This window comes from Nesoenas mayeri (genome assembly GCF_963082525.1).
Source record: "Nesoenas mayeri genome assembly, chromosome: 10".
In the NCBI taxonomy this organism is placed as follows: Eukaryota; Metazoa; Chordata; class Aves; order Columbiformes; family Columbidae; genus Nesoenas; species Nesoenas mayeri.
In genome coordinates this window covers 4,922,300-5,066,478 of record NC_137560.1, presented here as the reverse complement: position 1 = coordinate 5,066,478, position 144,179 = coordinate 4,922,300, and the positions used below count along the sequence as shown (strand labels likewise).

The 144,179-nt window shown below is 44.0% G+C and overlaps 1 protein-coding gene across 1 annotated transcript; it reads right to left on the bottom strand.

Annotated features, from left to right (window-relative positions):
- Positions 1–32,505: 32,505 nt before the first annotated feature.
- On the bottom strand, positions 32,506–136,446 carry FGD3 (FYVE, RhoGEF and PH domain containing 3; the record flags this gene model as incomplete). The annotated part of the gene is made up of 19 exons (XM_080350424.1): positions 32,506–32,935; positions 38,987–39,127; positions 41,881–42,033; positions 43,845–43,967; positions 50,279–50,341; positions 54,109–54,210; positions 54,737–54,767; positions 55,204–55,283; positions 55,726–55,818; positions 56,313–56,459; positions 58,900–58,958; positions 59,592–59,730; positions 61,581–61,737; positions 63,377–63,513; positions 64,633–64,722; positions 73,315–73,912; positions 75,020–75,188; positions 80,285–80,455; positions 136,299–136,446. The coding sequence occupies 19 exons, from the start codon at positions 136,444–136,446 to the stop codon at positions 32,711–32,713; spliced, it is 2,826 nt and encodes a 941-aa protein (XP_080206550.1). The 3' UTR covers positions 32,506–32,710.
- Between the last annotated feature and the right edge of the window lie 7,733 nt (positions 136,447–144,179).

The window sequence follows — 144,179 nt, the reverse complement described above, 5'->3', positions numbered from 1 at the left end:
CACAAACTATCTCCTCCAGCATTGCTCAGGGCTAATCAGCAGGGTTACAGTTAAGCAGATAAAGCCTTACAAAGTCATGTTTGGTCTGGGATTTGGTGCCTGTGGTAATCTGGCACATGCCACACTTTCTTCTCTAGCCTCATTTCCTAGAATTATAACGGAAAGCAAATAATGATAATTCTTTTTTTCCCATTTAAATTGTTTATGCTGATTATAGGAAAAAGGAAACAAAATAAATGGTAAAAACATGCAAATCCCTATATTACAAACATGCATGCTGCATCACACCATGGGATTTGGCAGCCTGGGGCCCTGCTACAAATGTGCGAGAGCGTGCTGCAAAGCCGCCTCGGGTCTGCCGAGCTTTCGCAATCCCCATTTAAACTCAAATACCAGCTTTTGAGATGGTAGAGATGGTTTTAAGAGGCACAGTATAGGAATTAATACACAGTAAGGATGGGGAAATAAATAATAAAGAATGATGGGAGGAGCTGGGAAAGAAGAGAGACGAAGCAAGCGACCAGTGGGTTCTGTCTGTTGGGAGCTGATGGTCCTTATCTGGGGATGGGCCAAACCGCAGAGCCCAGGGTGCAGCACCTGGAGAACAGATAGGAGCCCCCTGGAAACTGGGGCCTGGGAGACCCGGCAGAGACAACCTGAAGAAGAAAAGGGTAAATCGCAGGTTCCCTCACTCCCATCCCCTGGAAGCTGGACATTTCAAAGCAGAAAACTATTTGCTTTCCCATAGGATTTGGAACTGAGTCAAATATGCCTTAGGTGCTCTTGATATGAACACCCCAAAATACGGGACATTCACATATCGGGGTATTGTTCAGACTGAGACTTCATCTAACAAATGAGATTTTTCTTTTTTTCTTTTTTACTCTATAGTTACGTTCTGATGTGAAAACAGTTCCAAAAATCAGGAGCCACTTTCAAAGAAAAGATGCTGTGAGGCATTAAGTAGCAGGATTGTATGGCGGAATACAAATACGAGTAAGCAGGGGGATTTTCCTCTCTGCTTAAGACCTAGAGCTCTTGGAAAGCAGATCTGCTGTGAAAATCAGAGTGCTGCTGTTTTTAGACAGAAGTGGCTTTCTGCAGAACCACGTCTCCCATCATTATCAACAAGTAGCAGAATTCACCGTGTGAGGGGAAGATTCATTTCTCGGAGAGGATGCTCCCTTCCCTCCTTGTGGATCACCAAAAAGGAGGCAGAAAATAACCACAATGTCCTTGTTCTTAAGATTCAGAACTGAGCTTGGGTTTCTGCATTTCCAGTCCCCATCTGCAGGGCTGTTCTTCCACAGGGCTGCAAACCCACCTCGGGGCTGAGGCAGCAGGAGCAAACACAGACAGCTTGAGATGGACAAGTTACAGGACACAATACACAAGGCTGACAGGATATTGAGTCCGATGCCACAGACGAGGTTTATATAGGTGCATAATGTTATCAGCAGTAGTGAGATAGCCTGTTTTAAAGCCTATGAAGAGGAGAAAGCTGACAGGTTCACAAAAAACTTGAGGTTTAAGTGATAATTTTTAAATGATGCCCAGGAAGATGGACAAAGTTCATTCTGATTGCGTATTAGTGAAAATATATTGAAGCCAGCGAGAGCTTGGGTTCGGACTGCAGTTGAGTTTGAGCCTGTACATCTTACCCATGCACGGCATTTTCTGCTAAGTGGATTCTGAGCAAAAGCATGAAATGTATTTCTGAATGTACTTATTTTGCTTAAGGTGAAAATAAATGCACACTTCAGTGTCCTATTTTTATTCTTGAGAACAAAAAGTGGCCAGGAGAGACACAACGTACTCCTGAAAGTTCAAATTTATACCAGCAAGAAGCAGCACAGCAGTCATCACCTTTGCAAAGGCTCGTTAAAGGAGTTATTTCCCCCACAGGACTTGTCAATCTGATTTTGCAGTCAAGGAAAGTAATTATTAGGATATTTATGTTAATTTTATTTTCCCACCGCAAACTAACCCCTGGAGTTACAGCCATCCAAAACACATTGTGTGATCTGGCAGCCCTCCAAACCCTGCTGACTTCCCTCCCATCATTAGTACCTTTCACTCCATTGTATCCACTCAGTCTTTGTACCTTGAGTCTTCGTGAAACCCCAGGTACTTATTTTTAATGAGTACAGCAATGAAGAAAATATATTCCCAACAGGAGTTATGAAGAGAGACATCAGCAACTTCTGAAAGTGCAAGCTATACATTTGCTGGTGGCTGGAGTAAGTCGGGAGGATCGGCTTACTCTCTGTTTATTACTCTGTATAAAATATAGTTATGCTTTATGCAAGCAGCTTCGTGCAGGAAGTTTTCTGTAATAACCGTTTGTTAGAGCCCACCCCATAATTGCAGGAACAGAAGAACCATAGCTTAAATATTTGGCCTGAAGTGAAAACCTGTTCTGTTACTAATATGCATTGTTGTTAGAATTATGTGTATATTGAACTATATTACCACGGGCTATTAAATGAGACGGTCTCAGGCCCATCTGATTCATGCAAGAAATAACTTATAGCTAATAAAGAAGACAAGAAGAGCAGCAGTTTTTCTGACCCAAGTCTGCGAGTTGTGCAGTTTACAGAAGACATTTCATTCTACAAGTGATACCATGGCTTACTTGAGCTTACTGAGATGTGCTGGGCTTTAGCTATAGCCCCCACAACAGCTCCGTTCTCGAACAAGGGTGTGGAGGCACTGCCAGGAGCTCTAACCTGTTTGTCAGGGGAAAACTCAAGGTTTTCACCTGTTAGCAGCTCCAAGACCCATGTGCATGGTCAGCCCATTCCTTTTGTCCTCTGACCACAGCTGATCCCTGCTACCCTGAAAGTCAAAGGGGAACGTGCTAATACCAGAGCAATATAAAGAATGGAGCTGCAAAGTGGTATCACAGACATGAATGAAATGTTAAAAGCTGAAAAAGGCAAAAAATGTTGAAGAGAATCTGCCAAATTAATGTATACTGTGATTAAATTATAAAAGATGTACCCATCATTAACCAAACAACCAATTGACAGGGGATAAATGCTTTCTGACCACCTGCAAAACAAGTGGATATTTTTCAAGTTTTAGACCCTTCTGCATGACAAGAGGGAGACAGAAGATTAAGTGATACGTTGTTTAGAAGCAGACCGCTTAGTTTATATTTAACTAATAATAAATAGACGTATTGTAAGTAAGAAACTAAACAATTATAACTGACATCATCAATGATTTCTTAGTATAGATGTGTTGAATGCCAAAATTTTCAAAAATTGTAATGCATATGTAATAATTATGTGAATATAAGCAATGCAAGAGCATCCAGTTGTTGGAGCACTCATGGAGGATGATCCCCAGTGTTCCCCAGTGGTGATAAAATAAAGAATGCCTGTTAACGCTATAATTGACTCCGCTGTTAAGTTTATTTCTCCATTTCAAGGTCTCTGGAAGCACTTGCCCATGGCCCCCAGGGGATGGTCCTGAGTGTCGAGGAAGCAGCATGAGGAGACTCACCTTTATGCGGTGTGGTCATCTTGACTGCAGTCCCATGCCAGACACCCACAGGATCTCAGATGCTTCCAACCTAAATACTGGGAGGACAGCAGCACATGAGAGAGAAAAGAGTGACCTGAATTAGATAATACATTTAAAAGTAAGTTAAGAAAATCAAATAATAAAGTGAAAACTGAACTTACTTGCTGGACTTTATTTCCTCGCAAAAAGCAGCCAGGCCATCCTGTTAGCCAGGGGAATGACTAATTCCTGGTGGGCATCCCTCAGGGCTCTGAAGTGGTTAATAATGAGACTGGCTTTGGTAACTATTGAAATGAGGGAGAAAAAGATAAGAAAGGGAGAGAAAGGCCCATGTACAATTTGTGACCTTTAATGGAAATCACTTATGTCAATTTAAATTAATTACAAATTGCATTCACTCTGTGATATATTAAAATTACAAGAGAGCTTCCTAAGCACAGTCAGCTACCGGGTTAATAGAACACATGATTTCTTGGTCATCTCTTATGCTTCAGTATTTAGAAACTAGCATTAAGTGAAAAAGCAACGCAACTGCGTCACATCTTTGGAGACCATTCACAGATGAGCACTAAGAGAATATGTCCTAAAAATGGACACATTTCAGGCTACCCAGTCAAAATGATAAACTTTCCATTTAGAAGCCACGGACAGTTGAAGTAGCACGTTCATCTTTCTTTCATTTTGCAGACACATGAGTGACAACGCTGAATTTTATGTATTGAGATCGTGCACTCTGTAAAGGCAATGGCACAATTCCCATCGTAGCCAGAGTTTCTCATCACCGAGTACTTGTTGTCTATAGACTGAACCATTACAGTGATGCAGTTTGTGGAAACATTGTCTGTATTCATACTTGGCTACAAATTAATCATTTGGGCTCACACAAGTGAACCATAAACCATTCCTAAGTCAGGAATCTAGCAAGCAATAAGGTGGGAAAAAATGATAAATAATTGATCTCTTCAGAATTTAGAAACCTGACTCCATATTAGCAGAGAACGAGAAACCAAATCTAAAAAATACTGTCTAAAATTTCTGACTCCAAGATCACAAAATTTTGAAAATCCAAAGCCTACTTTCTTATTTCTGCATCTGTTTACTAAGTTATGTTGTACTGCTGGCTGCATTCTGCTAAAGAATTACCCCTATATGCACTGATCTGTGTAGGAGTTAGTTCACCTCGGTGTCCCATCATAACACCATCACCAGCAGCACCACAATGGACATTATGTGATCAGCGCAGCTGGAAGGAAAATTCTGTTCTGACCATAGAAAAAACCCCTGTGTATTTTTTAGCCAACAAAATACATGGTACCTAGTGCTACCATATGTTATCATCTCTCAGGTGTTGTCCAAACAGAAATTGGAAGGGAAACAACTACTGACTGGCACAGTGGCTTCATCTTGGGATGGATTATGATCGTAGGCTGAGATCACTATCTCCTAAATTAGCTTATCTTTAAAATGATTGCTTAAAAGATAATTGATTTGTTGCTGCCATTGAACTTAGAGAGTTGAAGCTGAAAACATATTTTCCTACAAATCCAGATTTCTAGACCAAATGGAATTTAATGATGTCCCATTCTTGTAAATTAGTCTTCTAATACAGGAAAAGAAAAGATGGGACTCTGCAGAGTAACAAAAGTAAAACATAACCTAAAAATAGAAAGGGTACATATGATCAAATGAAAAATTCAGGGGAGGGAACATTTCACAAAATGAAAAGGTTCACAGTGGATTCCCAGAGCATCTCTCCTCCTTGTATTGAAAAAGGGATGGAAGAAACCTTTATCTGTTTATCCCCTGGGCAAATATTTCTTTTTCGCTGCCATTGCTGTCTCTGAAAGAGCTCTCTCAGCTGTAACAGCAGTAACCTTCAGCCACCCCGGTGTGCACAGCCCTTAAGAGCTGTGGTTTGTGCAGAGCCGTCATCAACATCCTCAGCTCTCCAACGCGGAGGGGCAGGGCCGGCAGCGCCGGGGAGCACAGCGCCCGCAGACAGCCGAGAAAAGGGACCCTGACCACTGCAAATCACAAACCAGAGAGGGGTAGAAAACACAAGAATATATCCATTTTTATACTGTACAGGTGCATTTGTCACCCATGGCTGCCACACAAGGATCTTAATGTCTGAGGGGATTATATGAACTATCAGTGGATGTAAATGAACTCTGCAAATATTGACGTTTTATTGGTTGGTGAAGCATTTAGCCTTCAAGATGATATGGCTTCACCGCTGCCTGCAAACACTGGAGTACTGAGCACAAGCAGGAGATGGAGTTCACAAACATTTTGGCAAAACCAGGCTGCCTGCAGGTCTGTCTCCTTGTGCCTGACAATAATGCTGCCCCAAGGAGCTGCCGTAGTGGTTTTAACCTCCGCGTTCAATATTTGGCTTAAAATTTAGTGGTGAAAAAAAGTTCAAATTACAAAGCTTAGGCTTCTCCTTACAGACAGAAACAGAAAATCCCTGCTTGCTGTACCAGACTGTCAGCCTGACCTGGAAATCATGTTGCTTCCATAACAGCAAAATCTGAGTCCTTCTCAGCAAAGTCCCTCTAGAGCTTCCATCTATATCCCAAATGTAAGCAGATGGTTTCTTTCTGTAATATTAGCTTTTATATCAGTTTCGCTCCTATTTGCTTGAAGTACTAAAATTATAAATGGATAAGAATTAATTTTGCTGTAAAGACAGATGCACACATACGGATACAAATACATATTCCCATAGCAATCATTATATACAAATCTCACGTCTAGATTAAGTGTGTAAGTGCGATGGCAGTTCATGCTTGACGGGTTTTTAAATAGCATAAAAGCAAATTCCCTCTCACTGTGGCACGAATGTTCTGTAAGACACTGTTCTATACCTGTAAGAAACACTAAACTGGGAAGAAGCAAGAGAGTAGAACATAAAACGAGTATTTCCCCCAGAAGAGCTCCCTTGATTTTAACTACAGTAAAACAAAAGAGAAGTACATTAAAGTGAGTTCTGTGAGAGCTTTTTGTATCTGGCAGAGTTTCTCCGGAGCCCCGGGGATGGCAGGATAGCACATCTGGAAGATGCAGGAACAAAACAGGATATTTAGAATCATTTTTCTTGCTCATGGGAGGGAAGAGCACTGCAGGTGCTGTGCGCACACCAACGCAGCTCCGCAGCTCTTGTTTACTGTATTTACTTGCAAAAAAAAATTAGAAGAAAAGGGATTTAAAGGAGACTCCATACAATATTTCTTTAGGGTGTTTTTTACAGAGAATTCACCCAGGGCAATGTCCTGGAGCACCATATTGCACACAGAAATGGATTCAGTCCTGCAGGAAACATTCCCTTCCAAGTCCCAAAGTTTGGCAATTTTCCAGCAGTATTTACCTACTGTAAACATAAGTTTCTCTGTTGACTACAGACATCTCCACCTTTCACGGCCATAAAATCTCTTCTGGAACTGATATTTTAGGATCAAACTTACACATATGTAATATTAATGAGGTGTGTAGTACTGTGTGCAACAGATCTGAGCTCTAGCTACATACAGGACTTTCTGCTTTTTATTCCTGATTCAAATCAAGGGGAACTTGTTTCCTGGTAGGTTTGCTCTTTGAAGATGCCTCTTGTAAGTCTGTTCCCCTGAGTTCACAGGAAAGAGACTCTCATCCTTGGGGAAGACAGGACAGGAAAGATGAAGTCCCAAGCCATAGGTGGTTTCCGCATGTACAGGTCCTGATGCTGGCAGTGTGGCTCTGGGGGACAACCCAAACCCCCCAGCAAACGGTTGCAAGGCCAGGAGTGGGTCTTCTCTCCAAATTGCTGCAGCTTTTTTACTCCTATTTTACTTTGCCAGCTTCTTTACTCCCATTGAGAGATCCAGATAAATTCTACCAAGGCAACTCACTACGCCGGCCCTGCTCCTCCCACGGTGTGGTACCTTGACTCTGAATTTTATACATACTGTTTCATTTGTATTATTATTCTAAAAAACAAGACAACCTTGCTTGCACAGTCAGTAATGACGTTTCCATCCTGCCATTTCTGTCACCCATCAGCAAAACACAGATGATGATTCTGATGTGGGATCCTCAGCTAGGCACTCTCCCACATAAAGTTTTTAAAGCAGAGTGGCTTAAGTCCTCCTATTTTGGCAGAACATAATATTGGCATCAAAACCAGCCTATGCCAAGTAGTTCAAGCCCTAGGAAATCCAGCAAGAAGCAACATTTTTTTCTGCTTTCCCTTCTGCTCTGGGTGATGCTCAACAGAGCCAAGCTTAAATATAAACCATTGTAAAACCAGCGACTCTCGCAGCTTGCAAGGAGCCTTGAGAGACCTCCAGCCCTCCTGCACTCAGAGCAGAGTGAACGCTGATCTCAGACCATGTTCCTCAGCGCTTTACCCAGACCACAGCTGAGGATCTCCAACGTCAGTGATGTCTTTGGAGGGCTATGGGCTTCTGTTCTTGTGATTAATTATCCTCTAAATGAAAAATACGTTTCCTTATCTCTGGTCCTTTGTTTATATTTGTGTCCACTGTTTGTTACTCTCCTGCTGTGCACCTCAGTAAAGAGCCCAACTCTTCCTCATTGCTTCCAGAAAGTGGATATCAGGTCCTCTCTAAGCAAGTCCAGTTTGCTTGGCTGCCTCTTCTAATTTCCTTACCATCTTGTTTGTCCTCCAATGGACTTGCTGCGGCTCATCAGCATCTCCCTTATATTCCCTTCATCCAAACCTGGGTGAAATGCTACAAGAAAACTAAGAAAAGGACAAGAACATAGAGAAGTCAGGAGAAATGTAACCAGTTAAAACCTTAAATATCACATACTACGGCTGATAAAAACCAATATCACTTAACCAATATATCCCATGGCCAGAGCGCTCACAACTGGTGTAAACAGTCTTACTCTTTTCCTGGTCTCACACACTCATGCACCTCATCCCTGCCCTAAAGGGCAGCCTTGTTTTAATTTTGTTAATGAATCTGAAAACACACTATGGAGGTGCATATGTGCTGCAGCAGATCTCCGAGAAAACAACAGAAGCAATGACTGATGACACAGGCGGGCATTGGCTGTCTCCCTGAGACAGTAAGGTCCCCAAGAGCACCAAGATGCTCTCAGCTGCTTCCAGCTACGTGGGATGAAGACACTAATGACAAAGCTTCTTCCTAAAAATGTTATTTGCCCTTGTTAGTTGCTTAAGACTCATCTCTATTCCCCTATTACCAGAGGCAGTTATCTTGGAACCTATCTATAATTCCAGGTCAGGAATCTCAATTGGCAGTAGATTAAGTTGGAGGTGGAGAGAAGGAGTAAATGAGGCCATTTTTCTTGTATCTTACAAAATCACTACCTTTCCTTACAACTGGATATGTCATCACTCCAGCAACTGATATATTTGAATTATAGTGGATCCAATTATTTAAATTTCACACCACTTTTCTTCAGGAGCTCTGCACAGTCTGCCGGCAGATGCGGGTTTTCTTTACGCCTAGCAAAGCACTGGTTGTCCAGAATACTGGGTCACCTTATCAATAGCAATTAAAATCTGCGATTTTCACTCTATTTTACCAGTGATAGTTTTAGATATTAGCAGTCTTATCAGAAAGTAACAAAGCAGCTAAGAAAGCCTCAGTCTCCTCAACCCCCTCAGCTCAAGAGGATAAATTTTAGCTGACAGGGGGTTGATCTGGTATCATATTATAGTGCAGTAATCATTTTCCCTTTGCTCTCTATGAAGTGGGAAGTGAAGTTAACCATCATTCTCTTAACAATGTGAAAGATTAAGTAGTCCATTTCCAAATTGCTGCAATAAAGCACAATTGGCAGGCGGGGTGAAGATGAGAATAAAAAAGAGGAAAACGCTACAAGTAGCGGGCTGAAGGAGCAAATGGCACTTCTGAAGGAAGGCATGGGGCTTGGCTGTGTGCTTGCCTTGGAAGATCTGTAGGTCTTGGTCTCCTAAGGAAGTCAGGAGGGGTGGAGGTGACAAGGAACCTCTGCAGAGCCAAACCCCAGCTACAACTGCTGCGCATGGAAGGCCTGAGGAGGGGGAGTGTGATTTCACCCCCCCTTTCACACACCAAACAGCTCCTTCTCACTGCTTTGGTTAAACTATAAATACAAGTGTCCTGTCATCATCTTCTCTGATCCACCCCCTCTGTTCTCTTTAGGGATGGCTCTGGCTTTCCTGTATCCCGCATGGAGGGCCCAGGGAACCCCACGGGGACCTTCGGGTAGGAGATGTCCCTTGGGATCACCCTCCTCATGCCAGACATGATTCAAGATCCTCGTAATGGGGGCTTCAAGACTTGGAGAACAAGCCCCTGGGCCTCAGGTGGTTGGTTTTTAACAGCAGGAGTTACAAAGTCCACTCTTGCATTAATAGATTAAATATTAGAGAAGTGCCCAGGTGTGGTTTATCTTACCTTCTCTAACAGAGCACACAACGCACAGTGCTTTCAGAGATGGGTGCAGCCTGTGCCAAACACAGGTGAAAAAGCAGTACTGGAGCAAAGAGGTCATTCAGCTAAGGACCACAGAATCACAGAATGTTAGGGATTGGAAGGGACCTCAAAAGATCATTTAGTCCAATCCCCCTGCTGAAGCAGGACCAGCCTGCATACACCTCAAACAAAGCTTCATTTGAGGAGTTTGCTTTGAAAAAAAAGAAAAAAATGTTTGTTTAATTTTCTTAAAAAACAAAATCAACCAAACAAAAAAATCAGTATTTATATAGCCAGAGTGTGTATGAATGTATTGCTGTGGTTTACATTTTCACTTGCCTCACATTCCAGGTTACCCAGAATAGCAGAAAAATCTTGTTGAGCCATCTGTGACTCAGGCAGGATCGCCTGTCCAACCTGAAGAACCCTCAGAGCTGTGGGAGGCAGGATCGCTTTGTAAAGTATCAGTCAAACAGCTACAGATTCTCCAGTTGCTTCTCAGACTCCTAGTGCTTGAAAAACACGATAATGCCAGGGGAATGGCAGTGCCAATGCCTCTCTCTGTCCCCATTTGCCTTCTCTTTTGCTATCTTGTCTCTGTAGGATACAAACCCTTCCAGGCACCGGCTCTTCATTCCCACAAGGTGCATTATCCTCTGGAGCCCTTACTTGTGCCTACGGGATTTTTTCTAATCCGTGTGTATTCTCCAACATGTCATCTTGTGGGTTGTTGGCTTTTGCATTTGTGTTTTTAACACAGGAATTCAGAAAAGACCAGAACCACCTTGGAATGCATTTTAAAAACATTTTCCATATTACAAATCCCCATCCTCCTTGCACTTGGAGACCATAAGGGACTCCAGATAAGAAGCGGAACCTTTCAGGTTCCCTTCCCTCCCAACAGGCGCCGAACAATTTAACTCCCTTTTGTTTGTTTTCTGGATGGCTGCATCTGCTCAGCACAGGGTTGATTTATATTGGACATTAGAGCGCTGTGCTCAGGAGCTTGCTAATCTTTCAAAAAACGCTTCAGTGCATCAGCTCTATCTGCTGCTCTATGTGTTTGTGCGTATATATTTGATGTGTATATTATATATACGCATAATACATAGACATATATATTATATATTACATATATAATATTTATGCATAAACAAAGATACACACATCTATGTGTGTGTATATATATCATGTTTCTATATATGTCTGTGTATATATATTTTATATTTATATGTACATAAATAGATATGCACTTTTCTTCTCTTGAGGGAAGGCTTAGGTTGAAACAATTATTTCAGCTAATGTGGGCAAATGACAGGGCAGTGGACAACATCAATAACAGGAACCAAATAGTTCACTACAGCAGAGATCTTTCAGGACAATGTTTGAGATGCATCTGGTGAGTCCTACAGAAGAACCCAAGGCTTGATATATGGTCTAAATATTAAAGTTTTACATTGCACCCCAAAACTTTGATATCTGGTGAAGCGAAGAAGCTATAAATCAAAGAAGCGTGCCATGCTTTTTTCTTTTTTTTCCTATTTTCTTTCTTAGTTTTTAGTTTTAAATCTCTCATGTTATTTTTTAAGTCAGTGTGACCTGTAGTATTCTGACCCTGGGGCATCCATAGCATAGATTGAATGATCAGAATAACATCTCAGGATATAGGAACAGACAGATTTGACTTTTTATCACTCTAAAGTTTTCTTTCTCCAGTCAAGGGAGAAAACTTTGGCTTAGGTCTATGAAGGTATTTGGATGCTTTATTCCTATTTAAGAACCTAATACTTCTTACGTAGGAGCTGCATATGTAAACACCTCCACAAATCTGGGATTGGACATTTGAGCTTCACATACCTCCATCTGTGAAACAGCGGTAACTCTACTACAGGAAAGCATGGTTAATTTTTTTTTCAGGCTTAATTTTTCTGGAAAATTAGTCCTTCAGTGTTAATCCAGTGTTTCACTAGTTAAACAGAAACAAAGACAAAAGCAAACGTTTATCCAAACACCCTTCTCCTGTTCACCTTCACTCATCCCACCCAGGTTTAGCCTCTCTTAGACCCAGCCTATCACAGCCAGCCCAGAAAGAGGATACTTCACAGAGAGGAGCTGAACGCTGTAGGGATACTCAGAAAACAAAGACAAATGCATTAAAGGCATGAAGTCAGGGCGCAGAAGTCACAGCACGCTGGGCTCCCACGTGCCGCCTCTCCCAGAGCGAGCCATGCTCCTGAGTGACAACCCTGCTTTCCGAGGATTATCGGGGATTAACGGCTGGCAGACTGACAGCCTTCAAAACACAGCTGGGATCATCAGTGCCACGTCACTATTCCCAGTGCATTCCCACCACACCATTTAGTATTTTTACTATTTTTAAATCATCATGGATGGAGCTTGCTAGCGGCACAAAGATAGGAGAAAAGCGCTAACTGGCGCAGAGAAATCCGGTTAATTTGCTGACAACGTGCATTCTAAACCAGCAAAATGTGGAGTGTTTAAAAGATGCGGAGATGAGGTTCTTGGGGACATGGTTTAGTGCCGGAGTGAGGTTATGGCTGGATTTGATGATCTTGGTGGTCTCTTCAACCAAAATGATTCTATGATTTGCTGGACAGAAGAGTAAGGGATGGTTATAAGTACCTAAGGTCTGGGACAAAGCATTTATTTGGCTCATTGGTCTAAGGAAGTTCATTACTGTACAGCCCAATCTGAGCTCACATGGAGGGGTGTTCGTGTCTTCAGTCATGGGAACGATCAAGTGAGAACGTGCCAGACATGGCTATGAAGTTACACAGTCCAGGAGAATCCTTAGGCAAATGGTCACAGAGCTGTCACAGTTTTACTGCTAAAATAATCACTTCTTTCTCTTGCTCAGCCTTTTACTGGGAATATCGATCCCACCTTGTGTTAATTGGGTTGAGGTGCTCGTGGCCTGACTGAGATATTTCCAGCTGCCTGCCACTATGGTCCCGCAGTGCCATGACATATGTCACTTGTTCCTTGCTAAACCATATTATTCATTGTTTGCTTTTCTACATTCCAATTTCTGTGGGGTTTGAGTGCCACTTTAAAAGCATTAATGTCAGTTTTCACACGTTTGCTACCGAAATTGAAAACAGCTTTTTGTGTTGCCTTGAATAAGGAATGAGTACACCATGAACCCTTAACAGCGAGGTGATGATATTCTCCATAAATGCGGTTTTTGGTATTAATGCAAGCATCCTTTAAAACGATACTGTATTTCTAAAGCAAACACAGATAACCTCAAGCAACCTGTCTTCCACTGAAATTTAGTTGCAGAGTGCTTTTATAATGGTAATATATAGGAAACCTGTCATCTTGTCATGTCAAGAGCCGTGGTCCATCACTTTATAAACCATTCTGGCACTGGCTGACAAGAAATGTCAATTTTTATTTACTATTATTTTTATATTTTTAAAATAGATTTGCTCTCTGTTCTCTTGGACTAATAGACTTAAAATTTTGTATCCAGCCTGAATTTCTACAAATAATAAATTGATGGATTGTCCACAAGGAAAAACAACACCACCTAAATTTATAACAATGCCATATTGCCTCTGCATCCTGACATTCCCACTTTGCTCCCACTAAGCTCATTCTTGGACTGGATCAGTGAGAGACTCCAAGGGTCATCATACCTTGTTTGTACTTCTGGAAAAAAGCCTCAGGGCATCTTACTTTGGAAGACCCACCAGAGGCACAGTGTTTACTACTTGATTCAATGTTCCGGCTCTTGCAAGCAAAGGCTACTGGCCCTGGCACTTGCTGTTATAAGATTCTGCTTTTGTCTACCTCAGACTTGTCCAATTATAGTGTCTGGCTGAGGTTTCTCATCCAAGTGAAAACTAGTTTTAATTCTCTCAGAAATTCTTAATTCCAATGTTAAGATACAGAAAGCAGATTTCTTTACATCCTGTCTTTTATGAAAGAATAATTAATCTTTAACAAATTTTACTCTGTTTTAGGGAAGTGTTTGGGGGAGCCAAAGCAACTTCCCCAATATCAGGTAAGTCAGTCTGGTTTCAAATGAATGCCATTCACTTAGTGGAACTTGCTTTATCTCTAACTTGGTCCGTCCCGAACGGCAGCACCAGGGTAAGGTTTGTGTAATGGGGCTGGCACACACACAACTGCCAAGCCCCCGGGTCAAACCAGTCCTGGGGATTTTGATCTGCGTAACTCGGAAGAGGATTGAACCCGTGTGATACCCGCGCCTGCTTTAGAAACTTTCACGAGATGAGCACTGGATTTGCTTTATCCCTTCAAAACAGCAACAGGAAGTAATCTCTAAGAAATATCGTGAAGCATTAGTGTACTGCTCCTAAGGGATGGCTCCATTACAGACTTATAGTAAGGCATTATTATCCTAAGCCTAGTGCTTACTTTGGAAGTCAGGGAAGAAGGGCTAATATGCCACAAATTTGACATGAAACTGATCTCTCAGGCAAAGAAAAAAAAACCAGTGGCTATTACAATAATACTGTAGGGTCTGGTTGTCTCTGTGCTAATGGAAAATGGGGAAAATTCGACAAAAAGGGAGGAAATTAACTAAAGAGCTACTTGCAGGTGAAGCCAAATAGAAATCCCCTCTACCTCTAGGGACAGCAAAAGCCGGGATGCAAATCCCTGATTATGTAAGACTTGGCAAGAGGCAGAAATTATCTCATGCTTAAAGATCAAACAAAGGTATACGGTCAGATCTTCAGGTAATTTAACAAACATAGTTGAAACTAAATCCATCTATTTGTACCAGCCAAGGAGCTGCCCACCATCCATTTTTATGAATAAAGATTTGTTTTCATGGTGAATACTCAGTGTTTTTCACGGTGCTACATTTCCCCCTGTGCAGTTTTAAATGGATTATTGCAATGATTTGTTTTATCGAGCCATTTTTATTTTAACCTTTCGCCCTTTTCACTTCATGCAATGCATTTGTCACAGTCTCTAAGTGGTGTATTCAAATATAATTGCGCAGATGCTCTGCAAAATCATCAATTTGTTCATTTAGCAAAGGGCAGTGCTTGAAGGATACACAAGCACAAGTCTAGTGTCAACTTCAGGAGAGTCTGTAGCTAATATTGGTTAATATTTCTTCTCCTAGCTTGTTAAGGTGACTGAACAAAGGAAATAACGCCAACAAACAAGCCGCTGACACATCGCTATTGATTGAGACAGTCAAAATGGCACAAGACACTGAAGAGGAAAAACATTCTTTGCCCCAGACACAGGCAGTCCGGGACAGAAATGCAAACACAGCCACTGCAGCAGGCAGCTGGCAGGGAAGTATCGAAGGCTTGCGAGTGCTTTCCACACCTCACACACTGCAGAACAGCAAAAAGAGCTATTTTTTTACTCTCTTTCCTCATATCAACAGACTGTTGCACCCCTCGAGCTCTCAGCCAGCAGGCTGCTTGCAGGGTCACGGAGGTATTAACGTTCCAGCTCCATCCCCTGTCAAACATCGATGCCCGCTTTAAATGGAGTAACTGAGGTCAGGCTGGAAGTGTTAACAAATGTTGGGGAGGTTCTGCTTACAAACAGGACACAATAAATCACCTGGACAGGAGAGAACAAACCAGAAACGGGCTCTATGCCATGGTGCAAACTGGTGATGAGCCACCTGCAAAAGCATGGAGCGGCCCCAGGGCCTGGTCCTGCCCTGGTCCTGGTCCCTGCCACTGACCTTGACCATGCCCCAGCCCCTGACCTTGACCCTGCCCTTGGCCTTGACCCCTGTGCTTCCAAAAGGAGGTTTCTTGAACTGGGCAGCTTTGAAGCAAGGAAATCCAAAGAGGGGAAGCAAATATAGTCAAGCGTTCCAAGGGAGGGATGCATGAGCAGGTCAGGCTCTTCAGCCCAAAAAAGAGACACCTATGAAGATGCAAGTGATCTCTGGACAACCTGAGCGGCTTGGGGAATGTTAGGTGTGTGTTTGTGTGTGGGGAATCAGTCACTGCTGCTCCCCAAGCAAGACCTAGAAGGTGCCAGTTCAGTAGCCTCGAGAGCAAAGAAGGAACATTAGGTAGAAAGTGGACTTTAGCTATAGGATTCTTTGATATAGAATATTGTGGAGATACATATATATAAATATATATATATATATATAAACACAGTGAAAAAAATCCATCAGCTAAGTCTTCTGAGGGGCTGTTAAAAGTTGAGTTATGACCTCTAGCTTGGGATGTCTTTGAGCATCCCGTGGCTGGCTGTCACACATTGCTAGACGCTCATCGCACATCGCTAGACGCTCCTTCACATCCGCTCTTGGCCATGGCTGGAAACAGACTCCTTACCTGGCTGTGCTTTTTTCCCTGGGCTGATACTGGTGCTTGGCTCTTAAATTCATTGATGTTGTCTCCACAACATTGTCAGGGAAGGGGGACTGGCACAAACACAGCACCAATGTGATCCAGTACCATAAGCGTTTTGTTCCATCTATAAAGATGTACATAATGAACATAAAGACATGTTCCTAATTTTCACTGCTCTACATACAGGGGCTATCAGCTACATTTGTGCTCACCTCGTGGGGCTTCATGTTGCTCAGATTTGGCAGAAGGGTCTCCCAATGAAGCTCTGAAACGGTGGCACTCGTTCTCCTCAAACCTCAGATTCGTTCTTCTCTTTCTGGGAAAAAAAAAAGTCAAATGAACCTTGTGTATCCCCTAGTAGGCAACATGGAGGCTGGAGAACAAATAAACCAAACAGGTACACTGAAATCTAGACATTTTATAAAAGACTAAGGTGAATACTAAATAATCCAGCTGAACAGATAAGTCTCACTTGCCTCTATCAAAACCCAGCCCGGGTTACCCTGTGCAGATGGTCCCCAGCAGGCACGGTAGACAAGGACCATCCGCCTTAATGTTTCCCATTTCTCACCAGATTTGTGGCTGCCCAGGGCCCGCTCAACCCTGTGCACAAGGTACCATGGATGCCATCCAGTAACTCAGGGCCAGACGTATTAAAAGGTCACACAGCATTTAGCGAAAACATAACTTCCACCCGGACGTTCCTTATTCCGTCTTCATCATTTTAAGGGCTGAGAGCGATTTGGAAAAAAGAAGAAAAACCTCTTCAGTGTGAGGGTTGAGCTCCTGACATCAGGTCTTGTCCCAGGTCACAGAGCGGGTACAAAGAGCTCGGCTACCCCAGCACCAAAGGCCCCAGTGCAGGCAGAGAAGAGAGATCCAAACCGGAGCAGCTCACTCCTGGAACGCTGCGACGTTCCAAGCTGCGAGTCCATCATCACCATGCTCCTCACTGGCTCCCAAATTATACACCTGCCAAAGTCCATCCCACGTCTAGGGAAAAGATAAAGAATTGAAGGCTCGCCACGTCTGTTTGCATTGTCGCTGCCTTCGTCCTTGCACTTGGCAGCTCTCTTGTTTGTGTTTTTGCCTTTGCCAACTCTTCTTTCTGTCGGCATAACGCTACATTTTGAGTAGAGTAAGAAAATTAATAGAAAAGCACTCAGACTGAAAATTGGGCTGGAATGATATTAAGTACACCTAATTGATTTGTTAATGAATGCCTTCTGAAACAAAACTGCTTTGTTTCAACCCCTTAATCTGTGATTCTCAATTTCAATAAAAGAAAAAAAAAAATGACAGATATCAGTTTAATTAAGCGTAGAGGGGGGTGATGGGAACCTCAGCAAGACACAGCAGCTCCTGGTTAAGCAGCTAATCCAGGAGAGCCTCGGCTAACACCGCTGGGAGAAACGGAACAAGCTGTCTCAAATCCAAGAGCTTTAGCTCCCAGGAGCAGCGGTATTTGGGGATCCTGCAGTACCTGAGCTCAGAACACCACAGCTTGGTTTCATTCTGCACCGACCGCGCTCAGAAAATGTGTTTTGTCACTCTGAGGCAGGTAGGGCCCGGTGGCCTCGGTCTGTCAGCCGGTGCCACAAAGACCTGCTGTATTTTACTTCACGGTTGCAACCAGCAGAGTGGAATGGTTTGTTGGTGCAGCTTGGTGCACTGTGTACCACACGCACAGAGAAGGTTGTTGATTTTGATAAATCGACCTCTTTTCGGTGTCAATTCTGAAATGTGCTTGACGTCAGGACATCTCATGCTGCTGCCATCGTACTTTTAATCCCCACTTAATTTAACTTTGTTCCCCTGTTTGAACCTGACTGCTGATGCCACAACTGGTCTTATCACTGCCAGCATATAACATTCAGCTGCATGCAGAGAGCTAGAGCGGAACTATTAGCAGCTTAAATCTTATTTATGCACTAATATGAAGGTATAAGTAGGACTTATGTGACGCTTAATCCCTGTGCTAGCCCTCTGCACAGAAGCAAGCTGTACTCAGACAAACAGATTTTAGGACAAAGGAAAGTCTTAAGCTTTCAGCTTCTACGACAAATGCTACCAGCGACTCCCAGTTCCTCAGATTTGGAAGCTCCTGCTTCCTTCCAAATAACAGAAGATGAAAAAAGAGAATGATATGAAGGTCCTGACCCCACAGCTTTTCATCTGGGCACAATCAGGCGGTGCTGCAGGTTCCTGACCAGCCCGTGGAGAACTGGGGTGATGTTCTCGGAGGAAGGCAGCTCGGCGCCCCGGGCCCCTCGCGCGGGTTTCTCTGCTACAGGAAACTGATGCAGACAGAGATAGACTCTACCACAAAAGCATTTTGTAGCACGTGCCCTTTCTCTGGTGATGCTTTGCTACTGCATTATTGTATGGTGCTTTGTTAATGCATTCATTCTCATTACGCGTGTTTCTCTTGATTTGCTTAGAATGCACATCCTTGAAGGATTTATGTTAATGAAGTCACAGTAAATGAGATTAGAGGTCTCCTGCTGCATTTCTTGGTGCACACAGTTGCAAGAACAGCAACGCTAAGCAAGGGAACGTCATAGAGAGGAAATAGGTTTTGCCTACCAGCGAGTAACCGGAGTGGTTCATTACGAGAAGAAAAGAAAAACAAAACAAGCCATAGAAGATTTTTGTAAAGCAGGGTTTGTCATTTGGGTACTTTCAGAATGAGCTGATGTGGTCTGCAGTTTTTCAATAAGATAAGCAGACAATTCTCCTGCATGTCTGCAAACACAGAACAAAGCTCTGCTCCCACCTTTAAACAGACTGTCAGCATTCTTAGCAGGAAATTTAGTGTGTTACACATCCCCTAAATTAGTGACCTGACTCGGATTTGTGACTAGATTGGAATTTATATGCAACAGCACCAAAAGACTCCAACTAAGATCTGAGACCATTCATGCTTGGTGCTGTTGAGGCACGTATGGACAGACAACCTAGAGACGGAGTCTGCCTTCAAAAACAAAGGTCTGAAAGGAGGAACAGTAAGTAAAGAGTAGAAGAGCTGTCACAAGTCACCGAGCAGGCTGGAAACAGGTGGGGAAATGTCTCTCTCTGGCCGCTTCCTCCAACCTACTCTGCTACACCCCATCAGCTTGGGCAAGACTTACTTAGACCAGCCTTAAGCCATTGTGCTGTTGCCAGAACAATTTGTTTCCTAAGACATTGCGCAAGACAAAGTTAACTCATAATCAAGTGCTTCCCTCTCCAAAATGCTTTGAATACTTGGAATAACTGAAAAAAATTATTAAGAAAGCTTTTTCTCCTAGCTTGTAATTACAAAATGGATGGTTTCTGTATCAGCAAAGCTGCACAAATGGATGTTCCACCTTGGTCAACTCCTGCGCAAACTGGTGGAACTCATTTTCTTTCTTTGGAGCAGTTTTCTGGAAAATACAACTACACTTACCAAAAAAACCCCGACAATGTAGCAGATTGAAGAAAAGCTTAATGAAAATGGTACCGCCTGTGCTTTCTACCTTGACACATGCTGACATGACATACATTTGGTGATACGGTTCAGTTTCAATAGTGTGGCTCTGAGAAGAGATAGGAAGATGCATTATTAACAGCGGTGAAGATAATAACATAAGTGAAACCAAACCTTGTGTCGAACAGTTTGCCGCAAGGTTCTGAATATTTAGGATTTATTTTAAATATGAATGCATTGCTTCAGTTTAAATTTACCCCAAAGAAAAGAATTGCTTTAATCCTGTAATTTTAAATGCAGATGTCTATGTAGAGACAACTATAAAAATACAAATAAAAATCAGATGTAAGAGTTCTGTAGTCTAGAATTTGTGTTTATGTGAAGAAAACCTCAGCAATATTGTTCCTATCATATTTGTCCTCCTGTAATCTCTTCCCAGTCTTTCACACGTGCATGTAGTGCATGAGGCTTTGTTTCTCTATTTTTGTTTGAACTGGTGATAAATTCAGCCCCCAGGGGTGGTACAAATCTGAGGGATGTACAGCGCTCAGAGCAGGGCTCCTGCTTTAGATGTGAATCGAACGTGGAAGACAAATTGTCCAAGGAGCTCAGCTTCAACCTCAGACTGAATATCACACGTCTCACAGGTTAGTACAGAATTCACGGGATTATTTGGGTCGCTCTTACCGCAACTGTGAATTTTCCAGAATTGCAGGCAAGCAGCTGAGCACATGGCTGGCTCTGTGCCGCTCTTCAGCCTGCAAACGACTGTCCGAGGAAACAGCTACCCCATCAGAACAGAAATTTGGAAGTGAAGAAGAAGAACTATATGGAGTTTTCTGGATTTGTTGAAAACTCATTTCACCCCTCTAGCATGCTCTGACCCCCCCATGCCAATGCACCGGGCTTGCAAGGGAACGAATACGTATGAAATTCAGTCCAAAGTGGCTTGAGAGACTGTAAAGGGCAGAGAGAGGTTTGGGCCACACTTAAGTCTTGCTCATAGGCAGCGCTGGCCCTCTGCTCCACAGATACCCTGCGATGTGTGCTTAGCCCTATGAGGTTAGTAGTTCTGTTGACAGAGAACATTTATCCTTTACAGTTAAGCATTCGCTTTGCTAGGCTGGGCAAGGCAAAAGGTGCAATGAGTAATATGAAAACCAAACAAAACAAACGAAACCAACTCCATAAATCTCGGGAGAAAAGTAAACCATAGTTGACAAAGGACAATAAGGCTAAAGGGAGGTCAATGGGAATTTTACCACTGGATTTCTAAGCAGCCAGGATACGGTTTCAAACTGCGAAAACATTAGAAAGGGAAAAACTTCCACTTCCTCCTGTTTCAGAAAACAAAGCCATTATTTTAACCTGAACCGCAGGGTTCGGAACGACTGTTTCCTCTCCTGGTCTGGTCCGTTATCACTGTGAGCAGCCTGCACAACCCCCTGCGTTCTGCATTAACCAAAACCAGCATTGTGTTGACGCATTTCTTAATAACAGGCAACTAGGCCTATTAAGAATGTTATTAAACATAACGCTTGCAGCATAGTCTGGAAGGATACAGATTGTTTGTGATTAAAGCAGCCTTTATAGGTCTTATTCAAACTTCACCGTAGCTGTGAACTAATCCACCCAACCCAAAACACCCTGCAACAACCTTGACACACCAGGGGACGCCTGGACAGAGTCACCAGAGCACCGAATCCAAGGACTTACTGTGCTTTGGCACGTTCTTTGTGTAAATGCAAAACTGCTACAGAACGGTGAGGCTGAGCTACAGACTGAGGTCTAGCTCTGGTTAAGAAAAGATGATAATCATTTCTTCTAGTCCACTGAAAAGAAATTCAACCTAAATCACATTCTAAAATAGCGTTTCATTACATACGGTGTATACAGAAAACTCTGTTAGAAAGGTAACGCAAAACAAAGCTTTGCACTTTTTAATTATAGCCATTATCCTTCCACTGCCAGCTCCTTTTCTTTTTTTCCTTTGCAATTTATCTGACGCTTGTGCAAAGCTCTCTATTAAGTCTGCCATTAAAGAAAGCACTAATGGCAGTAATTAAACCTAAAGACTGTCGGCTAGAAATCACTGTTTAGATTATTGGCAATTCCTGTACTGAGATACCACTGTTAGTGAGGTCGTCAGACAGCAACATTCAAGAACATCATTTGGTGCAAAATTAAGAAAATACCAGCACCTGAAACAACTTCATGACTCTAAAATGAGTTGTAGGCTGGAAATAATATACTTTTTCATTCATTATTCGCTTTTGTGATGGTTCTCCTTCCCCTGGAGCGGGGGAGCACTAAGGCCACCCCACTGGGGTTGCTCTGTCACCCCTTCGAGCCACTGGGACAGAGCCGGTGGCCCAGTTTGGGCCAGTCTCCGCCAGCAGCGCGCTGGGAACACAGCAACGGCACAGGCTGCAGCAATGCAGGTTTAATTAGCGGAGCAAACGGGACTTCAGGACATAAGCTGAGTGGCTGTACCTGAATAATGTCACTGGTGGGGCAGGTGTGTGTGCAGGAGCCACAGGAACTGCCCCCAAAGACAGGAGATGCACACGCTCACCCCGCACGTCCCGCTGATCAAACCATCCCACGGCTTCTGTCTTCTCTTCATTCACGGTCTCTGGAGCCAGTTCCTTTCAGCTTTACAACACAGAAATGGTATGCCCATGATATATTTTTATAGAGGCTGGTGATTGAAACATAAAAATAGAAGAGATTGAGCTTAAACAGTCTGTCACAGTTTGCACGGTGGGAGGGTTGTGATTAATACCCAAACAACATGTTGTTGGTTCTCACTAGATCAAAGCAGGATAAATCCATAAATTTGAAAGAATTAATCCACTGTCAGAACACAAACTCCCAAATCTAGCAACTGCTCATTTTCAAGGATGACACTGCTGAATAATAAATGACTTTCAGGCATCCAGTGGTAATTCTTCAGAGTTATCACAGAATCACAGAATCCCAGAGTGTCAGGGGTTGGAAGGGCCCTGGAAAGCTCATCCAGTGCAATCCCCCCATGGAGCAGGAACACCCAGCTGAGGTTACACAGGAAGGTGTCCAGGCGGGTTGGAATGTCTGCACAGAAGGAGACTCCACAATCCCCTGGGCAGCCTGGGCCAGGCTCTGACACCCTCACCCCCAACAAGTTTCTTCTCAGATTTCAGTGGAACCTCCTGTGTTCCAGTTTGAACCCATTGCCCCTTGTCCTGTCACTGGTTGTCACCAGCAGAGCCTGGCTCCATCCTCCTGACACTCCCCCTTTCCATATTGATCCCCAGGAATGAGTCCCCCCTCAGTCTCCTCTTGTCCAGCTCCAGAGCCCCAGCTCCCTCAGCCTTTAGTTATTGTAATTATGGGTGTGAATATTACAGTACTGAAGTACCAGTTAGCAGGAGTTAGAAGCTGCAGTTTCAGGAGCACATGTTGCTTTTAGCGACAGGTCCCAGACTCATGGTGTTTGGAAGCTCTTCCTCAGCCAGGCACCGCGGAGCAGCTCCATTGTTCAGAGTGAGCTCATTAGCAAGCTCACATCAATTTGCAAGTGATTATGTTGTGGGTATAGCCACAAAAGATGTGGGAAGGGAACTGGTTGAATTGAAGTCTCTGGAGAGTCAGAGGTCAGGAAGGTGCTGTGGGGTCACCACCTCCACAGCCTCCTCAGGGCAAGGGGGAAAATGGTCCACGATACAAACCCAAACTGTTCTGCTCTCGTTTCAGCCAGTGCCCACAAAGTGCCGTGGCTCAGCTGGAGCAGGGGCGGGCACAGGTTTTATCTGAACGACTGGCTTTGCATCCCTGGGGCTGCAAGGTGGTTAACAGTCCGCTGTTGGGAAGTAAAACTTTGAGACATCGTGCTGTGAATCCACAAAAGCTCAGCTGACTATGGCCCATAAAATAGTAACACTCTGCAGAGCTAAGCCATACATTCCTCTTTCCTACTTAGTGTTGCTGGGAGAGTAGGGGTAAATAGAAGAATACTCGGTGGAAGCATCAGCCATAAAGCCACCCAGGTTAAAGAACAAAGTTATTTTTCAGCAGGAAGGGTTCCCGTTTCACACCACATTTAAGCACTTGTGTTGGTATGAGGCAGGACGCAGCATCAGGTGTTTGTCACCAAGATGTGGATTTGAGACCTGATTAGCAATGACAGAGCATGTTTAATGAACAGGGGCTCGTTATTGAAGACTCTAAGCCAGCACCACGTAACAATTTATCATTTGGTAAGAGTCCAGCGTAGGGCAACCAAGATGCTGAAGGGAGTGGAGCACCTCCCTTATGAGGAAAGGCTGAGGGAGCTGGGGCTCTTTAGCTTGGAGAAGAGGAGACTGAGGGGTGACCTTATTAATGTTTACAAATATACAAAGAGTGAGTGTCAGGGGGATGGAGCCAGGCTCTTCTCAGTGGCAAACAATGATGGGACAAGGGGTAATGGGTTTAAGCTGGAACATAAAAGGTTCCACTTAAACTTGAGAAGAAACTTGTTCCTGGTGAGGGTGTCAGAGCCTGGCCCAGGCTGCCCAGGGGGGTTGTGGAGTCTCCTTCTGTGCAGACATTCCAACCCGCCTGGACACCTTCCTGTGTAACCTCATCTGGGTGTTCCTGCTCCATGGGGGGATTGCACTGGATGGGCTTTCCAGGGCCCTTCAACCCCTGACATTCTGGGATTCTGTGATTCTATGATTCGAACTGGCTGCCCGCTGGGAGGGAGCTCTGGGAGGACACCCCGTGTCAGCGGGCGCAGGAGCGGCTCAAGATGGGGACAGGGCAAAGAACAAGAAAGGTTTGGGCAGTAAACTGTTTGCAGAGATGGAAACTAAGACAAAGCAGAGGGAAATTAACAGCAAAGCAAAGTGGTTGGCGCAAAGGGGATGGAAGCATTCTGCCGATTCCATGCGCTCCTGCTTATCTGAAGATGTCTATTGCATCTTCGCTGTTTTCTTGCTAGAATGCCATTTTCTTTGCAGCTTGGCAGCCCAGCAAGAATGTGGCATGTTTTAGAGACCTTTGTCTTCATCTTTGTTTCTAGATTTGTCTCATCAGCAAATTTACATTTTTTTAAAATGTATTTGGCCATATTGCTGTGACTGACTTATTTTTAAAGGAACCATTTTTCCTAGGGGAGCAACACAGTTTTATCAATCCTGCGCGGTAAGTCTCCCCATTCGCAGACAGGGCTCCAGCTCTTACCTCAGCAAGGCGCCATCTTCCTCACTTTTCTTCTTGTTATATTTAGAAAGGTTTTTAAAAGTCAGTCACGATCACCACAGGTGGCCCCTATTTGAGCAATACTAGCGAGGGACAAACAAGAAAAGGCACACGGGGAAAGGCAAAGGAGGAGTAAGAGAGTAGAGGCTGCTCTAGAGGAACCCCATGAGCACTGGTTCATCAGCACGGCCCTCAAACAGACATTTTGTCACGTTGCAATGTGACTTTGTGCACCCACCACACAACAAATGCCTGTCGTGACAGTGCTACTCTCTAAGAAAAATGAATATTTTAATGTGGTTCGCTTTTAAGACTAAAATTCAGCCATAGTTTAGAGTATGTCCTGCTCCCGCTTCCAGCTGGTATTTCTCTCTTCAACCAAAGATGCAAATCAGGCTACACAACATTCTTCCTTGAAAGTAGAGTTTCGAAGGGAGGAAAAGTGATCTACAGAGGAAAAGGGATGAGCTTGAAGAGCACAAAAGCTATCCAAAGGACAGGAAAGGAGGTGGTGGGAAAACAGAAATAAATTAGGAATTGCCACGCTCCTCTAAATGGTTTTGCATGGCTAGTGAACCTCCAACTGCATTAACTGGTGCCTATCACCTCAGCGTGCCCTATGAAAACAACCTGTAAAACACCTTCCTAGGAGATTGCGCTGGGATTTACAGCTTACCTGGGGCCACACTCACCTGCCTGCACCCAGGGCACGGTCGGGCTGAAGTGGCTCTTTGCAATGGCTGGAACAAAGGGGAAAAGCTTCATAAAAGCTTCATTGCTTTGTCACAGGGCAAATACAACTTCTCTCTTTTTTTGTTTTCAGTAAGCATCTGTTCTCAGGATATCTTTTTAAACCTTTTTTTTTTTTTTCTTTCTTCATTTAACTTAACTCAGCTCTTCCCAAGCCATTTCTTTCTGTATATTTATTGACCTTTCTTTCACATCCCCAGGGACTTGCTTCTTCAAAAGTCATGCAAGCTTCTAGTAACTGCATGTGACCACCAGACTATAGGAAACACCACAGTCACGTTGTGGTTTTCTTACCTTGCAATATATTCTCTAACGTTATGCTAAAACGTGCATCCGTGGCCTCGGGCCGTGCGCTATGAGCAGCTCCAGCCCTCTGCCTCACACAGCACTGCGAGCCCGGCGATGGACACAATGGCTCCGTGAGGGCGCTTCCCTTCGCTTCATTTATAAAGTCACCAACTACCGCAATAGCTCCAGATGCTGCGTGACGAGTGGAAGAAGGAGAGGAGGAGGACGAGGCTGCCTGTGCAGAGTCACCAAAGCCACCCTCCTCCCGCCTGTGCCCTGGGATGCAGGCAGGACTTGGGGAATTCCTCCCTTCCCGTGTGTGCCAGGGCCCGGTCACCCCTCGGTTCCAGACACGCACAGGTACACGACCATTAACTCAACAAAACCACTCGCACTACTGCCCTCTCCCAAATCCCTACCTGCAACTTGTTTGATAATGATAATGATCCTATAATGATTCCATTTACTAGCTTGCAGTAGATATTTCTGGCTGTTGCAACTCTCTGGCTAACCAAAGTGAGAGCAAACAATACCTCTTTTTTTTTTTTTTTTAAATTAAATTACCTTCTAAAGCAAAAACTATCCAGCTCCCACCCCCTCTCCCAAAGTTACTTGAAAAACATTACACTGCAAAACTAAAGACTTAGACTTGGGCCGTGTTCAGAACATCCATTGTCTGTAGACGTTTATTCTGATCTCCCTCTCTGCACGTATTGCAATACGTATTCAGTGCACAGGATGAAGCTGCTCCAGGGAGGGTTCAGACCCACATAACCGAGGAAGTTGTTCTCTACCGTCTCGTTTCGTGTGAGGGCTGTAAGGAGGTTACAGGTGTGCCCTATCTGCCTTTCGCCAGAAACATTTCCATTAACAGAGACAAGGCAGACTGATTGGTTTGGTGTAAAGGGTGCTCAGAAGTGCACCACCTCACAGGACAGGACCATCCATTTAGCTTTAAGCTTTGCTGTGATGAACAAGAGCCATATGGCACATCCCCTTCCTATGGATGTACAAAGGCACCTGTGCACACAGCGCAGTGTCACGCAGCAGTGACAAACCCGCGCAGACACGCCTGCAATGGCTGATTGAATCCATCCAGCCTTGCACCGACACTTAACACAACCTTTTGTCTCCCAGCTCCAGAATCTGATGTGTCCTGACACTGGTTAACCGAGGGATTTGAAGCTTGATAATCAAGAGTGGTTTCCTCATGTGAACTGATGAGCACGTGGTCTGTATCCTCTCTCTGGGCACTCAGGTCCTGGAAATAGATGCAATAGGTGAACTGGACACGCACAGGGCCTGTCATTATTTTGCCAGTGAGTGTCTCTGGCACAGCCTAAGGGGTAGGCTTCAGATTTTCTCTCTTCTATAATACACAATTTTGCTACCAAATCTAATTCATAATTGTTCCCTCTCCCCAGCTGTTGATACACCACCCCTGAAGCCCTACCCAGCTCTAGGAGCTGTACAACACACACCATGAGTTTACTTCCCTTTCACATTGTTTTCAGTAGAAAAGCTTTTCCTACTTTAATTCTGTGGCTGAGTTATTATTCCCTTTCTCCATGATGTGGTTTCAATAGCGTTTATTCTAAGTAAAAAAGACTTGCAAAGACCCAGTGTAAAATTGTCACCCTATGAAGAGCACGATGGCACTGGAGTTCCTGATACCTTCCTACCCAGGGCTGCCTGTGGAAACATCCCAGCCCCTCCAGATTTGCCCAAAGCACCCAGACTACTATAATTTAACACCACAGGCAACTTCAAAGTGCTGGAAGTGAATATGTCCTGAGACCCCTTTGCAGCTTCAGTATAATCTGCATCAATACTGTGCCTTTTATCAAAGCAAAAATATGCTGTCCTATGTGGAGACTGGAATTAATAATGCATGTGCAAGGCCAGTACACAGTGTTTCATTATTCTTACCCAATTCAGAAGTCAGCCGTTACCAGTTTCACACCAAACATTGCCATCTTCACCCTGGAATTTGAAAGCTGCTTCTTCAGCACTAGAAGTGGGACGTTGTATTTTCCACTTTACCCTCTTCTTGCAAGTTATAAACCTCTACGGCGCAAGACCTTATACAGCAAATGGCTAATTCTTATAACACAGTGCAAAAGGCTTGACAGATTCTTGCCCATTATGAGATAAATGACCATTTCTTTTCAGACTTAAATACACTAGCTACAGACCATATGAGATCTCTTTGATTTGATTAGGGAACTAAGAAACTCCCATGTCTGCAGAGCATCTTCCTGAAACATAGGGAAATTACTCAAGGTTTGCAAGGAAAACAGGACCACCGGACAAATTTTGGAACTTGGAGATTAGATCTTTCCAATGCACCATGTGTAGTCTAGACACGGGAACATGGGCTCTTTTCTAAATTGTTGAGATTTCCATTGGTTTCCTTATCCAGCTCAACACGACCCGTCATTGACCAGCACACGCTGCTCTGAACCCGGCTGGGGTGGGACAGCAGAGCCAGGCCAGGGGGCAAAAATACTGAGAAGAGGGTTTTTTGAAATCTCCCATCAGTCAAAACCAATCGACATTGCAGGCCAGATCCCAGGTTCATTGAATGCATTGAAGTTAATATAATTTATTCCATTGTTGGTTGAATTTTGAACCACTTTGATAAGACATGTCTACAGGAAAGTCTTTAACACTATCGATGCTAGCAGCAATTCTGAGCAAGCTAAGTTACAGCTCCCCAAAACTCTATTTCCAAGACTGCAAACAGCATTCTGCCTCTAATCTAACGTCCTGTGATCACAGATCACACCGTACCTGTGCGTACAGCCAGTAACCGCTTTCTGAAAAGCCTGTTTTACCGCGATTTCATTATCCAGCAAAACGCAATGACTGCACGGCGCCGAGCTTCCCTGGGCCTGCAGCTGCCCACCCCCGTGGAAAACCAGCGCGGAGCAGCAGCCCCGTGCCAAACCTGGCCAGGCCCCATGCAGACTGAAAAAGAGAAACGGGAGGTATGTAAAAAGGGAAGACGCTTGTTTACAGGATATGCACTCGTTTATATTTAGCAGCTAAATGTTCCGTGCTGCTGGTGAAAGACAATGAGGGAAGTAAGGCAGCTGTCAGCCAGGGCAACCACCACCTTTCATCTGCAGTTTCAGTATTGCTGGGCAGCTGTTGCTGGGAAATGATGCCAGGATGCAAGAGGTAAGAAAACCATAATCGTTTGTTACATCATCCCAAAGAACATGAAACAAGTATTCCTGCTTTTCACATGAATAAGATCTACTAAAAGGTAATATTTACCTCTTCATGTCCTGCAGCTCACTTTGTGGCTTGATGAATGCCTGTTAAACTCATGACTTGATTGTCATTCTTTGAACCAACCCAATAAATGAAGAATGATACTCTCTTAATTTCAGAGCCAAATCAAACAGAGTATAACATAGTTCGTTCAGAATAAAATAACACTTTCAGCTTCATCATTGGACCTAAGTTCTTTTTCATTAACAGCCAAAATGCTGGAAATCCAGTGCCCTGTAGAGAAGCAAGAGATCTTCTCCTCCTTTCCTAAACCACTAAGAAAAGATTGCTGACCTTTGTATCACCCTCCTCTGAGTGACTCAGTTACATCTGACTGAGCTGTGCTTGTAACTGATTTACCGAAAGGACGACCGGAGCAACCAAACTTGACACACATAGGAAACCTTTCTTTATGTGTCATATGGCGCTCGGAGACAAATACACCAGATACACCTCTGGGCTCATGAGAAATATTTCTGTATAGAAGGTTGGTCTGAACCGACATGTTATTTTCAAAACCTATGCAAATTCAACAAAAAACCCCACGCAGCGACCAGGGGAAGTGTTGGGAGGTTTCTGTACTATATCCATCTGTTCCATACACATACAACAGCTGAAACACAGTGCCAACACTGCATAGGTTTGGACTTTGCCTCGTTCTATAGACAGCAATGGGAATATTCCACTAAGGCATATGCATCCAACTCTGCAGGATCTTTTGCTTTCCAACACTAAAGACTGATTGCCATCTCACCCACCATTTAATACTAGTCTTATCAACAGAAGGCTGAGGCTGATGCCAGCTCCACACAACCAGCACCCAGCAGGCACCGCAGCCGTGTGCCCAGGGAGGGGCAGCGCACGACGCTGCTTTCATTATAAAATTAAATTATATGCTTAAAATATCAAACTAAGCAGGGAGCACACAGAGTTTGGAAGCTCAGGGAGCGGTACTTGGCTTAGCCGAAAAACTTTGGCTTGCCTGTTTGTCATCACGGGAACTACATCGCCATCATCTTAGGCCTTTTGCTTTTAAATTAAAAAGAGTAGCTTATTTTCTTGCTGCGGCACAATACGCAAATGCACTACGATCCATGTAAGTCTAAAGTGATTACTCCCTGTGTTCTTAAGGAGATGCACATTCCGGTGCTTTGAAAGATTCATCTCTCAGGATCACGCTCTCATATTCTCAACCTTCCTACCACCAAACTCATGCATGTAAACAACACGTGTCCCAAGAACAGGAAAGAATAATTCAAAGCCTGAATAACACCTCAAAAAGGATGCGAGTTGGCTCACTGCAATACAAAGCAGCTCCAAGTGTGGTCAGATTGCTCCTCCAGCTTCCCGAGGGGCTAAAAATAAGGCTTTGAGAGAAGATAATGCTGTTTATTGGGGAAATACCCCTGATCGGAGCTGGGCAACGTATTGCTGACCGTGACAGAGGGAACGAGATCCCAACCTCTGGTGTTGCTTAAAGAAGCTGAGCTGAGGAATATAAAATGATCAGATGTCTATTTTGACATAGTTGTGTTCTTTTTTTTTAAAAAGAACAAAACGGAGAAAAATTGCAAAAAACCATGTGCTGAAGTTTTTTTCTTGGTTAATAAAAGACATCTTAAGATGTATTAATTTTGTTTTGGTTCGCTATTCTCCCTTCTCATTCCTCTCTTGAAAAAAAACCAAAGCAAGTGGTGCAATAAAAGAAAAACTTTTAAATATAAAAAGAAGACACAAAAAACCCAAACCAACCCCTACCCAGAAATTTGACAAAGATGAGACCATTTTCCAGGCAAGCGTGCTATATCGTTACATTTTCAAGGAATCTTATAGGAGGAAATAACACATGCTGTAAATAACCCCTTTTCTTGTGCTATGCAATAAAAGTTACCCCGCAAGAAATGTGAACAGATCGGGGGGTGGGGTAGGGAAGATGCAGGAAAATTGCCCAGGAGCTAATTAAACACATAGGATGTATTACACCAGTTATAAAACCAAACAAAAGCCCCAACGCAAAACCCAACCAACCAAAAACCCAAACCATAAAATGAAACGAAACACCACAAAGAGCCCCCCCAAAGCCCAAAGAAGGGAAAACCAGATCCTGTTGTGTAGGGAAGAAAAGCACGCCCGGGTGCAGATCACTCAGTGTCACCATCCTGCCAAACTCGGGCTGTGCGGAGCGGCCCATTCTCTCTATCAGTATCACACAACGTAGGAGGCTGAAGAGGAAACAAAAGTTAAACCAAACCATTTAAAAATACAGTACCGTGACAGCTTTTATTTCGTTTTTATCAGTACTACATGCTTACTACCACTAGGAACACGTCTTTTTTTGTTTCTTTAAATCTATATTAAATGTTGACCTAAAGCTTGCTGTGCCTTGGCAATCTGGCTCAGGAGTTAACTGCATGGATTTTTATTTAAATAGATAAGCACTTGAGATTGAAAATAAGACAAATACAGGCGAACAGAAAAATTAAATTACAGATTCAGTTCATACAAATATCTCTTATTCTATGCACTAAATCCTGTTAATTAGTTGAGATCTTTTAAAAATTCTTAAAATACTTATGAAACATTATTTACAAATTATATAAATAAACCCTAGGTCACTTTTAAATTAACTCATACAACAAAAAAGTCACCTTTTTGTGCTGCGTGTACTAAAAATGTTCTTGTTTATTGATCACAACCCAGTTTGCAGTATAAAACATTTGTTCACTTACATCAGAATGGGATCAAATAGAAGGAAGGAAGGTATCGGCTTGGAAAGAAAACAAAACAGTATTATAAATGCTTAAAATCAATGAGGCTTCTTAATGTTCTTTTCTGCACAGTTTGCAGTCATTTGCAGAAGTCCCTTCTACAGTATTTGTCTTGGGAACAGGTCATCTCAAAATAGCAGAGACATAGTTTCAGCAAAGGGAAAATATTCAGTACATTGCTCACACATCACAAAGACCTTTTACCAGGAGGGAAAGGACAGAGAAGGGAATGTCAGTGGCCAGCACAAGCCTTTACAACATTTAACTTAAAAGGCAGCATTTATAGAACTAATCACAGACTATACACATCCTGCACTGAATAGCAATCGAAAGGACTGGAAAATATACATTTAGGAAAACAAGAGACCGATGGTTTTCCATTACCTTTGTTAAAATTAATGCTTTTCTTCTCGTCTTTTGTTTTAAAACCAGCATTGACACCACCGACAACTACAACTACCTTTTCCTTTAACATAATTATATGCCAGGTAACTACCGTACGTGAGAAATGTACAATAAAAGGAGAGAAACCACTGAATTTCCTATGCAGACACATGAAAATATAAAGCCATACAGATTCCAAAGTGCCATGAATACCGAATTCAAGTGATGGTTTACAGCATGTAGGAAAGAAACTAAGTGGAACTCGCTCTACGGGTTGCTGAGCCCTTCAGCTGTGTCTTCTGTTTCCCCTTTAGCTGCTTTGGTGAGAACTTCCATCCATTTCATCTGCAGTTCTTCATCTTCCGCACTGAAATACAGAGTTTGCTGGGACTGGCAAAGCTTAAAAACATGCTTCACTTCAAACTTCTCACCAGAACCTGGTAAACTGACTTCGTACCCAGGCAGAGGAACGGGACGTGGGCTCCGGCCATCCTAAAGAAGAAAGAACAAATGTAAAAAGCCGGCAACAAACGGGATCGGACGTGGGAGGACCGCGCGGGGAGGAAAGATTTCCTCGCAAGGGGATTGAAGAAGCGCCTGTTTCAAACGGTTTCAAAGTCATTTTGAAGAAATCAGATGTGGTTGGAGGTGCGCCACCCTGCACCTACAACACGGGCTCGGAGCAGGGAGCTGCACCCCGCTCTCCCCAGCCCCTGTGCCACCCCTCTTGTTGTCCCCCCCATGTTGTCCCCTGAGCCCACACAGCCAGCGCGGGGCCACACGTGCTGCAGCGCAGAGCACACATGCATTCGGCTTCTCCTTCAGTTCCGTGACACCGACTGCTTCACTTAAAACAATAAAAAGACAATGACTTGTTGGTGCTTTATCCTTCTTATTTAACAGATTCCCTTTCACAGTAAGAGAACGGCTCCAGCAGTGGCATGGCCGGGGATTTTCATGTCATTTCACACCACTTATGTGTGTTGTCTTTTACAAAAACCTCTTTGCAATTAAGTACAGGCAACCAGGTCCAGCTGAGAATAGTTCGGTGTAGTCCCTTTCAAACCTCGTGGGACATTTGTAAGATCGGTTTAAGGGAGGTAAATAAGCAGACCTGGACACTGAGGGACACAAAGCCAATTAGAAGGGAAGAGACTTTGAAATGAAAGAGAATTTCAGATTTTAAATCAATCAGTGAATCTTCTCAGAAGGTCTTGGGTAACTATAGTCCAAATGATGCCATTCAGAGCTGTCAAAGAAGTCAAAGCTCAGACTCTTGAGCATCCCCTAAAGGCCAGATTGATTCCCAGATGTAAGGAGCGATCCAGCTCCCCAGCAGGCACGTCTTGGCCATCAAGCAGCTCCTCTCCCGAGTGCTCAGGGACGGCACACTTTGGCAAGGCCGTGCCATGACCAAGCAACTCGTTTCAACTGATGCCAGCAAAGCATTTTCAAAAGTGGGTCCCCAAACTGAAGTCTAAACCACGCACGCATCAAGCATCTAGAAGAAGCCAGTGTCTCTTGTAGCAGCTACTTGTGTAGCAGCCCACTCAAGTTCAATGCCTCACACCAAAGTTACCAAGGCATCCCACAGAGAAGTGACAAAGTCATTCGTTTGTCACCCCATACTGAATGCAGATGACATGGTAAATCTGGAAAAAAATAAATGAAGTTTCGGAACTGCTCAAGTCAATGCAAACGCACACTTTAAATCAAGGGGCAAAAATTACACAGTCAAAAATGTGTCTACACATTTGATTATATCAACGCAAGTTTTCTGATTAATTAATCTACCACTTGTTATTGTTATGAAAAAATGCCAGAGTCCACCTGCTTGAAGACCAAGCGTCGTTCAAGGAGATTTACATCAACTTTGGGTCAAACACTGATTGTTTGAGTGCAAGTTGCGTTAAAAGCAGCGTACAACTTCTACATCCCAACACCACAACTGCATCTGCACCACAGAGAGCTCTTGCACGTGCAGAAGTTTAAACTGGCATGTACAGAGTAGCTCTAGGCCTGGATACGTGGCAATGCTAAAGCAAGCAAATATGGGACTGATGAGCACAAAACGCAAAAGAACACATGCAAGCTCAACCATGCCTGCTTTGCTGGTCTTGTTTTACAAAAATAGACACTAAGACTTGTCATATGTAAAACTGAAGGTTGCCCATGACAATGAAAAATGATTGTTTGTAGCCAAGAAGTGCAGCGTAAGAGCAAATTGATGTTTGAATTGTACCTGTTACACCTACCCACCACAAGCAGACACAGGTAAATTAGGCAGAGTGCCTTTGGTCTTGCTTCCTCCCTTCTCTTAATATGATGCCTTTGTCACTCTGTACCTGCCTGATCCAAAAGGAAGGGATTGAAATTATCTCTGAAGAGCTGCGCTGCTGACAGATACAGGTGAAGCACTCAGCCTGCACTCACACCGCATCCCAAACCAGATCTCTCTGCGGGACCCTGAGCATCTCTGGATCTGAGACATCCAGGAGCTGTTCTGAATTCGGGTCCTACACTGACCACGTAAGCAGGATTTACAGGCCTTACAGAGAGATGTCATATTCAGTTTTTCAAAGCCGACTGCATTTGGCTGGTTGATTATTTATTTTTTTTTTAATTTATTTCTGTATGCAACACACCAGGGTTTCACAATATCAGTCTTTCATCAGACCAAACTACCAAGTGCTGAGAAGAGCTTCCCTTTAGGGTTGATTTCAATCATTTCCTTGTGATAGCGAGTGATACACAAAAATCTACTGATTGCATAATACTGTTAGCAATCACAAGCATTGTGCACTCTAAGCGGCATAATACTAATGTATTATTTATCTAGGTAATTACAGCAGCATTCATTTATTGTTCTATTACAGCCATTACAACACCCAGGCTTTAAGACTTGGGAATGGAGAGCTCAGTTCCACCATACGGGCAGTTCCAGATCCCGTGCTCCTCCGCACAGACATCCCTCTCACACCGCACATCTCTGCAGCATAGAAGCTCTCTTACACAAATATACACAACAACAGCTACCCACTGATGGGCAACTATCATTTTCCCAGACTACTTTTGAGCATGCAAACAAAATCTGTGGTTTTGCACCCAAACTCCACCCTCTACCCATTTACTATCCAGTCCCAACCTTGCACAAACTGTTGGTAGACTCCTGTGACATGATGGTGTGCTGAGATGCAAAGCTCTGCAGGACCAAGCAAAAGGACAGGCAGAGTTTCACGCTGGGTCAATTAAAGCTTCACCTAAACAGGCTCAATAGACAACTGACAAAAATACTTCTCTAAAACCCAGAGCTCAACTTCAAAACTCAGCTACTCCCTTATTTTCTAGGAGTAGTAAATCACATTTACGTGACGAATAGAAGATTTTTCTTCAGAAATTGGAAAGCAAAATTTTCTCGTGGATCAAACCTGATTATTATTATGTGCACTAGCTATCATTATACTAGATGTACACTCCATATTTCTCCAAAATTCATTACTTTTCTGGTTAGCTGGGGCTCCTGAACTCTGCATTTCTCAACCACATGTAAGTCAGTGTCAGAGCTCTGGGGGTAGCTGCGTATTTTACAAGGCCAACAGGGGCAGAAGCTCCAGGAAGAGTCCTTGGAAATACAGAGAGATGTCTATAAAACTGCTGATCCTTAAGCTTGAGGTGGTCTTTGCTTGTAAGGAAGCTCTTCTAATTCCACTCAGATTAACATGACAAACAGCTGCACAAATTCTGTTTCAGTTTGAGGACAGATAAAACTGGCATGATTTCCATACCAAAATGTGCTGTGAATTTTATCCTCATGCATAAAGCCTTATGCAAGACTTAAACCGTGAACACTCAGGGGATTAATTCATTCTCATGGAACAAGGATCTGAAGCAAAAGAGCAGTTTTCTCGCTATATTAAAGGCCACAAGTCGTATTTCCATTTGCACTGGTATACCCTTCTTCCATGTGAGGGCCAGGGATGCAGAGAACAGAAGCTTCAAGGCTTTTACTGTATCAGAAGCTCCAGATTCAGTTTGGTTTACTCTGTCTTCCCAAGAGGCAACTATTCTTTCTGTTCCTTTGCAAAATAATCCCCCAAATTTCAAACTCCTACGGTCATGCTTCACTTGGTCTGTGTTTCAAGACCTTTAATACCACTGTTGGCGATATTATTCCCTAAAAGCACCTCTTTTTTTTTTTAGGCACTGAAATGCTTCTTTGCAGGCCTAAAGAGATTTGAGAGAGACATAGATGTGGTTGTACAAAACAAAACAACATCTGGGGAAATAACATCCGAGCACACGAGTAGCTTCATTCCAGACACTCGCCCAGCAGGAAAGAAGCTCTAGAAGCGATTTTTCTCAGAAGTCTTGTACACTGTGTGAACCAGGACTAACAAGAACGTTGGTTTAATATCAAGGAATGGGATTTGCTTCATAATTTTCTCCTTCAGTTGGATGCAAATTGAAGAAAGTATACATACGAGTGGGAGCAGCAGGGCCTTGAAGAAGCGACTCATTTTCGTTGTTTCAGCCTCAGCCTGCAGCTGGTTGCTCTTGATAGTAAATTCTGGCTCGGTTATTGAATGTGAGATAGATCAACCTTGCCCTGTGTGCTTTCCTGATGCTTTATTGGGAGATTTATCTCACACCTAAAATAGTGGAGGACACTAACCACTAAATTTAACTGTCATAAAATCGACAATCAGTGTCAAAGGCACCCTTTTCCCATAAAAAATAGGATCTTACTAATAATATCAACAGAGGCTCAAGATCAAATTTGGCGGGGCATGGAACAAAGTAATGTAGAATCTGAAGCACAGAAGCTCCTCCAGCTTCCAAGCCTGGCTTTGCGCAGCTCTCAGGAGGGGGCCTGAACAATCAAGCATCATTCTGCCGTGCACTAAACACAGCTGATTTATGGCCCATGGGTTATTACTTGTGCTGTCCTGAGATGACTGGTTCGGCACTAGGAGAAACTCTCTCTCTAGGTCATAAGAGGTGTTGCTTCCTCTCACCTCCTCATTCCAGTCATCTCTTAGATGTATAGATGAGGTTCTCAGGGACATGGTTTAGTGTCAAAGTTATGGTTGGACTCGATGATCTTAAGCGTCTCTTCCAACCAAAATGATTCTATGACATACGTTGCTCCTGGGTGAAGAAGGCCAAAGCATGTAGACCTCTCTCCCTCTCTTCCCACTCTCCTTCCCCAGGCTGCCCCGTGCGAGATGCTGCCTTGTTTGAACGGGATACAGAGCACGCCCTGGTCCAGGGCAACAGTTTTCCTACTAGTGAAAAAGTTTTACAGCGAATCCATCCTCCCTGCTTTGCTTTTTAAAGCTTTCTTCCTCTCCCCAGACCCTGGCTCCAGAGAGATGTAAAGATTGGGTTTGTTGCATGCATTTCAGTGCTTTGTCGGAGGCCGTTTGCTTTTCCAGCTGGTAATTTCAGTCCCGCGTCTCCTGCCGAGCCGGTTGGGAGGCCGGGGGCCTTCAAACATCACACACTTGTTCGAAACTAGAGCTGTTCTTGCTGACAAGCAGCAAAACGAACACACTTCCAAAGACGAGGCGTAGTTTTAGTCGAAGGTTTGCTACGGGGGAAGCTTGACGTTATAAGCTTTACTTTATAAAATCACGGGTAATATTGAGTTCCCAGACTGCTCCAAGCTACAGCCGTACAAACCGACGCTGGTACAAAGCAAACCCTACAATCACAGCAGGGTAATGGTGGACTGAATTCAGACCCATTTCTTCTTCCATCCCACCCAGGAGATAAAACAAAGCTGCATATAAACACATCAGATGCCAAATACAAAACTGGATAGGGGGAATCTCATTTCACGATTGTCATCCTTTATCTTCAGCACTAAGAAAGCATGACTGATATTTCTATTTCGGATGTTCTATCCTGGACATAAGTATTTCCATCACTTGGCTTTCATCACACACAACGCTAGTTAACTTCAACAGCACAATTTAAAAAATAAATGATCCTCACCACAGTAATTATTTCAAGTAAAGATAAAAATCCCATGATGCTGTGACAAGGAGCTGTACCACACACAGTCCATTTTTCATGCGGAAGAACATCCACATTTCCACAAATTCCTCGACCCTCTCAATCCAGAACTAGGTTTAAAAAAACCCGAAAAGCTTGAACCAGCAATTGCAATATTCAGACTGCTTTGCAGCCCTGGCCATTTTACAGGAAAGTGCTTTCCTTAATGACAGGGTAAGAAAACCTTGAATATACCTGTGTAAAACCTCTAAAAAAGCCAAAGCACAACCAAATGACCCCTGTTTTGTCCTTTTTCATTAAAAAACTGAAACGCTATGAGCCTAAACATTTGTTCACAGCCCTGTCAGCAGTAACTACAGATAACAAGGAAATCTGAAATCTCTGAGGTTTTGTGCTAGATTCAGAACACCAACTTCAGTTTCTGTTGTTGAAACCAAGCCAAATCCTTTGACCTATTTCTCAGCTTGATCTATTTAAACTTTTTGGTGTTTTTTTTGGTGTTAACCCTCATGAATGTCATTTTACCTGGCTGCTTCCTTGCAGATACAGAACAAGAGGTTCAGTCTTGGGGATGGTCACCCACATTTTGTACCAAGTCTTCCCCTTTTCAAGGAACTGGAGGTAGCTGCTGAAGAGGCTGTTTTCAGCTGCCAAGATGCTTTGCTTCTGCACAAAGAAGAAAAAAAGAGCCATATTCATTGACGCTTACATGGGCAAAATACTTAGAATTAAGTATAAAACATACTTAAGTTGTCCAGAGTAAAATAATACTGTACGGAAAACATTGGATAACCTGTAACTGAACAAAAGTTGAAGCATCATTATATACCCCCAAGAAATAGCACAATTCCATGTAACAGAAATGGATATTGAACCAGTGCTCCCAGTGTACATGAAGCTCAATTCCACTCCTGCCCAGTAAATTCACAATAGCAATTAAGATGATGCAGCTAGTTTCTTACTTAGCAAAATAGGCTGGAAGATGTTTTCAAATTAACGAAAAAGGTGTATTAGCAGACACTGCTGGTGCGTGGATGTGGAGACGTTAGACAAATCAGAGCACACTGGGGCAGAAAAGGGTTGAAAGAAATGTTTGTCTTTTGATAGAAAGCAAAGAAAAACAGAATCCCTGTTCAGATTAGACTTTGCACAGAAGCCTCCTGGGGATTTCTAGCAATAACATTTGTAAAGTGGGAATCTCCTCAGATGCTACTAAGCTTGTTAAGAAAGTAAATAGGAGGGAAAGAAGCAGATCAGCTCTGATCTTTCTTTTCTATATACCTTTCTTGCATTTTACCTGATCCTTTGAAGATTTGGCACAAGGCTAGAAGCCTGAAAATATGAGCGAAAAAAGACAGCTTTCTGCTCTAATTTGTTTTCTGGAGTAAGACCATAGGTCACATTTCACCGCTTTGCTCTTTGCCTTTTCAGATGAACCGAGCTCTCAGCTGCGCTGGGGTAGGTTCTCACTTCACTGGCCAACAGCTCCGCGGAAACAGCGCTAGAAAGTTTATCAGGAGATACCACAGTCTGTACTGAAACATATTACGTCCTGATCATCTGTAGGCATAGCTGTTGTGTATATCTGAAGTTCCGATGGTACCAAGCTCCTGATCCAGAATCTTCTCTGCAGACACAGCAGTTCAGGAGAGACAAAGTGCATTTGTAGCTGTGCCCCACTTTGTCTTCCTGAGATTCTGGCTGTGTCTGGGTACAAAAGTTGACAAAGCACCTGAGCAGCACTCAGCTTCACTCTGGCACACCGTGCTGGTGTGATTATACCTGTGTAGGTACATTTAGCAGGCTGGAAAGAAACCTGATGTATTGGAAAGCAGAGCAGGGTAGAGCCTAAGACTCCTTGAGGAAGCATTTATTCCAGGAGCTCCGGAGATGCGCGGGCAGGTTTATGTCTCTTGCTCAGAGTCCAGCTCTTTCCCATGTCACTTGGTTCTGAGGAGTATAACAAGGCTGGCAGCAGTCTGGTGGCTCTCAGGAGTGGCTTCCACAACAACATTTTTCAAGGTAAGGTGATTTTCAGTATAGGCTGCAACAATTCCCAGTGATGGCATAGGTCAGCACATCAGGGGAAGGATGATTTGTGATGACCTTCTCATTGTGTCAGTGGCTGTTGTGAGAATCTGATATACTCCCAGAAGATGTGCCCCTGTGAGTCCACTTTCAACGGAGATGAACGTCCTCTTTTACACCTGCAGTGATTTCTGGTTGTGTTTCACAGAATCCCAGAATGTCAGGGGTTGAAGGGCCCTGGAAAGCCCATCCAGTGCAATCCCCCCATGGAGCAGGAACACCCAGATGAGGTTACACAGGAAGGTGTCCAGGCGGGTTGGAATGTCTGCAGAGAAGGAGACTCCACAACCCCCCTGGGCAGCCTGGGCCAGGCTCTGCCACCCTCACCAGGAACAAGTTTCTTCTCATCTTTCAGTGGAACCTCTTGTGTTCCAGTTTGAACCCATTGCCCCTTGTCCTGTCACTGGTTGTCACCAGAAGAGCCTGGCTCCATCCTCCTGACACTCCCCCTTTCCATATTGATCCCCAGGAATGAGTCCCCCCTCAGTCTCCTCTTCTCCAAGCTAAAGAGACCCAGCTCCACTAAAATAAATACAAAACCTTTTCTTCAAGGTGGACTGCGAAAAGCGCAGCATGTAATGGTACTCACAGCTCTGCCCATCATCTAAAAAACCATTGGTAAGTGAAGGTTCAGTTGTTGTGGATGAGGATAAAACAAATCAGTTTGACAACATGTTCCTTGGTCTTGTTTAAAAAATAACGGTAGGTTGTGCCGTTATCCTGGTATACAGCTTGGTGACATCTGTAGCGCTTGTGAAGCGGCAGTTTGCACAGGATAATTTGCAGAAGTCAGGTCTTGGAGAAAAGAGTCTGCATTACAGCAGGTTCAAGAAAGTTTCAGTGAATCCTTACAGCCTTCCCAAAGGATGCCGTACTTTTGCATGATCAACCAAGAAAAAAACTGTTTCAATGATATTTTGCCAGGATGTGAAATAAGGAGTGCAAAAAGATCTTCTATACAAAGTTTAAAGTGAAAAAAACCAATTCTGATTTTGCCAAGCTTGGCCAATAGCTATTGTGCATAACTCAAGATTGGAAACGCACCATAATAAAAAGAAGCCAGAAGTTTGTCCTCTTTTTTTGTTACTTTGAAAGCTGAAGGTTGGCTGCAAAACCTGTGTGCTCCCCTGTATGATCAGCATCCTACAATGGACGCTCACCATTTACAAACAGCATTCAGGCTGCCATGCACATTCAAAGTGAATTACAAGCCAGAGCGTCAAATATCATGGTGAGGGCAAAAAAGATAATGAAACAATTTTATTTATTAAAAAAAAAGAAAAAAAAAGAAAAATAAAGGGACACCAAAGGTTTCTTATGAAATACCGTACCTCCGCAGCTGCTCTTCTCTTTTGTTCCCCGGCTGCTTCCACTCCAGCGCTGCACGGGCTTGCTGGTAACTGCAGAAAACACTCTTTACACACTCGATTGTGACGGCTGTTATCGGCAAGTGGTTTAAACTCGGAGCATTTTGCACAGATCACCTGTAACAGAAAGATGGTGCTTTATTAGTCATCATTAAAACATAACCCTTCTCCAAGGAAAGTGACTTGCAGAGCAGATGTTATTACAGTAAAATCCAGAAAAGTAATGTAAGTGTAAGATAGAGAGGCCGATACATTTTCTTTATTTACCTCCAATAAAAATTCACATTTTTGTGACCCCATGCTGTGCACTAAAAGAAAACATACGCCTTTTAGGAAACACTTGATGATTAACATCATGCAAGTCTGCTTCTCTTATAAGCCTTGATGAGTCCAAAAGAGTCTAGGTTGACAAAGGAAATAGGTCTATATAATGGTCTAGGAAGGACTGATTTTCAGAGTAAATGTGCCTGATGCTTCCTCATCACTTAGGCAGTTCATCCTGAAAGAACTAAGGAATCCAAAAATCACTGCCCATTTCAAGAACATAGCCCAATATATTATCCATTAAAAACTGTTTGTCTGATGTCAGATTAACAACTTTTGACTCCTTTCCTCTGTGCCACGAAACCCGTGCCTGTGAGGAGTGATGGAGCTGCAGCTCTGGGACCTGTTTGCACACTAAAAATCCAACACCCACTTGGAATTTACTGTACAACACCACACTACAAATGCCCTTCAGGTGCAAGTACATGTTGTTATATGCTTCACTGTGAGATGTTAATTACTATATGAAGGTAACTGCCTTAATTCACCAAGTGTTAAGTGAAGTTATATAAACAAAAGCAAGCTAGCATCTTTAGAAACACAATAGTCTTTCCTTGAGACGAATTAACTTCTTTGATTTGAATGTTATTGCCACATCACAAAACATCACATAACCAACAGCTGTTTAACAATAAATCATTAAGAATATAATCTTTGTTATCTCTCTGTCCATGGGAGAAAGCTTTTATTTCATTTCTTTAGTAATACTGAGCTTTGCAATGGAACATTTTAAACCTCCAGAAATCTATTTCATGATTTTAGTAATTATTAATAAAAACAAACCTGGAAGGATGAAAATCCCAAATCCAGTGCAAAAGTGTGATTTTATTTTAATTGCAGCGACTGAAGTTCCTTTAAACATCCTAAACATTTAGGCCTCTCTTCAGCTGAAAATTTATCTTCACTTCAAATGAATAATGGTATTTAAATAAGACTATTCTGTACTAGTTACATTAGGAACATAAGCCAAGGAAGGCAGGTTTCAAGTCATATTGCAGAAATCAATCTCATCTTGGCTGCGGTTGTGATTTTCAGAAAAAAACCTGAGAATTAAGCTGTTAGTAAATGGCACTGGGGAAGGGCGGCTGAGAGCCTTCAATAACCTGCCCTGAATCTCTAGGACTGGTTTCTTTTGACTTCTTAAGCAGGAGGAATCCACTTTGGCACAAGCAAGTTTTGACGACTCTACTTTAGGGAAAGAAGATCTCATCCATCTTTAATATGGTACATTCAGCTGTTTATCCTGGAATTGCTGGTGTGTGCAGTACGGCCGTCAGAAGGCCATTCTGTCTCTGCAAACAAAATAGAGCAGACAACCCTCTCCCCAGACACACGCACATCCCCAAGGAAGGCACCACTTTTCTTTTTATCCACCGAGGTGCTGTATTTGCCTTTAAAACAGCACAGACTAGGCCCATTGCACCAGAGTTTCGCCCTTTATTCCTGTGATAACTGCAGGGAATAAAGCAAGTGGAAAGATCTGCTCTGTCACTGACCTGCTGCGAAGCAGAACACCTTTCAGTTCCTGCACTGAGAAAATTAACAATTGTCTCCAACGGTCTCTGCAGAAGAAACTACAAAGCTCAGCGTGTCCTGATACTTACTGCCCCGCACTGCTTACAGTGGTGCCGCCTTTTAGTGATGGAGTTGAAGCTTTCGCTGCAGCTCTTGCAAGCCTGTTTCTCCTTGTCTCGCTTGGATTTGGAAGATTTCCTACAGGAATCACTCTGAAATGAAGAGCACAATTATGTGATTAAGAGGAAAAAAAAATATATAAAAGAGATCACCAAACAATTCATGGTGTTCTCCTACTGACAAAGATCCTCTTTGGGTTTCACACCATTTTAGAAAAGAATGCCCGTCAGCTCTGCCCACGGCCTCCGGCTGGATGGCTGTTTCTGCTGTGGCATTATGTGATCGCACATTGCTCGAGCCAGTTCTTCAAGTCCCCCCTGCCTACTTGTGCCCTGACGGTCACCGAGCGACCTCATGTCCCAGGCTGGTGAGGAGGAACCGGCAATGCGGGTTCTCAAGAACTTTCCTTCCAGCACTTGCCTTTTCCTCCCTGCTGCAACGTGACTCGGTGAAGGTAAAAGCTGTTGACTTTGTGAGTGTGTTGTAAACTCTTCTGTTTTTTTTTGAGGGTGGAGATACGAAGGTTTTGGGAAAAATGGCTGGAATGAAGATGTGAATGGTGCTGGCAGCGGATTTTTGCACCACCCCATTTCAAACGCTCAATGTAGGAGTTTCCGGAGGTTCCTTCCCAGCCCAGGAGGAAACACTGAGCCCCTTGGGAAGGCATGGACACCAACATCAAGCACCTGCTGCCAGTTGCTCTTGGCAGAAGACGCTTTCTATCAGCTGCCCAGGTAGCCAAGCAAGTTCACCCCCTTACGCTAAGCACCTAAGCTGGTGCATGAGGTCACTCAGTATAATTAAACACAGTTGTACAATTTTCTGATAGACTGAAGAGCTTTAACACAACCACGTGCGGTTCATAAACATACAGCTTCCCATGGAACTTCAAGCAGGCCCCCTGTTTTGTTTTCTCTTTGAAATACATAAAGACTGTTCCCCCTCCCCAGCCGGGACGGCTCTGTGAAGGGATCAGCAGCTTCCTGGGGGTGCGCCCAGGGCACCCCCAGCCAGGCGCCATCTGCGCGGAGGTCCCAGCCCCAAGGAGGTGGCTGTACCGTGGTCCTGTGGCACAGCTCTTGCATGACAAGAGGCTGGGTAACTCTCTTCGTTTTTGTTTGCTTGACACAATCAGTTAACAAACCAGTGGGAGAAGAAACACTTCCTCTACACTGAAAGAGCAGAAGTATCTTACATTCTGTCTGAAAGTCAACCAGGTGAAGATAGGGGTCACTGGAGGTTACACACATTCTGGACTCCTTGACACCCTCATTCCCTTTAAACCACCCACGTCACAACTTAAGTCCCCCTGAGAGAGAAGAACTGGCTCAAATTCCCCCTTCTTCAAAGCCTTTATTTAACACAAGGCTGTGGGCATATGGGGTGGGAGGCAGCAGCAATTACAGCTCCCCAGGAGCACCAGGCAGGTGGCATCAGCCCTGTGGAAATTCTGCCAATTGCCCTGCGGCCTCACCTTAGTGCCAACTAACCTGCAGAAGTCACCAGTACAGATTTTCAGGCCAATTAAAAACCAAACCAAACAACCAACAAACAACAAATCCCCACCAAATTTTCCAAGCTGACACGGCTCCCCCATCCCGCCGTCTCCACAAGTCCCTGCTGTGCAGGGAAGCACATTGTTTTCAGCAGAGCTATTGAAACCACCCGGGCTTGTCATGGCATTACACAACAAAACCACAACTAATTACTTCTAATTGGATTGGCCCTTTTCATTTTTATTATCTTTTCTATAGCTGCAATAGTAACATTTCAAACTTGTACACAAGCACAGAGGATGTTTTGCAACTCAGCTTGGTGAAGCACAGTCACACGGGTTTGTTCATGCAGGAAAATCACTGCACCATATACGTACACCCCAACTGCTCGGCTAAACAGAACGCCCGCAAACCCAGGTCCTCGCCCACACAAAAGTGGAGTGCAGGATTTCACTTTTCTTGTGAAGAACCAGATGTAACCAGTATGCCATGGAATTACACCACCCGAATGAATCGCTGGCAAAAACATCCCTTTCAGACTCTATTAGGCCCCTCCACGTAACGCACATAATTAAGGCGATTTGAAAAGCTCTTACCGAGCAATCTACAGAGTAGCTTTTTTATTTGTAACATATATATTGGCTAAAGTCAGGCGTTTCTCATTCTGATTTTGATGCTAATGCTATTTAATTTTTTAGAAGAGTAATTTTCCTTCCACTAGCTAGGGATGGGTTCCCCTGAAGTTGTTAGATCAGAGCATTTCCTCACTGGTCAAATCTTATTCTTCCTCTTCTTAGTAGTTAAAATTTGTATATAGCATAATGAGCCTTTTGATTCTTATGTTAAATACAATTTCACTAGAGCTACTGGCACTGCAAGAGCGTAAATGAAGGTGCCATTTAGCTTTGTGAACTGTGCCTGGAAGATCATCTTCACAAATGCTAAACAAAAGCAGGTTTTGGCTTTCAATTGATACCTACACGTGCCTGCACAGGAAAAATGCTGAAGTTCCTTTACCATGACTTGAATGGACTTGCTTCATGTAGAAATTGCTTAATTTGATTTGTACTTCAATAGGGATATCCATCATGACCCATGTAACACAGAGAGACTCAAGCTGGATGGATCCTCTAACGGGTCTCATATTTGACTTACTCCTCAATGTGAAACAGTTGGGACAGTGTTCACTTTCAGCAACACATGACCCATCTATTTGACAAAGGAAAAAAAGCAGAAGGGGTATTATATTGGACAAGATTTGTTATGACAGTTATGCATGAGCTTTTATTTTAGACCATTTAACTTGTGGTATAGCGTACAACAAACATTTAATACTAACTTCACTAATAAAAACAGGCCCTGTAGAAAGAGGTCTTTAAGTGTTTGATGAATACCAGCAATGTTTCATAATATTTCTCAACATTATGGGAATACGGTGAGAACACGACTATCTGAAACACTGCTATTGCAGCTGTAGAAAAGATGATAAAACTGAAAATGTATTTTCTTTATGACTTGGAAAATTTCAATGAGCAATTACAGAAGAAAGGCTTATTCAATATTATGTTATTTAACTGCTGACATTGAGAAGGAATTAAGAAGCCCTTTGCTTTCCATCCCTGTGAAAACGATGAGACCTCGCCGCGCGGGCAGCCCCCTGATCCCAGCCCAACGGCTCAGGACGGTGACCTTGCCATGTACTTTTAACTGCACGCCAGCTGAACAGAGCGGGTTTTGGAGAAAACAAGGACATGCATGATAATTCACAAACCTTGTTCATCAAAGACAAATTTAACAGTCACTTTGCAACCGTGCCCTTTATTATACAAGGAACATTATTTACTGTTGATGCATGTTAAGAGGGAAGCTAATACAGAGCTGCTCTAGCTTCAACTGGAATACCTTGATACTAATGCACTGGAATAATTGTTGTATTTCTCATCTTTCTTGGTGTGCCCAGCTCTGTTTTGAAGCCGCTGAACCTGATGGGTAGCAATTGAGCCTCAGTGCTGTACGTGCAATATATACATGGTCTGATGAGACTCTTACATGGGCAGACACACAAGCAACAAAGGGCATTCAAATAATTTTCTTCTTATTATGCTTAAGCAGCTTCATGTTTTCCATTTACAAATTACACACTTGGACATACCTGCAATGGGGAAGAACATCAGCAGGTGCTACTGGAAATGCTGATTATACGTGAGAAATTGATTTAAATTGTATAGTATATTTTGTATTTCATAATGCAGCTGAATTGTTTAGTTTGTTTCTCTATACGCCAATGTCATACATGCAAGATTACATGTAAGACAATCTTCCACTGGCTTGTATTTTCCTCGTGCATGACAATGGTTGAGCACAAACAGTGTGAGTAACGCTGTGCGGCACCCAGCAATGCAGCGCAGCACACAGTAACGCTGTGCAGCACCCAGCAATGCAGCACAGCACGCAGTGGCGCTGTGCAGCACCCAGCAATGCAGTGCAGCACCCAGCAATGCAGGGCAGCATACAGTGATGCTGTGCAGCACCCAGCAATGCAGTGCAGCACCCAGCAATGCAGCGCAGCACACAGTGATGCTGTGCAGCACCCAGCAATGCAGTGCAGCACCCAGTGATGCTGTGCAGTACCCAGCAATGCAGTGCAGCACACAGTGACGCTGTGCAGCACCCAGCGACGCAGCGCAGCACACAGCAATGTAATGCAGCGCAGCCCACAGTGATGCTGTGCAGCCCACAGTGATGCAGCGCAGCCCACAGCAATGCAGTGCAGCCCACAGTGATGCTGTGCAGCACACAGCAATGCAGCGCAGCCCACAGCAATGCAGTGCAGCCCACAGTGATGCAGCGCAGCCCACAGCGATGCAGCGCAGCCCACAGCGATGCAGCGCAGCCCACAGCGATGCTGTGCAGCACACAACAATGCAGCGCAGCCCACAGCAATGCAGTGCAGCCCATAGCGATGCAGAGCAGCCCAGTGATGCAGTGCAGCCCACAGCAATATAGCACAGCCCACAGTGATGCTGTGCAGCACACAACAATGCAGTGCAGCACACAACAATGCAGTGCAGCCCACAGCAATGCAGTGCAGCCCACAGTGACGCTGTGCAGCACACAGCAATGCAGCGCAGCCCACAGCAATGCAGCACAGCCCACAGTGATGCTATGCAGCACACAGCAATGCAGCATAGCCCACAGCAATGCAGCGCAGCACACAGTGACGCTGTGCAGCACACAGCAATGCAGCACAGCCCACAGCAATGCAGCGCAGCACACAGCAATGCAGCGCAGCACACAGTGCCGCTGTGCAGCCCACAGCAATGCAGCGCAGCCCACAGCAATGCAGCGCAGCACACAGCTCAGGCTGCCTGCGCTGGGCTGTCGCTGCCGCGTTGTGTGAATGTGCGATGCTGCAGAAAACCTGAGAGTGTCGGCAGGAGGCTCAGCAGAACCCGAGGAAGGAGTCACCAGTTTGCTGACCACCACTACCACCAAGTGGTTTGCATGAGGAAGCTGTTTTAAGCACAGAACGTCCTCTGTCGAGCACTCACTGAGATGTTTCTATAGCAAAGTCATCATTAAAAATTAATATTTTTGAAAGCTGCAACTAACATCTGAATTCTTGCTCATGCTGATGTTATCCATTTGCTACAATACAGCTAAATGAGATCCAAGAATCAATATGACAGAATTTTGGATATTTTTAGCTTTGTGTTTTTGATCAACTCAATTTTATTTCTATCTCAGAAACTGAATTTTTCTTTAAATATGCAACTTAAGGAAAATTGCTTAATGTGTCAAGATATACTATACAAATCACTAACATGACTATGTATAACCAACTATAAAGATCTAATTTTTCTTTTTTTAATTTAATTCCAACTAAAATCTGCATTTCCTAAGAAACTGAAGACCCACAGGTAGCTCACTGTATCATCTGTAACTTGAGGAACAGGGGACTAATACAGGGGACTAATCACAAAACTGACTACAAATACGTTAAAAATTGCTAAGGGAAAATATGAAATGTTAACAGACAATAAACAGCAAGGAGTATACTAATTACAAACACTTATTTTTAATGAGCTCTTGTTTGTGTAGGTCAGATTGCTGGCTTGTTTAAAAGCTTTTCATGGATACTCTGTAAACTCTACCAGTAGGTTACAAGCTTGGTCTGGAAAAGCCTGCTAAGGGGCGCCTTTGTTATTTAAAAGTTCATGCTAATATTAATATACAATATCCTATAGTATGAGAGATGAGAACACTAAAAAATAGACCTTACTAAGGACTCAAAACCTGTGGTTTGACTCAGCAGCAGTGACAAATGTTGTACAGAGCAAAATGAAAAATACCTTTAAAAGTATATTTTGCTTTCACAGCAGCCAATCACTTACAGGCCAGAGATGAATGAAAGTACTATCATCTCCTCTGTATTGGCAGAAATATGAAAGGCACACTCTGAAAGAAGCGTTAACCAAAATGTGGTTCTGGAGATGAAATCCCAAGTTACACAGTCTGACAGCATTAACCAGCCAGGTTTCCTCATCTCCGCCCTCTGCTCCCAAGCAAGCAGTGTAGCTCCCTATCAGAATTCAAAAACAAACACCAAACCCCCAATGCCACAACTGTACCCATCAACTTCCCTCCAGCCACTGTCCCCATAACCACGTTCACACACGTGTGCAGATATATCTGGAACAGAAGGATTTAAATTCCCTGGCGGTGCAAACTCCGCAAGTAGCTGTGCGTGTAACATGGCCAACAAGTTAAGGACAGGACAGCTGCAGCAACAGACGGCAGAATACAAACCGATATACCGAAATATCTGATTTTCTTTTTTCCTGCGACAAAAGAAACACAACGGCCTTCCCTTGCTCTACGGAAAGTATCAGCTTCAAGTGACCTACCCCTCCGAACGCACCGCCACCATCTGCTCCTGGCATCGACTCCACCGAGCTGGTGCTGGCTATCTGAGGGACAGAGAACGACACACAACAACTTCAACATGGACATTCTTCCTGAAATATATTCAATGTTGAGAAAGAAAACATGGCATCATTTGCTTTTAGCCCCTCAACTATTTGCTTGTGAACACACTTTAATTGCACAGGTAGTCAGCCACCCTGATGCTGGGTTGACTACAAAGAGGGTGACGTTACCGACGGCAGGGACGTACCGAGGCTGCAGTCCATGGGTTCCATTCAAATAGCACTCAGGTCAGTTTTTCTTAGTTGCAATATATCTCTCAACCTCTTAATAAATGCAAACTGGCATCTATACGTACTTAATACATATAGAGGGCAAATAACAACCTTAGGTACACCAAAATCATAGGCTACATCCTAAAAGGAAAACCATCCCATCTGCTATTAATGTACAGGGAGTTTGCAAGTTTACAGGTGGTTCTCAAAATATTGGACTCTTTATGATAAATTATCTTCCTTTGCTGATTAGACAATGTCTCGTATTTCAAGGTTACCCAAATCTCCAGTGCATTTTTGCTTCTTTCTATTCGAAAGCAAAAAGGTTTAACCTCTGTTATTGCAAAAAAGCCCAAACTGTAGCTTTGAGTAAGCAGCCAAATTGAAGAGCTATTCATTCTGATACCCAGTTGTATCTATTTATATACTAATACAATCAGTCGACTCTCGAGAACAAGCAAATGAGCAGCTGCATTCCCTGGGGCTGGGGCTGTGTCACAACTGGAACAAGTCCTCAGAAAATGCAGTTTAATGACAGGGAGGCATCACGTACAGCTCCAGCCAACTACTTCTGCCTCTGCAAAAACCCAGCAAGCTGTGGGTCTTCACAGCATCTATTCCCCAGTCCTGCAGAAAGGAATCCTCATCAACCCATGTGTTTTGATCCCTCTGTGTAGTAAAAGGACATCTGTGTGCTGTGACACGGGACTTGGGAAAGGAAATGCAAATGTGGAGAGAAAACGGGGTTTGGATGAAAGACTGAGAAAGGCACCAGCAAGTTTAGGGAAAAGAGTAAACTTCTCTAGATGCCTGTTCAGATTCCCACACACTTTTAATATTTATTTGGAATAATGTGCTAAAAATCAAATACCTTCTACTCTTAACCAGGAAGAGATTTCAAAAGGGCTTGTTCCCCTTATATTACCATTATCAATCCAAGCGAGCGAGATGCGGTGTGGATGAAGACATTTGTCAGAACTACCCCAGGGCTTGGGGGAGGAACAGAAATGGGGGCGTGAGGGGGAAATAACGATGATTTAACAGGATCTAAAACTCATGGTTTAACTACCAGAAGCAGTCCCAACTCTCAGATCTCGAGGACGCCACTTGTGCAGAGTCCTCTGCTGCACTTTTCCTTGCCAGCCTTCCAGTGAGGCACAAACAGGGTCCTTCCCATACCCCATGAGCCTCCAGCTCTTCTGAGACAAGCAGCAGTAGGAGAGATCCTCTTCCTCAGGAACAGGTTTAGATGGCTTTATAAAAACCCTTCACACAGCCTTGAAATGCTGCAGGTGAAAAGGGAAAACAGGGAGATGAGCGTCCTCCTTCTGAAGGAACTAAGCCACAAAGGGACCCTGGAGCTCTCTGAAAAGACAAAGACGCTGTGACAGTCAGAGAGCGACTGGCGCCAGCTCTGGACATTCACCTCCTGACAGCTGGGACACCACGAATTCCTGGACATTCTTCTGCAGGTGGTATCTTAAGAATCAGATTGAATGTCAGATTTCTGCACTTCCAAGAACCCGCAGGTCTGTGGGCAGGTTAGAGGTGAAGATCAAGCTCAGCGCTTGTCTGAGGCTGTGGAAGCCAGCAGGGAAAACAGCAGCACAGGAAGGATTGCGTGCAAAGGCACGGGCTGGTCTGCAACTGAAATCAATCCTAAGCACTGTAACACAGCAAACGTATGCTCAGGGATGGAGAAAAGCAATCTGGCTCTTTTTCTATGGGCTTATTAGAACCAATTTCTAGTAGCTGTTACAGATCCAGCCAGGAATCCATGAATGCATATCTGTTTCTTGACTCATGAGAGCAAAAAAGGAAGATGATTGTCATTTTTTCCTCTACAGAACACTGCCCAACGTTCCATAAAGATGATGAGATACGTATGGTGGATGCTGCCTACAGCAGCATATTGCTACTAAGAATGCTCTCAGCATTTGTCCAGTTTTCCTTACAGAATTACCTTCAGCTCTTTTTAACTGACAGCAATTTAGCTGTGACATCAGTTTTCAAAGCTGATTATCTAGATAAGATAATCTCCTAAAAATGCAGGTTAGCATTCTGGCATGAAAGAAATTAAAGTGCATACTGCATTAATATCACAGTCAGGAGATAAACCAGACTCTGCACTGCTCGACTTTTAGGAACCAGAGGAGTATAAACATGTGGCTACTCCATTAACACAATAACAAACTAAAATAGAATTTACAAAGGAAGATGATAATAATAACAATGAAGTTAAACAGACACTGTGTCTTCATTGGGTAGAAAGAAGTGTGTTTATTAGTTTGCTTATTAGCAAAAGATTTTTTGTCCATCACAGCATCCTGGTTCTGAAGACAGCCATGAGTTAACTTAAAAATATAGGTAAGAATTGACTATTTTTCCACTTTTTTTCCAAGTGTTTCTAGCTAGTGAATAGCACACAACCCGTAAGCTCTGCCATATTCTGAAAATGGCTCATTGCTGGCTGCTTTCAGCAACAGAGTCCTAGATCTGCGGAGATCTCCGCTGGCACTCTGGTTAGCGCTGGATGAAAGGAGCATCTAACAACGCCCATGAGTCCCCTGGGAAACCAGTCAGATAAACCCCAGGATTACTGAGTCACTGCATCAGGTGTGGGAAAGGCGAGGCTTCCAAACGGCTGGGTATCCAAAAAAAGATTTAAAAAAGAAAAGCTTTATGAGGGCAGGGGAAGGGGAGGATAAAAAGATCCCCAAGTTTAATCACGGCAGATGGACCTTCTCTCCCTGCGCTCCACGATCTACGATGTTTGACCACTGACATTATCGATATACAGGCAGCTCTGCACAAAATTACTAAGAATTTCCCTCTCCCAGGCCTTCTCCCCTTTAGGTTGTAGCAAATGACTGTGGTTAAGGTTATCACCATCATTTTTAAGTCGAATTAAGAGATATTGTTATCATCCTCATGTGAATACTTCCAAAACAAAATTCCTAGCAGACACAGCATAGAGCAACACATTACAGCTGTAGAGAAACACAATAAACTTTCAAGACTATTTTGCATATTTAGTTGAAGAGTATTCTTTCTGAAATCTATATATTATCTACAAGACACTATTTTAAAGATCCTTTTAAAATGCATCGATTACCTTTCAACTCTTTAGAACATTTAAAAGAATAATAAAATGAGAAAAGAGAAATAATCCCCAAAACGATCTCTGAGAAGATGGGGAAAGGTAATGAAAAAAACCTCCCAGGTACACAAACATAACTCCAGACAGCCAATCGCTCATAATGTTGAAGAATTACACCTGTTATGCTAAATGAGCCACTACTCTGGAAAAGATGATTGATAGGTCTCTTGCACTGGGTTACCCTGGGTAATTTATTCCATACCTGCATGGCTGAGTAACTGTGACTGATATGCATCTGAGAGCCAGAGAAATGGAGCTGACTGTACCATAATGTAATATAAAAATCAAGACAAAGGTTACACTACTTTAAAGTCAGCTGTGTAAGTCTAGTTTAACTGCTGGTTACAGAAAAGGAGAAATAAGCACCCATACTTACCGAGGCATCAGCAGGATGCTCCTCCTCTTGAGAAAAAGAGCTATTGAAAGCTCTAAACGTCTCACTGTTCTGTTTGTGCTTTTCAATTGTCGCTTGAATGACCTGAGACAGAAAGTCCAGCAAAGATCAGAAACGTCACAAAAGGAGCCTTGGAAAAATTCTCTTACAGGAAGACAGTTAGGATTATCATTTTAGTCAAGACCTCTTAGACTTGCATAAATGAAATGGAAACTTAAAAGCCTTAATAACTACCAAGGGTGGTGTTAACTCACTACTGTTGAGGTTAAAAACCAGGACTGTCATCAGACAGTGTCTCTACAGGTTCTCCTGCTGGCCTTGGGGGCTGCAGGACATGGGAACCCTCCAGAAGCCCCGGACGCTGCCCAGGACCCTGCGGCACCAGTGGGACCCTGGGGTGGCAGCAGAGGGACCCTGGGGTGGCAGCAGAGGGACCCTGCCTGTGGCTCCACATTCCTCCGTAAGCAGCTTCACCAGGCTGGACTACCTGATTTCTACCTGGTTTCCTAGCACAGACACATTCATCTGCAACCCCAACAAGATCATTTTGAAAACAGAAGTTCTAACTGCATGGTGCTCTCCACCCGTATCATAATGGTTTTGTATTAACCTGGATCCATTCCCTCTTCTCCTCTTCTGTCCTGTTAAAACAAAAGGAAAAATACAGAAAAAAAATCATAATTCTGCTTCAAATGTTTTCAGTAAATTCAAATTCACATCTTTGCAGTTTTATACGCATTAAGATTTCAGCTTTCCTATCCACTACTTCATAAACATTATTAATAAGTATTGACCTAAATTATTACCAAAAAAGTGCCAAAAATGTTTGAATTACTAACACAGTGCAACCTATAAGCACTACTATAAACACTGTAAGCACTCAATAAAGCAAATCAACATAGCACTTCAACACACTCTGACTTGGGAGCAACAAATTCTCTTGCATATTTAAGTCAAGTGTCTCTGATGTTCATCTCCTGGTTTAAAGCTATGTCACACTAGCACAGTCATACTCCCTACATCAGAAATTTCTACATGAATATTCGCAAACCTCAAAAGACAGAACGAGCACCATACCTGGCTTGTAGTTCCAGCGATCTCTTTTTTCCTGCTATTGAAAATGTATGAGCTACGTTTTGCTTGGCAATTTCTTGGACCTGTAAAAAGAACATGTCAGCTTCTTACTAGTCCCCACTATCTTTCAATCATTTTTAATGACTTACAAATATACACATTCTTTGAAATACTGAGCTGAAATGATTGCTCAGAATACAGTATAGAGGCAGGAAAAACAAAGGATTGTTTCTGTAATTATTCATCTTCCTACAAACCTTCTGAATCTGTATCCCAAACCAGTCTCCTAGAGCAGCAGGGGAAAAGTTGGGTGCTGGCTTTCCAGCAAAGCATGCATGGAGTCACCCATTTCTCACCCACCTTTGGATGATCACCTCATAATTAAAATTAAAAAGAGCTCCAAAGCTGGACTTTAAAATTTTATTATATTCCCACAAACATATATTGACATATTTTTAGTTTCAGAGGGATCTGACGCTATCGAGTGGGGAAGCAATAAAACAGGGGAAAAGAAGAGATGCAAACCTGCAGTCCTGCAATGTCCATCTTCTCTCGAACACTGAACTTCTGGCCTATGAGCCTCAGTTTTGGCACACAGTACAGCACCATGCTGTTAAACTGCAACAAGGGAAGATCTGCAGTTAAGGCATTACATTCTGGACAGAGCCTGCATGTTGGCAGTTTAGGAATCCGGTGCGTCTTACTCTAAGATGTAGTTCTTAGGAGGAGATTTAAGGAGTAAGTTAGGCTTGTGTGTCATCACTTGGGACAGAAACATGTCAGCCAATCGCTTCTCCCTTCTCCCCAACTCTGGTACCAATTCAAGCACGCTGAAAGCAAAGGAGAGCTGTTCTCTCCATGCAGCTGAGAATGCGGCTCCTCAGGCGCTTCACAAAAACGCAGCCACTGAGGAGGGAGGCAGGAAAGGGCCCCTTGAGGCCTGACAAGCAAAGGCACCAGCCTGGGAGAAGGAAGGAAACCCCAAGGGAAAAGACATCAAAAGAAAAGTCCTGCTGAGAGGAGTGAGCAGCTGCGCTCAGCTGGTGAATGCATTTTGTAGCTATCATTTCACAGCACAACTCTGAAAACAGGACAGCAACAGAAAAACTCACCAGGAATAAATACCTATCCTGCGCTGTGCCGTTCTTCGCTGAAAGTTTCTGAATGTGTCCTTCTTTAATGAGCTCATTGGCTGGGTTAACAATGTCCTCTTCCCCACCAAGTCGCTCATAGACTTCCAAGAGCTTGTGCATCTTTTCCTGCAAGTGAAAAACGCCCCGCAATTTAAATAAAATAAATGATTCCATTTGGCCTGTCACATTATCATTTCTGTGGTAAGTGTAAATAAGTAGGAAAGAAAAAAGACTTTCACTTCTGCTATTGCTTTGCATTTTCAAAAATTAATGAATACCTCTTCCATACTCTTCAGTCACCCCTCTATTAGTCACTCATGAGTCAGACTTGGATGTTAACATTTTGAGATCAATCTGTTTGCTATTTTTAGATGTTCCTATTCAACAATAAATACGTATCTTTGGAAGCAATGGCATCGGGTGCAGTAAAATCAATGGCCAAGTTGAAGACAAGTACATTACCAAATTGTTTCCAAGTTTGAATTGACTAACTCAGCTTCCACCCTTACATCTCAGACTACGATTTCTGTTACAGTAGGAACATATTTCAGCTTCTGAGAAGTTTCACCTCTTGTATTGTTGTCAATACAACGGCAGGTAGGTCGCCATCAGGAAGCACGGTCTTATTCTGCATTTCTAAGCTCAGTCTAAAACCTCAGCTGTATGGGGAATGCTACAGGGGCCTCCACGGCAAAAAGAACCTCTGAAATAGGCCAGGATGAAATGATTAAAATATAGTTTTATGTCATTCAGACATCCTTACATCTTGGTCAAAATTCTTTATGAAAGAATTACTTCTTCCTTTTCAGCAAAGCACTGTTTCTACTTAATATAAAGTCATTCAAATATTAAAGTACCCCTACACGGTATTCAAATGGATAAAGGTAACTAGTTCAACCACTTGCAGCTGCTATATTAAGCATAACCACAGCTTTAACAAGTCAAAATAAGAAAAGTGTGTACATCTTGCTACCGAGTTACAGCATTTGGAAAGGTTTGGCTTTCAACCACGAGCTGGACTGATGTGCTCCAAATGGCACTGTCAACAAATGGTCAGAAAATAAGCACAGAGGTCTATGCAATTACACCCAAATATGCCCAAACACATCTCTAAATCGTATCTCTACCTATCTACAGATCGAGCTGGAATTTCAGGTCTTTACACACTTTGTTTACCCCCATTTGACTTGAGAATTTTCACCACAAATACCCATCACACCAGTTCCTGTCCTAATCAATTCTTCTGACCAACGATTAAACAAATGAACAACCAAAAAACCTCACCAGAAAAACCCAACCAAAGCCAGACCATTGAAACGAATATACTGTAAATCAAAATGGCAGGTGGGGGGCTGTGGATTCAAAACAAATAAGCAAATGACCTAATGATTTTTTCCATCAAATGGGAAAATGAGCAATTTAATTTAAAAACAAACAAGAAAATAAAACCCATTTTCCTTTGAGTCTCTGCTTGGGCAAACCCTATTAATTATAGAAGAAATCAATGCCATAAGATTAGAGGGTTCAGGTTGTTAGCAGCAATGAACGGGGGTTGTAAAATTATTACAGCCGACTTTTCTAACAGGTTTTTGTGTACTAACAGAAAAAGCAGCCAACACAGAAAACAACTGGCTGTAGTTTCATATTCCTGCTGTCTGTGGAGACACTGTGCACAGTCCCCAGCAAAACAGTTGCTACTTGTGGAAGAGTTGCTCAAGGCCCCAAACCAGAAAAGCTTCCACCTAAATTTATCCTTAACAAGAGAAGACGCCAGACTCCAACAGAATTAGACGGTTTCGAAACTGGTTGTCACTGAGACATACTGAAAATACCCAGCCGTGAGCTGGTTCCTTCCCTGTGCAGCCAGAGGAAACGTGTCCCATGGTGCCTGCGTGGCCACCAGAAGGAAGCGAGGATCTGTCAGGGAAGGGGACACAGACCTGGGACCTGCTGTCGCTAAGTAGGTGCTACGCCAGATACGCAGCATTTCAGATCTATTACATATACAAGCTCCTGAGGCACTTGGGTGCACAAAGGGGATAATACCTGTAACTATAAAGTCAGTTTAGCTTAATCATAACGCACTCACTGTTCTGTATGTGCATGTGCCATCATTCAAAACCTCCACGGTCTCAGGGTGCCCAGCTTACCAAAGCGACCGACACCTGCTAAATGCACTCTCTGTGCATTTAAAATGAGCCAAAATCAAATCAAAACAACTTCCAGTCCAGTGAAGTCCTGTAGGGCTAAAAAATCAGTGTGAAAATCTGTAAGGATATCTTCTGTAGGGACCTAATGCTTTCAACTTTTTTCAATGAAAAGCAAATAATGAGTTTTATAAAGACGCCCTTTTTCGATTGGGTACCTAAGAGTACCTAAAAGTGACATTTAGGCCCAACAACCCATGGTAACTGCAAAAGGATCATTTATGATCAAGAACTCAGATACCGAGCTGATGTTTAAAGCCTGCCTCACTGTATACTGCTTAGCCTAGTGCAGTGGGGGACCATTGCTTCAACCAAGCGTTTCAGTCAGATTACAATTCCATTACGCAATTTCTACTTACCATCTTTCGGATGGCTGCATTCGAATGGTTCGCTGCTGTAGATATGAGCTCCAGTGATTCTGCAATAAAGGTAGCAGCAGTTATGCATTCTACAGATTTTATCTGTTAATTGCACCCTGGGTTTTCTTTTTCACCTCCCTCAGTGTTCCTTCCTGTAAAACTGCTGGTGCAAAAGCAAAGACTGCATTTTTTCCTTCCGAAAAGTAAAAAGAACGCTTGTAAGTGATTATATACACAATCACTTCTGCATGTTCAGCTGGTCCATGCGCATCTAAATGTTTAATCTTCCTCTCCTAAAAGTCTAGGCCAAAAAAAGTGCACACTTTCCTTGGGAAGCACATACATTTAGGACCACTCTTATTTTCTTCCTCTGGCTTTTGCAAGGCTGTCCTCCTGTATTTGTCCTTGGCCATACAATGGATTAAATAAAAATGCCAAATATTCTGCCATTACAAACCTCAGTATTTTGTCTTAAGTTATTTGTCAAAGCTCCCTTCAGTCCTTGAGCCAACATATCAACCCTTCTCTACTCTAAGAGCGTTCAAAACCCCTTTGCACTGTGTTTGGCAATAATTTGATTACTTTAAATCCCCACTTATACTATAGCCCTAGTTGAAAGTATTTGAATATGTGAAGAAAAATCTCTCCAGGATTTTATTTTACTCATTATCTAGAGAGGAGTTAACACGTACTTTCAGCATCTTTCCTGTCTGGAGACTCTTCTGGAAGCTTCTTCAAATAGTCTTTGAGGAGAAGCTCATAACGAGGAATCCTTTGCACTGGTTCAAGCATGTGATGCTGTAATGTCAGGTTTCCACACACCTCCTGTTTCTGTAATGGAGAGAAAACAACCACAGAAGGGTTTGGTTTTGTTCCTGCCTTTGGTGTTGAACAGCAATGAAAAATGACCATTCACATGAGTCAGAGGAGCGCAAAACAACTTCTCAAGCTGTCATAAAATCATTAAGGTTAGAAAACACCCTTAAGATCATTGAGTCCAACCATTAACCTGGCACTGCCAAGTCCACCACTGCCCCATGTCCCTGAGAACCTCATCTCCATGTCTGTCCAGCCCTCCAGGATGGTGACTCCAGCACTGCCCTGGGCAGCCTGTTCCAATGCCCCACAGCCCTTTGGGGAAGAAATTGTTCCCCACATCCAACCTCAACCTCCCCTGGCGCAACTTGAGGCCGTTTCCTCTGCTCCTGGCGCTTGTTCCTGGGGAGCAGAGCCCGACCCCCCTGGCTCCAAGCTCCTTTCAGGCAGTTCAGAGATCAGAAGGTCTCCCCTCAGCTCCTGTTCTCCAGCTGAACCCCCCAGGTCCCTCAGCCGCTCCATCACACTTGTGCTCCAGCCCCTCATCAGCTCCGTTCCCTTCTCTCCACTCGCTCCAGCACCTCAAGGCCTTTCTTGGTGTGAGGGGCCCAAAACTGCCCCCAGGATTTTTGCTTTTAAAAATACGATGTCACAGTGTAACAGAATACAAATATTTCTGTTTATGGGAGATTAAGTGAATTTATTATCTCTCAGACTTTTACGGCACATGTTTCCCAGAAAATACAACTGGCATGTGAAGAACCAGAGATCCCGGCAAAAATTAAAAGGCACATGGAACTGCACAACTGCCTGTTAGTGCTTGGTTTATATTCCCAAATTCACTTATTACAACCTTCTCCGTTGTCTTTTTATTCCTGCAATAGGATGAACTGTAACATCAATGGGGAAGCAGAGGAGAAGTTGCTTCAAGGCTCATCAGTTGTACTCATGTGCCAAGTTTATCGTCTCTAAAAAGTCAGCAGTGACAAAACAAACTGTTCCAAACATGAAAAGTTCAATGGTATGCAATTTTTAATACTGCAATTCAAATGGCTTTATTAGAGGAAGGATAAATGTTTATTCTGCTTAATTCATGTGAGAATCCAAATCACAGAACTATATATATATTAAAAAAGTACTTATGTGACGGCATAAGGAGAAAGCTGATAAAAGAAAAGTCCTAATAAACTCGCCAGCTATTAAGATTTGGTCCCAGTCCATGGATGTGAACCGAATAGAAAGTATGTTTTACTTACAGGTCAGCTAAAGTAAACTTGATAAGTCAGTCATTCACTTATAAGTAGCATGTTATTTTTCTGTTCTCCCTAGTTTAGCAAAATTACTAATTGTTAATGCCTTAAGCTGTGTAACTGTTCCCTTAACAGCCATAGGTGGACAGTGTGTTGCTGCAGGATCACAACAGACTTCAAGTGTTATTCTGAAAAGTAACCGTGGCTTTTGCTAGCACAGAGATAGGGCAGATGAGTGTTCTGTGTCACATCTTTGCCTCCTGCAGCTACAGTTATTGACAGAAGCAAAAGGTGCTGTGATGTTGCCGCTGAAATAACCTGCAATGAACTACTGTCACAGGTAGGCTTCAGAATTACATGTGCCATTTGCAGCGCCTGTGTCCGTGCTGCCTGTCAGTTTTGCTCGAGCAACAGCAGAAATCCTCTCGGACTCGGACAGCTGCGGACTGACAGCAAACACACATCATTGTGTGCGTAGCGTGGTGGTGGGAAGAGATAGATGAATTTTAGGGCAGGCAGATGCCTGTGCTGAATGGAAACCAGCCATCAACTGATTGACATTTCACACAAATAAATAAGGATTCCCAAGCCATACTATGCCAATTAGCAACATACCTGTATGTTCTGAACAACATCTTTGAATGGAGAGGACCTCTGCATACATGTGTTCACCATGTCCATTGCCCTGTCGAAGTTCTTTACATATTCTCCATACATCTTCAGAAAAGGCGCCAGTTTCTGGAGGATATCTCCCAGCCGTGGGTTGACATTCCTACAGGACAGAGTCAGGTAAGTACTGACACCTCTGGAAATCAATACCATCTTCAGAGAGAAAACACTAAGACTTTCACAGTTGCCTCCCACATGCACAAGCACTTACACACAAGCAATCAAGGTATTTCAGGCTAGGTTTAGTTTAAAGTGATCTATATGGTGACCCAGATGAAACTTTAGACATTAATCTAGATGGACAAAGGATATTTCTGCCCCCACTGTTACTCTCTTAAGTGAAGATCAGGTTCAAACTGACTATGTATTATTAAAGAAACATCTATATGTCTCTATTGTCCAGTGCAAAAGCTTGTGGGAAACCTATCCTTTTAAAAAATCACCTTTTCCACCAAACATCTGAGGAGGCTTTAATGCGGTGGTACCCATACGCCTCTGTCTTCTCCAAACCCATGGCCAGGCACAGCACGAGCTGTTTTCCCCCACATTTTCTCTCCCGCCGAACTTGTGACTTTGCAGTCTGACCACATGAGACCCCGTTAGCCGTTTAACAAGCTTCTGCCCTCTCCTGACTTCCAAACTCCCCCGTTTTTGCTGTAGCTGTCCCTGTAAATGCAGGTCAGGTGCAAAGGGGCTGCAGCTCATTTATTCCCTACGTGTCGATGAACTGTGTGAAGACAGGACTCAGTCAAGACTGATGTGAACTCTGGTCTTGTCTTCCCCGCTTGGGGTGCGCGGGAGGTGCGGAGTCAGCACCACGTGCCCCTTGCACCGGGGGACTGTCTCTGCGGCCAGTGTCTCATCTCAAATCACGTTGTGTGCATCTGCCTTAACAACCAGCCTGTCTACCTAGGGCTGCATTTCTGCATCCGCTACAACTCATTACAGCTGCCACATTTTAATTGGTGTTTGGCCACTATTACCCATTGGAAAAAAGCAAAAGCAAAACCAAACAACCCACATCTGTTTTCTTAAATAAAGTACATATACATCGTCATCAATAATTATTATTATCTCCTACAGAAGGCAAACGAATCCTGGGGTAAAAACTCTTGCAAAGCCGCAGTGCTCAACAACAGAAGAGGTTGCATAACAGACATAAGATAGCTTACTTTATAGCTATAAATCTGCTTATCTGTCCAGATTTTCCCTTGGTTTGCTGCTATACTACTTATTTTAACATTAAACTAAATTGTATATAACCATAACAAAATTCATTGAAGAAAACAATAAAACGGATGTTTCTCATGAAGACATGGAATAAAATGTCTAGACTGTGACATGATGCTGCATTTTCCTTCTTCGAATGGTAATTGTATTCTTTAAATATGTCACAGTGGGGCCAAAATACTTCATCTATGGGGCCAAAAGAAGCAATCTCTTTCCTTCCTAGTACTGCAATTTAACAGCACTGCAATGATAGGAGAGTGGAAATACAGTGAGGTGAACAGCTCTGGCAATACCTTGGACTGAAAATATTCTCACAATGTACTCCAGAAATTTTGAGTGCTCAGGTCCGTTTCTGTACTCAGAAATGCTTAAGAGACTCCATACTAATGTATTAAATGACAAGCAAACTAGTACGTGAAATAATTAAAAACTCTGAAATTAGACAAGCCCTTATGGTTGCTATAGTTTCACAAAAAAGTATTTTTAAAATAATTGCAATGTCAGTTACCCACCATTCTTGTGTAATTCTTGTTTTGAGCTCAGGAAGAAGAAATTGTCCATGGAAACAATAGATGGAAGAAATATTTGAAAAGATGCCCGTTATCACTTCAGATGAAATTCCCGCTTCTGACAACTTAGTGCAAAAAACCTGCATGAGACGACAAGACAGGACCACCAGAGATTTACAAAAACCAGTCCTAGACACGCTGGCTTTACATTGCACTGTGACAATGCCGACCGCCTTAGAACAGAACTACAGGTTTTGACTTTTGAGAGTCAGTTCCAGGGTTTGGAAGGTTCACAAAATGAAAGCCCACTGCCGGTTGGGGTTAGATTTACACATGTAAATTAGAAAAATCAGAGGGGTAAATTGAAAAAGATTGAAGGTACTGAGACATCTCGTATTTGGGAGTGCAAGTGGCAAAGAACAACCAGTCCCTGAAGAGCGTTCACTCCTATTAATGTGAAGCAAAATAAACCGTGTGATTGTTTTGTTTCTCTGTGGGAAAAATTACACTGTGCTGAAGAAAAGGGAAAGACACTCCCCTAGAGTTCTAAGGTCCTGAGACAGTCCCTGCTCATCCAAAGCAAACACTGGGAAGTCTTCCAGAGAGCTCCTGGAGTTGGAGCATAGAGGGGTCTGCAAGTTACAGCTTCTAACAAGATTTCTAGCAAGGTGACAATTTTCTTTTCCTTTTTTTTGATTTCTCCATTCGTTTTTCAAATGCACTTCTTCAGCAACATGACTCATCCTCATTTTTACTTCTTTCCTGCACATTCTTTTTTTTTTTCCTTTGAGATAATCAGAAAAATGCTGGGATTGTGCAGATTCACTTCAATGTTTATGTGAAGAAAGTTGAGGCTCATCACACCAGTTTACCTTTATCCCCCGTGTGTAAACATGATGGATAAAAAATTACAAAACACAGTGGGTAGAAAAAAACGAACGTGTTGTGAGCATGGGGCTGACCCAGGTGGCCCAACCTTAGTAAAACTCAAACCTCTTGCGCATTACAGCGCAATCACGGATTTCATCATTTCTCTGTCCCCTCAGAGTCCCCGTGATTTCCTCCCCATGTGGGCTCAGGGAGGAACCAAATGCTGATGGGGTTTGCATCCTGGGCTTTCCCATCCCTTTTCCGACACCCCGACCCTCGGGCTCAAGCCCAGGGAACCCGCCAGCAAACTCCGGCTCCCACCTGGGAACAGCGTCTCCACACTGTTGGGCTACAGGTGAGATAAAGCAGTTTATTCACAATTGGATTACCTGGTCCAACAGGTGGAGTCTCTTGACATACGCTTCTTCCGTATGGAGCAGTTCATTCGCGATGTTGAATAGCTTTTGGGGCTCTGTACACTGAAAAAGAAGTTACAAATAACACAGTTCATCTGCACCTACAAGCTTAAGTTTCACCAGCTGTTCTTTTTTCCTTTTTCTCAGTGGGCCAAACTCTCTGCCAGAAGAGAAGCCCGAAGTGAAGGAGGTTAACACGTTTCAGACTCTGCTCTGCATCCCTCATCAAACCATCGGTTTGTTCCAGGGACGTTTTGAAAGCTATTTGCTGAAAGAGCAATTAGTAACGCAGTCAATGGCTGCTCAGGACATCACTGTAGTTCATTACTATTTTCTATAAAAAACCCAGAAACATCCTCCAAGTCTGGAAATATGTCTCGTCTATTTGGTAACTAAGGCACTAGACTGTAAATCAACTGTTCTCCTTTTTGGATTCAAGTCCTGTGACTAAAAAGAAAACTAGAAACCAGACCTATTTGGCCACAGATTTCTCACCCTGGCCAGCGCAGCATTACTCTCTATGGCATATTTCTAAGATTTTTGTGTAGCTTTAAACATCAGCCAGTTCCCTGGAAAGAATTTTCGGCAACATAACCCACATCACTCAGCGAAGTCTTTAATTAAGCTCATTTAAAAAAATAAAACGAGAAAGAACTAATTAAAAACTGGGAAGCGGTTATGAAGCACTGACTTTATCCACAGTTTAGCCAAAAGCTACACAGACTCTCTGCTCTCTGAGCGCGTAAAAACACGTGAATTATTAGGGTACAAGCTTTAGTTTTCTGATAAACTCGTTGATACCTTTTTAAGGGCCTACACTTTGAACACCATGCTTTCCTATAACCAAACCAAAACTAGAGCCCAGAACCGAGGGCTGGCAGGTTTGTGTTCAGGAACATAAATATCCAAAATGGGCAGCAAGGATGATCAAATGCAGGGAAATTTTCCTGGGCTGGATCTGTTAAAAACACGACAACCGCTAGGAAGGAAAGAGAGATGTAGAAATGATTAAAAGGACAGAGAGCATCAACTGGGTGCAATTATTCACTATTTCTTCCATAGGAAAACTAAAGAGCGTCAAATAAAATCACCCGGGTGCTGCTTCAAGACCCAGAGCCGCTTCCCTGAGCGACGCGTCCCTGCGGACGCAAACCTTGCACAGGGTCACAAAGGGACCGGCAAACCCAGCCATCAACCGTCCAGCTGAAGCCTGTGAAACACACGGGGCCGCTTCCAGCTCAGGAATCACCTGGGCCCCTCTCCAGCAAGACCATTTTCTGTCCCAAACGTCAATCTCAAACGTCCATCGCTCGCTAGCATTTATGGCAGACACTTCAAGACATCAGATTGTTAGAAAACGCCAATTCAACGCTCTCTTCAACATCATCTTGTTTTGTTTCTAAATAAAGTCAATGAGAAAAATGTAAATAAGCCCCCAGCACACATTTAGGCAAACTGCAATACATCTGAAAGAGCTTGCAGACTTTCCAAAGCCAGCTGTGAATTCCACCACACCAGCCCCACAGGTGTCCTACACCACACGAGGTACCACGAGGTACCACGAGCACGGAGCAACCACAGTCCCGTCATCCAGCTGGTACCTGAAGGACAGGGAGCAGCTTTTTGGGATTTGAAACAGCATCAGCCTGCCTTTAAAGCAACATTTCTCTTTTCTAGGGACAATCCTGGAGGGGGAAACAATGCCATGAATAAAGCTTCAACACGTATATTAGCCTACCTGGCTATTCAAATCATTTCAAGCAGACTCAAATATTCTTTCAAGCTATTCTAACATGCCGCACAACACCTTGCTCCATTCATTTCACAGTATCACAGTATTACAGTATGTTTGGGATAGGAAGGGACCTCAAAAGATCATCTGGTCCAATCTCCCCATGGAGCAGGAACGCCCAGGTGAGGTCGCATAGGAACATGTCCAGGTGGGTCTTGAATGTCTCCAGAGAAGGAGACTCCACAACCGCCCTGGGCAGCCCGTTCCAGGCTCTGTCACCCTTACTGAGAAGAAGTTTTTTCTCAAATTTAAGTGGAACCTCTTGTGTTCCAGTTTGATCCCATTACCCCTTGTCCTATCATTGTTTGCCACCGAGAAGAGCCTGGCTCCATCCTCGTGGCACTCACCCTTTATATATTTATAAACATTAATAAGGTCACCCCTCAGTCTCCTCTTCTCCAAACTAAAGAGCCCCAGCTCCCTCAGCCTTTCTTCATAAGGGAGATGCTCCACTCCCTTAATCATCTTTGTTGCCCTACGCTGGACTCTCTCCAGCAGTTCCCTGTCCTGCTGGAACTGAGGGGCCCAGAACTGGACACAATATTCCAGATGTGGTCTCACCAGGGCAGAGTAGAGGGGCAGGAGAACCTCTCTTGATCTACTAACCACCCCCCTTCTAATACACCCCAGGATGCCATTGGCCTTCCTGGCCACAAGGGCATGATATATATTATATTTATATATACGATATATATATATTATATATATGATATATATTAATATTTAGGGGGAAGAAAGAAAATCACAGCACAACAAAGTTGTGTTACAGCTTACAATGAAATGCGCTGCTGGCTGTTCCAATTCCAATAACCACAGGGATCTCTCACTGAGAAGGAATCTCTGTGCCAGTTTTGCTGGGCGCAGAGGGCGCCTGAATGGGAGGCAGGGACACAAGAGGCTGGCACACCCGCCACCAAGAGCAGCCTTGGATTTGTTTGACTTCGGAATTTGAAAAATAATTATTCCCAACCAAATACATTTGTTCTTGGAAGTAAATCTTTACATAGCATAGGCACTTTTTAACCTCCTGACCTTCACCATCTGCCACTCAGTTTATATTTCCAAAAAGCTTGCTGACATCTGCTTAAATACCAAACAATGGCTGAACAAACTCTCAGCTTGAGCTCAGTTTTAAACAGTGACTCTATCTTCAGTTGCTGTCTCTGCTAGTGGCAGAGATAAGCACATTTTCTGGACTAATTTGCAACACATTTGCCCTTCAATGGCCATAATGTTTTAAATGAAATAGTAGATTAATTAAACTTGGGCAGTCCCATTCTTCTAACCTTATTCTGTGCCGTGGCAGGACGGCTTTGACAAAGCCTGAACCATAATTCAGTTCACTATGAATAAGATATTTCATAGTCTATGTTTCCAAAGGGAAAGTAAAATAAATTTACAAACTCAAATATGGATTACGTTCCTTGTTTAAGTCTTTAAGTCACACCAGTGAAGCACATTTAACCTTACTGATGAAGTCCTAGAAAAACAACATGACATTTACAAGGCACATAAATAACACAGAAATGTAAAGCACTTGCAGTCTTACACCCTATGTGGACTTCAGGCTGTTCAGTTCTTGTAACTACACGTCACTCCTGCTTTGCCCAAAGCCCTGGTGGCTCCCATGGCCAGGGCACCGCACGGTTGCCCTCCCAGCACCGGCACAGCACCCATCTGCTGCAGGGCTGGGTGAGAACAGCTCGGCTGGAGGAGGAGAAAGGAGAGAGGGTAAGGGAAAGGGACCTGGGGGTCCTGGGGACAGCAGGGTGATCATGAGCCAGCACTGGGCCCTTGTGGCCAGGAAGCCAATGGTACCTGGGGTGGGTTAGAAAGGGGTGGTCAGTAGGTCAGAGAGGTTCTCCTGCCCCTCTGCTCTGCCCTGGGGAGACCACACCTGGAATCTTGTGTCCAGTTGTGGCCCCTCAGTTCCAGCAGGACAGGGAACTGCTGGAGAGAGTCCAGCGCAGCCACCAAGATGCTGCAGGGAGTGGAGCATCTCCCGTGTGAGGAAAGGCTGAGGGAGCTGGGGCTATGTCTTCCTTGTATTGAGATCTCATTTTTTTTAGGGTATTAAAAAAAATATTATGAGAACATATCTCATTTTTCTTCCCCAGCATTATGACTAAAAAATTGACCTTTGCCAATTTTTTCCAGAATATACATGGAGATGATCTTACCCAAAAGGTCTGACTTGCAGGACCACAGGCCAAATTTCCCAACACAAGCTGTCCAGTGAAATCAGAAGTGAAATTCCAGCTACATACAGGCAGAATGGAAGCACGTCAGGGATTGTATGAGGCCCACATGGGACTTCATTATTAGTATTTACCCATCGGGAAGCAGGAGAGATGGAGAAAGGCATATTTTCGTGATTACTACTGAGTACATATTATTCTCAGTGCCAAAGATCTGAACAAAAAGATATGAAGAAGTGTTAAGCCACCTCAGCAGCATTGCTCTGTTGCTCCCAGGCACACGTACATGACTATAGAGCATGACAGCCCCTCAGTCTCCCTTTCGTGTAATTTCTATTTTTTGTAACCATCAAGGCTAACACGCCTCACTTCTTGGAGCTCCTGACATTATCCAAACTAATAAGCTCCCTTTGTTCATTTTCATTTCGATAAAAGATAACTGGAAATCCCCGTAAGTCATTCCTGAGACCTTGAAACATATTCCAATAATTGTGTGCTAATAGTGAGACCTGTCAGCCTGCTCTGCAGACTCCCAGGGGAAGCCACTTCACACTGCAGAGCTAAACCTAGACTAAATAAAACGAGTCATAGATTGGGCAATGTTATTTCACTAACTATGGGATGTGTGAAAGCCCCAGTGGTGGATGGGGAGACATCTGAAGTAGAAACTTAGAGAAGAAAAAAGTTAATCGGACTTTTCTTTTTCTTACTGCTGTTTATTCATGAGCTTCACTTAACTTGATACCCTAGGAGTTACTGAGCCATCACTAAATCACTCTGCAGCTGTACTTCTTACGCATCTTCCTCCAACTATAATAAAGCTTTCTGGAAACCAGCACATGTAATGAGAGTGCTGGTCACCTCCAAGCCTGGACTGGAGTGGGCAGGACAAAGCCGCTGGATTCAATGATAACAAAGCTTTCTCCACCCACTGACCCCTGCTCCTTCCAGCGGGGCAGCTACCTTGTTTTCTGGCAAACTACTAGTTTTGCCAAAGGTGATGTGAACTTGCAGCCTAAGAATAACCACCGAACAAGTCAACTTGGAATCGCGCTGGCTCTGCCACTGGCAGCCATGGCCCTTTAACCTGACTCTTAGTCCACAGAGCCCCAAATCTGCAACAGTCTCTAAGGGGAGACTGGGTGGGTGACGCTGGGCACACAACTGGGCTTCACATGCCGCATCCCCAGGAGAGGGCACAGTCCTTACACTGCAGGGATGCAGCACATCCCTGAGCCTTCCCCCTACACATGGCTGCAAAAACAAGCTAACTTAGAGTAACTTGGACAGTGTCAAAAATGCCTTTTTGAAGGTGAATTAACTCAAAATGGAAGGGAGAACCTGAATGCCATCACATAAATGCACTTTGGAAGAAGAGTAGCACAAGAAAACAAGCAAAAAAAAAATTCTTAGAGATTTCTCTCTTTATAAATTCACCAAGCATGCTACAGAGAAGTATGACCTCATAATGCTGTGATTTATCAGCATTATTTCATACTATATGGATACTTAACCTCAGGAATAAGGCTTAAAAAACAGCCATCACAACTCTGATGTCTTACAAAACATCAGCATTTGTGAGCAAAACACTTCCTAATCATATCGTAAAGTCTTCTGCTTGGCTTTGCCAGAGTTGGTTTGACACTTCATTCCCACTCCAAACAGTAAATGTAATTACCAGACTAAAGAATTTTTTTTTTAATTATTTAATGCATTATTTTCTTGCTGTCATATTTCAACTAATAAACAACCTTTTAAATAATACTTCAGTGGCACACATGCATATATGTATTATGAATATAAAATAATTACAGTATTTCGCAGTGTGTGCGTGTATGTGGAGACACACACAAGGGAAAACCAAAAGGCGAGAAGCATCGCACCACGATGGTAACGCTGCCCATCTGAGACGTGAACGAGCTTTCCCCTGCAGACTGCTGAGGACGTATCGGATGTCAGGGATGTGTTAGGTGCGGTGTTAATAAACGCCACCACTACGGTGTTTCCTGCCGACCCTTCCATTACATTCTTGCACACAAGATAGAAGCCAGAGTTCTCCTTTGGCAGGACAGACCCTGCAGTCCTGGATTCCCTGACTCGTACTGCCACAGATCCACTCCAGCCCAAGCCTAAGGCAATCTGCATCACAGCCTTCCATGGCCAGGAGTCATGTCTGATGTTGCAGGTTGTCCCTCAGGCTCACAGGGAGGTGGGACAGGCCACTAGGTTCCTCCTCCTGCCTCCACACCAGCTGCCAGGTGGGGCTGCAGGCTGGCAGAGAGGAGAATGAAATCGCAACCTGCCCATCTCCTGAGAGCAGATGGGCCTAAGCCCCTCAGCTCCAGCAGGACAGGGAACTGCTGGAGAGTCCAGCGCAGCCACCAAGATGCTGGAGGGAGTGGAGCATCTCCCGTGTGAGGAAAGGCTGAGGGAGCTGGGGCTCTGGAGCTGGACAAGAGGACACTGAGGGGGGACTCATTCCTGGGGATCAAGATGGAAAGGGGGAGTGTCAGGAGGATGGAGCCAGGCTCTTCTGGTGACAACCAGCGACAGGACAAGGGGCAATGGGTGCAAACTGGAACACAGGAGGTTCCACTTAAATTTGAGAAGAAACTTGTTCCTGGTGAGGGTGGCAGAGCCTGGCCCAGGCTGCCCAGGGAGGTTGTGGAGTCTCCTTCTGTGCAGACATTCCAACCCGCCTGGACACCTTCCTGTGTAACCTCATCTGGGTGTTCCTGCTCCATGGGGGGATTGCACTGGATCAGCTTTCCAGGGCCCTTCCGGGGATCCCTGACATTCTGGGATTCTGTGCAACAGCAGCTCACGCAGCCCTGGCCGCTCCCCAGTCTGCTGGGTTCTCTCCATTGCCCCGAGCAACCTCGCGCCAGCACCTGGCGGGTTTGACATCCACCCAACATGCAGAAGGAGCCGCAGAGCAGCCAAACACTGGAGCTTCCCAGGCTTCAAAGGCTGCATCTGAACATGAATGGAAGGCGAGTCTAGTCACACCAGGCAGAGCGCGAGATAATGCAGCAGGAAGAATGGCAAATTAAAGCAAAAGGAAGCCTGGGGCTTCTTCCTACCTCCCTATAGTTATGTTTGCCTCATCAGCTGTCTTCTGCTCTTCGAAGAAAAGGGGACACCACAAAGCATTTGTTGTACTCCGAAATGGGACATGTCAGCTCTGAGGGACAGAATATCCTACACACCACACACCTGTGTGCAGTTTTCATCACTCATCAATAGCCACTGGCCAGTTTCACCCAGAAGCTACTGAATGAGTTTTAACTACCACAGAAAGAAGATCAAGACTCCATTCTTACCAGGAGTCTCATGGAAAAGATGAGGGGCGATGGGTACAAGTTGCTCCTGGGGAGATTCCACATAGACACAAGAAGGAAATTTTTCCTGATGAGAACAACTGGCCATTGGAATAATCTCCCCAGGGAAGGGGCGGATCCCCCAACGTTGGACACGTTTAAGATTCAGCTGGACAGGAGGCCGGGCCAGCTTATCTAGACCAGGCTTTTGCCGAGAAAGCTTGGACCAGGTGGTCCTCGAGGTTGCTTCCATCTGGTATTCTGTGGCTCTATGATTTCCCAAGGGACAAGCTCTTGACATACACAAACCAGGTGGGTGGGTGACTTGGTGACTTCAACAGAATGACCTGATGTGCACAAATTGAGGTGTGAACGTTACAGTTCACTAGCTACAGCTCATTAGTTGTAGTGCTCATTATATTCTTAAAGAAAACCAAACCCCCAAATCCAGTATATTTGTTTTACTGTAAAGATGGTTGAGGGAGGAAAGAGAAAAAAGTCCAAAACACCCCCAAACACAAACAAAAACCCCACCAGACAAAAGAGTGGAATTATTTTGCAGATGCTTTTCTCAAAGCCTCTGTTTTGTTTTGCTAGAAAAATCTAACACATTCTATCATCACTAGTTCTAAAAATATCTGTCTTGATATGATAAACAGATAATCAAAGGAACCTGTCACTAATCTTACAGACCTGCAGCAAATACACAGCAGCCTGGACTACATTAGCCTGGATTCAAGGAAAATCTCTTCTAGCTACAGTTTTGTGAGGAGGAATTTGATTATATCAAATTATATCAAATTACCCTCAAAACAACTTCTTTGTACTCAAAAGCAGTCACAGCAATAGGAGCACAGCCCTTGTACAAAGTAGAAAAGCATACTGTTAGAAGGTGTTTCCATCAAGTGTGTCCTTCCAGGATGCGAGGCCCTGACCCTGCAACATGCACCATTCCATTAGCCCCCACATGTCATGGGGCCTCACTGAAGACAACGTGATCTAACAACTAAAATGTGACCTTAGACAACTCCAACAATGAAACACAAGGTGCGAGTCTTCATCTAGAAAAGCACTTAAATTTTAACAACTTTCCTCTGGCTATGATGGATTCTCTTACATGAAAACCTTTTAAATCAAGACTGGGAACCTTTCTAAAAGATACTATCTAGGTCAGGAACAAGCTATGACCTGCATCAAGCAGGAAATGACTATGACTGTCACGATCCTTTGACGTAAAGCCAACCAACCAAAGAACCCAAACAAGGTATGAAAGTGATGCAAGGGATCTCTGGTCAGTCAGGAACTGGTTTCAGAGTACGTAATAGTAACAAACAAACGACCTTACCTTGTTTACATCCAAATATTCTAGCTTTGGCACTTCTGCTGTCTCTTGCTCCTCACTGCTTCCTTCATCAATGTCACTGTCTTCGTCCTGCGTGGAGTCTCTCTTCTGCTCCGCAGAGGAAGGTTTGGTGCCCTTTTTGTCGGGTTCCATGTCCCCCGGGTTCGCAGCCACGCTGGGTTTCTTCTGCTCTGCGCTGTCTTCGCTGGGGAAAGTTTCCGCGGCCACGCTACAGGAAGGGCTGTCGATGCCACTGTCTCTGTTGGGAATTTTACCATTCCCGTTCAGTTCTGCAGTTGAGTCTTTATTGCCAAGCTCTCCAGAGGGCTCTTTGCTCACAGTCACAGCAGTACAGTCTTCATGGCTTTTGTTATCGCCTATGCTTAGCTCTTTAATTTTCATTATGTCTGTGCTAGATAGATCTGCACTGCACGGTACGTCTGGCTCATTTTCATCCGGTTCACTTTTGTCATTTGTGGAATTGCCGCTGGAAGCCACCACGTCACAGTCACATGAGCTGGGTTGTTTGGATGAGTCCAGGCCAGGTTCCATCTTAAGAGCTAAATTTAGCTGGTTTCGTTGTAGAACACGTACAGGTTGCCTGTGGGTGAGGAGAAAACACCACAGTCATTCCTGTTAACATTCAGGGGGTTCGAAAGTGCCCTAAAAGAGAGAGGGCCTGATTATAACTCGATCCAAGTTCTATTTCTTGCACTCCCCTTACAATCCTAGGAGGCAAGTGCGTGCACATTGCTGTAATAATATCCAGCCAACAATTTCAGATAAAAACACAGCACCTCTAGCTGTAGGTTTTACTGAAATGGCACCACTAGGCCTTTAATACTCCCTACGTTGCCCTGAAGAGCAGGGAGGGAGGAATCACCTTTTAAAAGAAGCATTTGGTTGCGGGTTTGTTTAAACAGGAACTCACACTCTTCAACAGAACAAAGCCTTCGGGGCAAGATCTTTTCTGCCAGAGAAAGGATGTTTTTGAAATGCTACCTTTCCTTTTTGAAAAGCACCATACTAGATTCGCCCAGGTGACAATACACTCCAAGGCACAGGATGGTGTCTCTGTCTCCATCTCCCTCTTTAAGAAAAAAATCACTTGGCTCCATCAAGCAGATTTGATCTTCAGAGAGAATTTTCATGTGTTTGTAAAACAAGACGGTTTTACAGCAAACTACTTATATTTTATCCTACTTACTTATGTCATACATAAAGTTTCAGAGGAAACACTGTTCTCCATGATGTTGTTTCACAGTACATTGAGATTTAACTCTCCCCTACCTCCAAGAAGCAAGCTACCAGTATGTCTGCTGTTTATTCAGTCTTAGACAGAAAACTCAATTATTTTACATCACAATAACCAAGTTCTTATAGTGCAAAAAACTAATCCTGATATCAAGTCAACTTACTGAAAGCAAGATGAGCTACTTGTTTCTGGTAGAACACTTACTGAATTCAGCAGGTCATAAGTTCCTTAAGAAGAATATGTTACAAACTAAAAGTTACTGAACCACATGCTAGTACAAAAAGGAAGAAAAAAAAATATCATTGTTCAGTTATTCAAGTTTTGCACTTTCAGCAGAAAACATCCTGAAAGGAGTTTCTACGTGATAATCACTATTGTTTTCTATTGTTATATTCCGAGTTAAAAAAATGTAGAAAAGGGAGATTAGAGCAGATCTCACAAAGCCATATTTACCTAATACTTTCAAATTTCTCAATGAGCGTGTTGACTCCCGCTGATATTGGTATTTCTTCCTCTCCAGGTGCTAAGCTCCTCGACGACTTGGGATCAGCTGGCAAAGGCCGAGAAGGTGCAGGAGGAATTCTTTCCTGCCCTGGTTTGAGATGGACGGGCTTAGGAGGTACTAACAAAAGAGAGAGGAAAAAACAGGAGGATATATCTCCATCTTCTTTATCCTAAACTGTGAACAAAATCCAAGTGCTCAAGGCAGAACAAGGGCTATCCATTCTTTCGCCATCCTTTTAAACCCTCATAGGTGCAGTCCCGAAGTATTTCTTACACCGAAGCAAGCTGCCGTACGCGACAGAAAAATGATGGGCCTCTATTTTGTATTTCTACAGCCGTATCCGACACGTTAACGAACAGAGTGGCTCACAGAACTTTACCGCTTCCTTGTTACCAAACAGGATGCGCAGCTCACACTTCGTTTTTGCAAATGTGCACGCCATCTCAATCACACTAACGAGTTTCCCCTCCCATGACTTTTCAAAACTTAAGCACTTTGTCGAATCTCTTATACTTTGGAAAAGAACCCAACCAACCCCAAACAAACCACCAAAAAACAATCCCACCATGGATGTCAGTGCCTTGTGTTTGCTTAGTCAAAAGCACCACAGGCAGAACATAATAGCTTTTCTTCCTCTCATTCTCCCTCCCCCATATCTTCTGTGGTGTAGTCTTCATAAATTTCCTTCCTCTTTTAGTTCTACGTTGAGTTGCGTGTGATATAAATAAAACACACGTTGTAAGAACGTATACATTCTGCTTAAGAATTCACTAGGAGGCAAAGGGACAAAGTTTAATACGGTATTTAAAAACAAAATGTAATGTAATTTAAAAGTAACGTAATTAAAACAAAAATTATTCAGATCTTACATTGATGGCAGAGTAAATGGGTTTGGAAATACGCAAGCGGTAACCCGTGGCAACAGGTTCCCGTGCTGTCACTGTCCCGTACAGTGACAGAAGCTTCACCGGGCAGAGTGACAGCACAAGGCGCAGGTTCCTCGCAGTGGCGCTGCCCCGTGTCCCCCTGGCCTGGACTATCCAGAGTTCAAATATTAAATGAGGAAACTCTGTGTTTTATTTAACAACATTTCTTTCAAGCGTTTCCAATTTTTAAATGGTTCATATGGCACATTAGCATAATATGATTAATATTGTATTGGAGCTTCAATTAGTAACTGTTCTGAATGTAACTTCGGGGTTGCTTTCTTTATGAGGCTAAAGGGAGGCATACACACCCAAAAAGGCAATTCCTGCTGTCCCTACCCTGCAGACAGGCCAGAAGCTGCTCCACATCCCCTACCAGGCCCTTTGGAGTCTCAGACCGATCCACAGCGCTCCAAAGGTCCCTGCCAAGGTGCTGACACTGAGAGCACTGGGGGTCACTGCAGCCCACGGAAACATTTCGTGTTTTCCCTGTTAGTGACCTGAGACAACACACTGTGCACTGGACAAAAAGGATGGAAGAAAACACTCTTGTTAGTTCTGGGCCTGTTGCGATAGGACAAGGGGTGATGGTTTAAACTAAAGGAGGGAGATTCAGGCTGGACATGAGGAAGGAATTGTTGGCCCTGAGGGTGGTGAGAGCCTGGTCCAGGTTGGCCAGAGAGGTGGTGGATGAACCATCCCTGGAGACATCCCAGGCCAGGCTGGACGGGGCTCTGAGCACCCTGAGCTGGTGAAGGTGTCCCTGCTCATGGCAGGGGGTCACTGGGGGAGCTGGGAAGGTCCTTTCCAACCAAACTATCCTACAACTCTAAACCTCTGGTGAGAAGAAAGCGAGCCAGCTGCATGGAATAGATATTTGTATTACGGAGCACGTTTCAGGTGGTGCCTGAAGGCTGAAGCCACACTAGAATGGGATTTCCCGAGTCCTCCTCCTCCCGAAGGTTTTGCACAGCAGCCCATGGCTATTTGGAGGAGGCAGAAACCAAGACACAACAACCTTGGTGCAAAAGGAACAAGTGAAATAACAAGAAGCAGTGAGGCAGAATTAGAAAAGAGAAAGGTGAGGTTAAAGGTGTGAGAGGAGGTGCAGCTTAGGCTTGGCCCTGGGTCTGTAAATCAGCGGGGAATAAGGACCCTTGCTCACTGCAAAACAAGCATCTTGGCCTTTGCATTACTCCAGCCCCCCTGCCCATGAATCCCTCTCTCACAAGTGCCTCCTCTACAGCCAACGTGTATTTATCAGTGACTTGATGGAGACATCTACACCAATCACCCAGTAGTGGGTCTGTTGTGACTCACTGGGAAAGCTGGGAGGCCCTAATAAAGAGAAATTCAAGCGGTGCGAGTTGCACTTGCAGATTTACTTCAGCTGAGGTCCCTTGACAAGAGAGACCTAAAAAACTACACGCGATGAAGCAGATTATGAAGGGTTATCCTCTGGGGAGTGAACACACCCAACAGTACTGCTGTCTTCTCTGCAAATGTAAAATGCTCCTCGAGCCTCAGGTGGTGACACCAGCACATCACACCCTACAAATCCACCAGACATAGACCTTAATGATGGTCCATGTAGCTCTAGGAAGAAAGCCCTTGGAAAAAAGGTTCTTGCATTAAGATATCAATGAAAAACTGAGGAAAGATTTATGTCTGCTGCAAGGAAATGCACCACACTGTCACAATGAAGTTTTTTGGACATGGCCACCATGAGAAAGCAAGGATGGTTTACAGGCAAAATGTCAAGTTCAGTCAATTTAATAAAAACTACTTTTTAAAAAAATTATTTTGACTATTTGTCCTGGTTTTGTTAAAAACAAGTTTCTCTTTTGGTGAATTTGCCTATCAGCTAAAGCTTCATATTAGCTGCATTTTCCTGCAGAACCAGACACATGTTTTGGCAAATCTAGCAATGAAATGCAAACTTATTGATAAGCATGGATGGACATCTCGCCAGAGGGGCGACGAGAAACAAGTGACCAAGAAACTGACCAACTGTGTATAACATTCCATTCACGTGAATACTTCATATAAAAGTGAGAGATCATGAGGATCTCGTCCCTTTTTCCCTTTTGTTTATGGCCGACATTAGGAGAGGACCTTGTGAGTCGTCCGTGTGAACTGAGGCCAGTGACAGGCTGAATCCAGCTCCGGTTGGCTGCAGAGTCCAGTCCAGGCCTTCGGGTGCCGGCTCTGCAGTTGCTGAGACTTTCAAGATTGGTTCTGTATATTTTGTATTATTTTCTCTATTCTTATTAGTAGCATTAGTAAAACATTGTTAATTTTTTCCAACTCTCTTCTCTCTGTCCTTCTTTCCCCCCCGATCGCCTGTGCTGAGTGGGAAGGGGGGAGAGGGAGGGGTGTTCCATGAATGCTGTTCATGGAACACCTGGACAACCAAGACCTCAAAGTGAAAGCTCCAGAAGTATAGAGGCCTTGTGAGATGTTTCAATCATGAACTAATATACTAATTTAACATTTAAGGTCGACTTCCACAATCAGAAAATACAATCCTTTCTTTGTAGTTGTTTAAGGCTGAATGTGTATCAGAAAATCGCTTTCGAATAAGCATCTGAATTGGGCAGGGGGGGCTGGTGCAGAGGCTCAGTTTGTCCAACACACACTAACGGTGACCAAAATATCTTTTTTTTTCTTTCTCACATGACAATACTTGTCTATCACATGGACATGCTTCTTAAAAATAAAATTTGGTTTATGAACTTAGCATCTGTTAGAGAGCAGTGTAGGGGAAAGGGACCTGGGGGTCCTGGGGACAGCAGGGTGACCATGAGCCAGCACTGGGCCCTTGTGGCCAGGAAGCCAATGGTACCTGGAGTGGGTTAGAAGGGGGTGGTCAGTAGGTCAGAGAGGTTCTCCTGCCCCTCTGCTCTGCCCTGGGGAGACCACACCTGGAATCTTGTGTCCAGTTGTGGCCCCTCAGCTCCAGCAGGACAGGGAACTGCTGGAGAGAGTCCAGCGCAGCCACCAAGATGCTGAAGGGAGTGGAGCATCTCCCGTGTGAGGAAAGGCTGAGGGAGCTGGCGCTCTGGAGCTGGACAAGAGGACACTGAGGGGGGACTCATTCCTGGGGATCAAGATGGAAAGGGGGAGTGTCAGGAGGATGGAGCCAGGCTCTTCTGGTGACAACCAGTGACAGGACAAGGGGCAATGGGTGCAAACTGGAACACAGGAGGTTCTGCTTAAATTTGAGAAGAAACTTGTTTGGGGTGAGGGTGGCAGAGCCTGGCCCAGGCTGCCCAGGGGGGTTGTGGAGTCTCCTTCTCTGCAGACATTCCAACCCGCCTGGACACCTTCCTGTGTAACCTCATCTGGGTGTTCCTGCTCCATGGGGGGATTGCACTGGATGAGCTTTCCAGGTCCCTTCCAGCCCCTGACATTCTGGGATTCTGTGATCTTCTTCAGGCTCCCTCTCCTTTATTTCAGACGTCTTTCAATCGATATGCTTTCTGCATCCACAATTACACTGAGGCAAGCACTCATTATATACAACATTTTAACCAATGCTCCAAATGGTGGCAGCGGAGGCTGTTGACAAACTGAGATCACAAAGAGACACCGCATATCGTTTCTCTGATGGAGAAACACAAGAAGTTATCCTCTTTCAAGAAAATTTCCTGCAGCTTTTGTTGAGCATTCCCAAGTGTGAGGGGCCACCAGCAGACCTGCCTGGGGGGCAGCTGAACACGTTGGTCCCGGCTCCTCTCCCGCCTCTGGCCCGCCAGCCCGGCAGGTCTGTGCCATGACACCGGCTCACGTGCGACCCCTGCCCGGCCGCTCGAGCTTCTAGTGCTCATGTTTTAAACACATTCATTCTATTGAGGCATTCATTTCCTGCTGGCATGCACAGTTCTTTCAATAAATGGAAAACAGACCAGATTTAAACAATAAGCTATTCTTACCTAAAAAAACCCAAAACAAAATGAAAATACAAAAAAAAAAAAACCAGCTCCAACAATACTGCTAAATTAAACTTGCACTTCACAGCTGCATGAGGTATAACAACAGCACAGGAAATATAAATTCACAAGTAATCAGTTATTCCTGAACCGATTTCTTCTCGAAGGCTTCCCTAAGACGTTATCTAACACTGGAAAAAATGAAGATAATAAAACCCTACCAGCTGTACTCAAACTTTAGAACATAAAGACAATTATTTTGCTGTGACTCAAAATTAAAACAATAAATTTAAAAATGTGACATGGCACATGCAATAGAAGCCTCAACAACTGCTAGAAGGACAAAGCCACTTGCCTTGGGGTTTCTGCAGAGGATGCATTTTGGCCAGCGCAGGTTTGGTTTTGGGTTTCCTCCCGGTTTGCTGGATACATTGTGCCGGGCCGATGTGCTGCAGCTCCCCACATGCTTCCAGCACCGGATTCGAGTCAATGTGACATTTGATTTGAAAAGGAGAACAAGGGCAACCTGAGGGAAAGACGGGGGAAAAAAAGCAATATTTATTTGGTTCTGTTAATCCTGAGGAAAATTTGTGCTGTTTCTAGAAGCGTATCGCTCACCCAAGCTCCTGGGGGGGAGCAGAGGGGTGAGCCGTTCACTCACAACTTATTACAACCAATATATCCAGCCTTAATAATCATGTCAAACTAGCTGACTGATAAGATATACAGAATGTCAGTAATCCTATCTTTAGTTAATTACTTCTTTACTATGGACACTCAAAATAAAAGAGTAAATTAAAAGATAAAAACCATGTCAAGAGATTTCTCCAAACAGAAATACAAGTGCCCCAGCATACAGCATCACGTTAGTTTGTAAAATATACCCAAGTTATGATGAATTAGAAATGTGTCCCATGCCGGGGAAATGATACCAGCAGATTTAATCATTCAAACTGCATTTTACCGCTATTTATTATTCCTCCTCACATAAAATATTAATTTGCCTTCAAAAGGCTTCGGTCTAAAAGATGCCATTAAGATACAATCCAGTGGGAAAACAGAAAAAGAAGTGATTAATATGTTTATCTTTTAATTTAATGTTCTTGATTCATTTCTGTGGGAAATACACCCATTCATCCACTTCCACTTAGTAGATATTCCATTTTTTATTGGGTTTTTTTCCTTGGCTTCTAGCAATACTACAGCTACATGAAGGCTGGACATGCGGCATTAGCTTCACAAATGCAACCTACTCTTGGTCAGATTTATATTAAGATCAAAAATCCGAAATGACGAGCACCTCCATCCACATCAACTTAATTATCCCGGGTTTATACTAATGGTATTAAATCAGGATGTGACCTTAGGAATAAAGGCTTTGAAATGGAAGCTGTACAGACTGCTTGGGAAGATTAGCTGAGAGCTGGCTCCAAAATGAACCAACTTCCACAGCAATACGGATTATTTTTTAAATAAGCATAAAATATTAAAGTCAATTTTGCTGACAAAAATAGACTCAGCTGCCACCAATCTGTTGACTGATCTCTGCTACCCAAACATACAACCCCAGATTCCTCGGTAGGGCTGCTGGTTGTTGCTGTTCAAGCTTCATTAGCATTTCCACCACAAAATCTGCTTTTCAGCAGATTTGAGACCAGCTATTAAAACATTCTTCCAGCTGAAACCAGGAATTTATAAGTACTAGGTTTTATTCAAATATAATTTCACTTATCAGGAAAATGCAGTGAAAGCAGAGTAGATTATTAGAGCAGATTAATAGATTATGGCAAACACATCATCATGGAAAGAGCTTACGCAGATGGCTCAGCCCTGGGTACGGGAGCTCCCGGTGACACAACAGCCGTCGGCTTTTCAGGGGGAGGACCGAGGCTCTTCCTTATGAACAGTAGTGAGCACAGCAAGAAATTAAAATAGTGCACAGGGGAAAAGCTTTAATTCATGAAAATAAAGAGGGCAGCGCACAGAGCTCAGTGTTCACCAGTGCCCGTGACTGGAAGCAATCCAGCAACGCTGGATTTTCCTAAAACTTACTTTAATGATCCACTTCTCAGTAAACAAATCTCTGTATCTACAACAGCTTTAGAAGAGATGAGAGGACAGCTCTGAGCACACACATCATTGACGGCGGCCCCAGGGCTGCGGGAGGTGATGGTTTCCCCAGGGTTGTCCCCAAGGGGACCCCCATGGACCCGGGCCACGGCCCCGGCTGCCCAAAGTGTCCCCTGTTGCCCTCAACCACTGCCACAAACAGGCACTGCGTGTTGCTATCACTTTAGAAAGTTTCTAAAGGAGCTAAAACCCAATTCCTTTTTCTTTCTCAGAGACTGACCATGTGAAAGCAGGTCCCACCACCTTCCTCTCTGCTAAAAACAAGAGCTTGCTTACTTACTTACTTGCTTTCAAGTGCATGGCACCACCAGATACCTCTTTTAGGTCTAGGCTAAAAGCTCTTACGACCTGCTTAAGTCACTGAAAAGCAGAGTGATTTGTTCCTTATTTTACAAATCCACATACAAGTCTTTCTCTTCTACTGCATAACCCTGTCAAACAATCAAGGCAGAAAATCCTCCTCTGGTAATTACTCAACAAACACGTCCATTTTGACCAAAACAACCTCTAAACTGGGCTCCAAATCCTCTAGGACTTGCGCTCAGATGCATTTGTAGAGTGAATACTTAGTGAAGCCTTACGCTACTTATTGTTAAACAAGATCTAATATTAAAACAACAAACCAAACCAAAATGTCGTCCAATATTTTATATCATCTTGTGTACTGCATGTATAGGTAACTGCTGAAAATATATCACTGTTCACCTACTGCCCACACTATTTATTGAGGATACATCCAAAGAGCAAGCGGGTACAAAGCAGAAAATAAAACTGGTAAGTAGCTGGAAAGAAGAGGAACCTGGAAAGCCACAAGTGCCTTAAACACCAAATGTCGTGCTGGCCCTAAATCAAGAAAAACACGTGCGGGTGAAGCACAGAAGTGCCTTTCATTCTTTTTTATTTAATTTAAGCCAGGATGGTTCTCTCTGTTCATCTCTGATGTGGCCCCTAAGGGCTACTTTATGCATACAAAACAAAAAAATCCCCACTTTCCTTACATATTTTTTCAAGTGCTATAAAATGATCTGTGAAAACAAGATTCAGTGGATTATTTCAGATGGAATTCTCTGAAAGGAAACGCCAGGGTCTGTCCAGCACGGTCCAGGGTGCTCCTGGGAACAGCAAACGAGGGACAACACGAACAAGATCCAGGCGAAGCAGAAAAGGACAAAGACGAGGCTTTCCAGAGATAATTTTTTGTATTATATTAATAAAATAATACAGATTTAGGCTCCTGCTAAGGTAAAACTTAAATAAAACTTCTGAAAACACCTAAGATAATGTACAACTTATCTTTCCACTAACTGGAAAAATAACTTCAGTCTTTATGACAGAATTCAACACCACTGAGAAACTCATGCACAGAGAAATTTCTCGAGTGTCTCCCCTTATTCTCACTAAGCTGTTTGCACCCAGAAGAAAGGCTGTATTTTTGAAAACTTCTTAGATGCTGTCACAAACTTGAGGGTTATGGCAGATTTTTCTATTAGATTAAGATAAAATGTGAGGATTTTGGGTGCTCCACCGAGTGGAGTCATAAAGAGACCAGTTGAACCCAAGTGGCTGAACTTCAGTTCTCAGGCTTTTCTCCTGGCGCACAAGCTGGATTCCGATCTTGCATTTTGCACCTGGTCCCCAGGTAGCAGTGTTCAAAATAATCCCAGTTTCAAATCAAAAAAAGTATCCTGGAGGCCTGTGATGGCAGCAAGAACCACAAATGTTATGACAAGCTACTGGTTTGGCACGTCCTATGTCTGCTGATCTAGTAGAAGGATTTCTTACCGCACCCCCGGCCAGGGAGGACAAGGGATGATAAAGCCTGGACTGACAGTAAAAGGTTCTGCAGACTGAACACACCGCAAAGGCACTGATAACCAATGCCTACTGCAGAAGTTTTGCTTTCACGGAGAATTCATAACCACTGGGGGTGTCCCCATGCACCCAGAACGATGGACATGACTTTGGGACTCGCTGTCCAGGGCAGTGGTGGAGTCACCATCCCTGGAGGTATTTAAAAGGCGTTTAGATGAGGTTCTTAGGGTCATGGGTTAGTGCTGGAGTTGGGTTATGGTTGGACTCAATGATCTTGAGTGTCTCTTCCAACCAAAATGATTCTGTGATTCTCTGACTGCCCATCAATTCTTTGATGATTTAGGCTTTCTGCAACAGCAGTGGAGTCAACAGCTCCACAAGGCAAGTCACTGTAATATAATTATAATTCTCTAACCTTTCTTCAGGCATCTAAAAATGAAAACATTCCAGATGGAAACTGGCTATTACATCCAGAAATGCATCCAGCAATGGTGTCTCCATTTTTAATGCTGTTTTGTAATATGCATCATGCACATCAAATGGATAAGCAACTACCTCCAGTCAGACTTAAAAACCTGTCTGCAGGAAAATACACAAAGATAAATCAAGTAGAATCATATAATGGTAAAAGGTATATTTGCAGTTAACAGGAGTCTGGACAACTAAGCATGTGCCCAGAGCTGCCCAGATTTAAAAATAACAACAACAAACCCCTCAGCTGTTAACATGTATGGTACTTTGACAGCTAATCCTTGTCTAGTCATCTTAATAGACATCTTAACAGGAACTGGGGAAAGGGACCTGGGTGTCCTGGGGACAGCAGGGTGACCATGAGCCAGCACAGGGCCCCTGTGGCCAGGAAGCCAATGGTACCTGGGGTGGGTTAGAAGGGGGTGGTCAGTAGATCAGAGAGGTTCTCCTGCCCCTCTGCTCTGCCCTGGGGAGACCACACCTGGAATCTTGTGTCCAGTTGTGGCCCCTCAGTTCCAGCAGGACAGGACTTCCAACCCCTGAGATTCTGTGAACTCAGCTCTTCCCAGTGTTTGGCTACAAACTGAGCAGTGCCCTGTAACTCTATCCTCCAATAACACTCTTGGCTCTGCCCAGTTCAAGCATCTTTGTATTTACAACTGAACCATCCAGCCAGCATTCCCTAATGCTGTCACTGACAGGGAAGTTCTTGCTCTTGTCATCCCCTCCTCCTTAGTTAAAGCTTTTCAAGGAGAGAGCTCCTCTTATGGCAGCAATCTGCTCCTAGAAAGCAAAGGGCTTCAAGGGCAGAGCTAATGTATGTATCTGAAAAAAAAGAAAAAAAAACCTCGTAAGAGGAACTGACACAAATTAAAAGGTGTCGATTATGTCTTCCTTATGTCAGCAGAAATCTGGAGAGTGGTAAAATAGTCTGTCCTTCATGCTCAGGCTGTGTTGTAGACATGGCTGGGTAAGAATACCTTTAAAGAAGGTCCAGCACACACTACACTGTAGGAAAATCCAATGTCGACAGCCTTACCTGCCACGCATTGCAGCCAAATTCATCTCACGGTGTCAGCATTAGTTATGGCACATTATCCTCGTGCTACAGGCAGTTACCTAGCATCAAGCTCATCCTGCGAGCGGCCCAGGACAGCGGCTCCGCAGCCGTGTGTCCCCTGCCCTCCCCAAGGCCGCCCTGTCCCGCTGAGCAGAGCGTCCCCTTCTCCTCCCTCTTATGCCGCTTCATTAACTTTGGCATCTTCCTCAAACCCACTTAAAAACCCACCTCATCCCCCTGCCCATGGCCATCGGAATCCCACGGCAGGAAAGCCGTGTGCGCCGGGGCTGCACACACACCCTTCTATCAAACCCACTGCAGTGACACTGACAACGGTTATTTCACACAACATCTGTTTTTCTGGCATTCCAAAATGTCACCTTCAGTTAAAAGAGTGACAGCAAAGTTATCACCATAAGCTTTCAGAAACAGATACAATCAAGAAAGCATTATGTGCGAAAGCAAGTGAGGATCTGGCATGGACTGTAATTCTGTAACCTCATGTGGGTGTTCCTGCTCCATGGGGGGATTGCACTGGATGAGCTTTCCAGGTCCCTTCCGATCCCTGACATCCTGGGATTCTGTGAGGTGTGTGTTGTGTTTGAGCAGAGACTTCCATATTTTCTCTTATTTGCTTTCTGCTCAGATACAGCTCAATGTTAACACATGAATGGTCAGTAACTGCAATGACATGGCATGGAAACCAAAGGAATCCCAGTTTTCAGCACTCAAACTCTCAGGCCGCTTCCCAGCTCCTCAGGGAAAGGACAGGCCATAGTGCAACCACACCTGGTCTTCCCCAAAGGGTTGGATTGGGACGTCTAAAGCTCTTTCTGAAGGTAAAGGCGCTAAGTCTGCCACGAAACAGCCCTCAGAGTGACAGCAAATGCAATTCGGCAGGCATGGGATGGAGCTGGTTAAAAGATTTCCCTCAAAAGTCCTGAAAATTTTCAACACTCCGCATCCTCCTCCATCTGCTGTCCCAGCAGAAACCTACCATGGGAGGATATAAAGGAGGAAACAAAATGTACAATTTTTGAATGAAACGCTTCATTTCGGAGCAAGCGCCGTCCCCGGGGAGCCACAGAAGGGCTGCTGGTTTGTGTCCTTGTGAGAAAAACACAAAGCCTGCAACCCATGCCAAACCATTGGGTCTGAGGAGGGCTGCGAGAAATTTGGCAAATTCAGTTTAACACAAGACAACACAGAAATACATCCAGAAAAAAAAAAAACAACCCCCCCAAAAAACCAGAGGATTTTTAACAGAAAGAAACAAATGGCTAAAATAAATCAATTTGCGCATAAAAAGCATGAGAAGGATGAGTAGCTTTCCCAGACGCGTGGTGCTAGGATTTGGGATTTGGTGTACTTTCATCCTTTTCTGACTACTTCTAAATGCCTCAGGGGAGGATGCTTCCTTTAACAGACATTTCTATAGTGTCTTGAGGGTGTCTATTGAACATCACTGTCATAGTATGTCCCGTAAACCTGCATCAAGATTTCCCAACATTAACCTCATCAGATTCTTTTAAAGCAAGTTCCTGAATACTAATGCAGATAATCCGAGGCCATGCTTTGCTGGCACTGGCACACACCTTACACCTCTTGTCATCTGAATCACAACAGATATATTCTTGAGAAATCAGTTTTCAGCTCTTTTTCTGTTCTTCTCAAAACTGGTGACAAGGGCCGTGAGCTGCCCAAGCGCGGTCGTGCCGCAGAGCCACAAATGGAGGGAGCTACACAGCTCGCGTTGGAATTGAGGATATTTGTCTGACCACTGACTATTTCCCTACTATCCTTATAAGGGCTGAGATGCCATTGTTGATTTATAACTCTTTCTAGCACTCCTCTGTCTTTACATGCTCCTTTCAGTGCAGTCTCCGTATTTCTCATTACGATCTTGTTTTTATCGCCCTGTCTAGACCAGGGCCTATTGCCATGCAATGCCACCCAAACCCTCCACTGCCTCTGGGACACATCACCCTTGAGCAGCAACCAGGGATGGTGCCACAACTGCTTTAAAGAAGCATCATTCTTTTAATCTGATTTAATTTCATTTAAAGAATTAGCTTTTCAACAGACGTCCATCAGTCCTTTCCTCACAACACTGAAGCACACCCAGAGCTGCCTGCACAGGGCACAGTCCCCATTTTCTATATAGCACAGTCCTCACTGGCTATAGAAACTATTCTTAAGTGTTTGCTTGCTCTACATTTATATGTAGGTATCACAGAATCCCAGAATGTCAGGGGTTGGAAGGGCCCTGGAAAGCTCATCCAGTGCAATCCCCCCATGGAGCAGGAACACCCAGATGAGGTTACACAGGAAGGTGTCCAGGTGGGTTGGAATGTCTGCACAGAAGGAGACTCCACAACCCCCTGGGCAGCCTGGGCCAGGCTCTGACACCCTCACCCCAAACAAGTTTCTTCTCATCTTTCAGTGGAACCTCCTGTGTTCCAGTTTGCACCCATTGCCCCTTGTCCTGTCACTGGTTGTCACCAGAAGAGCCTGGCTCCATCCTCCTGACACTCCCCCTTTCCATATTGATCCCCAGGAATGAGTCCCCCCTCAGTGTCCTCTTGTCCAGCTCCAGAGCCCCAGCTCCCTCAGCTTTTCCTCACACGGGAGATGCTCCACTCCCTTCAGCATCTTGGTGGCTGCGCTGGACTCTCTCCAGCAGTTCCCTGTCCTGCTGGAGCTGAGGGGCCACAACTGGACACAAGATTCCAGGTGTGGTCTCCCCAGGGCAGAGCAGAGGGGCAGGAGAACCTCTCTGACCTACTGACCATCCCCTTCTAACCCACCCCAGGTACCATTGGCTTCCTGGCCACAAGGGCCCAGTGCTGGCTCATGGTCACCCTGCTGTCCCCAGGACCCCCAGGTCCCTTTCCCCTACGCTGCTCTCCCATAGGTCATTCCCCAACTTACACTGGAACCTGGGGCTGTTCCTGCCCAGATTCAAGATTCTACACTTGCCCTTGTTATATTTCATTACATTTTTCCCCGCTCAGCTCTCAGCCTGTCCAGGTCTCTGATGGCAGCACAGCTTCCAGTGTCAGCCACTCCTCCCAGCTTGGTGTCATCAGCAAACTTGCTGACAGTCACTCTATTCCCTTGTCCAAATCATTGATGAATATATTGAATAATACAGGTAGATAATATATATATATATACATTTTTATAACGCACAACACCCAGGAGAGATGGAGTGATAGAAACGAGGAGCTTCACATCTAATTCTGTATTACAGCGCTATTCAACACAGGTGTGTAAACCAAATTCCTGCTGAGATCTTTATATTTATTATGTGACAAGGTAAATAAAAAGGCAGAAACGTGTCTCAGAAATCCTGGTGCTAGAAAGTCATTGCACACAACCTCACACCAGGGCAAGGAAAAAATAAACCACAAAAAACCAAGCTGGCACTCACTTCCAGTTTTAGGCTTTTTACATTGCTCCGAACGCCACAGCTGCCATAGGCAACACAAAGCAAGGACTCCTAAAGCACCTTGCAGGTATTCCACAGTCCCTCCAAGGTGGCAATGACAGTATCTGCTGAGGTGTGATACATGATCAACTCAACTTGCCTTTGACGGACAAAATTTAAATTATTTTCCAGGACAAAATGTAGAATCTAGAATTAACTGTATGCACGGTCATTTTTCGCTAGAAAAAAAGTTATATTTATGATTTTATTATTATTATAGCAGATTGTGAATCCAATTCTCACCAAAAACGAGGCAAAGGGAAAAAACCAGCAGCTGAAAGGGAGGAAGAAGCAGCTCCCCGCCCTGGTGATCGCAAGGGGCTGTAGGAGCAGCAGCAGTGACCAGAAAAACCACACTGAGAACAAAATAAAAACACACTCGCTTCAAAAGGAAAATGAAAAAGAAACCCAAGTAAAGCAACACATAATACGTACTCCATCAGGACTAAGATTAGAGCCCCAAACCAGAAATGTTTTATTTTCCTGTACGAAACAGGATGCGGTACCGCGGTCAGCAATCTCTTACCTTCGCCTCCTGGGGTTATTAGCGACACAAAAGAGAGAAAGCTGTTGCCTTTTCAACCGATGGGAGCTCTTGGTTTACAGTGCGTGGGGACGGAGGACCCAGATGTCAGGGTGGCACCGACCCTCCCCATGGGGAAAACTCCACACCTAATTATCTCCTGGCTAATAAACTTTGAGGTGAATTTAATTTAAACTCTGCTGGAGTTTAAGTGGGGGTTGATGGATTTTTTTTTTAACTTTCTTTAAGTAGTCGTGTGTGTTCTCCCTGGTTGCTTAATTCATATATTTTAGTTTCTAGCTCTGATTTCTGCATCCGTAATGCTGCTATCTGCGCTATGATAACAAACCACAGTCAATGATGCCGATGTTAAAATACGCTTCTCTGTGTTACGCAAGTGGCAACTCTCAAGTTCTTTCCTGCTATTTTGTGACAAAGCTGTGCCAAAGTAATTCTTTCTTGCTTGGCTTATATTCTGTCCCCCTCTGGAGAACACGAGGCTGCCCTCAGCTTTTCCCCCCACAGATTCCCCCCCACCTTTGCAGTGCAACAGCGTTTCTATCCCATCTCCGGATCTGGACACATTTTACCACATCTGGTCCTTAACTTGGGCAATATAATTTCAAGCTTCAAGGGACATTCATGGAAGGAAACAGATTTTCAATTTTTTAAAAAGTGCTTAAACTCTCTAGTAGTGGAGACTATTCACAGGTAAGTCAAATCTTGAGTTTAGCTATAGTTTCTCAAAATTTGCACTAAGTCTACTTTTCATATAGGCAGACAGAGAGTAAATATTGGGGGATATCAACATCAAATCTCCATAAGTGGAAGGCAGAGTTATGAACTTACCAAAGTAAAACAGGCTACGAAAACCTCATTCTTCTCGAAGAAGCATTTAGCTGACTTTTCGCTCCAAATGTCATACCTTAATAACTCTAGGCTAAAATAATAAGGACAGTGACTTTCTCTGACACTAAGATCAAAGGTAGAAGGAAAAAAAACCCAAAAACCCAAACCAAAACGAACAAAAAAACTCCCCCCAGCACACAAACCGAAACAAAAACCCACCGCAACTGAGACTTTTCCATCTAGTAAGGAAAGCAGGCTAAATGATGTATAAAGATTGTGGCATAAAGACAGACAAGGTAAAGGAGCAGGAGCCTGGGGCTGATGTCACAAGCCCAACATCAGGACATCGGGCACCCAGGGATGTCAAACCATGGTCCTCTATCACACACCAGAAAAGGTGAGAACAGCACCCAGACTCATCCTTCGGTGCATACAAGTCCTGTCTTATTTTCGCATTCTGAAGTAGTGTGGTGGGTGCACTCGACCTCCCCATTGACAAGTACAAAGCAACTTGTTCAACTTCAGTGCCAGATTTCAGACTTAATTCCCGCAGCAGGCAAGGTCTAGATACCAAAACTCCAGCTGGAGTTGTCGCAGGTGCCTAATTTTGAAGAGGAAGGGAGAACGGGATTTTCATTCGTATATTTCATTACAATTATCATGAAACCTAGAATTCATTAATCCATAAACCCATGTTTTGCTTTGTTTCTCTCCTTTGCAAAAAGATTCATTGATGATGGAAGAGAATGCCCCCTTCTCCCTAATTTATTCCCAATTTCTTTTTACAAACAAACTTAGTGGTGTTATACAGTATTGGGCAGACAACACGCCCATCGGAAAAACAACAAAAAAAAGGAAGTTTTATTGATAGACAAGCATTTCTGATCATAAGTTTACCATCATACTTCTCATTCTATGAGGTGATAAGAAGAGGGGGCAGCAGCCTCAACCACCCTCCTCCTCTGCACACTGCAAACTGCCTTCTCATCCCGCTTTGTTTTGCTTTTTAACTCGGTTTAGCTCTGGTCTCCATATTTAGCCTGGATGTTTCTTGCACAACACAAGGACACCCGCCCAGGGCCCAGCCTGGTGCCCTGGAAGGGAACACCCCACCCAGCAATGTCTCTGCTCGCTATGCACGGGCTCTCCCGCACCGGCTGATCGGCCATCAAGCGCAATGTGCAGCATGGAGCGGCAGCTACAAATGCATTTTCACCACGGATTTCCTAAGTTAAAGCTATCATATTGTCTACCTGACAAGATCAGAGCCTTCAGGACGCCAGATGCCTGCACTGGCCTGATCCTCTGAGAAGATGCACACGCTGGACCAAGGAAGGGATGCAGACAGCCTTCTGAGATCTTCCTCTTAGATGAGCACAGAGCTGCTTTTTCCCGCACATCCCCTCCCTCCCTTTTTCTCTTGACAGGTAACAGGTTTTTCCATTATGATGAAAGAGTCTCGATTTATAATTACACTGATTATGCAAATCAAAGAACATCTTTCAACCTAATAACACTCCTGGGCCTTCACATCTGTCCTGCTTTAACACAGGAATCGTAACACCAGAGCAATCCATTATTGCAAAACCCTAAAGAGATTTTGTATCCGTTAAGAGACAAACGAATTATCCCAGCCAAAGCTGTTTCAATTTGTTCTTTTCAGATGACCTGCATCTGGGTGACTGTCTTGAGGATTCTCTCCCATGAACAAAGAAGAAGACAGCACACCTGCAATTCCAGAATGGTTTATATGGGGAGAATATAGGGGAAAAAAAAGGGAAAGCATTACACTGCCCACCTTACAGGGGTTTAAAAGACTGTTCCACACACAGGTGAGAAACAGCCAGATTCTAGTTTCTATAAGCAGGATTCTAGCCTTCATTTAAAACTGTGTCATAAAAAAAGGCTTCATTACTCCTTTTGCTAGAAGCAAAAGATGAAAGACTCTCACGCTGCTCAGCTGATGTGCTTGTCAGTCTTCTAAATGGCACACATTATGAGTAAACTCTCATTTAACCAATAATAAGAGTAAAAATTATCCTACGCTTAAGATTTAATGAGACTATAATGCATCTCCAACGGTGACCCAACCAATCGGCTTTCTTTTTCAATCTTGAATTGCTTTATTAGTTTTAGTAAACCAATAATTAGCATCTACTCATTTAAAAGTCTATTTAGGTACTGAATAAAAGTAGGTAAAACTGAGCTCAGATTTTTTGCTATGGAACTGAGCTTTGCAGGAGAGGACTAGCTTTTCTGTGTTATTGCAATGCGCTGTCACCCCATCCTGCAGAAGAAAATTCACTTCATTATCAAAAAGCATAATGACTATTTTTACACGGATACACTATTTTGGTAGCAGAGCTTCACATTGCAAGACACAGAACAATTTCACAATGGTGTATTTCCAGTAGCTCACACTAATCATTAAAGGAGAACATACGCCAGCTCTTAGCGCTGCTTGGTAACTCTCTCCTTGAGGTTCTGTGCCTCTGCAGACAATGACCCAGCTGCAGTGCCCCTGGGGCTGGAAGGGGCTTTTGGAGATGGTCGGGTCACAGGAGCAGGTTGCTCAGGACGCGGTTTGACTGTCTCCAAGGACGGACACACATGTGACACATGTATGACATCTATAAGAATAAAATATATTTTTTCTCCTATTTAATACAAACATACTGAAAGAACAATGTAAATTGTTCTTTCTCAATAAAGAAGCACTTTCTTGAGAAAAGGAGTCACAAGAAAACAGTTTATTTCTGTCTGATGAGGTTGAATACAGGTAGGAACTGGCGGGGAGCGCAGGGGTCACTATGGCACCCTCTGCTGCATGCAGGAAAATCGAGCAGCACACCGGGTCACAACGGTCACCGCGGCTTAGAGAAGCCTTTAAAAGCCTGTACAGCACTGAGAAGCTAAAAGCAAAAGCATGCTTAGCTGTGTGCCGGTTCCACAGGCCTGCACTGCTGCCCAAGCAACCCCACACGGGCACTGCAGTCACGCAGCGGGAGCCCCGCAGTGCTGCAGCTCTGAGCACCCGCGCACCACTTTGTGGAGATCCAGAGATCCACACTACACTGCCCTGGCTGGTCAGCTAACTAGAATCCAGAATGTCAGGGGTTGAAGGGTCCTGGAAAGCCCATCCAGTGCAATCCCCCCATGGAGCAGGAACACCCAGATGAGCTTACACAGGAAGGTGTCCAGGCGGGTTGGAATGTCTGCACAGAAGGAGACTCCACAACCCCCTGGGCAGCCTGGGCCAGGCTCTGACACCCTCACCAGGAACAAGTTTCTTCTCATCTTTCAGTGGAACCTCCTGTGTTCCAATTTGAACCCATTACCCCTTGTGTTGTCACTGGTTGTCACCAGCAGAGCCTGGCTCCATCCTCCTGACACTCCCCCTTTCCATATTGATCCCCAGGAATGAGTCCCCCCTCAGTGTCCTCTTGTCCAGCTCCAGAGCCCCAGCTCCCTCAGCCTTTCCTCACACGGGAGATGCTCCACTCCCTTCAGCATCTTGGTGGCTGCGCTGGACTCTCTCCAGCAGGAAACACCAACCTCCCCCCCACCCCTGCAGCCGGGCCCTGCTCGCCGCTTCCAGCACAGACCCACGCAGCAGGCCCGAGCCTGCCGGGTCACCCCACGGCTGCTTCACAGCCAGTGCTCCCCATGTCAAACTCCGTGTTGCTTCCAGCTCCGAGGGGATGCACAAGTGCATTGGGTACTTTGCAGACGGAGGAACCAAGAGCAAAGCGCTATTTCGCTTGCACTAACATCTCCTCAGCCTAGATCAATGCTCCTTCCCTCCCTGACCCACAGTCTCCAAGAACTGCAGTGACAGCAACAAAAAACCTGGAAAGGTTAAAGGTGTTCCACGGAAATAATGCACAAATAAATAAATTGGAAGAGGCTGAAAACCACTGAACCGGCTCCAGTATTTTGGATTGCAGAGAGTATAATACACAGCATAGTATAAAGCAACCTTTACATTTATTTCAGCCTGGCAAGCTCCAAAGAAACACCAGCTCGAAGGCCCGTAACATGGACTACACAAAAAAAGCTGCAGTAAAATGAACTATTATTAGTTTTCCCAGTAAAACTCCCATTAATTTATTGTATCTGTAGCAATCATTTCATCTCTCCCGTTACCTATAATTGCACTTTCATCAAATCAGTAACTACAAGATGTGAACACAAGGGCATTTTGTAAGCACCTAGGTGATTATTAGGGACAACAGTTATAAATCACAAACAATAAAAGCCTTGTGACTGACTGCTGAATCTTCATTCTAAAGAAAAAAACATATCATACTTCATCTCAAAAATGCATTACAACTCTGTCAGTAATGATTTTAAAGACATTTTGAAGAAATCTGAAGCTCAAGATGAACATAAACAGGTAACAATTTCAAAATCAGATCACTGACATAAAAAGATGTATCCAAATTAACACCCTGAAAATCGTACACATGTTCTCCTGCTCATGTGATAGTTTTCCTGTAATAAACTAAGAAAGAGTTTGGTCTTTCATTACATGAAATTTAACTGGCAAGTAGCATTTTCAAATAGAAAAGCATAGCTAATAAGGATCATTATAAGCCATGTTACTTGCACAGGGTATATCTGAACATTTGTCTTTAAAATTATATTACATAAAATAGCATTTACTAGATGGTAGTCACTGTTTCAATAATTACTGGTTTTCATGGCATTTCTGCATCATTATTCCATATTGTCCTTTTATTGACGAATGCTCAATGCACACAATGTATGCGTGCTGGCAATGTTGTGTTATTAAGGAGAAAGGATGGCTGGAAAGAATGGAGGGATTTAAAAATACAAGTGATTACAGAAATTTAGAGGCTATTAAGAAAAATGAATTATCATTGCAGAAGAAAAACAGCAAAACATATTATTTCAGATAACGAATGACTCTTGCAATGAATGTATAATTCTGAGCTCTTATAATCATTGACAGTGAAAGTATAATTGATTTTTATCATCACAATTATATCAGTTCCTTAGAATGGGTTATGGATAAATGATGCTTGATGATGTTTTATGGACAGATGAAAGACTAGAAAGGGGTCAGTAGTGGTGACAGGGAGAATTTGCAGCCAAGAGGTCTGGAATCTTTTCTAGCTTGAATTGAAGGTCAGGTTTTTTTCCCCCAGGTCTAATTTTTCCTTGTTCGGTGAAGGAAGGAGACCACAAAGTTGGGAATTCTCTGGAACAGGCAGATGACGCATTGGAAACACTCAGACCTTGCAATGACAGTCACAGTGCCAAATGGTTAATCACTGTGTGTTATAACAGGGTACCAAATTGAGGAGAGTTAAGGTCAAACTATAACTAACAGAGGGGTATGAGCAGGGAAGAAACGTCAAACACATAAAATACTCTGCACCTATTTAACCTTCCTTGAGGGCCTTTATTTTCCTTTGCAAGATGGCTGTAGAAATCAGCATTTTTATTTGCCCATGGGTGGTACTTTGCACTATTTGACAGAGATGCAGTCACCTCAGTGTGGTACCAGCTATGGAGCAGTAAGGATAACTCTTTCCATTTTCATTAGGTACAAATCCATATTCCACCCAACACTACAACAAAGACGGGTATTGGCAAGAAGCGCTCCAGAAGTCAGCAAGCAGAAGAAATTCCTGATGCCAACTCCGGACAGGGGGACACAGCACCAGCGTAACTCGGATTCACCTGGCACCCCCAGTTCCTGTGGCTTAGCAAATTACTGCCCCCTCAGAGCACCTGCCATCATCGCCTGTGTGATCACAGAGAACAAGAAACCTCCAAGTGACACATTCTGTCTCAAAATTGGGGCAGGCGAAGAGCTCGCATGTTAACCACTGAGGATCTGAGCTGATAGATGGCAACTTACTGTTGTGCTGTAATCTGACTGCAAACGGTCGCATTCTTGGATTCTTAAAAGGTTAAAATTCTGATTTTGGTTGAGTGCATTCCTTAATTTAGGACAAAGGGAAGGCGAAGGGAAGGAGATGGGACCACAAACCCTAATCCTCCAAACTTCAACAGGAGTATACCAAAGGCCAGTACTGGTCCCTTATCTGCTTCAGTGCAATTAAAATTCCCAGGCTACCTGAGAACAGATCCAAGGTCCAACAGCACAAATGGGTTCTGTATCTTGCTTTGGAGAAGCCACATTTAATCCTATTTTCTCACTTGACTCAGAGGTTAAAATTGGGAGGAAGGGGTGGAAATCATTCCTGGAGATTTTTCAGATGTTCTGTTTTCCAAGAAAAATGAGCATTTCTTTTAAGAACTTCAAGAGGGAAAAAATAACACTCCCATAAGGAGCACTTATCCACAATCAAAAGAGAATCAACACTTAGCTATTTCTAAATCCATTTTACTTTGTAGGTATTCGGATAAGGGAGAAGATCAGATTAAGCAAGACAATGCGGGTAGCAAGGTGCCTTGTTAAAAAAAGGTATTCCTACATAATTTAGGCCCTAATCTTTTGCTATTAAACCATAAAGGGTAAAGGTAAAACCGGTTTAAAGGTTTTTCAGATGTCACACAACCATTCACATACATTTCTTAGATGAACAAACTTTTGAAGTTGTTATTATGTTAGAATACATGTCTCAAGCGACAATGCATTCATTTGCTATGATGCAGCACAACCTGGCACTTACAAGGTCAAAAATCTATTTTATATACGCATCCACCTGCTTTCTCACAATCAGAATAAATCTGTGCCCTGGATTAATTGCTGTTGCTTAAATACTGTGTGTGCATACATGTATATACAGAACCGTTCCCCAGCGTGACATCAATCAGCCCCCAAACTTGTTCCAACATGCAGTTGACTTCAGCACCGTTCTGAGCAACCATTTCCCACCTTGCCAACACTTCTTGTACAGCACAAAACCATGAATGCAAATACTGAAAGCAGTGACACTTTTGAGAAGGACTGCAAGCCCCAGGCCAAGTTTTAATTAGTTTGGGTTTGTTTGTTTATTTTTACAGAGGCACATGCCGAATTTTTCTTTTGTACTTGAATATCGAGGAAGAAATAGGCTACTATTCATATTTACTATGGGTAATTATCTCAAACAGCTAAGCTCGTCTTTCTGCTCAGTGCTTTCAGAGGTAGACAGACAAATTACAGCAGATAGTATCAGTACCATTCACAATGCCATATTTTGCAGAAGCTATTTATTCTTCCCTTTGTCCTTAACAATGCTCCAATCCAATTGCTGATTTGTGTGGATAATTAACATCCTAAATCCAGTCCTTCACAGATGAATTGGAGGGAGTTTGAGTACCAGGGAATGCAGCTGTTCATCAGTACAGAGTCCTCACCAGGTGGACAATGGCTTAGATTTTACTGCACATCGAAGACAAGGTAATTACCAAGCTTGAAAGGAATGTAATGTGTACCACTAAAGAAAGTATTAATAGTGGTGTGACCAGTGAAGGATAAACAAGAAAGCAATATTTTATTATTGCATGAAACAACACTGATTGGCAAAACCCAATTGCCTACATATGCATAGCTGTGTCGAGAAACAGCGAGTATATAGGTGGAAAACTCATTATGAGGGGAGCTGGATTGTCCAGAGCTTAATGAAAACATACGAAATCTGGTATCCTTAGAGGGCTATCAATCCATTCACTCATATCAGTATTATTATAATTATTACAAGTAAGCAAAGGTATTTTTAACTCATCTCTCCAAGACACACATCTGAATTCTTCCAATGATTTGACTTCCCTTGTCAAAATTTAAACCCACAAACTCAGCAGATCTGGCGCGGAACCAGTTTTGGGCCAACACAATCATGCCTTTTGCAGCCTGTAACACTCCAGCTGCTGCAGGTCCTGTCTACGATATTCCTTGTGTTGATGGCAAGCTTCCTAACTAAAGAAATCAATGATCATACCTGCTGCATTTCATGTATTGAATACACTTCTATTTTCCCCCAATTATAATTTACAGTATCTTGGAAGCTATTTCACATGTTGCAATGGATCCGTCCACATCCAGAGAAATTACTCTCCCACCAGTAGATGTAACCTCTTCACAATTCACATATTTTGTCCATGGAACTGTGGGGTTTGAGCCATAAACACAAGGATGGAAACATTACCCACTTTACTGTAGCCTCTCAATCAGCTATTCTGAAGAATTCCTTAAGCCACAAGCAACACCATGGAGACAACACTATGTCGTAATTTTTTTCATATATATATATATGAAGCTGAAGTCGAAGAGAGCACATTATACCGTTTTTCCTCTATTTGCTCCATTCAGTAACTGAGCCAAACAGGTAAACCAATGTTGGACACCACCGCTTGAAGCAGAGAGTGTGTCTGTGGGCAGCTCCTGATATGCACAGCTTCATTTCCTTAAACACTTTTCTTCTGACCTTTTTCAATTAATTATTTTCTTTAAAGTCAAGACAACTTTCTCCCCAGCCCTGACCCAAAGCCCATCGCTGCGGAACCGAGAGCTCGCGCTACAAACCGCAGCAAACGCGGAGCCTAGGAAGCTTGCACAGCCCCCTAGGTGTAATTAAGGGCCTTAGAAACAAACTCGTTTCACAATTATTTAATAAACAGATTAATATACTATTTGTGAGAGCTCTTCAGTGGGTTTCCAAGCACAATGCCCAGGATTTTCCCTGCTTTGCAATATTCTCTTAGTCTTCTCTCACCCTACCTCAGCACTAAAACATCCATCCAACCGGTGTATTTTGGGCACAACGTGGGACACGTGCGGGAATAAATGAGGATGAATCGGTCAGAAATTTACTTGTCAATTGAATACTTCAGGCCAGACTGGCAGATTCTATTTCTACTATTTTAAAACACAATAATAGAAAAAAAGGAACCGTTGCCATCAGAATATCCTGCTCAGAAAAGGCACAAGAGATGGCTGCTCAGGAAATGCATATGGTAGAAACCATATGCACAGAGAAATCTTTCAGAAGAAGGTTCCAGGTATAAAGCTGTTTCTTTCAGAGCACGAGATGCAGCTACATTTGAATTTTGTGAACACTTTGTCTCCCTCAATTGCAAAGATGCCACCATTTAATCTAACCAGCAATGTCCCTGCCTTGATCTACCCAGGCTAAAAATCATTGCCAAACAAAATTATTATGAAAGCAGGAAGCCATGAAAGTTCCATTGTATACACCAAAGTATATGCTATCTATTTATACCTTGAAGTTTTAAAAAGTGTGTAATTGAACGTCCCTTGAAATAAAAGAAACCAGGAGAAAATACCATATTAATGGGAATGTTTGCCTGTCTTTCCTTGACATCTTAAAGTCACCTCTCTAATCGTGAGCGCAGGGGGTACTCAGGGTTTATATCTCTACTAAAGTCGCTTTCCATTTCCTATGAACTTTGATGATAATAGTGTAGTTTGAGCAATTCTCAACAGCGGAAAGCAAAAATCCCACTTCATTGCAAAGTACAGATAATCTCCTGAAAATGGCAAGAAACTAACCAGAAACACCAAGTCCGGGGATAAGAAAAGAAACAAAAGAGAAAAACAGGAATAATTTTTACTGAATGACAATGTACAAATTCTAGCATAATGACCAAAGGCATGAAATAAACCTATTTCCACAACTGATTCTTGCTCTTTTAGAACCATAGTCACTTCTATGCTAGAGCAGCAAGTGTTTCAGCATCCCGTACTCATTCCCACCCCGCCTCTCCCATGTAAATACGGACACTAACCATAAAAGAAAAGAAGTCCTATTAATGTAGCATTTTAGTCAGATTCATTCAGTGGATTCTTCTCCAAATCATGGCCGCCCAGCCCTTCTCACAACACTATTATACCTTCTGTGCTAATCCAACTTCTTTTCTGGCCGTATTAGCACGACTGTGCTTGGCCCAAGGTCTCCTTGAGCAGAACCGCTTCCTACAGCTGCACAAGCACGGCCAGAAAGACACAACGGACCAGACCTGGCCCTTGCAGACCTTAGTGAGGATGCGAAATTAAAGGTTTTCCAAGCCCAAATGTGGACATGGCCAGATGGGTGAGTAATCCTGTGAATTTCAGGGGGGCTGCTCACAAGAATACAATTATAACATGCACCATGCAAACTCTCGCCCACCGTTTTCAAACCCATGAGGTTGAGAAATGTTTGTTCTGACATTTGAGAAATGCCAGAAAGATATTGAATTTTGTAAGCACTGCCTGAGAAAAGACAACAAATTACTTGTGTTTAATTTTCAAAACACCTACTGTTATTAGGAAGCCAGCTCTGACTAGGACTGTAGGACATGATGAAAGACACAAGTAATGGTTTTAGAAACCTCATTTAGAGACTCATTGCACACCTCGCCTCTTGCAATGCAACAGGAATGCAACTAAGTACGCAAGCACGACAGAAAGTACCATTAGGATCTCAAACTCCGGGGTTAATACTAAATAGAAGATATTCTCCAGTCTCTCTATTACCACTTAAAAATCACCAGCTGTCAGTAATGTTCAGTCTTTCTCCAGTCTCAGTCCTCCATGACCTAAATATTCACTGATTAGTACTTCTGTGCATTTAACTCTTTAAGCTCCCCTTTTATTTCCATGGAAGGACATTTTAACAAACCAGACCAAACACTCAACAGCAGAAAGAAATGGTAAACCCTGTGCTAAAGGACAGAATTTAACACAGAATCACACAGAATCCCAGAATGTCAGGGGTTGAAGGGCCCTAGAAAGCTCATCCAGTGCAATCCCCCCATGGAGCAGGAACACCCAGATGAGGTTACACAGGAAGGTGTCCAGGCGGGTTGGAATGTCTGCACAGAAGGAGACTTCACAACCTCCCTGGGCACAAGATACAGAGGGCGGGACTAATGGTGCAGTTTTATACTACACTTAACCTTCTCCAACTGAAGGAGTCCTCCTGCCCTGTTCTCTCAGCCACAGACACTATATTCTTCTTGGTCAGAAGGTTTTTGTCAGGTGGAGACACCTCCCCATGGTACAACCACCAACAGCCCCCGGGATGGGTCGCGCATCCACAGAACCCCCGGAACGAGACACTTTGCAGCAACTCGACTGGCCAGGAAGAAGAAGCACCAGGTCTCAATGATATTTTCTAATGGTAAAAAATACAGAAATGTCTTGTTCTTCAACAAAATACTTTCAGTGGGAATTGGTGGTATTGAAAGAAGCATCCAAAAATTGATACTTGTTCTTCTTAAAATTGAAGTCACCTTTACAAGCAAAATAACCAGAGTTTCACCTTCCCACCTTCTCAGACTGCGGCATTCAATACATTTAACCCAAGTTAAAACCTGGTTTAAATTTAACCAAGTTAAAACGTCTTTGATAACGAAAGAAGTTGAGACCTTTAGCTTTTTCAGTGAAGCGTTTTTTCCAGACCTCTATCATTTTTGTAGAAAGGGTGTTTTAATGCCACACCTGCATTTACAGGGGAAACAAAACTTCAACTGATCCCATGCTTAAGTGAAAATGCTCCATTTTGGTTTCCTTATGGAATTGCAAATGCAGACACTTTTTTTGGGGGAAGGTGGGGCGGCAAAGAACAATAGCTCTATAAATACAGGATTCAATTTTAACAATGAATTGTGAATATATCCACTATGTTGACTTTTTCACTCATTTGGAGTGGTCAGAAGGAGGGACCCTATAAGTTGGAAAGCATTTTTGGACCTTGGATGCAGTTCTCCATTGCAGCCCACACCCCAACACACCCCACGTACTGGGAAACACTGAGAAGAAAGTTACATGGCAACCGAGCGCCAGTCCCTGACACAGAACAAAACCAGGCTCTTCTTAAAAAAGTCCTGCAAATGAGTATGATCCTAGGAAAGAAATAAAGCCTTGATCTCAGGTGAGTGTCAGTGAGCTCTCATAGCACTACTGCTACCATCAGATGGAGTAAAGAGCAAAATTGAAATCTCCAGGGCACTTAAGTACCAAAAATGCTGTACTGCCACCTTCATTGCTAATCTGTCCTTTCCCCATAGGATCCTCATATATCTACAGTGTTGAGGGTTTAGATTGCGGGGTGACAATCAAACCCTGGCAGATGTATTGTTAATCTCCTCTCCCCCTCCACTTCCCCCTTTTACTCCTCCCTCTCCCCCCTTCCCACTCAGCACAGGCGATCGGGAGGGAACGAAGGACAGAGAGAAGAGAGCTGGAAAAATTAACAATGTTTTACTAATGCTACTAATAAGAATAGAGAAAATAATACAAAATATACAAAACCAATCTTGAAAGTCTCAGCAACTGCAGAGCCAGCATCCAAAGTCCTGGACTGGACTCTGCAGCCAACTGGAGCTGGATTCAGTCTGTCACTGGCCTCAGTTCACAGGGATGACTCGCAAGGTCCTCTCCTAATGTTGCTATAAGCAAAAGGGAAAAAGGGATGAGATCCTGATGATCTCCCACTTTTATATGAAGTATTCACGTGAATGGGATGTTATACACAGTTGGTCAGTTTCTTGGTCACCTGTTTCTCGTGGCCCCTCTTGTGAGATGTGAATCTGTTCTTATCAATAAGTTTGCATTCCATTGCTATGTTTACCAAAACATGTATCTGGCTCTCCAGGAAAATGCAGCTAATATGAAGCTTTAGCTGACAGGCAAATTCACTAAAAGAGAAACTTGTTTTTTAACAAAAGCAGGACATACAGGGATTTCTTTTCGTTTGGATTTCCTGAGAGCACCAAGCTTGGCTAAGTCCTTGGGAATAAGAAAGTTTTGGTTTGCTGTTGGCAGTTGGTTTGGGTTAGGTTTGTTTTGTTTTTTAACTACTCCTAAATTCATGTCTTTTCAAGTTTTTGCCTCTAGCATCTAAGGATCTTGAAAGCAAGGTCTGTAACCACAAACGTCTGCATAACCTGACTCCACTAGACTCCTGCTCTTACTTGTTGTTCTCATCACTGTTTTATCTCATTGTTTTGAGCCTCTGGCTCAAACGAAATCTTTTCTCAGATACCTGAGATGAATTTCCAAAGGACTGGGTTTTCTGCACAGTTGCTATATTTGAAATGACAACATCAGGTAACACCAAGGAGAAGGGGAAATAGGCTGTGTCACGTAGACACGCGGTTCTTCAGAGGACACAATCCTACCCACCTCTACATAACTCCTGTTAAAAGTTACTTGGAACTTCAACCCCAGCATTAGACAGAACACAACACTTTTCCAAATTAAAAAAAGTCATTAGATTATTCATGTGGCAGCAAGAAAAACATCAGGTTGATGGGACCAGAGAAAACATTTGGTTCTTCATTTTCTCATGTCAAGTATGCACGGTAGGTAGTAAGATCAAGCCAGAAGTCACTGGCACGTTGTATTTGCTTTTCAGTTGCCTCAATACTGAAACACGCTCAGCACTCTGCCACAAGAGCAAGCAAATGCATATGTTCTGAGAAGACATCACAGATACTATACTCTTGTAGGTTTACATAGGTACAAATGAAAACCGCAATGATTTTTATCTCTATTTACCCAAATTATAGTGTTTTTTTCTGTCAAGTATGATAACTTAGAAATATTTAGTTGACATTGAAATGTCGCCTTCACAGAACATCTACTACTACTTGTTATTCTACTAAATTCACTATAAATCACACAGGTTGCCATTACGAGCGTGAAACCAACACTTTCCCTCCCATCCCACAGGCGCTGCCGAGAGGAGGCGAAGGCGCCACTAGGGAGAGATCTCCCGTGAGGTGTCTGCTCCCCAAAGTAAATACTCACCTACAAGATCCCCCGAGCCGTGTCGCCCCAAAACACCGAGCACAAAGTAAGTGCCTGTCCAACTCCACACAGGTGGCTGTGGGAGTGGAGACCAGGCCCAAAGGCTCTCACACCGTCCGCAGCAAAGCCCCGGGACGCGCCGCCACGGCCCTGCTCACACAGCGCCACCATGGCGCCTCTCAGCCCTCGCGCACCGCGGCCTGCATGGTCTAACCCTTCCCAGGCTGGAAAATCCGCGAGTGGTGAAATGTTAGCGCCTCAGACCCAGAGGGGAGCTGAACACACACCTCCCTCCACCCCGGGCAGTGCATCTTCAGTGAGTGCCAGCGCGAGGGAAGGAACAGCCGGCGCCGCGTCTTGAGAAACCTCCAGCCTCTTCCTCCCCGGGAGGTGCATTCGGCACCTCTCAGCAAACAGAACCAGTGGAAGAACTGGTTGTTTCTTTGCCACAATCAGACTTTTTTCTTGCTCTCCTCAAACTCCAGCCATGCATGAAGAAAGACGCTCTTCCACCTTAGCTGGTGCCCAACTTTGAGAAGTCCCCAGGCTCCACATCCCACTTGGCAATGGCACCAGGACACAGGGCGCCCCAGACCCATGCGGGAGCTCAGCAGAAGTTGGCAGGGCTGCAGTGCCAGAATCATGGGAAAGGAAAACCCACAACTCCTGCCACAGGTGCTCATGTCCTTAGTTGTACAGCAAATTATATACATTGGACTGCGCTTAATCAAAGAAAACCCTGCAAACATCATTTACTTTAAGATCTGGATATCATTAAAAGGCCCGTACTAACAGGAGCTGAAAGATGCTCCCTCAAACATCTCAGAGAATGCATAAACAACAAATATTTATAAAACAACAAAACAGAAAAGGGGTGGAGGGAAAATCTGATCCAGGTCCCCATGTTGTCATGGTGACTTGACAGCCATTATGTACTTCAGACACATTTAGAAGAAAGCTACATTTTTACCCCTCCCCAAGCAAATAATGCAAGAAATGACAAACAAAAATCCTGCCAGCTTGTCAGAAGCCAATCAAACATTAACCCGATCCTTCCATCAGGCAGCACCCCTGAAATATTTTCATCAATTCTATTACTGCACTATGATTATCTACTCAGACAACATGGAAACAGACACAGCAGAAAATTTAACAATCTATCCAATCCATACAGAGTGAGTACACTGTCTGAAACATTTCTGACCACACTTGCATCAGACAGGTTTCTGCTTTCAGAATACTTAGAAAATGATTACTTACAACATCATTTCATTCTTCTCTGTCTGCAGATACTGTTTGCAAAGAATTGCTTTTCTTTTACTAAGTACTACCAGTTCCACATGCTACTCTTATAGCAATCAAATAGCCTTAGCCTGCTCAAATATAATAAAATCCTCTCAACATCTACACGCAAATGCTGCATAAATACAGATTTTAAGAAGCATGTACAGTGGAGATCATAAAATCAATCCAGCTCATTACGGCACAAAACACAGCAAACGCTTTACTACAGCTTCTAAATTGCTCACACAGAGCACTCATTGCCAGATGCCGCTAAACATCCCCACTTCTACGCCAATAAAAGGCAAATGCATAATAGAGTCAAAGAGCAGGCATCTGTTAAGACACCATTTTCGAAATGATACCTGAAAAGACATTAAAGCCTCCATGAGAAAGCAGGATCTGCGGCAGGTCCCAGCACACACGCTTACCCGCGGCTCTCCCGCACAGCCCGCCCGCCATCTGCCCCTTCCCACCTCCCAGCCCTGCACAGAGGATCCTTCCCATAGCCCCCACCCTCCAAGTTAATCAATTAACGAAGCAAGATTGTTTTTTCCTTACTAAGCAACGTATGGACACCAGGTCACTTGAAGGTTGCCTGTTCTCTCCTGCTGTAAGGCCTCCCAAATAGCAGCTGCCCATCCAAATTCAGCCTTTTTTTTTTGTTTTAATTTATTCTTTCAAAGCTGTAGGGATACACTCAGCCCTTGACAATGCCAGCTTGCATGATGAAAGAGCAAAAGTAGTTTTGAGGCTGCAGAATGCCTTCCCCGGGTTACCATGGCAATAAATGTGGGAAGGGGAGGGGGCTGCGCTGCTGGCAACTGCTGCTCCTGGAGATGCTGTGGAGCCAGGCGGAGGGACGGACACCAGGGGAGAGACAGAACGGGCTCTGCTACCGCTATAATTTTACCCACACTTTCACCTTCACCAAATGCCATATAGTCGTAAAGCACAAAACTCCTCTGAGACACAAGGGGGATGCTGTTTGAAACAAGTGTGGTGTAAGAGACGGAAACCGGGAACTTTATTTATGCATTGGAATCGGCACAGATCAAAATGAATGCTCAACTGCAACTAGAAATCGGTTGACAAGGACGAACCTGTTGCAGAGCTGAGGCTGTAGCAAGGATGATGACTGGTTTCAGGAAGGAGCATCAGCTTGTCATTAAAACACAGGGTGGCATTTCAGTTACACACAACTATCACACACAGTACGAACCAGATCACCTCAGTGATTTTGGTGTCATTTGCAGAACTGAGAACAGCAAAAGCAGGGCTGGCATGGTGACCGCTGCTCTACGGCTGCTCCCCAGCGAGACCCCGACTCACACCAGCGCTGTGCTCCCTGCTTCGAGTCTTGGCAGCGCTCCCATTAAAAGTCAGCCAAAATAATCCACGGTAGACTGAAGCCTGGCACCAAAATCCCGGCAAGGATGACCAATACAACTTCATCAAACTGATCAAATTTGATACATATTTAATTTGTGTCCATCCAAGGTACAGTGACAGCAACGCAATGCTTCTGACTGAAGCATGATACTCGCTGCCCAATATCTGCCACAAAGCAACAGCCACTTCCACAGACATCAGCTCACCATTAACTATTACTAATGTATTTAGATTTAGTCCTCATGTACTGTCTGAACACACAGGAATTGCTAAAGGTTTTTTAATAATAATTATTAAACAGAGAGCTCCACACTAGCCTCAGCATCTCCTTAGAGGATGCTGAGAAGCCTATGCTACCCAACACCCCGTTTTGGGTTTGCAAGCATGACAGCTAAAGGCGATCCACTCCAAATTCCATCATACATTTACTTATCATTTCCAGTGGGTTTGTTTTAAAAGTGACGCCAAGAAGAGTGAAGGGCACCGACTTGTGGGCCATGCAAAAGGACAGACAGCATGAGAACTGTTACAAAAGCCAGCTGGGCTGGAGGTGTCTGTGCAGAGAACCCTGGTGGTGGTGGTTGCTCCAGCCAGCCCCACAGCAGCTGCAGCTTCTTCTCATCCCCCAGCCACACGTGGGGGGAAAAGGAGACACCACCGGGGTCCCGGTGCCCCTAAAGGGGTGGCTGATCTCCCACCCATGTGGGGCCGGGGGATAACTGGTAGGAGAAATATCTTAAGGTGGGTCCCTTTCTGACCCTCTTACTGCAGCCATTTCCACCTTAGTGTGAGTTGACAATATACAGCTTGTGCGAGAGCATCACTTGAGAGAGGGATAAAACAAAGTAGGAAAAAATGTTTTCCCCAACAACATCTCAGAGCAGGAAGATGAAGTAATATTCCATTTATATGTACAGCATCCCTAGAAGCCATACTGCTGGTACAGCACCGGAGAAACCCCAGGGGCAGGCAGTCCATCTTCCTGCAGAGAGTAAACACCCTCATCCACAGATTTCGACCTGTTTTCTTCCCCCTGCTAAACAGGATTTCAACATTCCTTTACTAGACCACAAATCAAAAAGCCTAATACAAATAAAATGCAAATCTTAACAATTTGGTGACATCACATTAAAAGTTAGCTGCTGATTAAAAGGCACCCAGATTACACAGAGCAGGTTTCCTGTGCCTTCCTGTGCTCCCACAGCTGCCCCGCCGTCACGTCTTTATAACCACTAATAGCAAATTCCACTCAAAGCAAAATGCCAATTCCTATGCAAACTCAAGGAAGAGCAGAACTAAATCTGCCAACACAAACACGGCAAAACACCATAAAAAACCAACTGCTACAAGCAAGCAACGGCGAATGGCTAAAAAGGCTTTAAAATCCCCAAAGCAGAAACCAGAGCAGCCCAGCGCTGCTCTGCAGGGCTCAGCTGGGCTGGGGGGCCTGGCCGGCCCTCCCACAGCCACCAGCCATCCCTATGCCCCTCGTGTCCCCAGCCCACCAGGCAGCGCAGGACGGGGCTCGTCTGCAGCAGCTCATGTGCCCATTGCCCAGCTGGCAGCTGCCAACTCGATGGTTTTGCCCGCTTGTCTCCTCCTCTCTAGGGACCTCTCCGTTTGGCTAATGAATTCTGGAACAAAACAACCCTCTTTACCCCTTTTCTCGAGCTGCTCTGAAGTGCGCCTGCTGTCCCAGGAGCAATGCGGGACAGACAGCACAATCGCATAAACCTCGCTTCCGCAGGAAACCAGATTAAAAAGCCACACTGTCAACTACCAGGGAAACGGTGAGACGGGGGAATTCACATGGGAGCAGCTCAGACCTATTATTATTTTCTTTAAAATGTAACCTGCCAGGGGGAGACAAAGTAACAACCGAGGCACAGCAGAAGGTCAAGAAATTGCAAGAGCATATATTGATCAGCAAAAGTCAGAGACTATACATATTTTTATACGTATATAAAAACCACAGGCATGTCTGGAAAGGATAGCCAGGAGGTTTCTTGAAAGACTCCCTAAACAAATAAAAAAGCTTTACTGTTTTAGGCTTTCTAACAGCTAAATAGCAACAGTGGTAGTCAATGGTGAGGAGTCTGGTTGGAGGCTGGTATCTAGTGCGGTGCCTCAGAGGTCAGTACTGGGGCCAATATTATTCAATATATTCATTAACGATTTGGACAAGGGAATAGAGTGCACTATCAGCAAGTTTGCTGATGACACTAAGCTGGGAGGAGTGGTGACACTGGAAGCTGTGCTGCCATCAGAGACCTGGACAGGCTGAGAGCTGGGCGGGGAATGACCTGATGAAATTTAACAAGGGCAAGTGTAGAGTCCTGCATCTGGACAGGAAGAAGCCCAGGTTCCAGTATAGGCTGGGGAATGACCTATTAAAGAGCAGCATAGGGGAAAGGGACCTGGGGGTCCTGGTGGACAGCAGGATGAGCATGAGCCAGCACTGGGCCCTTGTGGCCAGGAAGGCCAATGGCATCCTGGGGTGTATTTGAAGGGGGGGTGGAGAGGTCCTCCTTCCCCTCTGCTCTGCCCTGGTGAGACCCCATCTAGAATATTGTGTCCAGTTCTGGGCCCCTCAGTTCCAGCAGGACAGGGAACTGCTGGAGAGAGTCCAGTGTAGGGCAACCAAGATGCTGAAGGGAGTGGAGCATCTCCCTTATGAAGAAAGGCTGAGGGAGCTGGGGCTCTTTAGTTTGGAGAAGAGGAGACTGAGGGGTGACCTTATTAATGTTTATAAATCTATAAAGGGTGAGTGCCACGAGGATGGAGCCAGGCTCTTCTCGGTGGCAAACAATGATAGGACAAGGGGTAATGGGATCAAGCTGGAACACAAGAGGTTCCACTGAAAGATGAGAAGAAACTTGTTTGGGGTGAGGGTGGCAGAGCCTGGCCCAGGCTGCCCAGGGGGGCTGTGGAGTCTCCTTCTGTGCAGACATTCAAAACCTGCCTGGACATGTTTCTGTGTAACCTCACCTGGGTGTTCCTGCTCCAGCAGGGAAATTGGACTGGATGATCTTTTGAGGTCCCTTCCAATCCCAAACATACCGTGATCCTGTGTGATACTGTGAACAGACTCTTACCAGCCTCCACTGCTGTGATTAAGTGCCTAATAGCAGTGTTCTCGAGGAAGGGAACACACGGATCATACCATGTCTATAATAACAAGGCGAGATATCAGATGTGCAAAGCTGAGGGAAAAAAAAGACTTTAATCATTTATAGAGAAAGAATAAACAGAACAAAAATGACAAGTGAAGGGCTATTTACTACTATGTGATCCTCCTCTAATCTTCTCGAAGCCTTTTATTAGAATTGTTCGCACTCAAAGAAATGAATTCATCTCTTTGTTGCTGCTAGCTTTCATTATTGATAACCTCTTGGTAGAAGAAGAACATACATATATAATTGAAATAAAAAAAGAGAGGCCATTGTTAAGAATAAACTAACACTTCAAATCATGGGAAAAAAAGGGAACAAGAAGGTACCTGTTATTTGTTCACCCTTTATTTAATACGCTGACAACTACATTCACCTGCGAATGAAACAAAGGGAAACACAGTCAGCTTGCCTTACTGCAACACTATATATATATATATATATAAATGCAGACACTTGACTGGCTGTGTATTAATAGTAACTGTAGTCGCAGGCAGCAAAAATCAGCAAAACCCCCACAAGACGCACTGAATCACTCAAGCCATGTGGTAACGCTGTACAAAAGAGTTGGGGTTTGGAACAGAATTATAACTTTTAAATAGCCAACAAAAAATCCACAATTATTAATTTGTCTGAGAGCCACACAAGAGCGCCATGTGAACACATTACAGCTTCTCAAGTGAAGCAACTAGAAGTGAAACGGTACAGGAGCTCACGAGAATGGAGATTTCCAGAGGTGTCTGTTGTATACGGGGACAGTCTGTGGTTCACAAATACGTATTTTTACACTTTTCTCCTGCACAGAGCTGAGTGTGTGAGCGGACAGACGACTCGGGATGCTTTTTGTGAGCTGAAGTGATCTTTTACAAGATGACTTTTCACAACCCTCCTGAAGTTCTCACCATTTTAAACCCCATCTCTGCTAATGGGCAGCATTTCCTTCTCATACAACAGCACAAGAGTTCTTCATATGCACTAATAAGGCTTACAGATGCTACCCTAAAAACTAAGGCCCAATCCACCTGGCGTTTTCCTGGTGGCATTAAGCCAGCAATGGGGTTTTATCACTGTCTGGTTGCAAGGTAAATGTTTGAAAAACAAATAAATGTTGAGCAAATAGAAGCAGCTTTGCTGTCAGCCACCTCTACTGCCAAATTCCTGCCTCTGAGAACTCCGCATCTTTGCATTTTTAGGCTTGAACAAACTAAACAGAAAATTTTGCCCTGGTCGCATGGATTTCTGCAACTTATTTCATACATGCCCCCTCAAGAGCCTAAAGGAAAAAGAAAGAGAGAAGTTTAAATCACTTGTAGAGTGTAACTGGTGTCAAAATGTTAAACACCCAAATAACTTCGGCCACTAAATTTTGCCGATTTTTTACCTAAAATGACAAAAAAATATTCAGCAATAAAATGAAATGAATGGTCTTTATACAAGAGACCTCTGAGACATCCATTTCATTACCTGAAATCTATGTGAAACAAATAGGAAAGGTGTGAAGTGCCTTGTTTCTGTTCTCATTTTATTTCCATGGTCAGCAGACGCTTTGAAAGTAAGAACTTACTTGTATGAAGTCACTGATGTGAGCTTTGTAACGTCTTCCAAAACATTTACAAAAGAGGAACAGAATTGGAAAGCAGAAGCCATAAAACATGACATGCATGTTTATTCACAGTTGACTTTGCAATTTCCAATTCGTTTTTTATCAGGACAAAAAACCCACGGACTCATTTCCTCCAGTTTCCAGCAAAATTCATTATTAAAACAGTTCTAAATAGACCATGACTTCACATGAAAAACAAAGATAGCCTTTGTACAAGGGAGAGCACAGCTGTGTACTTTGAATGGTGCACAACACTGCACAGCTTTAGCAACAGCAAGAGCCAGGCCAACTCTCTGTACATTTTTATACATATAATTGTTAATTATATATATACACACATGTGTGCATATATTACATATATGTGTGTGTATATATATATGTATGTATGTGTATATATATATATATACACACACCCCTTGAAAATCCCAGACTGGTTGGATTGCAGGGCCCTCTGTAGATCCCCCAGTCCAACTCCTGCTAAGACTGAGGGGTGACTCATCCATGGGGATCAATATGGAAAGGGGCAGTGTCAGGAGGATGGAGCCAGGCTCTTCTGGTGACAACCAGTGACAGGACAAGGGGTAATGGGTGCAAACTGGAACACAGGAGGTTCTGCTTAAATTTGAGAAGAAACTTGTTCCTGGTGAGGGTGTCAGAGCCTGGCCCAGGCTGCGAAGGGGGGCTGTGGAGTCTCCTTCTGTGCAGACATTCCAACCCGCCTGGACACCTTCCTGTGTAACCTCATCTGGGTGTTCCTGCTCCATGGGGGGATTGCACTGGATGAGCTTTCCAGGGCCCTTCAACCCCTGACATTCTGGGATTCTGTGACCAGTGTCTACTTTTAATTTTATTATTACTACAGAAGCACCTAACAATCCCAAAGGGCAGCAGAGCCTAGTGAGATAGGCACTGTACAAATACTTACTAAAAACAGTCTTTGTTCACAGTCCAAACAGAGAATGCTTGAAAATGAAAGGGGGAGGAAAAAGAAGTGTTGCCAAGGCTTCCCAGCGGGAACAGCACTGGAACAGGGACTCCTGGCCAGGGGTCGTCCTGCCCGGCTCCGGGACAGGGCTGCCCCCCCTCCAGCACCACTTATTGAGCTGCTAGAACTGTTTCAGACTGAAAAAGTAAACGGGAGCCTTTGTTTGCCCACTCTCCAAAGTAAATAAATAAAGTACATGTATTCATAATGCACACAGCTCCTCGGTGGCACACAGAAAAGGCAGGGAAATTCTTGTGGGAATCCCCTGCTAAAACACTGGCAGAACATCACTGGCACTCCGGAAAGCAAACCCGTACATTAGTCACAGTCCAATGCAAACAGAATATGCAGTTCTGCGGGGAAAAAAAAGGAGCATGCACCGTGCAAAGAAGTTAGTACCACAATAGCATTTCATGCAAGAAGTAGTAAAAAGAACACAGTATTCTAGTACACAGATTCACTTGCACTGAGCAGTAAGTGTATTTGCAAAGAAATCGTTCTCTTAAAAGATTTAAATCAGTGCTTCCAAGTAAAACTTCAAGTCTTTCAAAGAATGGGCTTCCTCTCCATGCTGTGCTGAAGCAGGGTCATTCACAGCTGCCACGACAAGGTTTAACCTTTGAGAGGTCTTGTCCTCCACAACCAGAACAGCATTGGATTTACTGCCACAACTTTATTAAAAATTGCTTTTAAAGATAGCCGTTGAAGTTGCTTATATAAAGCTTTATATCAAAGTAATATTATACAGAATAGAAGACATATTTTTATAGGGACCTATATGTAAACATGGGATGCTCTAAAAAGGGACGGATCCTCATCCACGTGCCAAAACGCAGCAGTCTTAGCCAAAAAAACTGAAAGGTTCAACTGAACTAATTGAATTGCATTAAGAGATATTTTTCAAGACTAAAGGTGCCAGAACCCACCAGAGGAGCTGGTTCTGGGCTCAGCACAAGCACCTCCAGCTGGGGCGGGCAGAACTTACACCGCATCCCTCTACAGAACGCTCGCTGGGCACAGGGCTCTTCTGCTTTCTCTCACTCGGTTTGCACATCGATTCAGAAGCAAAAAAAAACCCCACGGTGTTAGAAAAATCACCCTGCGGAAATGTGCACAGAACAAAGAGACCATGATTATAGTCGCAATTTTAGCGGAGACTATTACTCTGCTTCTGACTTCTGAAACACGCGTTTGCATTCCGAGTTTTATTCTGCAGCTTTTACAATTATCTGTGCATGTGTATGCTTTCACGTAAAACAAAGCAAAGGCCTTTATTTTAATTTTCCCCTTCATTTTATCCTTTGCGGTAAAGAGAAAGGTTACAATTCACTCAATTGCTCATTTCTCTACCAGGCTTAAGGGGTCCAAACGACCTAGTTTCCCTGCCAGGAGCCGGCAGCAGCACCCAGCATGGCAAATCAAATCCCTGCACCTTGCTACACCAAGGGAAACGTTAAAACCGTATTGATACAGATCTAAACAAAATAAAACTTCTGGATATTCGATCAGAAGTCGGTGCCTGTACAAAGATTTGTAAAATTACAATCAACTCAAGACTGCAGTTTCTAGAGTTTTCATCTCAGATTCTGGAATGTGTTCAATCATAACTAATCAGGCTTAATGATAATCTTATTATACAAAAGACTTTGAAAAAACAATCCCAAGGCACTTTATAAAGTATCATTTCTATTGACATGGAATAACATATCAATTACAGAAATTAAATCATCTCCCAGCTGAGGTTTAGCAGGTTTTTGCTTCAGGGAACCAGACAAAGCAACAAATCAATGGACTGAATGATGTGATTTTTGCCAGCTGCTATCTTGCAGCATCCTTACACAGCTGTTTGGGGAGCGCTGCCCTGAGACCACAGCCCGGCCCAAGATGCTTCGGACCCAGAACAAGCTCAGTATTTGCAGGAGAAGGATTTACTTGTGTTCTCTTACTCTTCACATAGCCATGAAACTACACTCTCGAGCAATGAAGTTACCAGGCCCTCTTGTCTTGCACTAACTTGCCTATTTTGTGTCACCCAGGGCTTCTATTTTGGATGTTCTTTTAAGCACAATCTCTTGCATGGGTTCAAATGTCTGGCACAAGAAAGTCAGAAGTGTTCTTTGTCCCAGCTTGCTGCCAAGAGGTTTGGATTTGGGCTGGTTAGCGTTTGTTTCGTCCATACTAATAACATGCTTTAGACAAACATTTGGCAATGGATTCTTGGCTCAAGAAACCCATTTTCTCAAGGAAATATCTTTCCATATCGCTAAAGGAATACGAAATAAAGAGAGGATCCCTGTATGGAAAAGGTCAAAACTACTGTACTGGTTACAAAACACAAGTTGGACCTGTTGCTTTTATTTTAAGAAGGATAAAGGGCTTCCGTAGCTCTTGCAGCAAGGCTGGCCCAGCACATATAGCCCCAGAATTGCTGTTACTGGTCCCACAAATGCATCATGATGCGGCTCCTCCAGAGCCCCGCAAACACCACTAACTGCGTCTCGGGCAGCAATTATTTGCTGTAATTCACTAAGCTGAGCTTCAACAGATGTTTAATCAGGGCTGAGATTTATCATCAATAACTTCGTAATGCTCGCTTAGCTTTGCTTCTAATTAGGCATGCACAAACTCCTATCGCCTCATTTCAAAACTCCTTTGAACACAGTTTACAAGTTGGGCTTGTTTGAGAATTGCAGTTTTATGGTTTTGGTATAATTCTTTCATGGGGTTTTGAGACAAAACTGAAGCTGAAAGAGTTGACCATAAGCATTACAAGAGGAAAAATGAGTGATGATAATTAAAACCAAAGGATTTGGCTAACAGATGGAAAGGAAAGAGGGAAGGCAGCAGGGAACATGACAAATTCATACCATGGCCTGTAAACTATTTCATACCAGCCCATCTTTCCTGTGATCAGACATGGAATTCCTCTATTTTAATATACTGCCCAGGTATGGGGGGTATGAGAAGCAAAAGACGAAGCGAGATGAGGCTGTGTTTTAAGTCTGTGTGCAGGATAAAAAAAGACCAAGGGAAATTCAGATTTAAATTACAAAGCGTACTGATTATTTGATGCAATTTTGCCAACCCTCCAAATAGAAACTTTAATGTTCCTCCTGACATTTAAGAGCTTTCCAAACTCTGCAAAGCCAGGTCTTGTAGAATCTCACCCAGACAGACCGCAAGTGGCCCCTTCTTAACCATGTTTCCCTTTGACTGAATTAGACAACATCTGAAATTCTTCCTGGGCTAAAGACACATGAAAAATACAGAACTGTGGGAAGGGAAGGGAAGGGAAGGGAAGGGAAGGGAAGGGAAGGGAAGGGAAGGGAAGGGAAGGGAAGGGAAGGGAAGGGGCAGTGGAAACCCACAGGGTGGGCCACAGAGCATAAATCTGAAGCTCCTTAAAATGAGCAGTCACGAACAGATGAGCAACCCAATCCTTCCAGCTGTGCACACTGAACTACATTCCTGAGCAAAGGTCCACTAATGAAAATGACCCATCCCCAATTTTCCTAAGATTAATGTTAGGACAGATTTCAAACACAGGTGGACCTGCCAACATATATACTGCAATTTTACTAACTGATCATGGATTTTATCAGGGGAACATTATAGGAAGAATGTGCATAAATCCATGAGCTACACACACACACATCTAAAAGCAGAATAGTTGCAAGACGTATTTTTAACATCTGCTAGGCAGATGATAACCAGGTCTTCAGCAGGAACTATCATTCCCCTTCACTTCTCCTGTTCTGCTGGTTTTTTGCCCTTTACTAGCTGGCCAGAGAGAGTAATAGGTTAAATTGCATTAAAATAGATAAGGTAGAATAGACTAGATGAGATGGGGTTTTTTTATTCATTTTTACTAAAACATAAACCAAACAAAAATACTGGCATTGAATTTGAGATTTCAAAATTTCCCTGTGGAACATCAAGTTTTCCAAGATTTTATGCTACTCATCAGAAAAGGTAATTTCCAAGAGCAGAACACAGCACAGAATGCTCAGGACTGTGCGGAGATCCTGCAACCCCCTGCACAGGCGCTGCACCGTCCCCCACCTGCACCCTGGATGCTGAGTATGTTTAAGTGCAAAGAGTTTAGGTGGAATTACATAAGTTTCTTCTCATATTTCAGTGGAACCTCTTGTGTTCCAGTTTGCACCCACTGCCCCTTGTCCTGTCACTGGTTGTCACCAGAAGAGCCTGGCTCCATCCTCCTGACACTCCCCCTTTCCATATTGATCCCCAGGAATGAGTCCCCCCTCAGTGTCCTCTTGTCCAGCTCCAGAGCCCCAGCTCCCTCAGCCTTTCCTCACACGGGAGATGCTCCACTCCCTGCAGCATCTTGGTGGCTGCGCTGGACTCTCTCCAGTAGTTCCCTGTCCTGCTGGAACTGAGGGGCCACAACTGGACACAAGATTCCAGGTGTGGTCTCCCCAGGGCAGAGCAGAGGGGCAGGAGAACCTCTCGGACCTACTGACCACCCCCTTCTAACCCACCCCAGGTACCATTGGCTTCCTGGCCACAAGGGCCCAGTGCTGGCTCATGGTCACCCTGCTGTCCCCAGGACCCCCAGGTCCCTTTCCCCTATGCTGCTCTCCAACAGGTCGTTCCCCAACCTATACTGGAACCTGGGGTTGTTCCTGCCCAGATGCAAAACTCTACACTTTCCATTGTTATATTTCATTACATTTTTCCCTGCCCAGCTCTCAGCCTGTCCAGGTCTCTGATGGCAGCACAGCTTCCAGTGTCAGCCACTCCTCCCAGCTTGGTGCCATCAGCAAACTTGCTGATAGTGCACTCAATTCCCTTGCCCAAACCCCCAATCCTGGGAACACAGCCTGACACGTCAGATTGAAAATGCTTCTGTTACATATCTGTGCACACTGTGGCTTCTTTACTCATCACAAATGGCATCAGAAGAGAAACAAGAATGTTGAGTAACTCGGAGAGAGTTACTTGAACCACTAATACCAGGTCACAGCCACACAAGAGCTGCATGGGATCCAGGGCCCCAGAGTGGATCCCGCTGAGCAACGCAAACCAGCTGCTTAATACATAAAAAAGGAGTTACAAATAACTTACCTGCAAAAACAAGTAAGGCAAAGCCACAGATTTATGTGCTAGCTACTTCAGTTGTATTATTTCAAAGATAAAGTAAAAAAAAAAAAAAGTTAGATTAATCTTTAAGCTATTGAATTAGAACACCGGTGAAGCGCATTACTTCCAAAATCGTGGTGTAACAGATGACATTGCTTAGGCACAGGACCTTAATCATTCGTTCAGCAGAGAGTAAAGGAAAAGACACAAAGAAAACAAAAGCTGCGACAAAATAGGTTATTTGTCAGGAGGTGGATTACTTCATATAAAATTATGTGTTTTACTCACAAAACAGCCACTGATCCTTTTTATGCATCTATAAACCTCTTAAACACCCCAGAGTTCGAACTGGAACAGCTAAACGTGACCCAACTTGTACTTCTCTAATTACGAATTGTTTCTTAGGATGAACAGCAGTGAGAAAGTGCCACAAAAGCATTGCTGAGATGAACACGGTGCGGCCGAGGCTGCGGATGCAGCCGCCTCCAGGATGGGCAGGAAAGGGCCTGAGCCCCACTCCTCCTTCACCTGTGGGTCCGGGTCGATAAAAACACATCACCCAGAACCCTTTACAACATAGTATTTTATTGACTTCAGAAACATTGTGTCCTGGTTTTGTTAAGAACAAGTTTCTCTTTTATTGATTTTGCCTGTCAGCTAAAGCTTCATATTAGCTGCATTTTCCTGCAGAACCAGACACATGTTTTGGCAAATCTAGCAATGAAATGCAAACTTATTGATAAGCATGGATGGACATCTCGCCAGAGGGGCGACGAGAAACAAGTGACCAAGAAACTGACCAACTGTGTATAACATCCCATTCACGTGAATAATTCATATAAAATGGGAGATCATGAGGATCTCGTCCCTTTTCCCTATGGCCGACATTAGGAGAGGACCTTGCGAGTCGTCTCTGCGAACTGAGGCCAGTGACAGGCTGAATCCAGCTCCGCTTGGCTGCAGAGTCCAGTCCAGGACTTCGGGTGCCGGCTCTGCAGTTGCTGAGACTTTCAAGGTTGGTTTTGTATATTTTGTATTATTTTCTCTATTCTTATTAGCAGCATTAGTAAAACATTGTTAATTTTTTCCAACTCTCTTCTCTCTGTCCTTCTTTCCCTCCCGATCGCCTGGGCTGAGTGGGAAGGGGGGAGAGGGAGGGGCAAAAGGGGGAAGTGGGGGGGAGAGGAGGTTAACAATACATCTGCCAGGGTTTGATTGTCACCCCGCAATCTAAACCCTTGACATATTGCTACAACAACATTTTCTGGCACATATATCCACTGTTTCCTACACACACAAAACCAAGCTAACACCAGAATTTAGTCCTCCAGCTCATCACAGCGTTGCTGCTCAGCTCTGCGTTGGTACAAACACAACAACCTTCCCTTGGTTTCACATCATGCCTTGCTCTGCACGGACAGGTACGTGCACAAGAACACTCTGCATTGCCAAAGATAGGTCTGAACTATCTACATATTTGCAATGTCTGTCACTGTTGTGGTAAAGCCTGTCAAGGGACCAGAGCTCCACCGCAGAAATGGTCAGAATGAGCAGGGTGAGAAGGGCCTTCCAGGGCCTGTGCTCCCTTCGCTAACCTCTCATTCCACAGCGGTGTCATTGCTACTAACAGCCCATCAAAAGGTGATGGTGATTGTGGTTTTAATCTACTGCACAGCTTTGTTCAAAGCCTGTATATAGTTTTGTTCAAAGCCTGTATAAAAAACTCTCCCCTCAACTTTTTCTTCTAGGAAAAGCCCAAGTAGAGCATATAAGCATTTCTGATACACATCCCTAACATTTTACAAGTACCATATGAAAAGTGAAAATAAAAAACCACTTTGAAATAAAATGCTCTGAATTTCACTCTCTTTCTAAATTAACAAAGGAATAGATAATTTCTGATACAAGACCACTCATCTGTCTCATCTCTAAGCATCAAGTGTCATCTGGTGGATTGACACAGAACTGCACTGAAATAACCTGTCCTTACAGCAAACTGTACTAGGTGAGTAAAAATAAACAAATTAAGCAGAGATAATATTTACCTGTGACCTCAGAGACGCAAATAACCAGACTACAAACCTCTATCAGGTGCAGGTGTTTAGAAGAGGATCAGCCATTAAGACTCTCATAACACATCTAGGGATTTGATGGACTTACCCCACTGAAATTCAGGAAACTCGAGTTATTTATGATTTACTGTCCAAAAGCTACTAAAAAGCATTCAGAAAGCAACTAAGAAGCTGTGTGTCAGCAAAGACATCAGAAAAACCTTAGTCAAATTACTACTTCTTTTTTTTGTAATGTAACCTGAGATCCGGAGCTTTAAATGAAACCAGTCACCTTTGGTGATATATCAAACTGTTCTCCCTCATGGGAGGTGGTGGGGGGAAGAAGAAGAAAGAAATCAGATGCCTTAATTAAGATCAACAAGTATGTTTCATTGCTTTAAATAAAAGAGCAATCACTGAGCTAGAAAATGAACTTCCCATTTATTTTCTGTGCCTTTTAAAAGCACATTCTGGCCTCCTCTCTCTAATACCTCTGACATAATGATTTAAATAAATATACATCTCCTTTGTTATCATTGAAGTAAGAAACCAAGTCAAGAAGAGAAGAGAAAGAACAAACCCCTAATGCATTTGAGGAAATAAAAACCCAACCTTTGCCAGGCTCACCACCAAATGATTAACCTCAAAGTAACTGCACCCCTCCAAAAAATGTGATACTTTAAAGACATTGATCTTTAAATACGTTATTTAGCAATCTTGATAAGCCAGCCGTGGGGCAGATACCTTTTGGGAAACATTAACACTTTTCATCTTCCTAAAAATGTGAATCAAGTTACAAGGTAGAAAAAAAAATCTTCCCAGCCTTTCAAACCATTTCATTGCTGTGGAAGATCATGGCTATTGATGGCACTAAAGCACCTTTTAACTGGTTGAAATCACAGCAAAATCTGATTGCCATAGAAAACAACCCAGCCTCCACAACATGGTCCTGTCTGCCAAAGTCTACGGAAGCTGGAGTCCATCAAGTTCAAGTAATTAATCCAAAATTAACTCGATGAGCGAGGTACACCGTTTGGATACACAACCAGCCCACACTCCTCTGACAGAAGAGGCAGTGACACAAGGAGAGGCAATGTCCTGGTTTTGTCAAAACCAAGACTCTTTTAGTGATTTTTCCTTTCAGCTAAGTTCTTCCAAGTATCTTCTAATTAACTGTATGTGAGCACACCCAGTGCGTACCAGCAAACAGGCGAGAGCTCACCTAAAAACCCTTCAAACACACCAGGCAGATGCCGGGTCCTCAGCACCAGTTTCCTTCCATGGATTCACTTCTATAGGCTGCATTTATTGCTGATGGAGACACAGCCAACAGGAGCTATTTTTTATTTTCTTTGATATATTTAACCTAAATGTTTTACCTAAGGAAAACCTACTGCTAAACCTTAAAACCTAAGAATACATGTCAATAGGGACAATAACAAGTGGAATTGCTTCCCACTCCTGAACCGGGAACAAAAATGCTGCAAGAATTGTTTATATGACTCCCCCTATTGCTGCCTACAGCTACCTGAAAGGAGGTTGTAGCACAGAGGGTGTCGGTCTCTTCTCCCAAGTAGTAAGTCATAGGACAAGAGGAAATGGCCTCAGGTTGCACTGGGGAGGTTTAGATTCAATATGAGGAAAAAATTCTTCCTGGAAAGGGTTGTCAGGCATTGGAACAGGCTGCCCAGGGCAGTGCTGGAGTCACCATCCCTGGAGGGGTTGAAAAGGCATTTAGAGGAGGTTCTTAGGGACACGGTTTAGTGCTAGAGTTGGGTTATGATTGGACTCAATGATCCTGAGGGTCTCTTCCAACTGAAATTATTCTTCTCTTCTCTTCCATTCCATTCCCCAAACCCAGTCTTTTCCCAAATCTGACACAAGAGAGAACCTACCACTGCAGCAGATTTTTAAACAAAGTCCAGGCTATTCAGGAGGAGGTGAGGGCAAACTTCTCAGCATGGATTTCTAATGGGCAGCACCCGCTGGATAAATTGTTTGTTATGGACTGCTCCCCTGTGCATCCCAGGTCACAGCTGCTCTTGGTAGACGCCGATGCCAGGAGAGCTTATCCACCCGGCTGCAAGGGAGACTCTATGCTTACACACTCAAAATGAAGTTGAAACCCTAAAGGTTATCCAAAACACCAGCAGACCCAGTTCTTCATGCAAAGAGCTGCCTGGCTAGTAACAAGCTAGCCTAGATCCAACCCCAGCTTTTGGGCAGGCTTAAAGCTGAGCCTCCCAAGACCAGCAGTTTCCAGCCAGTTCAAATAATCTAATCCTTTTTTTTTTTCAGACTCCAAATAAAATCCTCAACTGCCCCAGATGAGGTAAGGAAGAGACAAAATACTGTAATACATCAGAGGAAACAAAGCCAATCCTCTTCTCAGCTTTCTCAATCGCTGTCAGAAATCCAACTGTGCTGACAAAGACCAAAAAGCATTACCTCAAGGCTCAATTCAAAGGTAGCTGATTCACAGTCAGATTAAAGCGCATGTACTGTATGCTAACATCTAAACATTCAGTTGTTTAAATAATACAGTGTAAGTCAGTACTTGAAACAGGCCAAGTTTCTAGTTCTCCTGATTAAAAACTGTGAAGCAAGTGCAAAACATGGTCTGCCTAACTGCAGACAAACCTGACACAATGGTCACACCTCACCTCCCAGCAACCTCCAAGTTCCACACCAGTTGTTTTGGGTGAAATCTAAAAACACTTAAGGTAACTAATGAGGTTAAAATATTTAATTAAAAAATATATATATAATAATCAGTATACTGCCCCATGAATGTACCTCTGGTGCTCCAAGGTAGAGATACGGTCTTGCTATTAGTCCTAGTAGGATAAAAAGCTCCTAACTCCGCACACAGGATAAGAGGAGCCCTCCTCCACAAACTGCAGCGCAGCAACGGTGCCAGAACCAAGTTGTGTTACGGCTCAAGGCCTCAGAATGTCTTAACACAGTGCCAAGTAAAGCCACTTCAATGCAGTGTCTTCATACCCCATTAGGGATTGCAAACCCTGTGTTTAGGGGCATGGAAAGAAGCTGAGAGATTTACGAGAATTAGCATGGCTATATCTAGAGTTTCCTACAACACCCACTTTTTCCAGTAGAGATCTATGGTCTTCTGAGGACTCAATTAAATGCCAGTTTTTTCAATACAAACAGACAGAACTCTGCCCCAGCACCAGCTTCTAGGTAAAGAAATCTTCTGACATACATCGTCCAGATTCCTTAAATACACATATTTCTAGCATCGCCTGTACTGTTGGTGGCAAGTATGCTGACAGTACAGGGGCAACTCAGGCTTGAACGGGGGGGCGGAAAGGATCCCTACTGGTATTAACAATTCAGAGCTCCCTACAACACCAGCCAAGTAGAGCTCCAGAAATGCAGAAAACACTTCTCTTAGACTCAATTAAGCTGTTACGAGATGCCAAGACAATCTCTGCTACCACTGTGACCTCCTGCAGAACACCTCGAACTGCTGTAGAGGACTCCCCATTCAATAACATCATTGCAAAGCTCCTTTCTCTGACAGAACCCAAATCCCCCCACTTTCCAGCATCCGGCACCTTACTTTTCCCACAGCCCTCATAAGTATTTCTGTAACCCCTTGAGCCACTAATCATAAAACATTTTATATTCACCACAAGAATGACAGATACCTTTGCCTGCTGCAATTTTTCCTCGTCTCCCAAGTTCAAAGAAGCCTAGTCTTTCCAGAGGTACCCAGGTTCTTCATAACCAAAGCTGCGACTGGAGCCTCTTCAACTCATTTCCATTCTAATGAACTCACAGTCATCGGAGTAAGAGGAAAATGAAGGGGGAAAGAAAAAAGTGTTGTTCCTACTTCTATTTTCCCATTGGAACAGAGGGGTGTAGCAGACAGTAAACATTTGTCCCTGTCATTTCCTGCCCTGTTTGACCAAAGTCCGTCATGCCACCTAAACGATAAAACCCATATCAAGCCTGTAATTAGAGAGTGGAAAAGACAGTAGGAAAACAACCTATAATAGCCTGTTTTCTTTCCTAATGATATTGATATGTTGAAGAAAATCATTAACTGTTAAGCACGCTAGATTTTAAACAATGACACTCCTTTACTATCTGTATGCTCAAACACTTTAAAAATAATCTAAGGATTACTCAACATCTGAACATGAAGGAGAAAAACCCAAGCCATGGTTTGCAGGGAAGTCTAGGTTTGGTTCAGGTCTCTTGCAATGTAAGCCTGAGCAAAATACATATACATTTTCTTACAAAGCTGCAAGGGAATAGACTGAATTACCATGAAATCAGAAGAATCCTTTTTTCCCCCTGACAAGACACTGGTAAATATTTTATCTTCTGCTGTACTGGATCTGCTTTGTACCGTAGGCTGCCTACAGCACTAAAAAACAAGCATCAGCGCTTGTTTTTGAAGTGTCATCCTAAAAATCATGAAACTAAACACGACTGTGCAGAGAGTAGAAAGTATTTCACTGTTTATAACACTCCTGGCTATGATATAAGGCTATGGCGTGCCCCAGCTTACAAACACTGAAAACCCACTTTTAATAGGGGGTTAGCCAACCTGAATTCAAAAGATAATGTTCCTTTTCTAGTGGCAAATCCATCCGAGGATCTGGTGACACGCATTGCAAACTAAAGCTGAGCTTGTATGGCCAAGGACCTGCTGTTTGCCTGAACTGGGACGGAGGTATTTCACCCTGTGTACAACAGATGATGTTATTTTCAAAGGCCTTCTTAAAAAACTAACACACACGCACAAAACCAACCCACCCACACCCCAAAACTACTACTTGTAATGAAGATTTTGCCATCCTCCCCACCTCGGCCACCCCGGCCGTACCTCGGCCTAGTTCAGGCCGTCAGGCTCACAGCGCCTGGCTGCAGAAGAGAGCAGAAGGAACGCTCCCAAATTTGGAGGCTAGCAGGAAGAAACAATTCCAATTTAAACAGAAATAGTTATTTTTACATAGTAGGACAGAGGTTAAGGGAAGGAAGAAACGGTGTTTGCATTATCCTTCTGGAAAAGCGACTGCGCCAGGAACGGATTGGGAAGCAGGGCTGCCTGAGGGAGCGGGAGCTGCCGCTTTGGACCAAATATTTAGAAGACAATTGTCAGCGCTGAAAAACAGTCTGGAAGGAAGGATGTCAGATTCTTCATTGCTCTCAAGAAGGGATTGTACTGCAATTTACCTAACAAAAAACCAACACCACAACCATATGGAAAAGCCCACCACATCCTACAAAACCCAGACGAAAAACCATACAAGATTTAATTTCAATAGACAACAAAAACTTAAAAATGTGTTTAACTTGGTTTTAGCCCTTATAGTCAGACTACACAGAGGACAGATTTAATGGGTGGGCCTAAACAAAGAACAGCAACACTGACCCCGTTAGACCAGCTCCAAATAAGAGAAGATATGTCGATATCTTTATTTAATATGCTACATATTTCACACAGGGCACAGCACCAAATACTGTCATTATCTAACTTACACAAACACTTCTAAGCTCTCTAACATTCTGTTTGTAGAAATCCATAGCTGAGACTGTGTTACAAACCCCACATAAATCAGACCTTATCACGACTGCCCTTAAATAATAACAAGGCAGAAAAAATGCAGACTTCCAGTTTTTGTTGTTTTCTTGTTTAAACAAACTAGCTCAAATCCTGCAATTGTGAGATCCAGCACCGAGTTCTTAAAAATACATTAAATGTATTTTAAAAGGAGAAAAATTAATAAAAATCAGGCACTATAGTTTAATCAATACCAGCAAGTCCAAACGAAGGCTCCACAAAGCATTTTGAACAGGTCAGCTAGGTGCAAGGAATGGGCAAATTCAAAGTGTATTGAAGTGTTGGCTAAAGACACAGCAATACGTTTTCATCATTAAAACCCAAAACCAATAAAAGAGCCAAAACAAGGAAGTGAAACAATCTACACACAGTTTCTGAACATTCTTAACATACAAAGAACAATACTACTTGCTAAACGCAGTTCTTACAAAGAAAAAGCTTGTGAATTACATTACTCTGGACATAATACACAGCATTAATTACACATTCATTCAACAGACACATTTCCACAAGTCTATTACCCAGCCATGATATCATCTAAAACCACACATAATAAAGAAGCATCATTTTAAGCAGAACTCTGCGTATAAATCTAACAGTAACTTGAGCATCCCCAACATTTTCCATCCGGGCTCTCTTTCGGATAAGCATTTTCCAAACAGATTCCTGTCTCTACAGCCACGCAACACGGCTGATGGACACGAGTCCTGTGCAGTTTATCCACCGACATTGTACGACATGCAAGAAGAATGGCGGCCCAACCTCGGGCTGCTCACATGCGGCTTCATCTTGCTTCATCCTCTGTTAATCCCTTTAAATACGACCTCCCCTCTATATCTGACAGCAGAAGCACGAGGGTAAAAAGGTAAAATTCCTTTGGGTCATGTCTTTAAACAACAAACTTGCTGAAACACTAAAAACCAGAGCGCTCTGCGTACTCTGCTCATAAGCGAAATAACTGAGTTTTCTCTTTTGCATCGTTACGCCAGACCGAAAAATAACAATTTTGATTTTGAAGTGTGCCATATGGCTCTTCAGCACGGGGACACCACTGCAGTCACGATCGTCAGCTTAAGAAAACGTAAAGCACCACCAGATTTTCAAGTCTTTAAAATAAAATAAAAAGGAAGTTACGGAATCAAGTTACAGCTGAACTGCTCCCCTTTTCTAACTATGGGAACTATAACTGCTCCCCTTTTCTAACTACGGGAACTATAACTGCTCCCCTTTTCTAACTATGAGAACTATAACTGCTCCCCTTTTCTAACTATGAGAACTATAACTGCTCCCCTTTTCTAACTACCTTTTAACATCCTAATCGCTGTTTTTAAAAGACAAACTTCAATTATATTCCACCCCAAAAAAAAAGTATTTTAAGGCTTTCAATGCAAATGACGATTTTGCAGTATTTTTAGAAACTATGGCGCTTGACTTTTAGATATCTTTCATGCATTTCAAAAGATAGATCAACATGAGAAATCGATTTACTAATCAAATGGACATTAGATGAAGCCTCAGCTTTTTTTTCCCCACTAGGTAGTGAAATAAAAAAGGCAAAACTCAGTTTTGAGCGTGAAGCGCCTGCTCTGCAGGGAGCGCCGGGGATTCCCCGTAGGATGCACAGTTCTCGGGAATGACAGCGATGATCATTTTCATTAGTTATCGTATCACCACACCCAGAATTCTGCAAGCTACACCCACATCCTACACGCTCAAAAGTCTGATTTAACACTGCAGATCACTTCTTTTCCATCACAAGATAGAAGAACGTAAATTCTAAGGGGGAAACAAACCAACAAACAAAAAGCAACACCAAACACAAACAGGGAAACAGCAGCACAACTACGCAGCTATCAAAATGCACTCGCATGACCCATCTAAATCTCAAGGTTTCGGATTTAAAACCAAGTTTCAGAGGGAGGAAAATACAAGTGTGCATTTTTGCAATCTGGCCACCAGAAGGATCTGAAGATCAATGCTGAGCTGGCCTGTAACTGCGGCAACTTGGTTTTTATTCATTTTAATTAAGGACTGTCAGTCAAGCAGATGCCACAACAGAGACACATCTTGGAAAGAGATGTCAGCAGGACTATCCTGAAGGTACCACGGAACTGCAAGATGTTAGGAGGGGCGAGAGACAAAAGCACTGAGCAAAGGAAACAGCAAGAGGGAGCACATGAGGTTCCACTGTGCTGGGGCCCTGGAGTGGGACAAACAGGTGACCAGGACTCAACAAGGAGCTCGAGGTTCCTCCGGTGAAGCTGATGGGATAAATCAGGAAACAGGAGACAGGATAATCTAATTTGTTTGGCAGATTTGGAATATATTCTTACAGCAGCCGCTTGGGAGAGCCAAGCAATATAGGTGCAAAAGCAGATGTAGTGGAAATCAAATAGCCAAGTTTAACACCTGGGTTCTCGGGGTTTAAGATCTTTAAGAGCATTTCACCAAACCATTCCCAAATTACAGACACCATCCACAGCTCCTGGGTTTCGGAACCTCCACCGAGCAGAAAATCCAACATGGCCCTGGTGCCAGAGATCACGACACAAGATCCTGCACCACTTTCAACAGCGGGTTTGCCTGAAACCTGATTCAACAAGGAGGGAGGAGAGCAAAGGGAGCGCCCAAGTAACTTACCCACGAGTTTTTGATTGCTTTGGGAGAGCCACCTTCAACACAAAATGCAACATCCTGCCTGTGGACACTGCAGTGGGGCCGAACATCCGCCACCTCCCCAAGTTTATTGTCAAAATACATTTTAACACTTTGAACATACAAATGAAATAGGGGCACCACTCTGCATATATTTTCTCAACAACTAGAAATGAACTTTTTTTTAAGAATATGTACTAACAACCCTAAATCTCTTACTAACCATAAGAAAATTTCTGTTTCAGTGAAGGCTGTAACTTCTGCAAGTTTATGAACCTTCATGCTTTAAGACACAATCCAATTTTAAAACAATTGGGCATGAGGGTAAGAAGAGGGAAGAAAAAACCAGAACAAATCCCAAACAAACAAAAAACCAACCAACCAAGGACCCAACACAAACCAGACCACCCCCTCCTGGTGCCAGCTATGCCATAACCATTTGCTACATGTTCTCCACAGCTGAAGCGGCGTTGTAGCCAGGGGCAGAGCTTGAACACAGGATGGACCATTAACACAACAGTTCCTTTCCCCTCAAAATTCACTTCCACTGTTTCTTTGTCCTAACAAGAGGATTAGCAATTTTTAAAATAACTTCTGGGACTTGCATGGTCTGGGAAAGAAAAGCATTTAAAAACTCAGGCTATCCTTTCAAGTGAATAAGAAAAGCATCTGTTCTGCATTCCAAGTGAAGCCGCTTTTTTGACTGCACAACCATCAAAATCAAGCAGCTGTAACTCAGATCAATGACCAAATTCCAACAACTCCAGACACTATGGATTTCTTAAATGTTATTTTTTTATTTTACTATTTTGAGGAAATCTTGCTCTCCCATAGCTGCGAACACTTGCACTTCCATTAGTAAACTAGGAATGGCAAGGCAAGACATGTATTTGCTCAAGTCGAAAAAATGATTAAGAAATTCATTTCTCAAATGCATAATAATTAGGGTGGGATTGATATTTGGCTCTGCATTTTTACAGCTGAAAAGGAGGCTGTAAGAATCTCAACAGCGATTAGCAAGGCAGATGCAGGAGGGCTCGTCAGGCAGCACCGTTTGCTCCTCCATGGGAACCCCCGTGTGAGCGCAGGACCGTGCGGGCTGAGATCTCCCTCCAGGCAAAACTCATCCACCCCCAACCTGGGGCTTCGCAGATATTCAACAAACAGGGAAAAAAGGGGAAAGAAATTTAAATAGAAAAACCATATCTGCTACTTCAATGCAAACTCTAACGGTTCCAACATGCAGCTATACGCTGCTACAGCCTGGGGGACAGACCTTTAATCAGTGTAGATTCAGCCACAGCTCCAGCAGAACCGTGTCAACCAACAGTACAAGTTTAGCTGGAGGGGCACAATCTCTTTTCTGTCGAATTTAAGAGGGAATGCAATACCCAGTTTGGGCTGGCTCACACGCTCAGCTCTCCTATGCGAGTGCATGCTCCCGGCAGCTCGTCCTCGGCAACGCTGCAGCTGCGGGACATGGCCAAGGGCAGAGCAGGACCCTGGGGCTCCACACACAGCCCAGCGTTGCACTGGACATCACTGGATTGGAAGGACCTTCCCAGCTCCCCCAGTGCCCCCCCTGCCATGATCAGGGACACCTTCACCAGCTCAGGTTGCTCAGAGCCCCGTCCAGCCTGGCCTGGGATGTCTCCAGGGATGGTTCATCCACCACCTCTCTGGCCAAACTGGGCCAGGCTCTCACCACCCTCAGGGCCAACAATTTCTTCCTCATGGCCAGCCCGAATCTCCCTTCCTTAATTTAAAACCATCACCCCTTGTCCTGTTGTTAGCTGCTGGGGAGAAGTGAGCGTCCAGCCTTTGCTGAGGCCCACCATGAGAAACCTCCCACAAAGGCTGCGAGAATGGAGTTCATCATCATCCTCTTTCTTTCCTAGAAATCGTGCAGCCAGCACAGGGCTTGCTGTTGGATGGCAACAGCAAAATCCAGAACACAAAAACACAGGAGGCCAAGACCTGGTGGTATTTTCAACCACTGGTTTTGGGGGAGATCACTCCCTCCTGTGCCTCAGTTATTCAGTTCTCTGGAACTCTGTACCCAGGCAAACTGTTCATTTCTGCAGTGTCCACAGCTTATTTTCAAGCATTGTCTTGTACAGGTTTCCTCTTTTACAAATTTCAGGTTTCTTAACTAATTTTGACTTTAAAACCCTCTTTCTTCAACACGTCTTTCAATGCTTATTTTTTTGCATTGTACTCACCAATTTTCCCTTCTTTTCCATTTTAGTCTTCCCTTCAAGTGGCCCTTTCACTTCAATTTTTACACACACATTTTAATTTGGCATTTTGAAGACATGGGTGAAATTCAAGTCACAAGCGCCCGTCAGATACGTAGGGCCAGTGGCAGGAAATATGGTATCTCTGCAAATCTTATTCCGGAATGAGGCAATGTTTGCAGAGTGACAAGCAAAATACACTGAACAGGTGATTCCTACCAAACATGGTTCAATCATATTTGGATGCTTCTTCAGGCTTCCTTTCTCCGCTTTTTCCCCAGCCCCAATGTTTGGTACAGTAACTTTCACCTTGTCCCAACCTCAAGGCCCAATATGATTGCTGAAGTAGCAAGAATCTCATGAATGTAAATATTTGCTCAGGGTTAAGTTATCGAGAGAGAATTTCTGCTCAGAGCCTGCAAGCTCAAAGAGAAAGAACAAAAAGAGGCCAAGAGTTTAAGAAAACTGGAGCCCAGTGTTAAATTCCTTCATTATAGTCCGACACCTGCCTGCTTTTCAGAGGGCTAAAACAAACACGAGAAATCTCCGGCACCCAAGCTGTCTTTAGATATCTCTGGGACTACCAGGCTCTTTGGACCTTTAGAAATCAAATTCTTTAATATGAAGGTTGAAATGAATGAATATGAAAAATCACCATCCAGATTGCCATGATGACACACACAGATGTGGGGGCTGCTGTACGCTGTACCCAACTGCTCCGTCCATAGAGGTTGGGCTTCCAATAACAGGCTGACGTCTCACCAGAGTCCAAAGTGTGTTTTAGCCTTTCACATTCATTAACCAGCTCAATGAGTACCGTAAATTAACAGTAGAGGCAGGTACACTTAAAGCAGTGGCCCAGTGCAGAATATTCAAACAGAATATTCAAAATGCTTGAAGAGAGAAAAATGGCAAACATAACGCAAAATTTATCCATTGAGCAGTCCAGCTTAAAAATACTGTCTCTGTGAAACTTCATTAAGACGAAGAATTTCTAAGAAGCAGCATCAAATCAGTCTCTGAAGAACAGGAGCACGGTGTGCATAAGAAGGAAGATATGAAGGCAGAGATGAAGGTGAAGGGTGTAGAGAACAAGTCTTATGAGCAATGGCTGAGGGACCTGGAGGGTTCAGCTGGAGAACAGGAGCTGAGGGGAGACCTTCTGATCTCTGAACTGCCTGAAAGGAGCTTGGAGCCAGGGGGCGTCGGGCTCTGCTCCCCACGAACAAGCGCCAGGAGCAGAGGAAACAGCCTCAAGTTGCGCCAGGGGAGGTTGAGGTTGGATCTGGGAACAATTTCTTCCGCAAAGGGCTGTGGGGCATTGGAACAGGCTGCCCAGGGCAGTGCTGGAGTCACCAGCCCTGGAGGGTTGGACAGATGCGGAGATGAGGCTCTTATGGACATGAGGCAGTGCCAGGGGTGGGGTAACAGTTGGTCTTGATGATTTTGAGGGTCTCTTCCAACCAAAATGGTGCTATGCTATGATATCTGAAGGGTTATTTAGACATCCCAGCTCCAAGGTAGGAATCTCAATCCTCTGTTAACGGATCTTCTGGAGGTGACGAGTTGATGAAATCACCTCTCTGAGCCCCAACTGGCCCCTGCAGGGAATCCTGCACCAGAGGACTGAGGTTATGCTGTGTCAACAACCTCCTCTCCCCAACCTTCCTGCCCAGTTCCCCACCCAGCCCTCCCACAGCAGCTAAATCACTGGCTTTCTGTTCCACACCAGGGTCTTAAGACTGGCCAAATAATACGAAAAGTGCAACCAAGAAAACAAGGAAGCCGGTAATACCAATAAAGCCTGAAATACATAATTGCATTTCACAGAAAGACAAAAATAGCACCAAAAGTCGGTGACGGCAGAAGAAAAAGCAGAGAGAACAGCATTTTGAGAGGTAGTGGTCAGGGACCACAGAAGCAACGTGCTTTAAATAATGCCTTTTAAACCCAGTAACTGAACCCTGAGAAGCCAGGTCACAACTGCACACCCCGGGTATTTCTGCTAGAAGTGCATGGTGACCAGTGCCAGCAAAAGCAATGGCCATACCAACGAGGGAAGGGAGATGAACGCCAGGCTGCCGCTCCACATAGCACCACAGGGGAGGGCACCAGGCGTTAGCGCTTCTCCTCTGCGCTGGCTGGAACGGCATTTGCTCAATGTCAAGGCAGAGCAAACACACTGAGCTTCAGTACCAGAAACCCCTAACGACAGCCAGCACAGATAAAGTGAAAAGCCACAAGCTGTGAAATAAAATTCAAAGACCTATAAAGTTTTTAAGACACAAAACGCAAATATAGTTATACAAAACCTCGCTTTCAGGAGACGGCTGTGGAACGGGAACGGCGTGAGTAGAGGGAGAGGCAAAAAGTTTCTCTGGAAGCACTTTGCAGTGTACCTCCACTATTGTTCCACCAACAAAGGCCTTCTCAGATTTCACTGCTCATAACCTCCAAACCAGCCAGAGTTTCGTGCCGGGACTGCCTGCCTTCCAATTACTGTATGCTCCAGAGAATGCACCGCTGATCCGAGAACATCTATTCCCAATTTCATGGTGGATTTTCACAGCGAAGGTCTGGGGTCCTGTGCTCGGGGGAGCCGGGTTTGGTGCACAGTGGGGAGCTGGAAGAGGTTGGCAGAGGACAAGACAATGAGACCTGAGAGCTGGTGGTGGGGACACGGCTGGAGAGCAGCCACAGCACATGGGAACCACCCCAGGAGCTCAGAGATCCTCACAACTTCTCTCTGCCCTCTCTCTCACTTGTACCTTAGGCTACCTTATTTCAGGCTATCTCAAACTCTCTGTTTCTACACCTGAGAAACATACGAAGTTGTTGTTTTAGTTAAAGGGAACTTTCAACCCGTTTAGAGAATTTGGAACAAGAGACCTGTTTTGCAAACGGTACCCATATTCATCATTATGCGAGAATCACAAACCAAGGTCTCTCAAGGGAAATGTTCATTTTCACATTAAAATTTGATAACACTGACAAAAATGAATACCACAGTAGTTATCACTACTTTTAATCTTCCACACTGTTTACCCCACTCAGACCAGTTAACATCTACATAATCAATAGCTCAAATCTCTACCACAGTATCTGTAACCAGTCCTGGGAGCTAGAAGTATTTATTACTTAGGCTTTATCAGCCACCTCTTTTAAACACTTTCAAATTGTCCAAGTTTTCATTCTTTAATAAATGAAAAACATTTTAAATGTTTACAAAACAGCTTGAAGAAGAAAATGAACCTTACTCAAAAGCATTTTACAAGTTTATAGCTTGAGTAGAAACCGGTGTACAGTCAGAGGGGAAACAAAGCATTAATCACATTGTTGCATTTAACTCTCCATCCTTTCAATTCTCATATAAACGACTTGCTCATACTCACTAACCAAAGCAGGACCATTTGCAGATATTACTGATGTCTGATAATCTTAACAAGATCTCTAAAACTAAAGAAAAAAAAGGGTACAATTTGAAAAAAGTATCCATTCATTATTATTGAGCTGGGTTGGTAGTGTTTTCATCACTGCAATGCAAACAGTGCACACGTGAAAAATTAGCACCTTGGATCCTGACTCCCCAGATCTCCCCGGTACCCCAGGGTTTGACAATGCACTTCCACTGCTCCTGACCTAACACGGTGTTGCTCGTCCTGGAGCGTGCTACAGACACTCATCCCACACCATAAGTCACGAGGACCATCACCACTCTATTTCAACTCCACCATTTTACTGGTTTGACGGTAACATCTTCTCTTGCATCTCTGAGACACTTTAAGATCAAACAAGCAAGTCCCAACCTCCTCACACCACCTCAGTTGATGTTTGGGGGACATCCACAAGAACTCTGTGGCATTACCACACTACATTAGATTTCCTTAAGGAAAAGGCAACCTGCTATCAATCCCGTCGCTCTTCCCCATCTCCATGGAAGATACCTGACAGGTATCACCTGTGCATTTGGAAAGAGGCAGAGCTCCTCCGGGACAAAAGAGTCCTGGCTTCATTTTCAGTGAGAGTTTCAGACATACATTTAAATGCAGGGAGCTGCACCAAAGGGGACTGGACGAGGGCAATTCCAGCTCCATTCAAGATTGATTCGAGCCAGGACTACACAAGCAGGGCGCATTTGATCACAGTCATAAAAGCAACCAACCTCATCCTCTACAAAGCTTCTGTTAGATCCCCTACTCTAGGCGCTGGAACACTTAATACAGAAATAACTCTCACTGAAGGCTGCCACAGTCAACAAAACTACATAATCACACCCAGCGTGGGCTATGTATCTATCTACAGGCACCTAATACGAGAGCCCCGGGTCCTTCAATAACCAATGGAGAGAGAGGCTGCTAACACTGGTGTTCCAGCTCCTGCAGGCTCCATCCATGCGGGACGACCCGTCTCCAAACTTAATGTACTGAAGATGGGTACCCGAGTAGTTCCAGAAGTCAGACTGCGTATCCCTGGATCCAGGACAGATGGGGAACCCCAGCAGGTCCGCAGCTCACCACTGTCTTTCTTGGCTCAACTCAACCATTACCTACCTCAGAAGCAGGGTAGAGAACTTCCATTTTTTCTAAAATAAGGATGTATTTCTTGAAAAGAAGGAATACCTTTAAACCTAATTTCATTTTTAGCATTTTTTCCACCTTTACTAAGGTAAGGAGCATAAAAGATAAAGAATTGGGTGATAAATGAGCTAAATCAGGAACGGAACCAGCCTGCTTATTTCAGGGTAGGATTTTATAAACAAGCTCTGCTAGTTCTGAATATGAACTGCATAATTAAACCATCCTAACAGTACTGTGAAAACTAGCTCTCTACTAAAAATAAATTTCTTCAAAAGAATGCAAGAATACTTTTATCGATGTATTTGTCAGCATACATATCGCATTTACATTGTGCATACTCCTCCACTTGGACAACAAAACCAGTTTTGGTCATTAACAATTGCCAATAGTCTCTTCTGCTCCTCGGTGCTGCTGTGTATCAGGCACTGCAAGAAGTGGTTAGTCCCAGATTCTTTTACATTGCCATTTTCCTTTGTGTTAAAATTCCCTAAAGCTTGCACGAGAACTAGAGTATATCCCTTTAACATAGTTTAACCACTCCTAATATCTGGAATGGAAAATGTGACTTAGGTACTGAGGTTTATAAAGCAGCTACCATGTATGCAGCCAATCAGCCAATTTTCTAAACATGAATCTCATAAGCTTTTTTAAAGGTTTTTTTTTTTCCTTTTTTTGCATGAGAATGTGGGGCTTGCAAGAGACAGCCAGCTAAATGCAGCAGACCATTATAGCTCAGAGGTTTCCAATTTGCAACTAGAAATGGTTTACATTATAAGTCCTAACAGCTCCAAAAGGTATTTAAAAAGGAGAGCGTGGAGAAAAACTTGGCATTTCGTAAGTGCCCAAACACGGATTGGCAGGAAATAAATTTGATCTGTGCATTTAATAACAGCCTTACCAAAGTAAGTGTTTAACAGAACTGGTTTTATGTGGTTTTAGAAGAACTAAAAATACATGTACACGGCTCGGTGCCGTATTTACTGGAAGGCGCGGTCTCGGAGCACTGTCAGGGGTGTCCGGGCCCGCAGCGCCCCGAGCCCCGCGGTGCGAACCCGCAGCCGGCGCTGCCCGCGGCGGGACCGGAGCGTTCGGCAGCCCAGCCGAAGAGCTCGGGCCTAAAGAGCGCTGGGACCCGCTGACAATGGGTTCGCCTTAGACACGCCAGCTCGCTCATGGCGGGGAGAAGAAAGTTAAGCGTCGCCGGGATCTGTTGAGGCGGCTCCGCTGCAGCCCGGCGGGGCAGCCTGATCCCCGCGGCCCCGGGCCGTGCCCGGCTCCCCGCGGCGGGCGAGGGCGGGGGGAGGAGCGGGCAGAGCCCGGCAGGAGGGCCGTGGCGCCGGCAGCGCCCGCCGGGCGGCGAGGGGAGGCGTTGGGCGGCGGGGCCGCAGCACCGGGCGGGCCGCGCTGCCCCTCCGGCCCTCGCACACCTGGAGCGGGGCGGCCCGCGGGCCCCACCCTGCCGGGACCCCCGCGCTCCCCGCGGCCCCTGCCCGCCCCAGCCTCCGCTGAGGAGAGCGCCTGGCGGGCGAGCGCGGAGCTCGCACGGAAACCTCTCCCCGGGGGCGAGGGGGGCAGCGGACGCGCCGCCGCCGGGGCCGCTCCCCGGGCGGGCAGCGGGGCCCAGCGCGGCGCGGGGGGCGCAGCCTTACCCTCCGGCTCCATCTGCTCCCGCCGCCGCGCTCCGGCGCTCCCCGAGCTGCAGCGCGTTGGGCCGGGCGGCGCGCCGGGCTGAGCGGTTACAAAGGCGGCCGCCGAGCGAGGGGGGTGGGTTTCCTCTCCCTCCCACTGCAGCTGCATCGCGCCATGAGGCGCCGCGAGCGGGACAAGGCGCCCCCAAAGGCGGCGGAGGCGGGAGCTGCTCCCGCCGCCGCTCGGGCCCGCGCCGCCCTCCCCTCCCCGGCCCGGCCCGGCCCCGGCGGCCAGCGGGACACGGCGGGACACGGCGGGACGGACCGCGGCGGCCGCCGGGGGACCAGGTGCTGCCCCCGGTCAGGGGCGGCGGGGAGAAGAGCGCCCGCCTGGTCTGGCGCTTCCTCAGGCCGGGAGGAGGGGGCACTGCAGGCCGCGGGGGCGGGGACGGAGAGACCCCCCTCCTGCCGCCTTCCCGCCGGCCGGCGAGCGGCGCCGGGAAGGGACGTTCCGCGCTGGCGGAGCCGAGCCAAGAACGGCCCGTGCGGCAGAGCCGCATCCCGCGCCGCGGCGAGCCGGGCGGGCCGGCCCGGCAGGAAGGGGCGCGCGGGCCCCCGGACACCCACGCACCGCAGGGCGGTTCTCCCCGGTTCGGTGGTCAAGAAATACGAGGCGTCCCCAGGGCAAAGCCCGAAATCCCATCAAGAGCAACAGGCAGGGAGGCTTCAACGGGCTACGGCGCTGCCACACCAGCTGTCGCCTTTGGAGCCAAATGCGGGGCGTGTGGCCGCGGGCGCGTGTCCCGGTGCCGTGGGTGGCTCCCCGGGCCGCCATCCTCCCCCTCGTGTACGTGTCAGAGCAGTTCAGATACAAGCCCCATTGTGTGGTCTCCTCAGACAACCCAACCTCTTCCCACCTGCCAGAAGCCCCCCCCAAGCCATAAGGTCTTGTTGAAAGATGCCCCTGCCCCCGGCTATCTGCCTCGGACACGGAGCAGGACTCGCCAGGGAACCGCGGTGGGACCCAGGACGGTGCCATCTCTCCTTCCACAGAGGCTGCGCCGCAGCCAGGTGGAACCTGCCCTTCCAGGTGAGCCACATGCTAAAAGGACAGCTTTCCGACAGTTAGGATCTTCAGCTCCTCGCTGCAAAGAGTAAATAATACTGAGCAAAACAAACGTATTAAGCTCAAAAGCATATACCAAGCAATCTAGCTTTGAAAGAGCAAAACAGTGCAGAAATGTCTTCACAAAGGCATTTACCTTCAGGGAAAAAGTGCAAAATGGCAAATTCAAAAGTTAACTACCTCAGGCTTTAGTCTATGGGTTTTATTACCCAGTAATTGGTCATTGCTCCTTATCTTTCCCCTGAAACGTCCATCTTTGATGTAGGTCCCAATGTGGAAATACACCTTTGGGTAACTTCAATAGTGTGGTGAAATGGAGAAACATGTTTGTAACGAAATTCATAAAATGGATTTATTTGGCACAATTATTCCAGAATAAAAGTGTTCTAGAGTAACACTATGAATAGATGTAGTTAAACTAGAGTAAGAAAGCAGATTTATCAATAATGTACCAACCTGGATTTCTTGATGTTACTTTTGAAATCCTACCTGTTACTTTCAAAATCCTACCTCAAAGCATTAATAGACATATACAAATTTAACATACAACCAACTGCTTTAGAGGTTAGACTCCCCGCATTTATTACTGTCCAAAATGGTTATAGCTCCCTAAAATTAGTCCCGTCCTTAGCACCATGAGGCAGGTCATCTCAGCAGATCTGAGCTTACCAACTATTACTACACGGTTATCAGATGTAACGGCTCTTCAGCAGTGGAAACAACGATTGCTATAAAATTACTCAGGTTCTTGTCTCTCAAGAAAGCCAGGTCCATGCTATAAAGTATAAAGCTGAGACAAAGCATTTAAGCATATTTGTTACAGCATCAGAACACAAAATAATGTTATTTAAAAGGATCAGTTGGTGTCCTGTCCAATTCTTTCCCCACCCTCGCCAGCATTTTGATTTTTGGTTGCTGTTGTTTTTTTCTAGAGAATTAGAGCATTTTTCATTGTAGATGCTCTCAACTCTTGCAGTCTTGGCATTTGCAGTGTTTAATGTGTATCTCTGACCAGAATGAGCTGAATAATTCTGGGGGAAGTTTACAATTCAAGCAAACGTTAAATTGCAGCCATTACTTTTTGCCAGTTAAGACTGTAACAAAGGGCCAGTATAAGTTTCTCCACATCTAAGAATAAGCCATTTCTTCAACCAAGGTAAATAATTTGGAGTCAGAGAGCAGCTTTAGTAGATAAGCAACAAAGAAAAGAGGGGCTCTTTTTTGCAGCTTTGCTAGGGATTTGACAGAATAAAAGCTACAGGGAGGTTAGGCTGACACTACCAGCAGAAACCAAACCAGTACAGATTGGGGGTTAGAACAGGAAGGTGTTTGCTGGGACACTGTTTCTGAACCGAGAGACATCCAATCCGTTAAAAGCATGAGGAGCAGAGCCTGGGATTGTGCTTTGCAGCACAGTTTATGACTCCTGAGTAAAAGCCCAGGACTCAGCCTTTGACTGAGTCGCAGGCTCTAGATCCATATCCAGCCCTTTCCTCCTAACCTGTCTTGGGCCCCCAGCTGTTTGCCTTTGGTGTCTCATGAAGGAATCATAATAAGAACAAGTCCTTCTTGTCCACATTTCTCTTACCTCTGCCCTTCTCAGGCTTAATTCCCCAGAAGCCAAAACTGTTATTAAATGGAACAGAAATTGACTAGCAATCTTCTGCATTGAACTGGATCTTTCTGAGCACCTTAAGGTCTTGGTTTTATTATTTGCAAATGCAAATTACCCTTTGTACCCAGTACAATATGTTTCTTTAAGCTCTGAAGCACTGGGCAATGTCCATTGAGTGTGGTCTTCATCGCGAGGTGTTTTTTATTGCTTTCAAACTCTTGGTGTCAAATGCATGTGTACACAAGAGTAACAGAAAAGGGTCACTAAATGCAAGGTAAGCAGTTAGTAAAGTTCACACAAATATGCATTCTTTCTCCCTCCAAGAAGAAAAAAGTTGCCTGTCATATCACATTAAAATGCTTTCTCAACTTATTCTCCCCCCGTCAGGCTTTGCAGTTCAATAAGTAAAGATAAATCTAAAGAGGGTAAAAATAACCTCTATAGATTTAATGAGACATTGAGGACCAAGAAGCTCAGGCTTTGCAAATAGTTGGGTTTTGTCTGACATGCTTTTCATGTACAAGATGCATGTTGTGTCCTCTTCCGGATGATGTAATCCTCAGGGTGACCCTCATGTGCTTTTGCCATCATATGACACTCCACTGAATATACAAAGTTCCTTTGTGTACAGAGCACTTATTTATAACTCTCAGAAGTTTGATCAGACCTTTTTTTTTGGTCCTTTCTGAAGAGACTGCTTTTGATTTGAAGACTTGAAGATTACTGTAAAAGTCTTTTGAGTATTTACGCAACCTCATTTCTGTGAATTTGAAACTGAGCCTTTTCAACTGCAGAGAAAGAAGTACTGCTTTCTGTCTCATTAACAATGAGATTAAACCAGCAATTGCAATCCAAAGTAAAATTTTATGGCAGCACTGAAATGGATTCCGTTGCTTTCACTTTTCATTTGCAAAAAAAAATGTGGGAAAAAGTGATTCATTAAAGGTAGCTTGCAACGGGAAATATTTTTAAGCTGAAATCCTACTGAGGTAAGGTTTGGGGTTTTTTAATGATACCTTAGGCAAAAGCAAGTTTATCCCATATTCACCAACACCAGTTGCAAGAACAGCCAGGAATCCAGAGGAAAAAAGCCCAGAAGGACAGACAGAGAAAAACAAGGAACTGCAGGTAAAAGTAAACCCGTCCTCGACTCAGGACACAAGTCTTGCGGCAGCTTTCATGCTCTGGCATAAGATCTTTACAGCAGAGTGGAATAGTCTGTATTTTATCCCCACTTCATGAAGGAGGTGAACTTAAATATTTATTAGGGCTTGTGTTCTGAATCACTGTTAATTCTCCTCAACAATGAGGCATTTCAAATCCTGGTCTTTCTAATTTCGCTGTTATTCGTTGTACACCAGCCTAACAGTTTGGTCATATAAATTGATTCAGATCTTAAGGTCATATACATCAAAGTTGTTATCTGGACTGCCTGAAAGCACAAGTAGGTCCATACCACAGATAATGAATGTTCGGAGTGTGTCACCTCTTTCCAGAGCCGGATCTTCCCAACAAATGTTCTTCTTGGAGTCCCCAGGGAGGGCAGCAGAGCCATTCATCTTTTAAATGCTGGGGAAAACTGTTGCTCTTACTTCATAAGTGTAAGGATGGTGGATCCACTTCTCTCTGTGTGTCTGGTGTAAAACGAGAGTACCCCCCTAGATCATCAGGGGGCCCTGACCAGAACACCTGACGTGCTGCTCTCCGCACGCACCGGAGAGGATGATGAGGACGAGTTACCGACCCCTCCAGCTCGAAGGCAGCGCGTGTGGCAGCCAGCACACTCCTGATCTCTCAGTGAGCGCCTCTGTTTGCTGGTCACAACCACAATACCGCGGCTGGACTTGCGACAGAACACACTAGTGTTACAGAAACCTCTGTGCATACATTAGGTTCTATTTACTGCGGGTTTGCATTTCTATTTTTAGGTTGCTGAAAGCCGTGGGCTTGTCAGATGCATATATTCATCTGCAGAACTGGGGATGAACTCAGTGACCCAGAAAGTCCTTTCAACTCCCATGTTTGTAATTTATTTTGTGTCACATTATAAAGTAAATGAGGAGTTACACCTTGTCACCGTTCGATTAAACATTTCCAAACAACACTGACTTTCATTCTACCTTCAAAAACAAGATATTCCTTCTGAATTGAATCATCTGACATGGCACAGATGCACTGAGGGTGATATTTTTCAAAAGCAATGTCTTCCAGGAACATAAACTCCATTATTCAAAAGGAAAGGGACAGAGGTACCTAAATGCTCTTAGCGCTGAGCGGGATTTACGTTGAGCCTTTTCAGAAATTATTATTTAAATATTTGACTAACATAAAGGGCATTGTAGATTTTACCCCAAAGTTTTCAGTAACCTAAAGTCAGACAAACTGAGATTCTTTCAGTTTGTTGCTTTGATTAGAGAGGTACCAAAACTGGAACCTCTGTCAAACAACAGGGGGAAATACTGGTGCTCTGGACACCATCAGATGATCAATTAACTCCAGCTTTGGCCTGAAAGAGGCTAGAAATGGTGACTTTTAAGACATGCCACAGTGGTCTGGCAGACACAACCTTTAACTTTTAACTCTCTAGAATTATGGCACTTGGTTTTTGTCATCCTGGTCACTGTTAATCTGGGTTCAGAAAGAACCACTGACTTATTTTGAATTTTGATAAAGGCATTCTCATCTCTTTTTTTATGTTACTCTACATACATCACATAAGTTATGTAATTATTCCATGACTTACGGATGACCTCACTAATCAGTTGAAGCCAAAATATTTAGTTATCTTCTTTACTCAGAAAAAAAATCAGCAAAGTGGTTAATACAATATTTATATAATCTATAACTGAATCATTCAGAAAATCAACATATATTCTTTAAAAATAGATTCTCTTTGACTCTTCATGGAACTACTAAGAGGTTCTCATATGATAACATTCTTGAATTATCATTTATACAAGTTTCAAACCAGTGACCACCCATTGCTCTCCCTGCGGACCCACTCTCTGTGTCATCAGGATCCCAGTGAACGCAATGCTATCAAGAATTACCCATAACTTACTCCTGCAGCCCCCAAGCTGCCCTTACAAACACTTCATATGGTGATAATTCCATTCTGCCCAGCCCATGGTTGGGCTTAGCTAAGCTTAGCTAAGGCACAGATCAGAGTGGGGACGACGCTCCTGCCCTGCAATGATGTGCAGGTTTTGTGTCACATGGAGGATCTTGTGCTGCCCCTGTCCCCAGGAAAGCAGGGAATACATCTGATTTATTAAAGCACAGTCAGTTTGCATCTCCTGTCTTCAAGGAGCCAAATGGCCAAGACTCTCACTGAATCTGTTGGGCAGGCTGAATCAGCATAAGCATCTTGTATGACCTCTTCAAAAACAGTTTTAAAAGTATAATCCAGTTTATGTACTTGCATAAAGCCCGAACTTCCTTGAAAGTGGAATCTGCAAGTGGCTTTTTAGCCAAAGGACGTTTATTTCTAGATCTTTGTCTACTGTATTATATAGCAGGTGTAATTTTTACCTCGTGCTTACATTTTGGATATACCTAATAGACAAGAGATGTTAGACTATCTGTTTTTCTTCCTACCTGTACTTTTTTAGATGTCACTGTAATGAGAATAGGCAGGCTTTAATTAGCATGGTCTTAACTAGGGATCTGTTTGTGAAGCTTGAATACACCAGCTATTCTTCCACATTACTCTCGAGGGAAAAAGTAGAATTGAAGATGAACTACAGACCCAAGAATGGAGTTTCTGGTGGAGTTTCTTTAAATCTCTGAGAGAAATCAGGTCTTTTGTGGAGCGCTACGGGGCTTTATTTGTTGATTAAATAAAGGAATTGCTAACTACTTTTGATGTAGCAGGTCCATCTGTTGAGAACTGACACTGCTTTTAGCAGCTGTGCCACTGGAATTAATTACTGCATTTTCTACATTAGCACCAGGCAGCAAAACTTCGTAAACTAATGTAACGAAACGAGGTTTTCATTTTGATAGTTAGGATTCAGTCACCTAGGCCTTGAATTTGCTCAGCTTTGTTTTCCTGCCCATTATTATTAATGACTGAGTAGCCTATCTCAGACCTTTCTCCACCGGTGTCCAGAAGGGAACAAAACGTGTTTGTGTGTAAATCCTTTCTGCCAAAGAGAGGAAGACTGAACCGTTAAAACCAGAAAAGGTGGCAGCGTTAGTGCAAGCCATTACATTTATATCCTTTCGGTGTATTTATCGAATTCCCTTGAAACATTCTTGGGCTGATTTTTTGCCAATGTCTCTATGGACACCCACATCTTACCATGATTCAGTAGCGAAGTTCCATCCTCTTTTTCTGGCCTTCCTACCCCAGTGATCCCCACTGAAGCCCAGATTTTCAGTCTGTGTTATCAGAGACAGGCCGTTTGGCGCTGGGGTTGTTTTTTACCAGATGGTTAAAGCATCTGTGGTGTTATTTCTCTTCTCTGAAGAGTGATAGTAACCAAAAAAGTCCACCATGGGTTCAGGTCCAGTGCAGAACAGAGCGATCAGCCAGACACCACTTTCTTTATGACTTTTAAGACCATGCTGTGAACAGGCGCTGGATTTTTCTGCAGTCATTGAAATAGGAGAAAAAAAGATCCGTTAAGTAAGGAAATTGCCATTGAAGCCATAATGAGTAGGGGACACAACCAAAGCACCAAAGCAAGCACCATTCCACAAGCAAAGCCGTTCTAGGAGCGACTCAGTGCACGCAGGGCCCTGAGCTGGCAGGTCACCTTCCCCAAATGTCCGGGGGAGCAGGTTGGAACAGAAACAAGAAACAGCCCATAAGGACACAAGAAATGCAGGAATTCACTGTCACCCCTTAATGACAGTAGCTTGGGGGTGGCAGGAAGGCCAATACACATCTTCCTGATCAGCTGCAAAGCAAGAGCAGGTTCCTTGTTCTCTGACTCCTGAAAGTAGCACGAGATCCCAAAGAGTGACGGCATGACAGAGAAGAGAGCCAAAGCACGACAGCTTCTATAAAACTCCCTATCTGCCATGCATGTGTGGCCATGCTATCCGTTAGGTAAGGAGATTTATTATTTATTTCAATAGTTTTAGCTTTGTTCCTCTCTGTGCAGTGGGATGTGATGCCTGCTGTAAGACCTTCTGCAGTGCTTGCCAAGCTTCC